At 32.6% G+C, this 140,112-nt stretch overlaps 8 protein-coding genes, 3 long non-coding RNA genes and 1 pseudogene across 22 annotated transcripts; 7 read left to right on the top strand and 5 right to left on the bottom strand.

Annotated features, from left to right (window-relative positions):
* The first annotated feature begins 3,709 nt into the window (after positions 1-3,709).
* LOC107936785 (alpha-xylosidase 1) lies at positions 3,710-8,638 on the top strand. 3 transcript variants are annotated; one of them, XM_041080296.1, is made up of 4 exons: positions 3,711-4,339; positions 4,435-5,117; positions 6,546-8,455; positions 8,519-8,638. In XM_041080296.1, exons 1-3 carry the CDS (start codon positions 4,113-4,115, stop codon positions 8,450-8,452), a joined length of 2,817 nt encoding a protein of 938 aa, XP_040936230.1. In that variant the 5' UTR covers positions 3,711-4,112; the 3' UTR covers positions 8,453-8,455; positions 8,519-8,638. The 3 variants fall into 3 exon arrangements, with proteins under 3 accessions (XP_016725037.1, XP_040936230.1, XP_016725038.1); XM_016869549.2 differs by having other exon boundaries at positions 6,546-8,264; positions 8,295-8,638; XM_016869548.2 differs by having other exon boundaries at positions 3,710-4,339; positions 6,546-8,638.
* Positions 8,639-10,575: 1,937 nt separating this feature from the next.
* On the top strand, positions 10,576-13,457 carry LOC107936756 (uncharacterized). The gene is made up of 2 exons (XR_001694485.2): positions 10,576-10,645; positions 10,840-13,457. It is a non-coding gene; the product is annotated as an uncharacterized lncRNA (long non-coding RNA).
* A 3,530-nt stretch (positions 13,458-16,987) lies between these two features.
* LOC107936753 (uncharacterized) lies at positions 16,988-21,355 on the top strand. Its single transcript, XM_016869515.2, has 6 exons — positions 16,988-17,092; positions 17,308-17,873; positions 18,245-18,481; positions 19,339-19,365; positions 19,853-19,888; positions 20,567-21,355. Exons 2-6 carry the CDS (start codon positions 17,319-17,321, stop codon positions 21,044-21,046), a joined length of 1,335 nt encoding a protein of 444 aa, XP_016725004.1. The 5' UTR covers positions 16,988-17,092; positions 17,308-17,318; the 3' UTR covers positions 21,047-21,355.
* A 2,786-nt stretch (positions 21,356-24,141) lies between these two features.
* Positions 24,142-30,353, top strand: LOC107936793 (uncharacterized). Of its 5 annotated transcripts, none has more exons than XR_001694492.2 (4): positions 24,142-24,410; positions 24,596-26,176; positions 28,219-28,812; positions 29,504-30,353. It is a non-coding gene; the product is annotated as an uncharacterized lncRNA (long non-coding RNA). The 5 variants fall into 5 exon arrangements; XR_001694491.2 differs by having other exon boundaries at positions 24,179-26,176; positions 29,504-29,581; positions 29,693-30,353; XR_001694493.2 differs by having other exon boundaries at positions 24,179-25,006; positions 25,760-26,176.
* A 4,119-nt stretch (positions 30,354-34,472) lies between these two features.
* On the bottom strand, positions 34,473-37,075 carry LOC107936760 (GPI mannosyltransferase 1-like; annotated as a pseudogene).
* A 10,928-nt stretch (positions 37,076-48,003) lies between these two features.
* Positions 48,004-52,126, top strand: LOC107936784 (uncharacterized). Of its 3 annotated transcripts, XM_016869545.2 has the most exons (6): positions 48,004-48,258; positions 48,487-48,797; positions 49,329-49,553; positions 49,638-49,667; positions 50,192-50,227; positions 50,591-52,126. In XM_016869545.2, exons 2-6 carry the CDS (start codon positions 48,498-48,500, stop codon positions 51,149-51,151), a joined length of 1,152 nt encoding a protein of 383 aa, XP_016725034.1. In that variant the 5' UTR covers positions 48,004-48,258; positions 48,487-48,497; the 3' UTR covers positions 51,152-52,126. The 3 variants fall into 3 exon arrangements, with proteins under 3 accessions (XP_016725034.1, XP_016725036.1, XP_016725035.1); XM_016869547.2 differs by lacking the exon at positions 50,192-50,227; XM_016869546.2 differs by lacking the exon at positions 49,638-49,667.
* A 417-nt stretch (positions 52,127-52,543) lies between these two features.
* On the bottom strand, positions 52,544-53,574 carry LOC121209515 (uncharacterized). The gene is made up of 2 exons (XR_005904640.1): positions 53,091-53,574; positions 52,544-52,824 (listed from the first exon to the last, which is right to left on the bottom strand). It is a non-coding gene; the product is annotated as an uncharacterized lncRNA (long non-coding RNA).
* A 1,278-nt stretch (positions 53,575-54,852) lies between these two features.
* Positions 54,853-58,712, top strand: LOC107936783 (uncharacterized). 4 transcript variants are annotated; one of them, XM_041080298.1, is made up of 6 exons: positions 54,867-55,058; positions 55,385-55,656; positions 56,093-56,350; positions 56,435-56,464; positions 56,975-57,010; positions 57,252-58,712. In XM_041080298.1, the coding sequence occupies exons 3-6, from the start codon at positions 56,237-56,239 to the stop codon at positions 58,665-58,667; spliced, it is 1,596 nt and encodes a 531-aa protein (XP_040936232.1). In that variant the 5' UTR covers positions 54,867-55,058; positions 55,385-55,656; positions 56,093-56,236; the 3' UTR covers positions 58,668-58,712. The 4 variants fall into 4 exon arrangements, with proteins under 4 accessions (XP_040936235.1, XP_040936232.1, XP_040936234.1 ...); XM_041080300.1 differs by lacking the exon at positions 56,435-56,464; XM_041080301.1 differs by having other exon boundaries at positions 54,853-55,058; positions 56,093-57,010.
* Positions 58,713-65,290: 6,578 nt separating this feature from the next.
* On the bottom strand, positions 65,291-72,615 carry LOC107936790 (uncharacterized). Its single transcript, XM_016869558.2, has 5 exons — positions 72,251-72,615; positions 72,124-72,171; positions 70,744-71,208; positions 68,698-68,703; positions 65,291-65,736 (listed from the first exon to the last, which is right to left on the bottom strand). The coding sequence occupies exons 3-5, from the start codon at positions 71,185-71,187 to the stop codon at positions 65,611-65,613; spliced, it is 576 nt and encodes a 191-aa protein (XP_016725047.2). The 5' UTR covers positions 71,188-71,208; positions 72,124-72,171; positions 72,251-72,615; the 3' UTR covers positions 65,291-65,610.
* Positions 72,616-91,818: 19,203 nt separating this feature from the next.
* LOC107936754 (uncharacterized) lies at positions 91,819-94,601 on the bottom strand. Its single transcript, XM_041080302.1, has 5 exons — positions 93,997-94,601; positions 93,804-93,816; positions 93,446-93,714; positions 92,848-93,186; positions 91,819-92,492 (listed from the first exon to the last, which is right to left on the bottom strand). The coding sequence occupies exons 1-5, from the start codon at positions 94,465-94,467 to the stop codon at positions 92,010-92,012; spliced, it is 1,575 nt and encodes a 524-aa protein (XP_040936236.1). The 5' UTR covers positions 94,468-94,601; the 3' UTR covers positions 91,819-92,009.
* Positions 94,602-94,896: 295 nt separating this feature from the next.
* On the top strand, positions 94,897-98,769 carry LOC107936761 (uncharacterized). Its single transcript, XM_016869524.2, has 6 exons — positions 94,897-95,129; positions 95,304-95,636; positions 96,355-96,534; positions 96,756-96,791; positions 97,523-97,552; positions 97,984-98,769. Exons 2-6 carry the CDS (start codon positions 95,322-95,324, stop codon positions 98,515-98,517), a joined length of 1,095 nt encoding a protein of 364 aa, XP_016725013.1. The 5' UTR covers positions 94,897-95,129; positions 95,304-95,321; the 3' UTR covers positions 98,518-98,769.
* Positions 98,770-105,086: 6,317 nt separating this feature from the next.
* LOC121209516 (uncharacterized) lies at positions 105,087-107,676 on the bottom strand. The gene is made up of 3 exons (XM_041080303.1): positions 106,705-107,676; positions 106,237-106,431; positions 105,087-105,661 (listed from the first exon to the last, which is right to left on the bottom strand). Exons 1-3 carry the CDS (start codon positions 107,155-107,157, stop codon positions 105,218-105,220), a joined length of 1,092 nt encoding a protein of 363 aa, XP_040936237.1. The 5' UTR covers positions 107,158-107,676; the 3' UTR covers positions 105,087-105,217.
* Positions 107,677-140,112: the final 32,436 nt, after the last annotated feature.

Genomic DNA, 140,112 nt, shown 5'->3' on the forward strand with positions numbered 1-140,112 from the left:
GTCGAGTTATATAAAAAAATTTAAATAAAAGGCAAAACTCTTTTAAAATTTTTTTTAAAATTGATTCAACGTTATATTTCATCCGTAAATAAGATGATAATTATTAGAGTTGTGTAACCTGAATCCCGTCATTTGTTATAGAAATAAAATAAAGAGGCAAAATAGGGGAATCTGTGGAGGCGAAGTATTAAGGGTTGAATTAGTATAGGAATAGGACTATACTTCTTCTATTAAGTATTGATTACAACAGACTTGTTTAGCTCTTAAATAGATGTAGTCGAACTCCTATTGTATTATGTGTTTTTCAACATAGTGAAATTCTCATTCTCTACTCATGATTTTTCCCTATAAAAGTTTTTCACGTAAAATCTATATATTCTTATTTTTTTTTCTTATTACTTTGCGATCATTTCTACTACTATTATTGATGTGGATTATAACTACAACAAAATATAAGTAACGTAATGAACTAACTTTTCTTTTGTGGGACGTAATTGAAAACAGAGAAGGACATATTTTTAAAATTAAAAAGTAAAATAATGGAGTGTGCATAAGCCAAAGAAGATTTTTGTCTCACATCTAATGTCCTAATGCTTGATTCTTGCTGGCAGTAAACATCGAACTTTGCAAAACATCTGGGGGGAGTAACTCTTCAATCTTCATAACCAATCGAGGCACGTAATTGCATTTAAATAATAATGCTTCATATCTCAGATTATTTATTATTAACACCTCTATAAACTATTATTACTGTTATTGTGAATTGAATCTTAGTTCGCTTAGAATATGGGTTTAAGTACGTTAAAGTGTATTATCCTTTTATTTATACGTTGAGAAGATGTTATAAGTAATTCTAAACATTATATCAAAACAAAAAATAAATATGATCAAAACTTACTATTATTATGGATTGAGTCTTAGTTCATTTGGAATGTCGGTTCGAGTACGTTGAAGTGCATTATCCTCTTATTTATGGGTCGAGAAGATGTTATAAGTAGTTCTAAACATTGTTTCAAAACAAAAAATAAATATAATCAAAACTTACTATTATTGTGGATTGAATCTTAGTTCATTTGGAATGTGGGTTTGAGTACGTTAAAGCGCATTATCCTCTTATTTATAGGTTAAGAAGAGATTATAAGTAGTTCTAAACATTGTATCAGAACAAAAAAAAAACAAATATAATCAAAACTTATGACATAATTTCAAAATAGAAGAAGAAAAACAAACTATGTTTGGGATAAATACTTTTTGTAATATGAATTCTAAATTGCTCACAATTGAAATATTTTGTTTTAATCTATAAAAATTAACATATTTATTTATACTAAATTAAGTCACCCTGAGTAAAAAAGAATATTTTATATAAAAATATTTAAAAAAACTTATATATAAATATTTCTTCTTTTAGGAAGTATAGATTATTAATTAGAAAAAGAAAAAGTGACCTTCATAATAATAGAAAACACATGTGGATGCCCTTAAAGGACAAAATAGAATCAGATTACAGGCAAATGTAGACCTACTAGGGCAAGTAATGACACGATTTAAGGGTCACAAGTCCTTATTGGTTACTATAATACCAAATTTTCTTCTTCAAAAACAAAATCAAAATTTCCTTCTTGCATCCTACTCTTTGGTCTTTTCTCATCTCTTTCATCAAAGTAAAACAAATGAAAATAGTAATAGCAAGAAAGGAATGAACTACAAATGAATTTGTTTATTCGTGTGGGGTGTTACTCGTATTTATTGGAAAGTTTGCAAGTACTTAATAACAACGAATAGTCGAAGAAGGGTCAAAACAGGCTCGATATCGTGACAAGTAGGTAAGGCTCGTCAGGACAATGATGTAAACCCTAGGCAAATGTGGCATCGACGTCGTGACGAGGAAAGTCTGCACGTCACGACGTGTTCTCCTATTTGATAGCCACATTTTAAACTTCAAGCAAAACTGTGTTCTCCCAGTTGAACTCTGATTATTATAAGGATATTTTAATATGATTAAAACTCTAATCTAGTCTATTTAAATGGGTCATTGTATCTCTATTTTGATATACCAATCAACAAGGGCTTTTCTTTTGGGGGCGGCAATATATAGTCTCAGATAAGTTTTTTTGTGAGAATTTCATGGTAACTATGAAGATAATTTTGTTCTCGAGTTAAGATTTTATTTTCGGGGTTTTGAGTTTATACGTTTAGTATATTTAGATTTATTTTTTTCATAATGTTATATTGTTTGTTTACTCATTTAATGAAAATTTTATACTTTTTTTGCCTGTGATTTTTTCCTCTTGGAGGGTTTTTTATGAAAAATATTTGTGTCCATTCCTCTCCATTTTTATTATCTCTTTATTTATACGAACCAATCCTCACAATTTAAAAAAGAAAATGAATCAATTAAAACAAGAATTGGGACCAAAGTATATCACCAACCTTGTCCCTTACTAAACCAAAGAAAGAAAGGTATGAAAAAAATATTTTTTTATGTGCATAAATGGCTAACCAAAAGAAAATTATTTTCCTAAAGTTTCAGAAAAATCAACTTATTTAGCCCACCTAATTTTTTTTGCATGTGATCATGTTGGCATCGAAATCTACGGCAGCGAATGCCTACCCACACCCTAATCAATTCATCCCCCAATCATTATAAAATAATGCAAACAGCATACTGTCCATTGCTTGCTAATTGTCATCACAAGTCACGTGACCATGCATGACCATGTTTATTAGGTGGATGATGCTGATTGTCACATGCATCATACGATACATACATATAAAGAAAGGTAAAATAGCAGAAAAATAGGGACATTTTCCCTAAAGAATTAAAAGTGATAAAAAGGGTATTCAGAAAAGGTGAAGGCGAAGGAATCCTAGACCGTAGAAGAAACGAAACCCCGTCACTTCGTCAGTGGTTATATCGTAATTTAGTAGAGCCCTAGACCCAAATGTTAAGGGAATCCTGTTGTAAACGCCAGAAAAAAAAAAAAAAAGGAACCCTTCACCAATACGTTGCCGAATCGCGGCGCTTCGTTCATACTAAAATAGAGAAGCGGACATCAGAAGCTCTACCCTCACTCTCTCACTTAAGGCGTGTGATAACAAGCCATCAACTAGACCAATCCTAAGGTGGCATGCGAGCGTGGATACCCAGTAGCGAGTGAGAAGTGTTAGTTAAACAACCCCGTGCAAATTAAAAAACAATTAGGGCAGCGAAACATGATCCGCATGAGATGGTAATTGATTTGAGAGAGAAGGTAATGCTAACTAATAAATATTAATTTTTTTCCTCAATTTTAGGAAAATAGAATAAGAGTGAGAAAAACTTAAATCGATTCCAAAAATTAGATAAGAAGTTTAAATTTTAAATTAAATAATTTTAATTTTTTGAGGTAACGAGTTATTCGAATTAATTCAAATAAAAAAATTAAAATTTTTAATTTAACTCGAATATAAATTACATATTTAATTTATTTAAAAATCTAAATAGAAATTAATAAAATTATAACATTTTAATAAATATTAATAATCATGTACCTCATCTACTAGTTAAATAATCAATTAATGTAAAACAACATTGAGTGTAATAATAGTATTCATTAAGTTGATCGAATACACACTCTAAAATGAATTTGGTTTTTTAGGTTTTTATTATTTTATTTAATTGAAGATATTTTTTAAATAATTGTTTATGATGTTTTTTCTTCCATTGACATTTGTGCCTCTCTGTTAACCTCGTTGGTCGGTCTTATTTTTTACACTGTTTTTCACTCTGGTGGTGTACTCTTCTATATTACTGTTCGAAACAATGCGATAAGAGGCTATTCTTGCTGGTTTTTTGTTAGGGGTTTAGTGTTCGAGAGAGAAAAATCAGAGCCATAGATTTCTAATCCTTTTTTTCATCTTTTTTTTCTGTTAGATCTAGCAGTATCGAATTCGATTTTCTTTTGTTTTCGTTTTGAGTTCTCTTGAGAAGGCAAAACGGTAGAGAGGAGGCTTTGTTGAGCGTGTCTAAGACCACCCTATTCATGCATCAAATGATTGCCACTTACTTCATTCAGTGAGTCCTATATATAGTCCTTTTAACACTCTTTGCTCTCTGCATTGTTTAAGCAATGTTCTCTCCAGCTTCACTACTTTCTTTGAGCTCCCTCTACGTTCTTCTGGTTTTATTATCATGTTTCTATGGAGGGGTTTCTTCTGTTCCCACTAAGGTTGGAAAAGGGTACCGTTTGATCTCAGCTGAGGAGACCTCTGATGGTGGCTTTTTGGGTCACCTTCAGGTCAAGCAAAAGAACAGCATTTATGGTCCTGATATTCCTCTCTTGCAACTTTATGTCAAGTAAGTCATCAGTCTAGTTTTACTCTTAATCTTTGCCTCTTTTGCATTTACATTCCTCTTAATCAAAATTTCTTCCTTTTTTTTTGTTTCTAAAGGCATGAGACGGGAGATCGTTTGAGGGTACACATAACAGATGCTGAGAAGCAGAGATGGGAAGTTCCGTATAATCTTATACCAAGGGAGCAACCACCCGCATCGACGCAAACGATTGGGAGATCAAGAAAGAACCTTTTAACAGTGTCGGAGCTTGCAGGGTCTGAGCTCATATTCAGCTTCACATCCGACCCTTTTAGCTTTGCGGTGAAAAGGAAATCAAATGGGCAGACCCTTTTCAATTCCAGCTCTGGTGGGTCGGACTCATTCGGAGAAATGGTGTTTAAGGACCAGTACTTGGAGATATCCACACAGTTGCCTAAAGATGCTTCACTGTATGGACTTGGAGAGAACACTCAACCGCATGGCATTAAGCTGTATCCCAATGACCCTTACACGTTGTACACAACCGATGTGTCGGCTATTAACCTCAACACTGATTTGTACGGATCCCACCCTGTTTACATGGACTTGAGGAATGTGGGTGGTGAGCCATTTGCACATGCTGTTCTCTTGTTGAACAGCAATGGCATGGATGTGTTTTACAAAGGGAAATCATTGACGTATAAGATTATTGGTGGTGTTTTTGACTTTTACTTCTTTTCTGGCCCCACTCCCCTTGACGTTGTTGATCAGTACACCTCTTTCATCGGCAGGCCAGCTCCCATGCCTTACTGGTCTCTAGGTATGCGTTTCATTTTCTCACTTGCATTGCATTAGGTTTAATGTTTTCCTATTTTGTTTCAAGTATTTGTTTATGTTCTTCACTGTGGAAATTGCGTTGGGTTTAATAGAAAAAAGGTCTCGAGTTAAATCTAATGAAATTGACTTTAATAGAAAAAAGGTCTCGAGCTAAATCTAACGAAATTGACTCAAATACAATCTTTTATGATACGACTAATATTCCCCTTTTTATATTGAAAGGGTTAGATTTTGATGATAAATGTTGCATTAAATAAACCATGTGCTGCATAATTTTGAATCATAATAGGGCAATATGTCGGTGTAAGACAACACCACAGATTTTAAATGTGATGAGGATGGACGATTAGGAGATGTAGAGCGTGGCAATGTATTAAGATGAAGATATTTTATTCCCATTTTAATATGGTTAGGTGGATTGGTCCCATATCCAATTTTACTTTATTTTCTTTGTTTAAAGTACCCATCAATATGGGTCTAATAATTATGCAGAACCAACTTTCTAGATTTAAGAGATCTTTTTTCATTAATCAATGCTGAAATGACTTTAGGCATTTTAGGTCTTAAGTTGTTAGATAAATAATTTAGTAAAAGCCCCCAGGAGGCAGTGTGTTTTTTTTCACATATTTCACCTTGACTACGTGAGTTAGATAGGCACTATGTCATCTTATCATAATGCTTGGGGCAATTAATTATTAGGCCCTGGCTTGATGCTAACCTTAGGTGCACCCTCAAGTAGTGTGTCTGGTGTCCACACATGGTCAGTTTATGGTCCCTAGCCTATGGGGTATGTAAAGTGAACTTTTGTGTTCTACCTTCATGTTATAGCACCTTTTGTGTCGGTAGATGCATGATCAAAGTTAAAAACTAGTACTTTTCCCTCGACAAAGGTACCCTTTCAACGTATAATAAACAGGTACGCCTCACCTGTGAGGCTTGTGTTTTTTACAATGCTTGGGCAAACAGAGAATACATGTGATATATTATGTATCCCCATGATCTTGACTGATGTGTTTGTATTATGGCAATAGCATGTGACGTTGTCACTGCGTGTCATGGATTATAGTTAGAATAGTAAATATTTACTAGAGTTATAGAGGAATCCTTGCATTTACGTCTCGTCATTTCGATGCTATCATGAAATTTTGCTGCAGTGTTTCATCCCAATACTTGATATGGACTTCTTTTCTCAGTCTTATGATAAATGGAACCAAGTTAAAAGAAGAAGTGAACAACATATATAATATTGGTTATTAGATTTTGTTTTCGTGTAACATTAAGCTTCCTCTGTCTGGTTTAGAGATACTCCTAATAGGAGGATGCTTGAGGATTATTGTAATATCTTACCATGACGTTGAGATGAATAAAATATATTCATTTTTCTCTTTGTTTCTATGAATTTGATTTACAGGGTTTCACCAATGCCGATGGGGTTACCATAACCTCTCTGTAGTTGAAGATGTAGTTGAGAATTACAGGAAGGCCCAGATCCCACTTGATGTGATCTGGAATGATGATGATCATATGGATGGCCATAAGGACTTCACCCTCAACCCCGTAAACTACCCTCGTTCGAAGCTTCTTGCATTCTTGGACAAAATACATAACAGAGGCATGAAATACATTGTCATCATTGATCCTGGAATTGGTGTTAATTCCAGTTATGGTGTATACCAAAGAGGCATTGCCAACGATGTATTTATCAAGTATGACGGTGAGCCTTACTTGGCCCAAGTGTGGCCCGGGGCTGTTAATTTCCCGGACTTCCTCAACCCTAAAACTGTTGCATGGTGGGGTGATGAAATCAAACGTTTCCATGAACTGGTCCCTGTTGATGGGCTTTGGATCGACATGAATGAAGCTTCGAACTTCTGTTCTGGGAAGTGCACGATACCGAAAGGCAAGCAGTGCCCGAGTGGGACTGGCCCTGGTTGGATTTGTTGCTTGGACTGCAAGAACATAACAAAGACGAGGTGGGACGATCCACCATACAAGATCAATGCTTCAGGCTTGCAGGTACCTGTTGGGTTCAAAACTATTGCCACTAGCGCGGTTCACTACAACGGTGTTCTAGAGTACGATGCTCACAGTCTTTACGGCTTTTCACAAGCCATAGCAACTCACAAGGCACTCCAAGGGCTTGAGGGAAAACGGCCATTTATATTATCACGATCTACATATGTTGGTTCAGGAAAATATGCTGCTCATTGGACAGGTGACAATAAGGGCACTTGGGAAGATTTGAAGTATTCTATAACTACAGTGTTGAACTTCGGTATATTTGGGGTTCCAATGGTTGGTGCAGATATATGTGGGTTCTATCCTGCCCCAACTGAAGAGTTGTGTAACCGTTGGATTGAAGTCGGTGCTTTTTACCCTTTCTCTAGGGATCATGCAAATTACTATTCTCCAAGGCAGGAGCTTTATCAATGGAAGACTGTCACCAAATCTGCTCAAAATGCACTAGGTATGAGGTATAAACTTCTTCCTTACCTCTACACACTCAACTATTTGGCTCATACAAGCGGAGCACCAATAGCCAGGCCACTTTTCTTCTCATTTCCTGCTTACATGGAGTGCTATGGGCTGAGCACCCAATTCTTGCTCGGAAGCAGTCTCATGGTGTCTCCGGTGCTTGAGCAGGGGAAAACATCAGTCAAAGCACTCTTCCCGCCCGGTTCTTGGTACAGTCTCTTTGATATGACACAAACCATAGTGTCAAAGGGACAGTACTTCATGCTCAATGCGCCGTTGCATGTGGTCAATGTACATTTGTATCAAAACACCATACTACCAATGCAGCAAGGAGGAATGATTTCCAAGGAAGCTAGAATGACACCATTTACTCTTATAGTAACCTTCCCTGCCGGGGCTAGCGAAGCACAAGCCAAAGGCAACCTCTATCTCGACAATGACGAGCTTCCAGAAATGAAACTCGGAAACGGGTATTCAACATATGTTGACTTATACGCCACATTGAAGCAGGGATCGGTGAAGATCTGGTCAGAAGTTCAGGAGAGTAAGTTTGCTTTAGAAAAAGGTTGGAAAATTGAGAAAATAACAGTGTTGGGATTGAGTGGAAGTGTAGACACGTCTGGACTTGAAATTAATGGAAGTCCAGTAGCCAATGGTGCAATTAATGGAAGTCCAGTAGCCAATGGTGCTTCCAACATAGAATTGAGTTCAATGAAACAGATGCATTTGCAGGATGTTGAAGATGGGGTTGGCAAGAAGTCGTTAATGGTGGAACTTTCAGGCTTGAATTTATATGTTGGAAAGAACTTTGACATGTCCATGAAAATGGGGGTACAAGGTTGATGATTATGGTGTTTATGTACTTTTTTTTTCCATTTTCATTGTTGATGGTTTACTGTTTACTGTTCGTCATGGTGAAGCGATGAACTTTAACTGCAACAGTCATCCTTCTCCATGTCAAAAGAAGAAGGGTTCAAATCTTGATTGGTGCCTTGGTGGCAGTAATGCAAATTTGATGTTATAATTTCAGTTGTTTTTTAATTTTGGAAATTGAAATCCAATTTTTATTTCTTTTAATTCAGGACAGATCTTGGGTTTAGGCTCAAAGTCTATTGGGCTAAATGATCAATCCGATGAACACTAATAAATCCCGTTATCATGCGTAATGATCCAATATCTGTGAATAAGTTGCTTGTTTGCTTTGCTGCTTGAATGGACTTTGAAAGGTACCAAAAAAGAAAAAGATATATTTTTCAAAAGCCCAATCAACCGATGAAGATCGTCAGTTTTCAAACAGGAGGGTAAATTTGCTTTAGACAAAGGTTGGAAAATTGAGAAAATAACAGTGTTGGGATGGAGACATTGAGTGGAAGTGTAGACACGTCTGGACTTGAAATTAATGGAAGTCCAGTAGCCAATGGTGCTTCCAACATAGAATTGAGCTCAATGGAACAGATGCATTTGCAGGATGTTGAAGATGGGGTTGACAAGAAGAAATCGTTAATGGTGGAACTTTCAGGCTTGAACTTCTATGTTGGATGGAACTTTGACATGTCCATGAAAATGGGAGTACAAGGTTGATGATTATGGTGCTATGTACTATTTTTTTTTCCATTTTCATTGTTGAACAGTAACAATGTTGGCATGTCCATTAATGGTTTTTACAAGCTACGCTGCAGGAAAGCTTTGAAATCTATGCCCTCCGAATCACCGAAGACAAAGATCTAAAGCTTGTATATTGTACCTACATTTATGGTTGCTGAAAGGGGAATAGATCATTCCTTCATTTTCTTTTAGGTATTTACAGGGGACGCATTTGATTTGATAGTGATGATTAGCTTGTGTGATCAGGTAGGTGGCAGAGTGGTTGTAGTTGAGCGTAATACTATTAGCTTGTGTGATCAGTTAGGTGGCAGAGTGGTTGTCCTCTCTTGGAGATAAACGAGTTCCCGCTAAAAAGTGGATAGTCCGTTAGAAGATAAAGTGTATTAGTTGATAAAGTGTATTAGTCGGATGATATAAGGTAGAGGGCCATCCACGAGTGCCTCTCAAGTAGTTTCACACCGTGTCATGTGTCCAAGCCAGGTAGGGATATAACAATTATTTATTAATTGTTTATTAAAATTTTAATATATAATTGTTAAAATAATTATAATTACTTTATTGATTATTTTTTAATTAAATCATACGATAAATGATTCTGTCAAATTATGGTTATGATCTTATTTCACATAATTTAGTTTCTTTACTTTTATAATCTTATTAAATAGCCCACAGTTTTAATTACTCTTGTTAAAATACTGATGCAAATTTTATTTTTAAAAATACTCATTTGAACTTATCATGTTGAAATAGAATTTTTTCTTTGTGTATTAAAAAAGTGTTTAAAGAATAATTCACATCAATATTTTAACAAGAATAGTAAAGATACTGCTTGGGGTTAATTAATGTCATTGTAAAAATAAAAGACCATGTTATATAAAATTAAAATATAAGGACTAAATCTCAAATTTGACTTAAAATATGTGTCACAAATTTTATACAAACTCTTTCATATTTATAAATGGCTAATCCGAATTTATTTATCCCTATACATAATTTTTGCTCAAACTCAATAAATTTATACAAAAAGGCTAATAAATTGGATGGACTGTGAAATTGGAAAAAATTTGGGTACTAAAATGAACATTGAAGTCAAACTCTGTAAAGAATTGGAAAAAAAAGAGTGGTTAGATACCAAACTGAATATTTAAATCAAAACATGTACCATATTGTATATTATCCCTTTCTAATTTAACTGGTTACTTAGTTAAATCGGCCCTTTAAGCAGACTTCGAGACCCATGGAAGGACTTAATTGATATGTTCAAAGACTTAATTAAAACATTTTAAATTTTAGGACTATTTAGAATCTGACTAAATAGTTCGGGGACTAACTAATGAAATTAATCATCTTATTAAACCCTAAATCAATAAATTGCTTCATTTTATTAGCTTTACTCTTTGGTAGCTGCCCCTTCTCTCCTCTCCTTTACCAGTGAGTACTACTGAAATTTGCAGAATTTCTTTTAATTGTTTCTATTTCGTAATCGTTGAGTTTCCTTAATTTATAATTTTTTATATCACTTTTTTGAAAAAAAAAACATTTCGGTGTTGTTGATTTGCTTGCTCTATGATTTTCATTTAATTTTTTTTCCCGATTCAACATCTGATCTGAGTTAAATTTCCCAGATCTGTACAAAATGGTAAACTTGGCAGTTTTTTGAATAACACGGATTGGCCTCTTAGCAACAATTGGGGTTTTGATGTGGGAACTACGATTGGGTCTTCAACAGCTTGAGAGGGGCATCTGAAGTATAGAATGACGAATGAACTTCCATTGATACCCGATCAACTTAGTGTTGGAAGGAAGCAAGATCGTTTCCCTGTTTCTTTTTTTGCTTCTGTCGGTCAGATAGTTCGTCTCCTTTGTACTTTAGATGTCTCTTCCATGCTGTTTGAAGTTGTTTGTAGGTCTACTAATCTCCAAGAACAAGTTCAATGACTTCATTTTTTAGCAGAAGCTGAGTCGAAGTGGAGATTGTTCGAAAAACACTAGAAGTTTGAACAATTTGATCTACCGTGGTCAGAGATATTCAATGCTTAAATCTGAATCTTAATTACCTAATTTGATTTCATTATACGTATCTTCATTTAACTTTCTAATTGACTTAATTTTTCAGGAGTTGAAAAAAAAGAAGCAAGAGAGCTATGCTACCTTCACTAATAATATCGTATGCACATTATACTATAATACTATAAACCCATCTTATTTATAAATCACTTTAGTACTTTGATTTGGTTGTGGTGAGTTTCGAAAAAGGATTTATGCCTGACAATGAATGTTCAACTTTTTTAGTTCTTTTAGTTTTCTTGATGTATTTAGAAGAATCTTTGATGGTCATATTCGATACCCATATCACAATATGCGTCACACAGACACTGTTGAAACCGAACAACCTAGAGTTTTAGGGCCTGTATAGTAGTATTTAAAAAATACATTTCTCACTCCAAAAACACTTTTAGAAACACTTTTAGAAAGAAAGCATGAAAAGTTAAAATTTTTAGTTTTTTTCTCTCCTAAAAATATTTTTAGTGCTTAATTACTTATCACCTCTCTAATAATATGGTACTCTTTTTTTATTGGTGCTTAATTACAAATGTATTAAAATAATTAATTAAAAATAAAAAATATTTTTTAAAATACTAATTACAAATATTTAATGATTATATTTAAATATTTAAAATATAGTTTATATATTCTAATTAAATTTTATAAATAATTAATATTTATTTGTTAAAAATATTTAAAATTTATTTCATATATTAAAATATTAACAAGTTATAATAATTTTTTTTATATTTCTACTAAAATATAATAATATTAACTAATTTAAATTGTATTTAAATGCATATTTGTTACTTGATAATAACATATCTAAAATAGATATTTTATTTTTTAAAAATACTTTTTGACAGCAATGTTGAATACTCAAATTTTAAACTAAACTTTTCAAAAGCATTGCTAAACTATCCCTTAATATCAGACCAGATAACCTAATGTTTAGGATTCTCCTTGCTTCTCCAATTCTGCATGGACTTTTGCATTGAAACTGTATATATTGTTAGAATCTTTCTAAGCACTATATATATACACTTTTGCATGTTTATACGTTTGAAGGTACAGACTTGAAAATGCATGTCTTGACCTCTGTTTTTTTGCCGTATATATCCGGCATCAATGCCTCGAGTCGTTCTTAGAGCCCTTAAGAAGAGGGGTATGATATACATTCGTACATAGTTTTATATTTATGCATTGGAAAATCATGATCAAAACCAACTTAATGACAATCAACCTTACTTGATTAATTTGTTGTGCATCTGTATCTCTGTTGCATCTCTATTTTCTGCAATATCAAGGGTTCTTTATTTCTCAAGTGATCAGTCTGGGGTTGCCTTTCTGCACGGTTCTTCATTTCGATCGTTTATTCGTATTCTCTTACATTTCAAGGGTTGGCAACTAGACTCTAAAAATGAGGTATCGGTATAATTTCTCTACTACAATATCTATCACTTCGAACTTACAACACTTGCCTATTTTTTGTTGTTTTAGCTCTCTGTAGCCTTTCCTTGGTTTGTTCAGAAGAATCTGCTACTAATGAGCCTATTACCCCTGATCAAGATCAAGGAGATTTGCCCCTAACAATTGAAGAATGAAAAGGCTAATTTTGATAATTTGCCTAAACAACTTTATGGAAGGGACAACGCCAAAGTGGGTGTTTCAGCTTTCAAATGCATTGAAAAACACTCAACGGGGGGAATCTCCAGAGTACATGGAACTTATTGCTGTCAGAATAAGAAAAGGTTGTGGTAAAGCTATTGATTTTTCACACAACAGTATCCAAGTTCTGGTCCATCCTAGAGATGGAAAGTGTGCCAATCTGGACTGCATTCGACAGGGCTAAAAGGCTTGGCTTTGAAGTTGAATATGCTGATATTCTCTTAGAGAAAAACTATTATGCCCTTTTTGCTTTTGCAGATTATGTCAAATGAGACCAAGAAACAGAGGATTCTGAAACCAGATGTGGCTAAGCTCAAGGTTTTGATCAAAGGTGTAATACGCTCGCAGAGTTGCAGCAAAATCTTCGGTAAATCACCATTAGAGATGGCTTCTCCACTTTCAGAACTTTATTGATTGGTTTTCATTGTTGTCACTTATCTTCTGTTGCCTTTTAGAACACTCAACTTTGAGGATTGTTGATATCTTAATTTTCCTCCATATAACTCTTTTTGGGTTTGGGTTTTGTGAATTTCGTTGTTAATTTTCTTGATAAAAGTAAGAAGTCAAAAGAAGGAAAGGATGAGGAAAGGAAATTAAAACCCAACAAAAAAAGTGGCATCCCCCACCCCCCCCCCAACCCAAAAAAAAAAAAGCATGATTATTAGTAGGGTATAATCTAGGTAGAGATAAAAGGGTTAGAAGTTCAAAGTTTGAGCTTGATTGGAAATTTGAGGCCTTTGACCCCTTTGAAACCGTGTTTAAAGCTACTCCCCTTCCTCAACTCTACCAAAAAAACCCGTACTTAATATAAAATTTAAGCTTCTTTCAACTTTTGTTCTAGAAAATGGACGCCTAGATTTTACCTCCACTCTGCCCTCGAGTTTACTTGCTAGCTTCAACTCGTATATATAGAGGTGAATGTATTTGAGACCTCTCTTTATTATAGGAATTTAGTCGGACAATTAAAAAAATTAAATAATGTCAAATTGAAATAATTTTAACATAAACTGTTATGAACAAATTCAATATTTTTAAAGTTTTTATGATTTTGTAAATAAATTTTTTATTTAAAATTAAACTTAAATTGAAAAAATCAAGATATTTTATATATGATAAATGTTGAGTCCGTTATGATTTAGACTTATTTAGTTCTTTTTAGTGTAGGGGGATTCAACTGATTTATTTAATAACAAAAATACTAATTTAATTTAATCTTTATAATATAGAGACTTTTTAAGTACTCTAACTTATATATATTTGATTCACTCATTTAAAGAAAACTAATTAGAGACACTAAAATATTTTATTTTAAAATCGAAAAAAATTAATAATTAAATGATCAAAATAAAATTAAAAATAAAGATGATTATTTTTATAATGAATTTAGAACCTTTCCTATTATATTCTCTGACTCGATAAAAAAATCTTTGATTTTATCCCGTTCCGAACAATGATTGAGGCTAGGTACAGATTAATCGGAAAAATTCATTAATTTGAGAATGAATAGGTAAAATGCGATAATTGATTGAAATGAAAAGTGTTATCTCAAATTTGATATTTAGTTTATATATATTTTAATTTAACATTAAATTAATTTAGTTTTAATTATATAAGAAACATAAAGTCTACATTAAAAAGTTATACCTTTTTTCTTTAAACCGTTTTTTTTTATATTTTATTTTGTTTAACGGTGGTGTTAGCTTTTAGGCGGATTATCGTCCCTTTTCTTTTTCTTTTTTTTTTTATTCACTCCACATGTTTTTTCTATTTTAGTTTGTAAATCTATTTTGTAGGTATTTTTATTGTCTTCACAATTTGTGATAGACAGACAACGGTGATTGTCATTTGCTAAAACTCCACCGGTCACCGGTAGTTATTTTTTTTATGAAAAGTAGGTAGCTTTTCATCAACTTTTTAATCTATTTCTGTTTTGAGAGTATTTTAGAACAATAAATAATTTCACAAGTCGATTTGGGTCCATGTTGTATTAAATTTTATATATTTATTTGTATACTAAAATTTAATTTTAAAAAATCAAACTTTAATGTCATAATTTAATCATACAAAAGTGATAAATTTACATTTACTTTTAGTGCAACGACAACTACTAATAAAACTAAAGTATAATGAGAAATATTAATTTTTATCTAAAGTAGGGAAATTTGTATATTAACCCTATACTTTTAAGATACGTGGGGTGCGCTTGATGTTTGGTCCTAACATCTTGACAGCTGGTTTTTTATTAGCGGTGACAAAAATCTCAAAATACATATTCTGACTAAAGGTGTTCATGGGCCGGGTTGAGCTCAATTAAAAATTTAGGTCTATTTATTGGGTTCGGGTCAGGCCGGGTCCAAAAAATATGCCTAAAATTTTATCCAATTCTGACCCAAATAAAAATACTAAAACTTTGGGCTCGGCCTAGCCCCCCGTATTTATTTTTATATAATTTTTAAATATATATAATACATCAAAAATACTAAAAAAATTAAAATAAATATTTTCCAACAAATTGAAAATAAATTTTAAAAAATATGTAGACTTAAATAGCACTAAGATAGATGCAACTTAACAAGCAAATAACAAAATTAACAAATGCCTTTAAAATAATAACAAAATTAATAATAAAATAAGTTTTATACACTATCCAAACAATAACAACAAAACAATAGCAACTAATAGTAATATGGTAGCAAAATAGGGAGAAAATAACAAGAAAATAACATTCAAAAACAAAAAAAAAGTAGCAGATTTTTTTGTCATTTAATGAATTCGGGCCTTATTTTTTTTGTTCAAGCCTATTTTTTGAGCCTATATTTTTACCCTAACCCTCCTACATTTCAAGTGGGCCTTTGAGCCGGGCCGGGTAACCCGACTCATGAGCAGGTCTCCTCCTCACTTTATTAGAACTGAATTATTTATTGAAATCGGATTTAAGTTGAGGAAATCTTTTAAAATGTCAGGTTCAAATTAGAATCGAGTTTACGTTAAGTCTTTTCTATTCCACTAATACATGTTAAGTTTTAGCTTTGCTGGAAAAAAATTTTAACTTTTCAAAAAAAGAACGTTAAATTTTAAGTTTTAGTTTCCACATAATAAAAAATTAATTTTTATACATACAACACAGTAACTAATAGCAAGGTTGGTGGAAGGAAAATTTTATTCGGATCTCTTATTAAGCATAAGTTTAAATAGTCGATGCGTTTAGTGTAAAAATAACAGTGATAATAAAATTAAATATTATAACAATACTATAATATAAGATAAAATTAAGCTAAATGTACTACATCATACTTAAGTACCCATCTAAACTCACGTTAAATTTCAAAATCAGGGCAGATTTTTTCTTTTAAACATCTAGTTGAGAGTCAAGGTCGAGGTGCGCAGAAATCTGTTTCTTCCTGATGTCATTCCTAACTTTTATGGGTTGGGGGTGGGGTGATTAGAGAAAGAAATGAAATAGAGAAAGAGAAAAAGGAAAGAAACAGAAAGAAAAATAAAAAGTGGGTTTTTTATTTACATTTTTATATATTAATAAATTATTCTATTTGTTTTTATGATATTCATATTATTTTTATTTCATTTTTATATTGTACCTCAATATATTTATCATGGTGAAAAATGTTTTATTATTTAATTTAATATATTTTTAAACACATATTAATTTAGAATTTACAATAGACTAATTATAAAAAAGATAAAAAAATTATTTTATTTAAAAGATTTGTACTTGATTTACTTGCAATTCCTTTTATCTATTTTCAAATAATATATTTAAAATGATTGCTTTAGGTGTTAATTTATCCTTAATTTAAAATTTGTATCCATTTTAAATAAAAAATAAAATAAAATTTTATGATTAAAAATTTTAAATAATTATGATTTATTATTATTAAGTTTTAATAATTAAATGAATTTATAGTAAAATTTGAAAACCCGGCATAGTTAGCGGGAACTGGGAGACATAATGAAAAAAAAGTCATGAAGGACACGTGTCGAAGAAAGGTCCTTGGACCTACCATATAGGTATATACAAATACAGATGGTCGGTCTCGAGCTACTTCAAATTTCTCGAGTTGTCTTTAATGGCATTTGACATAGTTCCTTTTAATTGATTTGGTTTCATTCATTTCTTTGCGCAGCCGGCTTTTTTCTTCTCTACCTGTGAGTAACTACTGATACTGAATTACTAACTATTTGTCTTGCTTTGGTTTTGCTGCTGAGTTTCCTTTTAATGGTAGATTTTTAGGAAATCTGGTTTCATATCCTTTGGTTTTGTTACTTTCTATCTGTTTCTTTCTATTTTTGTTCTGAATTCAGCAAAATCGTTAGTGTTTTCGGCTCAATGATTTCCGCTGATCTGATTTTAATTTCCCCAGATCTGTGAAAGATGACCGACTATTACAGTTATTTCAACTCCAACAGTTCTTGTGACGAATTCTTTGCTGATTACCCTCTGAGCAACACCGTCCTGGGACCTACGGAAGAAATTCAAATCGAGACATCTAAAGTACAAACTAGCGGGGAAGGACTGCTGTTGTCCAGCCTGGAATCTACAAGAAACCTTCGACAGCCTGGGAGGGCGACGCCTGAAGTTCAAGATGGGACGAACGGACTGCCGTTGTCCAGCCACGAATCTACAGGAAACCTTCGACAGCTTGGGAAGGCGAAACCTCAAGTACAAGATGGCGCCAATGGACTGCTGTTTTCGGTCAATGGTAATCAGGCTAACTTAGGCACGAAAAGAGACCTTGAATTAGTCCCCTGTAACTTGTCCGTAGCTGAAGGACGAATCACAAAGAAGCAGTGCCGGGGAACCTTTTTTACCGATGAATCATCAACTCTCCAACAACCAGAACCGAAAAGGAAAGAGCTTATTTCGGGAAAAACTGTAAAGGAAGGTGCGAAAGTTTTAGTGGATCGGATAGACCGAAGATTAAATAAAGTAAGTCTCTTAATTGAACGTAGTAATTCATATTCAATTCAAATTATTGTTGTACTTTATACATATATGTTGAAGGTAAAAAATCCCACATTGACTGGATTGGACTCTGATTTGTAACGTAAGGGTTATTCTTGCCCACTGGATACAATTGTGAGAAGGTCCTGAAGGTAACAATACCTTAAACGGTGCTATAAGTGGGAAGGAATCCAATGATCGCCCATCAATTAGTAAATGCTTAGGCTATCCTCTTCTTCTTCTTTATTTTTTCAAGGAAAAAAATGTAGATAGTATCTTGAATCGGGTAGTCCAAAAATCCTTGCATTGTCAATGTTTCTAACACTTGTTTTGTGTGTATATTTGGTGACATGAAGACTTATGGGAAGGTATATAAGATGGTGGCGATGAAAGCCTCTCAGCTCTGCCCACAAGTTTTCGGCTCCCTTGAGCAAATCGAAACACGATGGCCAGTGCTGTCTGATCTCCAGAAAGTTAAGCAAAATATCAAGGAAATCCTGGAGAATCACAAGGGACGCCTATTACCAGAAGCTGAGGCGAAGCAGAAACTGCTCCAAGTAGAAAAGGAGCTCGAACAATTAGACCAACTAGAGGTATGCTAATGTTTACAAATATAATTACTAAGCTCGATTTTATGATCCAAATTTGTTTTTCAAGACTTTAACAAAGCAAAGAACCTTGTTGATTGATATTAACTGATATCGTATCATTATTTCTGGCATAAGATGAACATTTCTCATTTACAAATCACATTTTTCTAATTATAATGTCTGTCCTCTTGACATGTTTTTAGGCATAGCAAAAAGCGATATTCAGCTATTAAGCATATTCAGTTAAACACGGGAATTTTAAACTATTACTTTCAAGTTTTCTCATATATTTGGATGAAGTTTGGATAGTCATATGCAAACCTATGTGTAAGTGCATTACTCATTTATAAATCACATCACAATATCACAATATAATGTTTTTTTCACGCACTAGACTTTTTTTTAGACCTAACAGCCCTTTTCAACTATTTAGTTGGTCTCTGTTAAGTGTCGGTTTACGTCTAGCACAAATGTGTTCAACTTTTTAAAAATTTTTCATGTATTTTGAGAAATTTTAGAAAGTCATATTTCAAACTGATGTCCGAACATGAATCGAACATGAATGCTTCAAGCAAAATAAAAAGCTTGAGTGACAAGATTTTCAGTAGGATATCGATAAACCTAAAATTTAGGATTCATTGAAAACAATACATAGTGTTGAAGCTTTCTAACCTTTGAAAATACTATAAATGGTTGAAGCTATAAACTTTAAAGAAAAAAAAAACATATCTTTCTTGATTATTTTCTCTATCCATATATTGTGTTTTTTGTTTCCAAACATGTCTCAATGTCTCAAGTCATTATTAAACTTGCCCTTGTTTACATCTTGATCATTTGTTTATATTTCTCTTTAATTTCAGGAATTCAACGGGGAGACGGTAGAAGAGGTATGTTATATATACACAAATATTTGAAAACTTAAATTTGAAATAATGTAACATAACTTAGGGTAGTGATCGAGTCGAGCTGAATTCGAATGTTGTTTGAGCTCGATTGAACATTTATTTTTAAGCTCGAGCTTGATTTGAGATATAATCGAGTTACTTGAGCTCAAGCTTGATTAAGCTCGTTTATCAATCTTTGTACTCAAGCTCGAACTCGAGCTTGAGCATGGCTCGATAATTAAGCTTAAGATTAATAATATATAAATTAGGGGCAATAATAAAATTTAGAAAAAAATATGAAAAGCTCGATCGATAGTTTGAGCTCGACTTGATAATTTCTATTATAAATTAGGGGCAATAATATATAATTTCTTTTTTTTTTGTAGTATATCATGTCTCAATGTATCAAATTCGTTGTTAGACTTACCCTTGTAAACTTTACGTCTGTCCTTCTCAATCTTTTATTTACATTTCTATTAAATTTCATCAGGACACCAACATGGGGACTGAGACTCTAATAAAAGAGGTATGATATATGCATACATACATATATTGCATTGGGAATCAGCTGTTTTAAGAAGCATTTGGAAACTTGGATTTCAAACGTAGTGCAAGTTAAATGATAGAATGTAAATAAAATGTATTGTTTGTAGTTATTTCTCAGATACATATATTTATTTAATGGGTGTTAGTAATGAATTTGAAATTCATGTTTTTTTAATTAGAAAAATTCAATTACATAATCTCATTAGATCTCAATGTTATGGAAGAAAATGTTGCTGCAAACTCTGATGTTATTCTGTTATTTTCTTATGCCTATTAGCCGTTGTTGATAAGCACCGTTTTGGTTCTATGAACCATTAATGAAACGGAGCTTTCTGCTGAAGCCTTCTCATTAGTGAAACAGTGCGAACTGGAGAGGGATTACAGCTGTCGAGTAACAGCCACAGTAACCACCTCTCCTAACTGTTGTCGAGTTTCCCATTGTTCTCTTCTCTCACTCGATCTTCTTCTTCTTCCCCTCTCTTTCTCTGCTATTCTCTCCGGTTCATGAGTGCATTCTTAACACTCAACTGATTTATATATAATTATATACACATCATTTTCTGTAATTTATATGATAGATGAAATCAAAATCAAAATTTTGAAACTTCAATATGGCTACTACAAAATTATGACTTGTATTCTATGTTTGTTGTTTCAGTTTTGTTCAACATATCCATGGCTTTGTTCTCTTGATCAAGATCCAGATCAAGATCATGGAAGTTTGTCAACTCTTGAAGGAATACAGTCTCTATTGAAGAGTTTGGAAAACCAACTTTATGACGAAAACAACAATAAAGTGTCTGTCAAAGATTTCGAAGGATTAAAAGAGGCATTGAAGAAAACTAATGGCTTGGATCTTCTTCCTGACTACCTCAGACCTATTGCGAACCAAATCGAAGAGGCTCGTGGGGAAGCTACTGGGATTGCCCACAGTTATTTTCAAGTTTTTGTCTGCGCTGCTATCAAGGAGATGCAAGATTTGGCACCCGTGGAGATGGATATGTTGAAAAAATGGGCAGCGGCGCTCAATTGTGCTAGGCAACATGGTTTTCAAGTGACATTTGCTGATCATTTACTGAGGAAGAATTTTGATGCCTACATTCATAATAAATTTGGGTTGGGTTGGTTCGGGTTGTAAAATTTTCCAATTATTTTGGATTGGATCTGTCTCTGGATTTAGTCATTTTATGTTCAGGTTGTTTTAAGTTTAGATGGTCTTGAGTTTGAGTTCAGGTCAGTTTGAGTTTGCTTCAATTTGGTTGTCCAAAACGTAGAAACTTTGTGGTTTTTGGTATGAAATTGTGTAGTTTGTTGTGTAATTTGTATTGTGTACGTGTGTGTATGTTAATGTTATGTAATGGACTTATTTTATGTTGGGGGTATTTTTCATGTCTCATTTTTGTACCGGTATTTGGAATTTGAAATTTGAAATATGTAATTGGGTCCATGTGTTTGTTTTGTTGGATCTAGAGGTGTTTTTGGGTTTGGATTTAAGTTGGGTTTAAGTATAATATCAATATACTTTATTTTTATTCAAATACGGTCTGATTTAAAATTTGAGTTTAAAATTTTACTAAAATCCGTTTATATTTGCAAAAGAATAATTGAAACTTATTTTAAGTCTGCTCATATTATTTTTAAAAAAAATATTAATATTATATTATTTTAATATTTAATACTTCTATACATTTTTTATTTATTAAATTTTTTATATAGTGATCTTAACATTATTTTAATGTTTATATTGGAGTAGTGTTATATATTTAATATGAGATTGTTTTTTTTAATATGTTCTAAATTATATAATACATAAAAATAACATAATATAAAGTATTGTAAACTTAAAATGGGCCGGGCTAGGTTGGGTCGGGCATTAAATGTTCAAACTCGAGCTCAGCCCGTATTTTAAACAGGTTTAATTTTTTTGTTCAAGTCTATTTGTGAGATCTAATATTTTTTTCAAACTCTCCTAAATTTCGGACAGGTCTTCGAACCTATATGAGTAACCCAAACCGTGAACAAGTCTATTTCCACCTATGATGTATATGTGTTCAAAGGCAATTTTCGTTAGTTTGAGCATGCAAATTCAATTCATGATTACGATATTATTACTCAATTGGGCTTAAAGTAAGAGGATTAGTTAGACTTTTTTTTTATGCATGCACGATAGACTCAAAAGAATTAGAATCGCAAGGTCGAATTCGAAGCTAAGTTGAAATTAAACATTTAATTAGGGCTAATTTAATATTACTTTTGAAAAGTGTTCTTAAAAAGTGCCGTGAAAATTTGTTTTTTAAAAGTTTAGTTTAAGATTTAGTGTTTGGCACAACATTTCTCCTAAAAATGTTTAGCACAAATTTTCGGCAAAAAAAAAAGCTTATTTAGCATAACGGTTCTTCTAAAAATGTTTTTTAAGCAATGCTAAACAATGCCTTACAAGATTTTATTTCAAAGAATTTTCAAATAAAAAAATATTATGATTGGAGGACCATCACCCAAGTAGAGAATAGGGGTGTGCAAAATTAAGGTAAAACCGAAAAAATTTGGTTAACCGACCGAATTTGGTTAAACGGTTGGTTAACCGAATTAATTCAGTCGGGGGTCGGTTAATAATTTTTTGAGTTTTCGGTTAACGGTTAATTCGGTTCGAAACCGATCGGTTAACAGGATTTTTTCGGTTTAAGCAAAAGATTAATAAATAAAATTATAATATATAAATAGCCCACTATTCACTCAAACTCAATCCAACATAAACCCAAATACTCAATCTAATATATATTAACTCAAGTACCCAACCTAACTCAACTCAATTACCCAACATCCATCTATAAAATTTGACAATATTATAAAAGTCTATAAAAGTCTAACTTTTATAAAAGTCTATAAAAGTCTATAAAACACCAAGCCCTCACTACTTCTTCTCCCCCAACATCCATCTAACTTTTCTTTTAATTCCCTTTCCTTACCGCATTTTGAATCTTACTGCTTTTTATTCAATCTGCAAATTGAAAATAGGTCATTATTTTCCCTTCAAGGCGTTGGCAGCCGGTGTTCTCCCCTCTTATCTTCACTGTAGACAAATCCAAGGAGTAGGTACTACTTAATTTACCAGCTCATTTTCGTCACAGTCCATTTCATTAATGCGAGTAAAAGAGTAATTAAACTTGGGACTTAAAAAATTAAAATACCAACATTTAACCATCAAACTAAACACTAATTATATTAAAGAAAGTAAAAAAAATACAACTTAAAAAGAAAAGCGTGTCAAACTGGGTGTTTTTCCACATACTCTAAAAAAAGATATATTTCCTTAAATTTTAAAAAAATCAGCCTATTTTGCTAATTAATATTTTTTTTGGCATTTAGGTCTAATTTAGTTACTGAATTATGAAAATTTTCACATACTCTCTCAAAAAATGATATATTTTCTTAAAATTTCAAAATATCATCCTATTTTGTCAATTAATCATTTTTTTTGTTATTTAGGTATAATTTAGTCGCTAAATTATTAAAAGTTGCAAAATAACTATCAACTATTTGATTTTGTCATTTTCAATCATTTATCCTTAAATGGCTAACCAAAAGATACATGACATGACATGACAACTTTTAAAATTAGCATAATAACAAATTTAACTCTCAAAATTTATATATTGTGTCAATTTAGTATTGATTTTAAAGATTTTAACTCTTAACATTTTCACATGGTGTAATTTAATCATTTTTGTTGTTTTACTTTTCTTTGTGATCATTTCACATAAAAAACAGAAAAAAAACATATTTATCACTTAAATTCGATTGAAAATATCTCCAAAATTCTAATATAATAAGTTTCATCTTTTATCAATATTTTAAATTAATCCTCAATGATATAAAAGAAAGCAAATCTGCGAAAAAAATTAAATTATTATCTTGGGTAAATATTAAGGGATTAAAATTATTATTATTATATTAATTTTAAAAATTACCTATATGATGAAAAAAAATAATTAAATTATCATTTTATAATTTTATGGAGTGAATAATTGGGTCACTAATCATCATAAGAAAAAAGGTTGATAAGTTTAATATTTTAACGATCGATGATAAAAAAAAGGTTTTAATTGATAAGTTGAAAATTTCTTGAGTGGAAGGAAGAAGCATGAAAAAAAAGGGGGAAAAGATAAAGACTTCAGAGTGAGAAAGAAAGGATAATGGTGAGGATAAAATTGAAAGCTTCGGCTAATTTCTTAGCCACCCATTTCTTGAATTACCATTACTAATAAACAACATTTTTTCCCTGAATAAGCCCGTATGTATTAGGGCTGCAATGATTTAGTGATGGGCCCACTTAATTGAGCTGTAATGCACTGGTATTACAGCCATCAAACATGCTCCTACAGTTCTCCTATTTATAGTTCACTTCAGCCGGATTATCAAACTTTTAATTAGAACCCTACCGATAAACTCCATCATTTTCAACTTTACTATTCAGCGGTGGCTGCCTCTTTTCTTCTCTACACGTGAGCAGTACTGAAATTTGCAGACTTTCTTTTCTTCATTTCCTAGTCGTTTCGAGTTTCTTTAGTTTATAATTTTCTATCAGTTGTTTGAAGAAAACATTTCGGTGTTGTTGATTTGCTTGCTCTTTATGTTTTTTATTTGATTATTAAACGACTCATCATCTGATCTGAGTTAAAATTTTCAGATCTGTACAGTTTTTTTTGAATAGTCTCCAAGCAACTATGGGCCATCAACAGCTTGCGAGGGAGGCATCTTAAGCACAATATGACTAAACGAACCTCCATTGTTGGCAGGAAGCAAGAAAAGAAGTCGGGAGAGAGTTTTCGATCGGTTCCCTTTAGCTTCTCAAAACTTATCTGAAATTCTTTCCCGGCTTCTTTTCTTGCTTTCGTTTTATTGTTCGTTTGCGTTGTGCTTCAGATGTCGCACATCCAGGCTGTTTGAAGTTGTTTGTAGGCCAACCTAATCTCCATGGAAGAAATCCAGTAGCCGAAGTTGAGGTGAAGTGGAGATTGTTCGAAAAAACACTATAAGTTCGAACAATTCGATCAGCAACGATGAGATCTACGCCAATATTTACAAATCTAATTATCAAGTTTGATTTCATTATCTCAATCTTAATTTAACTTTTTAACTTGTGGACTTTGTTGCATCCTTCACTAATAATATGGTATCCACATTTTTTTATCATTGAAATTAACCAATGCATAGAATATTTCTTATGTATAGATCTCATTATAATTATGTTGTCCTTTTTCATACGCAGATTTGATTTAGACCTAATACAAAGACTTTGATTTGATTTGGTTGTGAGTTTTGAACAATGGTTCACTTTTCAAATTTTGTTAGATGAATCTTCGATCTTATACTTGTATCCGAATGTGTTATGCTAAAATACTCATTTATAAAATATAATGTCTTTCCTCATTCACTAGACTTGCAAAAAAGTCATTTTCAACTTTGATTCGGATGTAAATGTCGAAAACATGTTTGCATCTAACATGGGTATATTTAGCTTCTTGTAAGGTTTTTTCATGTGTTGAAAATGGACACTTCTAGCAAAATGTAGAATCCGAAACAGGCCAGAAATCTAATGTTTAGGACTCTCCCTGCTTCTCCAGGCTTGCATGGATTTTTGCATTGAAAACTATAAATATTGTTGAATCTTTGTAAGAACTATATACTTACTTTTTCATGTTTATACCATTGGAGCTACAAACTTGAAAATGCATATATTGACCTCTGTTTCCTTTTTGCTGTATATATCAGGCTTCAATGTCTCAAGTCATTTTTTAGATCTTCACATTGATCGTTTATTCATATTTCTTTTAAATTTCTTAAATTTCAGGTGGTAGCAACGAGACTCTAGGAAAGAGGTATGGGTATTATTTCTCTGTTACAATATATGACAGTAACTTGGAACATCTGCACTTAAATTTTTTTTTTCTTGTTTTCACTTTCTGCATCATCTCCCTGGTTTGTTTGGGAAGAAGCTGCAACTAATGAGCCTATTACTGTTAAAAGAGTTAAGGCTAAGTTTGATTATACAGCTAGACAATACCGAAGTGGATGTTTCAGATTTCAAGTGCTTAAAAAAGCACTGTAAAACTATCGCTGTAAGATTCGAAGGGGCTGGTCGAAAAGCTACTGAGGTTTCTCATACCGGCATCTGAATTCTGGTCTGTGCAGCAATGCAAGAGATGGAAAACGTGTGAGTCGGAAAATTCGGGCCACGTTGAAGAATTGGGGAGTGGCAATCAACAAGGTAAAGATTGCTGATGATCTCTTTTGGCTTTAGCTTTGTGAATTCTTTTTGTTAGTTTTTTTTTTTGAACTTTTTATAAAACTAAGAACGTAAAAAAAATAAAATGAAATTAAAAACCAACAAAAAAGCGGTATTCCAAAAAAAGAAGACATGAATTTAAGAGTCTCGGTTTATAATCGAGCTAAGCTAAGACTCCTTTTGAATGGACGGTAGTAAAATCTTTTATCACACACCTATAATAATTACACCTACAATAATTAATTTTATTTCTACCGTTGTTTTTAACCTTAGCGAAGCTCGAGTTTGGCTGGAAATTTGAGCCTCAATTTAGTTCAAGCTTAATATCGTGTCATTTTTATGATTTGATATAAAGATCAAATTGTTCAAGTTTCAATTAGACATGTGTATCTAATAAGAAAATGAGCTTGATTTAGTTCGAAAATATATCAGTTCAAAAATTTTAAACGAGTTCAAACATAACAATATTAGATTGTAGGATTAATGATAAATTTGACCATTAACATTTGTATTTTCTGTCAAAATGATATTAATTGTATTTTTAAGTTTTTTTAACCATCAATCTTTTTTTTTCAATTAATGATTTAATGAATAAATTTAAGTTCTCAATCTTTATTTTCTTTCAAAAGGTTTATTTTCTTTAAATTAGGAGTTATTTTTTTAATTTAATGTATTAATTATTTTATTATTTTTCACATGTAATTATATTATTGAGTTATCTAAATAATAAATTATATCTCATTAAAAGTATTCTGTATCATTCTTGTTAAATTTTTTTAACGGTATTTTTATTAAATCTATTAAAAAAAAGTAGATTGAAAAAAAGAACAAAAGTAGATTGGCTGAAAATGGCTTAAAAATACAATCAAGGTTATTTTGATAAAACATGCAAAGTTAGTGGTCAACTTTATCATTAAGCCTAGATTTTAACACAACAAAATATAGAAATACAAGGTAATTATGTTATTCGGATTTATGTATGACATGAATGCGGTTAGTTTTTTTTAGCTTTGCCATGTACTTGAAGGATATTTAGAGGTCTTAATTCATATATACGTGTGTTGAACATGGGTATTTTTTTGAACCACCGTTAATTTTAAGATACATGGTCCTCTCAGATTGTGACATAATAATTATTTATTGTTTTTGTAATTTTTTTTTAAGTTTGGACAAAAAAATCTTGAGTATTAAACAAGAGAAGATGCTAAATTTGGGGCGAAATGCATATTTAAACCTATTTCCTTTAAATTTATTATTTGGGTTAAATATTTTTTGGGCTTGAAGTTGACAACTATTTCCATATTAAGGCTTAGAATTTTTTTTATCTAAGTTAGATCATGAACTAAGTAATTGTTTTTGCTTTAAGGCCTGAACTTTTGTTGTGTTCAGCTTAGACCTCGAATTAGTTGAATTTAGTAATGTCATTATAAAAAATTGTAAAAAGAAACTTGTAAAGAAAACTATTTAAATATTTTAAAATTTATTAAAAATTATGCAAATATAAATAATATTTGTAAATTGCCAAGTTATTATGCTAATATAACCTATAAAATGGATTATGGCACGAGAGATGATTAACAAGAACATTAAAGCAAATCCCATAAACAACTTGATCAACCACAAAATAGAAATCTTGCTTCCACAATGATCATTTTATTTTAAGTGACATGTCAATGATAGATTATATTTGTTTATGAATAAATGATAGATAAATGTCAGCTCAAAAGCAATCATATTTCGATATTGTATTTGTCTAAATTGATTACTGAACGACTAATCAAAGAAAATGGTAGATAATCACATAATTAATTAAAAAATTATTAATAATATGTTTTTTAACCAAGAAATAATTTTTTTTATGAAAATATAAATTATTGATTAATTAATAAAACAATCTCAGTGTGATCCAAGAAAATATTTAAAATCGACAAGAGAAAAGAAAAAAAAATAGATGTGGTGTCGTTGATTTACTTGTCAGTTCGATTGTTTTTAATTCATCATCTGATCTGAGTTAAATTTTCCAGATCTGAACAAGATGATCAACAGCAACAATGGGGATTTGTTACATATGCTATGATGGACCTCTAACAGCTTGAGAGCGTGACAATTTCACGCGAACGAATTTCTATTGTTACTCGATGATAACTGGGTGAACCCTATGTCGGATAAAGGCAAAATAATGTAACCGTGAACATGTTTCAGATAAGTTCCTTTGCTTCTTTTCTGGCTTCGGCTAACATAGAGTTCACCTGGTTATCATCGGGTAACAATGGAGGTTGTTTAACTTTAAACAATAAACAATCTGATGATTCGCGTGGTTCAAATGTTACTCTCTCATGCTGTTTAAGGTACTTTATAGGTTGGTCTAATCTCGAAGACATTAATCAAGAATTTCAAGGGTGAGTTAAAAGGGCACTTCGTTAGCAGAAGCTGAGACAAAGCAGAGATTGCTCGTAACACCTGAAAGTTCAGACAATTCGATCAACAATAATAAAAGATATGTCAATGTTTACAAATCTAATTATTAGATTTGATTTTATGATCTAAATCCCAGTTTAACTTTCTAACCTAGTTTATGCTGGTACTTTATGCAAACCAGGGTTATCATTGTTATGCAGGTATTATGAAATTAGTTGAATTTAGTAATGTCATTATAAAAAATGTAAAAAGAAACTTGTAAAGAAAACTATTTAAATATTTTAAAATTTATTAAAAATTATGCAAATACAAATAATATTTGTAAATTGCCAAGTTTTTATGCTAAGATAACCTATAAAATGGATTATGGCACGAGAGACCTGTTTTTGGACTTAAGAAAGAAGTTGTTAAGCCATTTTCAGCTATGGTACTTTTATTTGGTTGTTAGTTTTGAATACAAGTTCATGCCCTATGCATGTATATTAATTTTTTTTTTTGTAGTTTTCATAACGTATTTAGTTTTGAATACAAAATTTTAGGCTCTTATTTTGGATCGAGCTTAGTCAAGCATAAAGTGTGTTAACCTCTAGATATACCTATATATATTGCATTGAACATCAACTGCCTTAAGTAGCTTTTGGGGACTTGGATTTCAAAACATGGATTTGGGTTGTCAAGCTTTATGACAAAACACGTAAATGTAACATCTATGATTGTTTCACAAATAATAATCAGATTAAATCTCGACTAATTTATATACCTAACCCTACACACATCATTTGCATAGTTTATTATACTAAATGAAATACAAATCCAAATCTTCAAAATTCATGTTTTCATAAGTAACTGTACTTTGAAATCATGACTTGTTGTCTATATTTGTTGTTGTAGGTTTTCTCAGCATGTTCATGGATTGATATGAAAGAAATTACTGCAACTAATGATCTTGTTACTGTTAATCAAGATCATGTAAGTTTGCCAACTCGTGAAACCAACATGATCATGATCTTGTTCCTGCTAATGGCTAATTTTATTAGTTTGAGAAACCAACTTTATGATACAACAAAGTGGATTATACAGATTTCAAAGGCTTAAACCAGGCCTTGAAGAACACTACATGGGAGTGGGGGGGACCAGGTTACTTGAAACAAATATGGTATTAGAATCCAAAAAGCTATCGGTAAAGCTATTGAGGATCCGCAGATTCTGAGTTCTGGTCTGTAATGCAATCAAATAGATGGAAGATTTGTTGATCGGCGTTGAAAAAATGGGAGCGTGGTTTTCAATTAGAATTTGCTGATAAGCTGTTGCTGAAGAATTTGCTTGCCTATTTTGCTTACTCAACAAGGGTTGGAAGATACTTGAAAATGTTCAATTTGGATTACGTTCAATTTGGTACTCCATTAATGGTTTTCACAAGCTACGCTACAAGAAAGCTATGAAATCTATGCCCTTCGAACCACCTAAAAAAAAAATCTAAAGCTCTTATATTGTACCTACATTTATGGTTGCTCAAAGGGTCTTGTTGTATTTATAGGGGAGGTCTTGCGTCAGGTAGCTTCACGCCACCATACTACGCCACCAATAGTATGGGTGGTGGCTTGGTTGTGTGGTCAGTTAGGTGGCAAATTGGTTGTTGTGGATCGCAATTGTGAATGTAGTATGAGATTGCTATGTTTCAATGATTTTGATATATTATATATTTTAAAATTATATAAAAATTAATATAGGCAGGTCAGGACGGGCTTGAATTTTAATATTTTTATTTGAGTCAGGCTTGAGTAAAATTTTAGTTTCATTTTTCAGGTTGGGTCGGGCCCTGGCTTAGCAAGCGTGTTTAATTTTTTAGTTGAGTCTGGTTCGGCCTATGCACACTATTATTTTTATTTCTGATGCACTAAATTTATTTTTAAACTTTAAAAAAGTCAAAATTTTAACTATGTTATATCAAATATAAACATTATGCCTAACATATATGTGTTCAATTTTTCTAAATTTTTTAATGCATTTAGAAGAATTTGGGAGACCACGTTTGATACCTATATTTGAACGTGTATTGCTACATTATTTTTAAGTCACATTATACTCATAATTCCTTTTCACTGCAGTGGTGTTTTTAAACTTAGCAATATGGGTTCATGTATCTTTATCTTTTACAAGTTTTCTTCTTATTTTTTTTTATTTTAATGTCTCATGTCATTCTTGAACTTGCTCTTCATGCATTTTTTCGATTAAATTTTTTCTTGCTACTATTTACTGTTATTATGCTGTGCAAAATTTTTGTCCTTCAATCTAAAAAAAATTGTTGAAGATAGTGCCAAATCAATTGAATTCTCCACTTACAATTGACACCTTGTTACAACATATACTTTTCTTGTATGTCTTCAAACTCACAAGCATGATTTGCAACAACAAATTCTCAGGAAATGACTCATGAATTCACTATGTGGAGTCTTGAACCATAGCTTTTCGTTTCAATGATTTGCTTTAATCTAAATTTCTCATATTTGTGCCAAGATGAGGATGTCATGTCCCGAAAATATTTATAAAGAGATTGGAGACTCATCACATCATGAGAGAGAGATACCAAACCAATCAGAACTTTCAAGATAGAGAGAACGAAGAGCTGCTCAATTATAATCAGATAAACGATTCGATGTCGCATATAAACAAGAGAAGACGCTTTTAAGAGCTTGACAAATTGGAAGCTAAAAAAAAGGGCACAGAGGAGCAGTGCAACTCCCAACAATCAACAATGCGGAAAAATAAAAAATTTGCCAAGGAAGAGCTTACTGAAAAGAAAACTGGGCCGCAAATAAGGTTACTATGCAGACATCGGATTGACAGACAAATAGCACAAGTAAATTCTCCTAATTGAATTCAATAATTATTGTTATTTATTTTATATATATATATTGAAGCTAAAAATGCAACTATCAACGACCAGCACGGATTGCACTTTGCATTATTGGTTGTGAAAAAATATTTGACAAAAGTGTTTTTAAAATTTTTCATAATGTTTATTGTTTCTGTTAAAAATTGTTTTTAGAAAGACATATATAGTAGACCTGTTCATGGGTCGGTCACCTGGCCCAGCCTGAAGGTACGTTCGAAAAGTGGGGAGGACTATTTTGTTGTTATTGTTTAGATATTGTATAAAACTTATTTAAAGTATATAATACTCAGGCGCAAGGCCGACCATATATCATTTAGGCTGCAGAGTTGACTATATATGAAAGCTAACCCAAATGCACTAAGTGATTAGAAACCTAAGGCTTAACTACCCAAATGCACTAAGTGATTAGAAACCTAAGGCTTAACCGCGACTAACAATTACAAGAAAAAAGAACACTTTATTAATGCACAATACAATTACAATATGACACGCACTTCTCTATTACACACACACACCAAAAATGAAAACTCCTACCCTTATTTATAAAGTTTAATGGCCACTGGATTGTTAACACATGTCAACATCCTTACCATATTAATATTACAAATATCTAATAACTAGAATGTTCATATATAATATCTAGCCTTCTAGATAATATCCTATATATATATATATATATTTTTTTAATTTTTAATTTATTATTTGGTTTAAATCATTTTTTGGGCTTGTCTATATTAAGGCTTGAATTTTTTTTTTATCTAAGTTAGATCATGAACTAAGTAATTGTTCTCGCATCAAGACCGGAATTTTTTTTGTGTTCAAGTTAGACCTTGAATTAGTTGAATTTAGTAATGTCATTATAAAAATGTAAAAAGAAACTTGTAAAGAAAACTATTTAAATATTTTAAAATTTATTAAAAATTATGCACATACAAATAATATTTGTAAATTGCCAAGTTATTATGCTAAGATAACCTATAAAATGGATTATGGCACGAGAGATGATTAACAAGAACATTAAAGCAAATCCCATAAACAACTTGATCAACCACAAAATAGAAATCTTGCTTCCAAAATGATCATTTTATTTTAAGTGACATGTCAATGATATATTATATTTGTTTATGAATAAATGATAGATAAATGTCAGCTCAAAAGCAATCATATTTCGATATTGAATTTGTCTAAATTGATTACTGAACGACTAATCAAAGAAAATGGTAGATAATCACATAATTAATTAAAAAAATATTATTAATAATATGTTTTTTAACCAAAAAATAACAATTTTTTTTATAAAAATATAATTTATTGATTAATTAATAAAAAAATCTCAGTGTGATCCAAGAAGATATTTAGAACCGACAAGAGAAAAGAAAAAAAACAGATGTGGTGTTGTTGATTTACTTGTCAGTTCGATTGTTTTTGATTCATCATCTGATCCGAGTTAAAATTTCCAGATCTGTACAAGATGATCAACAGCAACAATGGGGATTTGTTACATATGCTATGATGGACCTCTAACAGCTTGAGAGCATGACAATTTCACGCGAACGAATTTCCCTTGTTACTCGATGATAACTGGGTGAACTCTATGTCGGATAAAGGCAAAATAATGTAACCGTCAAGATGTTTCAGATAAGTTCCTTTGCTTCTTTTCTGGCTTCAGCTAACATAGAGTTCACCTGGTTATCGTCGGGTAACAATGGAGGTTGTTTAACTTTAAACAATAATCGCGTGGTTCAAATGTCACTCTTTCATGCTGTTTAAGGTACTTTATAGGCTGATCTAATCTCAAAGACATTAATCAAGAATTTCAAGGGTGAGTTAAAGGACACTTCTTTAGCGGAAGCTGAGACAAAGCAGAGATTGCTCGAAAACACCCGAAGTTCGAACAATTCGATCAACAATAATAGAAGATATGTCAGTGTGATCTAAATCTCAATTCAACTTTCTAACCTAGCTTATGCAGGTACTTTATGCAAACCAGGGTTATCATTGATATGCAGGTATTATGATTAAACTGTCATTTCTCATGCACAGACCTGTTTTTGGACTTAAGAAAGAAGTTGTTAAGCCATTTTCAGCTATGGTACTTTTATTTGGTTGTTAGTTTTGAATACCTATTCATGTATGTTAAATTTTTTTGTAGTTTTCTTAACGTATTTAGTTTTGAATACAATACTTTGCTTAGTCAAGCATAAAGTGTGTTAACCTCTAGATATACCTATATGTATTGCATTGAACATCAACTGCCTTTAGTAGCTTTTGGGGACTTGGATTTCAAAACATGGATTTGGGTTGTCAAGCTTTATGACAAAACACGTAAATATAGCATTTATGATTATTTCACGAATAATAATCAGATTCTATTGGCACTGTGGCCACTGAAGCATCTCGTGACTTTGTAAGCGAAATCTTTCGGCATTTTGATTGTCACCTATGTAAAAGACACTCCTAGTTTCTTGAATTTATCTTGAATTAAGCAGTTGTGTGGACATTGAATTAGAGGGGTTGAATTGATTTTGAGTCAGATTAACTTGAGTGTTAAAAATTTTGATTTATTTTTATTTGAATTTGAGTTTTCATATCACCTTATTTTTTATATTATAATATTATTATGTACATTTTATTATTGGAAATTAATTTACTGTAGCCAGCAATTGTCGATGATCTTTTTGTATTTGATAGTTATCTTCAGATGTTTTTTCTATCCACAATATTGAAAACTAAAGCTTTAAAACATTAAACTCTTTATCACTCAGTACTATTTCAAATGGCAAGACGAGCCATGTGTGCCAAATCAACAAAGGTGAACCAGTCAAATTACAGGTTCTGGATTTGATCGGCTAATCTTGATCCAATCAGACCTGCAAGTCTTGTACAATTCCAGGTAATTTCAATTTTCAAGTGGCTCAACCAGCATTTCACCATTTTGCATAATTGTGTGTTCACATACAAATATAAAAAAATACTAAATTTAGTATAGAATTAGTAAGCAAATGTACTAGTAATTAAGCAAGAACATGAAAGCCCAAACACAAAAAAATATGCAAAAATGGAATTGGAATATGTTCAAGTTGATACTCCATTAATGGTTTTTACAAGCTACGCTGCAAGAAAGCATTGAAATCTAAGCCCCTGCGAAAAAAATCTAAAGCTCGTATAATGTACCGGTCGTTGATTAGATGAAAATTCTAGATTCCGACATGGTTGCAACTCGAAGGAACTTACTTTGTCTTGTCACTCACGCTTTTTTCGCGTTGTCTTTGAGTCTGTATGCTGTCTGAATACTGGAGTTTAGTTATGATGCCGGATAAGCATGATCAATACGAAAGAACTAGCACAGCCAGAAACAATAAGCTCGCCATCCAGAGCTGTAGAAAGACATTTTTGCCTTTAAACTCGAGCAGGTAAACCCATTACAACCAGTGGGTTTGAGCTCCCATCCACAAAAAAATGCAACATAGACCTTTCCATTTAAGCTTCATATTGCTCCATGGCAAAATAAGAGGCAAGAGACAAAAGAACCATACAAAGTACTGCGCTGTGATTACCTGTTCTTCGAGAAGTAAATTGACAATGAATACACGAATGCAGATTCCAAACAACAAACGAAGCTAGGGAAGCTAAATTCACATGCCTTATTGAATGCTACGAATGCCACTGTCTGTACAAAGAAGCAGAACACCGGATCCTTTGCTAAGTAAAAAATGAGTACTAGCTGCAGTATAAACTGAGACAAAAAGGAAATGAACTTTTCCAGAATCGAAAGATGGCGTTCTTAGTTGAGATAGATATGGTAGAAATAGATGGAAAAATTATGTCTTGGATCCATGAAAGTAAGATGATAGAGCAATACCTCGAGGAAAAATTCCCATCTGTATACCCTGAAGAAAGAACCGGTGCAAAAGAGGATAACAGTCCCGGAAACAAGACCAAACAAAATCCTTGACCTCGTGAATACGCTTTTCAATACATTAAGCACAACACTTTTATCAGTCACTTCTGAATTAATTTGACGAGGCTTCCCTTGATCAGAAATCCAATCACTAAGCAACGGTTTCACTCCGGATTGAAAAAAGCGTGGATTGAGAAAAAGGGTAATGGGAAGCACATAGATTATAGGATAAATTCTGAAGTGAAGAATAAGACCGTACCAAAGCGCAGCTTGTACTACATTACCCACCAAGAAAAAAGAAGGAAATCAATAAAGCAGACCAATATACAGCCAACTCGTCTTAACGTAGTGCTCAATCATCAACAATCAAACATAAAACTCACATCAGATATAGAGAACCAACATGTAAAAGAACTATCGAAATAAAAGCTTTCCTATTGAATACCCCAACTCGTAACTTTCTCAATCGAAATCAAGCAGGCAGTCCAATATAATTGTTATCTCAGTATATTCTTCCCACAAGTGAAATTACAGAGCAGGTTACCTTAGAGTCGGTAAAATGAGCAAATTAGCCCATCATAATGCAATCCAGGGTATAGTACAGAGGGGTTTTGTAGTACTTTTACCCATTAGAGACACATAATTCAAATAAAGATATATCTTTTTGAAACACCAAACTTCTCAAAAGTGCAGCTTATGCAATTAAGACTCTCCCTTAGAAGGCCAATGCTCTAATTACATCCAAATTTTATAACATTCTTCGAACAACTAAGGGGCTGCTAAGCTTTTTAAGTCGGTTTATTTGGCATGATAAAATGGTTCGAAGCTTGAAGCTCCACAAGTCCCGAATATAGCTATCCCAACATACTAACAAGCTAATCGAGAAGAACCAAGAAAGGTAAAGTCTTTTACCAAAAGCAAAATATACCATTAGTAAGACAAATAATAGTCCACAAAATCATGGCACAAACAATAGGTTCACAGTTTCCTCGAGTTCCAATTGTGAAGGTAAATGGGTTGAAAAGCCATATCAACATGGAATAAGTGCATAGATTATCAGGCACCTTACGTTGCTTCAATATGATAAGAATAGACAACCCAACAAACTAATCTGCAAATTAAGAATAAAAAATGAACAAAAAAACATGGGTTTTAGCTGAAACTTAAATCTAAAAAAGGGAAAAAATCAAAAGTGAAAATTAATCAAAATACCTGACGCTGAGAAGAGAAATTTGCCACAAGAATGAGAAAGAAAAGAATTGGGGGTTAATAATAATAAAAAAAAAAGCAAGTAAAGGTGAATAACGGTAAGTGGTTCTTTTATAAGGAGAATGACCGGAAGCCATTAAAGAAGCAGCACCGGAGAAAACAAGGTAATCTACATCCGTATATCGAACTTCCATATGGGTGTCTTGCCATTCACCGAACAAAATTAAACCCACGCGGAAAATGGCTGATATTAGGAGAACCAAACGGGGTTTAAGTGAAATCATGGCTGAAAATGGGAAATTTGAGGGAAACAAAATTAGACCCAAATCAAAGTGAAAAAAGGAAAAGAATAAAAAAAAGGTTAATTGGGGAGAAAACTAGTTATGAATTATGGAGATGTAAGAAAAAAAAAGTTTTAATAATCTAATAAATTTAGAAAACCTTGAATCTCATATAATATTCATCTTTCTCAGCATTAATATTATCTAATATAGTGTTTATTAAGTTTTTAATAATGTACTAGTTCTGTTCTTAGAACTAAGACAAACTGAAATTTGATTAAGATGATGAAAAAGGTTTTAAGTTGTAAATAAACCCTAGAAATGCAATTACATGGATCAAAGATTGTATAAGCTGAATAGGAACACCTATATCAAATTGGATTTCGTTAAGCTTTGATGATATAATCAATGCTCTTAATATAAAAATGAATTGACTGATCGACGGTAGTGAATTGGTCCACTCTTAAAATGTAAAATTATTATTTAGTTTTTTAAGATTTTTAAAACAATTTAAAATTATAAAATTTTAATTTATTCCTTTAAAAAAATTATAAAAAATTAAAATTTTATTCGATATTTCTTAAAAATTATTTTGATTGTACCATTGTTGATCCAATTGATTGAACCAAGATCAAATAAAAGGATTGAAGTGATTGAATAAAAAATTATTCACAGTAAAATTCAAAATTTGAAATAGGAGTTAATTGTTGAACAAATTGAATCAGTTTAGTAAAAAAATTATTTTATAAATTTTTAATTAATTATTCAATATCTTTGATTATTGCAAGAGGAAGAAAGTGAAATAGTGATTGGAAGGAGATGAAAATTCAGATATGTAGACCACCAAACAGTATAATATAATATGATAAAAATAATGTTGATTGGGAGAAATCGTCCTACCATGGACTTCTATATTTTCGCGTCCGAATGTTGTTCTTGATTCAACTTTAGCAATGTTTTCTCGCGATGGGCGCATGCATATTCAACTTAAACCATATTAATTTTCTCTATCCAATACGGTTGATATGAACTAAAATACTCGTCCTAAAAAATTTGTAATGACTTAGGGTGCATTTATTTCGCAATAAAATAATTTTTAGAAAATATTTTTACAAGAAAATATTCTTTAAAACACCGATAAATCTCTTCTTTCATTTTGAAAAACATTTTACCGATTTTATTTTTGTAAGATATTTTTCTTTCTCATAAGTCTCATAGAGTGACTAAACAATCTTTCTCCCTTCTTCTCTGTCTGTTAGCCTCCGACTCTCCTCCTCATGAGGTTGTTTTTTTATTTATTTATTTTGGCAACATGGGGAACTTCTTCTCTAATTGGGATATTAAAGAACTTCAACAAATTGCATTATTAGAGAGAAACAAAGGAAGGTATATCACATTCTTTAAACCATGCTTGTATGTCAGTCATGGATGATTGAATTGAGTGTTTTACTTCTATTATTGAATTATTATCGTTTCCTGATTCTCTTGCTATAATCAAATAAATAGTTGCTATTTTAGTTTATACAATAAGTTGCCTGCTCACTCATTGTCATGGTGTCTTTAAAAATTATTTATTTCATTCTTCTGAATATTCAATGATTTAATTATCTCTCTTCTTCACAAAGTTTACAATTTAAATGTTTAACAAGTAAAAGTTCCCATTTGAAACTATTAACCATCCTTGGTAGGGGAAATGTTTTTGAAAGACTGTAACAGAGCTCCAAATTACAGGACTTCTTCAAATGCCCGTGAAAATATGGTTGGATTGTGCCTAAAGGGTATGTTGGAAAAAATATAATTTTTGAAAACTTTGGGGCATATTCTCGATTGGTAAAGGTGGAGGGTTGAATCATAAAATTATGGTTTTATATTCTACTCCATGAGACCTTTAGAACGATATACCATATGCTCGAAACGAATGAGTGATAAATGAGAAATTGATACTCAAATTAAGCCATTTGTGAATATTTGTTGAGGAAAAGAAAAGTTTAGATCCCACATTGGTTAAATACCAAGTGTGAGATATGTATATATATGAGAATCCACTTGATGATTATTAAAAGACTAAGCTTAAAACCTTATCCTACACAGACAAGGTTTAAGAGGAGGAGTCAATCCTAGAGTCAAAAGTTTTAGAATTTTAAATTGGAGGTCCTTATATGACAAATAAACCATTTAGAGTAGTTAGTATATAAAAATGATTATTCATCATTGGAAATTTAATAAATTCATTAAGGTTAATTTTGGATATAAAAATGATTATTCATCATTGGAAATTTAATAAATCCATTAAGGTTAATTTTGGAAAGTTAATAAAATAAAGATGATAAATAAATTAAATAATCTATTTTCATCATCTTTTCATCAAAAACACGTGGAAACCCTAGCCATGGAAATTGAGTTCAAGCAAGCTTATTTTGCTTAATTAGATAAGTATTTTAGTTCTGTTTTTAATGATTTTTATGTTTTTGAGATCGTAATAGCTTAATCTAACTATCTTGGGGATTAATTTGCAAAACCGTTAAAGTACCCGTATCCGTTGCCAGAATAGAGTACGAGGCATTATCGAGAAGCACGAAACACTTACAGATAATTTAAATACATTTTCATAACAATTTGTTTCGATTTCATACTATTTCATATTTAAGCTTTATTCACTAAAGCAAATAGCACACATGAGGTACATAATTCCATAATTATGAATGAACACATTTATCAAACATATTCCATGTTTTTATATATATCATAGTTTCATATGTCCATGTATCAATTACCATCACCTCCTCGTATTTCAGACAAATACGTGTAACAATTCATAAATATGCAATTCATTAACTCTTCCTACCAATCACGATTTAAATTGCCAAATCACTTATTGAGCCCAACTTCAATGTTCACTAAAATCTATCATATAAATTTTGATGTACGTATTCATCAATAAATTCCATGTACAGATATCATCATCTCATATTTCCACATACATTTGCTTTCCACATTTATGAATTCAAATAGCATATACAAGACATACCAATGTATTTCAAGTACGTTTTCATGATATTTCATTTCGAACTCAGATTATTTCATACTAGAAGTTTTCTCATTAACTCATTTGGAATACCAATTCATACGGATAATACACTCAAGGCGTAGAAATATATATCACAAATGAATTCATCCATCAACCAAGTTTTATGCTCATGTCTCATCAACTTGTATTTCCTTATGTCACATAATTTCATGTAATACTTACCAAACTTCTACAAATTAGTGAACATCTTACAGAATTGAGTACTTCGTTTTCTCGATACCATAGTTCAACTATGGTCTTACACATCTTCACATAATGATGCCATAGCCTAGCTATGGTCTTACACATATTCATATATCGATACCATAGCCCAGTTATGGTCTTACACGTAATCACATATCACATATCGATGCCATAGCCCAGCTATGGTCTTACACGAATCACATATCTCACTAATGCCATATCCCAGATATGGTCTTATACAGTAGCATATATCACACCGATGCCATATCCCAGATATGGTCTTATACGGAAATCACTTGTCACTTGTCACTTGTAGCCAAAGCTACCACTATTCACTGATCAGGTAGCCGGTGCTACCATTTTTCACTGATCAGGTAGCTGGAGCTACCACTTTTCACTGATTAGGTAGTTGGAGTTACCACTTTTCACTGATCAGGTAGCAGAAGCTACCACTTTTCACTGATCAGGTAACTAAAGCTACCACTTTTCACTGATCAGGTAGCTGAAGCTACCACTTTTCACTTGTCATTTGTCATTGATCAGATAAGTGTAGCCGAAGCTATCACTTATCACTTTCATTTGTCCTTGATCAGATAAGTGTAGCTGAAGCTGTCACTTATCACTTGTTGCCATGGTCCAACCATGGTCTTTTCCTTCAATTCATCTTGTCACTGAACTGAAATGCTCAATTTGATCATTTATTCAATTTTCATGCTTTTACATTATTCACGATTTTATCATCAATACATATGAAATAACTCATCATGAAATTCATAAAATTAACGAATAATCACTAAAATTTAGCCATATAAACTCACAAGTTCAATTTTTGTATTATAACGATAATCATAATTTCATAATAAATATTCCAAATAAAACATTATATCATTTCTAATCCAACACTCATTGATTATAATCGGGCATGTGATCAATTTATACACGAGTCATTCATATATATGTATATTTTTCCTCCTCCTCCTCTCCATCCACATCCTTAGTATAAACAACATACTTGTAGGTAACATTATCCATAATTTTCACTATCTACTTATGTGAATATTCAAGTTGTCCATCAGTGTCATAGTCACTAAATTATTTTTATATAAAGCTACGAAACTCCAAATTAAGATCCGCTAATTTTCTCTGAAACTATATTCACATATCTTATTACCATAAAATTTTTATAATTTTTGGTTGGGCCAATTAATACAGTCTATTCATTGAAGTCTCCCCTATTTTGCTGTCTGACAGTTCCAACCCTTCTTCACTAAAAATTAATTATCTCCTCGTACAGAATTCGAATGATGTTCCTGTTTATTTCTCTTGAAAATAGACTCATTCAGGATTCTAAACATATAAATTTAAGCCCCTAATTATTTTTTTTCCAATTTTTGATGATTTTACAAATTCAGAACAGGGGAACCCGAAATCATTCTGACCTTGTCTCACAAAATTTATCATATCTCATGATTTACAATTCCATTGCTTAAATTATTTCTTCTATAAGAAACTAGACTTAATAAGATTTAATTTTATATTTTATTCATCTTCTAATTCTATTTCTACAATTTTTGGTGATTTTTCAAAGTTAGACTACTGCTGCTATCCAAAACAATTTTAGTGCAAAATGTTGATTTCCATTTTGCCCCAAATTTCACAATGCATACAATTCAGTCCTTACTCAATTAACCCCTCCATTAAGATAATTTTCTCAATTAATACTTTTCCTAGACATTATAAGTTATTTCATAACTATTTAAATTCATAATTTTCATATAAAACTCTAACTTCACACTCTTTTACAATTAGGTCCCAAACATTCACTTTCTATTCAATTCTTTCAATAAAATCAGCATATAAATAATTTAAGGCTCTAATTCCATGCCAAATCATCATATACTTCCAGCACATATTCATAGAAACTTTCAATTTCTTTCATAGAATCAAAAACTAATGAATTCAACAAGTGGACCTAGTTGTAAAAGCCACAAAAACATAAAAATTTCAAGGAGAAAGCAAGAATTAAACTTACATGAAGCTAGAGTATGAAAACCAGCTTGAACCTTCCTCAATGGTTGTTTTTCAGCTGATGAATATGAAGAGAAAATGAAGAGAATTCTAGATATTCCAATTTGGTCCCATTTTTATTTAGTTAATTTTGGCAATTTTCCAATTTTCCAATTTTGCCCTTAATTCACCAATTTCCTGATTTTTCTCAGCTATTGCCGTCCAAAATATCTCCTATGGGCTTATTTTTAGTTTAGGTCATTCCTCATTTGAAAATTGAGCTATTTAATCCTTTTAGCAACTTTTACACCTTTTTCAATTTAGTCCTTTTTATTTAATTAACCACCAAAATGTTAAAATTTTCTGACAAAATCTTAATACTACTTCACTAACACTCTATAAATATTTCTAAAAATATTTATGGCTTAGTTTATGAAGTCGAGGTCTCGATACCTCATTCTCGACCCAATTTACATAATTAATTCTTTTAAATCACCAAATTCACTAATTCAAAAATACTTCTATATTCACATTTGACTTATAGGTATTAATTTATTAAATTTTCAACTCAATCGTCGGATTTAGTGATCTCAAATCAATAATCCCGACACCATTGAAAATTAGGCTGTTACAGTATTAGGGTTTTTCCATAGATAAGTATAATTGAATTTATTCCCTCCACGTCAATATGAGACTTCGAAAAACTTTTTAGAGAAATAGACAATCCCTCCCTCCACCCTAATGACAAACCCCTTATTGTCTCTTCTGCGTCCACATCAATCCCATAATCAAAACCACACTACTGTCTAATTTGTTCCATACGTTTCCCACTAACCTTTGTTTCCATAAGAAACAATATTTGAGGTCAAATGTGTCTCAACTTATTTTTTAGACGTCTGGTAGTCCGTGGCTACCCTAAACCACGAACATTCCAATTGAAGATTTTCATTGCGCTTGGTCGGCCTGCTTAGAAGCGGCTGTCGATATTTCATTCCCTATTCTCAACTCCAATAACCCCTTATTTTTAGCAAAACCACCCAGTTCTATTTAGAACTATTGCCTCTTCTTCCCGTCAATAACTTCCACAAACATATCTTCCAACTCAGATCCCTCTCCCCTTTCCTCAAATTGCCCCACCCCATATTCAATCTTTTTATCCATGAATTTCTTTATATGTCGAACAAAGCCCCCTCTTTAACCATAATACCCTCCAAACCCTTTCCTTCTTTATGATTAATTCGATTGGTTCTGTCATCACCAAAACTCCTCTCCCTTCTATCCCCATCGACTTCTATTCTTGCCCACCTATCAGCCTCAAACTCCTCCTACAACAATTTACTTATCAACGGCCCTCCCCTCCTTGGCGCAGCTCGCAAAGATAGATCCCAGCCAAGCGACACCTCCTAATTCCCCAATGTTAATCGAACCAGACAAAAGCTCTCCCCATTACCCAGATGGCCACATAAAAATAGAACAACGACAATTTTTCATATTGAAACAATGTATATGTGAATTTATCTTGCTCAACTATGATTTATTTTTTTCCTCCTTATCAAGAGAAGAATATCAAGCACAACCCTAACCTGCATAAATTTGCTTAACCCCTTCGTTACCAACGACAAATCATACTCCAAAAATCTCCCAACAAAATCCCCGAATTGTCGTGCCATCCCCTCCATCAGAAATCCAATCGGTAAATTGTGAGTCTATACCCAGAAAATAGTAGACCTATGGAACTTGAATTGGATCCTCACCCCTTGTCAACCTATGGAACACAAAGAGATGTCTGTTAATGAACCATGACATACCATCCATAACCTGCTTCAAATCGATCTCACTATAAAATCGAAATAAAATATACTTTTCTTCAATCTCCACGATGGACACCCCAATCAGTGGATGCCACAAATTAGCCAGAATATTCCTTAAAGATAGAAAATTAACAATATTGTCCGTAAGAACTCGTCCTACCAGGCACAATCCATACTTTTCATCAACAACAATATCATCCCCTACCACCATCATAGGATCTTCCTCCTCATCCATAATATTAAGATTAGCAAAACCCTCATCAACCATATTGAGATTAGCCATTACGTACCCACAAACTAAATATCAAATCTCCACAAATGACAAAATGCTAACCAACAAAGAAACCCTAATCAAAACTCGTGTAACAAGACAAACAGAGAAAACAAAAACCGTGCTACTAGGCAGACTTGATTAGTTTCTTTACTTTTTAAAATGTGTAGTTTGAACATTGAGACTAACCTTCTTTTTTTTTCTTTTTTAATTCTATCAAATAGTTTGAGATAACATATTTTTTAAACATATGATAAGATGGTATACAATTTAATATTTTTTTACATATAGAAAATAAAAGGAAAATGTATAATATTTGTCCAATTGTACAAAAAGAAATATTGAAATGCATATGTAATACCACCACATGTTAAAAAAATCATATAGAATGCACAAAAAAAAATAGCTTTAGGACTGAAAATACATGTTTCAAAAAGTAGTGGAACTAGAAATTAATAAATCATGTAGAGCGATTAAACCCATAAAAAAAATAATAATAAAGGGAGTTTTCATACAGTTTTACCATTGACAATTTGTGTTCCATCTTCTCGGATTTTAAAACAAAAGCAAATCCATTTATAATTTATTTACGGAGGAAAAAAAAATTTCATAATTTCACTTAATATAGATTCCATGTAAAAGTTCTGCAATTAATTCACTTTAATCAAATTTAGTTTTTATATTTTTCAAATTGGTCAAATTCGGTCTTTATACTTTTTTAATTTTGATCCAAACAATAGAAGTTATGTACTATGCGTATAGTTGTAAATTTAGTACATAATCTCCAATTGAATCATTTTAAGTCTCTATACTTATTTTCAATTTTCAATTTTAGTTTTAATGCTAATGGCAGTCGTTAATTCATTAGCTGGATTTTAAAATTACTCATCAAATTTTGGAAGTAACATAATTTAATGAATTTTGCAATTATCATTGGTGAGTATTAAGATTTTAAAATTTGAAAATACAAATAAATTTGGTTTGATTTGTAATTTAATTGTAAGTGTAGATTAACTTTGATTGATTTTACATCATACAATATTTAACAAGCAAATTTCAAGTTCCAAACTACTTTAATGTACTTAAAAAAATTGATGACAAAAATTTTAAAATTTAAAATGAAACCTTATCAATAAAAAGGAGAGATTGTATGGTTATCATATTATTTGTGAAATATCGATAACATTTTATTCAACATAAAAATGAACTTAACAATCCCAACGTTTAGTGTGATATCATGTCTTCGATATAATTTTAAGGGTTTAAATTATTTTTTAATAATTTTTAATTTTTATAATTTATTAGAATTTTATATTTTTTATAAGTTTTCATAAATTTTAAATAATTTTATAATTTATTATATTTATTATTGTTTTATAATATTTATAAGTTTTTATTATTTTTAAATTTTTACAATTTTTATAAGTTTATATCAATTTTAATTTTTTAATATTTATTATTTTTATAAGTTTTTATAAAATTTTAAATTTTATTATATTTATTAATTTTATTAAAAAATTATAAATTTTTTATATTTTTATTATGTTCATAAGTTTTATTATTTTATTATAATTTTTGTAAGTCTATATCAATTTTAATATTTTTTTAAATATTTTTTATTTTTGATATTCTTTTATAATTTTCCCTTTCTTATAAATTTTAATTGTTTTATGATAAAATATTATATTAAACAAGAAGTTGTTAGGTGTTATTATCTGATTGATTCGTCAATTTATTTTAACAGATTATATGGTTAATCACAGGATTCTATTAATAAATAGGCTTAATTGATTATTTTAAATAATAATAAAAGTTAAATTGAATGCAATTTTAATATAAAAATTTATTTTTATTTTTGCGCAAACTTTTAAGATTTTTTTTTGGCATATAACGTCATCATTATTACAAAAGCAACAGCAAACGAAACAAAAAAACAATCTCACCTGTTTTCTGTCTTCTGAATTTATAAGGTTAAATTTTGATATCAGTTCCTGTACTTTATAAAAGTTGAGGATTTAGTCACTATATTTTAATTTGATTAAATTTAGTCTGTGTATTTTTTGAATTGGTAAATTTTAGTCTCTTTACTTTTTTAATTTTAAAATTTTAGTCCTGATTTTAACAATAGTAATTAAATTCATTCAGTTAAATTTAATTATTAATCCCTTACTATGCATTCAATTGTAGATTTAGTAGATATTCTACAATTAGATTATTTTAAGTGTCTATTCTTTTTTTCCAGATTTTGATATTGACACAAATCACAACGGTTAATCCATTGACTAAAACCCTAGTGAGTAAAATATGAAAATAACAATTTAATATGACATTAAACATATGATAATATGTTTACCTAGGGGTGATCATGGGTCGGGCGGGCCGGGCCCGAGCTAAAAAACTCTTACCTCGGGCCTCGTTTTTTTGCCCAAGCCCATTTTTCGAGCCTATATTTTTATCCAAACCCTCCAATTTTTCGGGCTGGCCTTCGAGCCAGGCCGGGCCACCCAGCCCATAATCAGCTCTATGTTTACCCTATCGAATTTGGAAATAACTTAACCTAATAAATTTGATAGTTAGTATTTAATGAGATTAAAATTTTAAAATTTTAAAAAATAAATAGACTAAAAATAATCCAATCAAAATAAATGAACTAAATACACAATTTTTTTAATGTACTCCGTCATAAAAAAATTTAAAATAAATCATAATCCAAATTGTTAGAATCTAAACATAAAAGAATATATATATCCAAAACAATCCGAACCCCCCATATCAAACTCCTAAGACTTTAAAAGATGGATGGGATCATGGGGGATTAGTCGCTCATTTTTGTCCAAATTAATCATCCTCTTTGAATATAAAGGAGTTTCGTCTCGCTTCCAAATTACAAGCAGAAATATGAGTCTCGAGTTTGTTTGACCCCAATCCTTTTTATTTAATCCCTCAGAGCTACTCTTACTTAGAATTATTTATAGGTTGAGTTCGACTTTAAGGTTAGTCTAAAAATTAAGAGAGCTTAGATAAAAATATAAATTAAAAAAAAATTAGAACAAAAAAATAATATCTGTTTAGAAAATAGGTCCGGTATCAGGTAACTCGAATATACAAAAAAAAGTTATTTTTTAACTTTTTGGCTACCATTTAACTGTTATATTGTTATTATATAATTTTTATTTTATTGTTAATTTTGTTACTATTTTAGAGGTATTTATTTGTTAAGTTATACCTATCTTATTGTTATTTAAGTATATATTAATTTATTTTAATATTTTTAGTATTTTTGTTGTATTATATTTTAAAAAATTTTATATAAAAAAGTAATATAAAAAAGAATAATACGGTCGACCCGAACTCGAGTTTTAACATTTTTATATTTTTCAGGTTAAGTTGAGTTCGGGCCTAAAATTTTGATTGGGCTTTTTTCGAATTTAGTTCGACTTGACCCATGAGCATCTTTAATCTGTCATTGACCCTTGTCATTCATTTTATTTAATCCCAAAATAAAATGAATTTATACAGTCTTTAGTTTTTTAATTTTTATATTTTTTTAAAAATATAGAATTTAGAATTTTTTATAAATATTTTAAAATTTAAAAGTTATTTAAAATTTTTTTATTATTTATTTAGAGGGGTCAATTTTCTTCATTACAAAAATAAAAAAAGTACTTACACTCGATTTCTAAATTCAATTTACTTGTTTGGGTTCCACTACAAAAATTGAAATAACTCAATTTTAATTATTATTATTATTTATTTACTGCTGACGCCTAATTATCGCCACGGGGAGTATCGCTCTTTTTGTCAAACTATTCATCCTCTTTGAAGAAAAAGGGATATCTCCTCTCGCTCCAAATTAGAAGCAGAAAGTGAATCTCGAGCTTGTCTGACCCTAGTCCTTCTTTCTATTTAATCCCCAAATTGAAATGAGTTCATTTTTTTCCCAACGCTTTGGCAGCCGGCCTTCTCCCCTCTTCTCTTCACTGTAGACAAATCTAAGAAGTAAGTGCTATTTAATTTACCATCTCATTTTCGTCGCAGTCCATACATTTCCTGCTTTGATCTTGCAGAATTTCTTCTTCAATTACGTGGAAATTTCGTTTCATAGGGTCTGGTTTTGATAGTTCATATATTCTTTGATAGAACATTTTGGTATCGTTTGTTCCGAATTGGAAAAAAAATCGATTTTTTTTTCAATGATCTAATCTGATCTGAGTTAAATTTTCCCAGATCCGTGCTAAATGAGTGAAAACCAGGACGGCCCTAGCTCAATTAGGGTTGTTTCGGAAGCTGAGAGTGATGGACCTGGAAATGAATCCGAACCCGATGATACCCAGGTGAATGAGTCGATGTCGACTGGATCCAAGAAAAGAAGTCGGGAAGCCGATTATTCAGTGGAACAAAAAGGAAAAGCCCCCAAGAAACAGACATCGGGAAATGAAGCTTCAACTTCCCGACAACAACCAAAACAGAAAGAGACGAAAGATGACGGAAACAAAGTGAAAAATATCAACTGTAAAATAGATAGACGGAAAAAGACGGTAAAGTGTCCTAATTGAACTAAGAATTTCATATTAGATTGACATTATTGTTATTTATTATGCATACATTTTGAAGATAAAAAAGATCTTTTGATTTTTAATGATTTCTTAAGATTGGCCCTCGAACTACTGTGAGATTGCTGGATCTATTGTACCGAGTTATTTGATCTATCGGGTTATTTGAAGATGCTAGGTAGATTCAAAAAGATTAGTTTATTTGTGTTATTTATAATATTAATGATATTATTAGTATTTTCGTAATATTATTATTAATGATATTCTTTACTTTTATTTTTTTATTAGAATTGAAAATGTTTAATTAGAATAGAAAAGTATAATTAAAGTTTATAAAGATAAAAAAATGTTACATTCTGACAATCATATAATATGGTCACGTCATCTGGCAAGGATTTGACTGTTTTCTAAACAGACAATACCCCTCCAAAGAGAACAATACATCATATTTGTGCAGTTTGAAAATCTGACACTTTTTCTAACACGTGTTTTGTGCATATATTTGGTGTAATGAAGGACAAAATGACAGATATGGAAGTTCTGTTATGGAAGAAGCTGGTACCCTTTCCAGACTCGTTACAAATTCCTGCCTCCTTCAATCAAATCAGAAACGAGTGGCCATTGCGTCCTGATCTTCAAAAAATTTCCCAAAAGATGCAGGACATCAAGACCAAATCCAATAATGATGTGACACTGGATGGACTAAATCAGGAGTTAGATGCATTAGGGAAAAAACGAAAGGTACACTAATGATTACAAATCTAATTACTAAGTTTGCTTTCATGATCTAAATCTCCAATTTAACTTTCTAAATTGATTTTCTAGGAACAAGAAAGGGCTCTTGGTGCAGTCTTGGTATGCACATTTCTTATCATTGATCTTAACCAACATAGAGTTATTATTTCTTAGATAAGATAAACATTTCTTGTTTATAAATCGCTCATGCACAGACATGTTATTTCAAAGGTTTTTTAATGTATTTAGAGGAATCTTGGATGGTCATATTCAATATCCGTATCCGAATGTGTCGGTACATGGACACTTCGAGCAAAAATGAAGAGTTCGAACAACCTAGATTTTAAGTATCAGGCTGGAAACCTAATGTTTAGGACTCTCCCTGCTTCTCTTGTCCTGCATGGACTTTTGCATTGAGAATTATACATATTGTTGAATCCTTCTAAGTATTACAGACATACTTTTGTATGTATATATATGTTTGAAGCTACAAACTTAAATATGCATACCTTGACCTCTATATATTTTTTTTCTTTTTTGTAGTATACCATGTCTCAATGTATCAAAGTCGTTCTTAGACTTGCCCTCATAAAGTTAACATCTCTCCTTCTCGATCATTTTTTTATATTTCTCTTAAATTTCAGGACATCGACATGGCGACTGAGATTCAAATAGAAAGGGTATGATATATGCATACATACATATATTGCATTGAGAATCAGCTGACCTAAGAAGCATTTGGGAACTTGGATTTCAAAAGTAGTGCAAGTTAAATGATAGAATGTACATAAAATTTATTGTTTATAGTTATTTCTCAAATACATATATTTGTTGAATGCGTGTTAGTAATTAATTTGGAATTCATTTTTTTAATTAAAAAAAATTCAAATACATAATCGCATTCAATCTCAACTAATTTATTTATAATTATATACACATCATTTTTCGTAATTTATATTATAAATGAAATCAAAATCAAAATCTTCAAACTTCAATATGGCTACTACAAAATTATGACTTGTTTTCTATGTTTGTTGTTTTAGTGTTCTGAATACATGTCATGGCTTCTTCCTCAAGTTCAAGTTCAAGATCAAGTTGAAGATCAAGATCAAGTTCAAGTTGAAGATCAAGTTGAAGATCAAGATCAAGATCAAGTTGAAGATCAAGTTCAAGTTCAAGATCAAGTTGAATATCAAGTTCAAGATCAAGATCAAGTTCAAGTTCAAGTTCAAGATCAAGATCAAGTTCAAGATCAAGTTCAAGAAAATTTGTTCACCCCTGAAGGAATGCAATTGTGGAGTTCGGAAAACCAACTTTATGACGAAGACAATATTAGTTTGTCAGCTAATGAAGGAATACAGTTTTTAGTGATGAGGTTGGAAAACGAACTTTATGACAATAATAATAATGAAGTGTCCTTCGAAGATTTCGAAGGGCTAGCAGGGGATTTGGAGAAAACTACCGGCTTGGCTCCTCTTCCAGACAAACTCAAACCTTTTGCAGCCCAAATCAAAGAGGCTCGTGGGGAAACTGGGATTAACCATATGTTAATTGAAGTTATCGTCTGCGCTGCAATCAAGGAGATGAAATGTTTACCATCCTAGTCTGTGAACTGGAATATGTTGAAAAAATGGGGAGCGACACTGAGTTATGCTAAGCACAATGGTTTTCAAGTTAGCTTTGCTGATTTGTTACTCAAGAAGAATTGGAAATCATACGTTCTTGAAAGTTTGTTAACTAATGAAGAATTTCCGTCTAATTTGCGGAGTGTGGGTAGGTTGTTAACTAATGAAGAAATACAGTCTTTAGGGACTTGGTTGACGAGTTTGGAAGACCAAATTTATGACGGAAACAACAATGAAGTGTCCTTCAAAGATTTCGAATGGTTAGAAGAGGAATTGGCGAAAACTAAGGGCTCGGCTCCTCTTCCAGACAAGCTCAAATCTATTGCAGCCCAAATCAAAGGGGCTCATGGGAAAGATACTGGGATTAACCATCTGTCAATTGAAGTTATCGTCTGTGCTGCAATCAATGACATGGAATTTTTGCCATCCGAGTCTGTGAACTGGGATATGTTGAAAAAATGGGGAGCGACACTCAATTATGCCAAGCAAAATGGTTTTCAGGTGAGCTTTGCTGATCTGTCCCTGAAGAGGAATTTGAAATCCTACGTTCTTGATAATTACTCTTGGTCGAGGAATTTAACATTTTGAATTATTTTGGATTGGATCAATCTCTGGATCTAGTTATTTCATATTCGGGATGTTTTAAGTTTAGATCATCTTAGAGTTAAGGTCAATTTGAGTTCAGCCAGTTTAGGTTTAATTATAGATGAGGTTCAGACTTCAGGATTTCTATATTTACTCTCTCTACTAGAAACTGTGGTTTTTGGTATGGAATTGTGGTGTAGTTTGTTGTGTAACTTGTATTGTGTACGTGTGTATTTGTTAGTGTTATATAATCGTCTTGGTTGTATTTTTCATGTCTCATTTTTCTAACAGTACTCGAAATTTGAGATTTGTATTTGTAAATGTGCTCCATGGCAAATTTCGTTAATTTGAACATGCAAATTTAATTCACGATTATGATATTACTACTTAATTGGGCTTAAAGTAGGTCAAAACCAAAGCAATTCAAGTTGAAAAACTTTTTCACGTTAAAGTTTTCATGCTTGGGTAACTAAACAGGGAATGTCTTGAGTGAAAAATGTACAGTTAACTGTCATTATAAATTTCATATTTGGATGACTAAAATAAAAGTGGATTAAATGACAAAATTGTAACTATATTTAAAATAAAAAGTACCTAAAATTTGGGTCACTAACTAGACAGTTTACCCTACTTTTGTTTGGACTTTTTAGCGGTTGGGAAGATTTGTTGAAGCAGATGGGAAGTTTATTCTGAACGCGTTTATTTAGAACTGATTAAATTCTAAGTTTAGTGTTTGTATTTGCTTAAAATTACGTTTTGGTGATCAAGATTTAAAAAATTATTATATGATCACAAACATAAAGAATTTATTATGTTATTGTACAAGCCCAATTCTGCCCGGGCCCATTACAACCCAAACCTAACCACTAACCCATTACAACCCTATCCTAAGTCCAACAAAACAAAGCTTAAAAATTTAAAAAACCGTAGCCCGCAAATTTTTTTAGCAAAGAGGGAAACCCTAGATCTGCTGTCTCCTTTCAGCCGCCGCTACCCATGTTTGCCTCCACTACTCACGTTCTCCACCACCATGCGCCCACACATCACACCACCCACGTTCATCATACCTGCAAGGAATAGAAGCAATAAATAGTTGTAAATATGGCTATAAAAAGTCACAAATATTTATTGTAATTTTTTTTACAAACTCAATACAAAAAACACATAATCAATATTAAAAATACTCGGATCTTTGAATTCAAATACACATGCTACCAATACAAAAGAAAAATTCGAAGCAAAGAGGTGATTTTATTTTTTTTTATTTTCTCTCATTTTTTGAATTTTTTTTCTCTTATATAGATATATAATAAAAGAAGTAGAAGAGGCTTACTCTTGTTAATCGCAAAAAAAAATTAGCAACTTTTGGAGTTCTGACCGCCGTGCACGGCAACCAACGGTGGCAGAGCTCGCGGCGGTGCTCGGCTGGAGTTAGGCCGGACTTGGAGAGGGGAGGAGAGAGTTCAGAGATTTTTTTTTTAAGTTTAAAAAAAAAAAACAAAGATAGAATGATTTTTTTTTTAAAAAAAATGTGACTTAAATAGTAAATTAAAACGACGTCGTTTTGACCTAAGCTCATAAGCCTTAAAGTGACGTCGTTTTGCCCTTGTCCGACCCGACCCGCCTCAGGATCCTCGTGTTTTTAAGTAGAAGGGCTAATTGCACTTTTAGCCATTGTGATTTTTTATGGTTTTGCAATTAAGTTTCTTTTATTTCTAATTTTTTCCTGGAATTTTGCTTTGATTTTATTTTAGCTTCGTGTAAAGTGCTGCATTTTGGAGGGTGGGAATATTTTCTCCTTTAGTCCCTCCTTGTTATTCGCGCACTCGATTAGATCCTTTTCTTTTTTATTTATTTCCAGATTTGTCCCAAACTTTTGTTTTAAGTTCAATTAAGTTTTTTTTGTTATTTCGGCTTTTTTATTAAATTAATTAATTTTATTATTATTATTTTTACTATTATTATTTATTATCATTATTATTATTTATTATCATTATTATTACTACCATTATTATTATTATTATTATTTTACTATATTCATTATTATTATTACTATTATTATTATTTTTATTACTATTACCATTATTATTACTATTTCTATTATTATTATTGTTATTATTATCATTATAGTATTATTATTATTTTTATTACTATTATTTTATTATCATTATTATTTTTAAAATCATTTCATTCAATGTTTGTTTATTCATATGTTTATTTGCTTATTCTCAATTTAAATTAAATTTTTAGAATTTTCTTTATTATTTTATTTATTTATTTCATTTTTTTTGTTCTCATTATTATTATCTTATTATATATTTATTTATTCATTTATGTCTTTATACACCTGCAAGTTTATGTTATTCGTTATTATTATTGTATTTATATTATCATTTTCGTTATTATTATTTTATTACGCTTATTGCACCGCAATTTATCTTCATATTTTACTGACAAAATCGTAGTACATTTTACTCGATACTTTGACTTTTTTTTAAATAAGTAATTTTTCGTATTTCGAGATTCGAAAAGTCGTTCCCTAATTTATGGGGTTTTGATTTTCTAGATAAATTCGAACCAAATGAAGGTTTTAAAATTTTTTAATATTCTCGGGAATTAGGAAAAGATCGTGTTCTAACTTACGAAATATGATTTCTTTCTAAAACTGAGATAGTCAAATTTCTTTCAAAATAAATAAAATTTTCGGGGTTTATTCTCATTTTGAGGATTTAAGACATTGTGATTTACGAGACGTAATTTGTTTTCTCGATTAATGTGAAATATGTCATTTTATTAAAAAAATTTCAATTAAATTATATTTTAACAAAGGATTGTATTTTTTTAAAAAAATCTTTTTAAATTCTCAATTCTCGATACTAAGGCATTAATTAATCAACTAGTTATTAATTTTGGGCGTATCGAGGGTGCTAATCTCTTCTCGTGCGTAACCGACCCTCGAATCCGTTTTCTGGACTTTGTAGATCAAAAATTATCGTTTTAATAAACTTAATTTTTTATTTAAAATGATTAAATTACGAAGTAATCTGATCACACTAAAATAAAAATAAAAAGATTGGTGGCAACTCCTATTTTTTATTTTTATATTACGACTTTGCAATCTCGATCTTCTCTGTCGCTCCAAATTACGTAGAATAACTTGGAATCGTGAGCTTTCTTTAATGGCACTTGTCCATTCCCCTTTTTAATTAAGTTCTTACTGGCGACTTTCTTGGTTTCATCTGCTTTACTCTTTGGTAGTTGCCCCTTCTCCTCTCTTCCCCGCTGTACACACATCAAACCGGTAAGCACCGCTGAATTTTTTTTCAACTGTTATTTGGACTCTGGGTTCACGACTGAATTTATCAATTCATTACCATGTCTTGCTTTGATTTTGCTTTGATTTGCTAAATTTACTTTCCTGTCTATAAAACTTCAAACAGTAAAACCTTAGAAAATAAACACCAAAATCTCAAAATTAAGTGGCTCCAGATTTGGCCGAGGAATCTATGAGCATACGTGAAAGAGAGATCCCCCAATCTATGAACATTTGGGTGCCTTGTTCGGAATTGGGAAAAATATGATGTATTTTGTTCAATTATTTTATCTGATTTTATTTAAAATTCTCAGATCTGTGCAAGATGTTTGGCAGAGGCAACAGTACGGATGTTACTGACATGGACCTTCAACAGCTACAAAGTGATACGTCATTAGAGAGAGACAACGTTGAAAAGAACTGGTACCAGGAAAACTTTTATATTAGTGAATCATCAACTTCCCAGCAACAACCAGAATCAGAAATGAAAGTAGAGCATCAGTTTCCGGAAGTGTGTAGTGATTCCAGATCTGTGAGGAAACGGATGAAAATTCTCATGGACAGAATTCACAGACAGAAAATGGCCGTAAGTCTCTTAATTGAATTTAGTAATTCATATTCAATTTGCATTATTGCTATTTATTATACATATATGTTTAAAGTAAAAAGATCCCTCATCAACTGACTTGCTATGATTGGATCTTGCTTTATAAAGCACGGTTTATCCTTACTCTATAAGATACCTTTTCTCTATGGACAATACTGAGGACAGTCTTCACCTACAAAAGAGAAAAAAATGAAAATAAAAAGCCTACAAATGACAGAAAAATGAAAAAACCGTGAGAACCTATGTCTCCAATGTAACACAGAATATTTTGTTTCTTAATACTTGTTTTGTGTATATTTGGTAAAATGAAGGACAAGGTGTGATAACTGTACAGTTTGAAAATCTGACACTAGTTTCTTTAATACTTGTTGTTTCTTTAACACTTTTTTGTGTGTATATATTTGGTGTAATGAAGGACAAAAGGACAGATTTGGAATTACTGTAATGGGTGAAACTGAAACTGAAAGCCTTTCCTGTCTCGTTACAAATTCCTGCCTCCTTCAATCAAATCAGAAATGAGTGGCCAATCCGTCCTGATCTTCAAATAATTCTCCAAAAGATGCAGGACATCAAGGCCAAATCCAAGGATCGTGTTTTAACAGAAAATGATATGAATGGGGAATTGGGTATAGTAATTCAGGAGTTAGATACTTTAAGGGCTCGACGATTAAAGGTACACTAATGATTACAAATCTAATTACTAAGTTTGCTTTCATGATCTAAATCTCCAATTTAACTTTCTAAATTGATTTTCCAGGAACAAGAAAGGGACCTTGATGCAGTCTTGGTATACACATTTCTTATCATTGATCTTAACCAACATAGAGTTATTGTTTCTTAGATAAGATAAGCATTTCTTGTTTATAAACCACTCATGCACAGACATGTTTTTCAAAGGTTTTTTAATGTGTTTAGAGGAATCTTGGATGGTCATATTCAAAATTCGTATCTGAATGTGTCGGTACATAGACACTTCGAGCAATAATGAAGAGTTCAAACAACCTAGATTTTAAGTATCAGACCAGGAAACCTAATGTTTAGGACTCTCCCTGGTTCTCTGTCCTGCTTGCATTGAGAATTATACATATTGTTGAATCCTTCTAAGTATTACAGACATACTTTTGCATGTATATATATGTTTGAAGCTACAAACTTGAATATGCATATCTTGACCTCTATTTTTTATATTTGTAGTATATCATGTGTCAATGTATCAAAGTCGTTCTTAGAGACATGCCTTTGTAAAGTTTACGTCTCTCCTTCTCAATCATTTATTTATATTTCTCTTAAATTTCAGGGCACCGACATGGGGACTAAGAATCTAATAGAAAAGGTATGATATATGCATGCATACATATATTGCATTGAGAATCAGCTGACCTAAGAAGCATTTGGGAGCTTGGATTTCAAAAGTAGTTCAAGTTAAATGATAGAATGTACATAAAATTTATCGTTTATAGTTATTTCTCAAATACATATATTTGTTGAATGCGTGTTATTAATTTGGAATTCATGGTTTTTTTTATTAAAAAAAATTCAAATACATGACTTGTTTTCTATGTTTGTTGTTTTAGTTTTCTTCAGAATTTCCATGGCTTTTTTCTCAAGATCAAGTTCAAGAAAGTTTGTCAACTCTTGGAGCTCAATTCAAGAGTTTGGAAAACCAACTTTATGACGAAAACAATAATAAAGTGTCCTTCAAAGATTTCGAAGGATTAGAAGAGGCATTGAAGAAAACTAATGGCTTGGATCTTCTTCCAGGCTACCTCAAACCTATTGCAAACCAAATCGAAAAGGCTCATGGGGAAGCTACTGGGATTGCTCATGAATATATTCAACTTTTAGTCTGCGCTGCTATCAATGAGATGCAAGAATCGGCAGTGAAGTCTTTGAACTGGGATACGCTGAAAAAATGGGGAGCGACTCTCAATTATGCTAGGCAACTTGGTTTTCAAGTGAGCTTAGCTGATGAGTTACTGAGGAAAACTTTTGTTGCCTACATGTGTTTCAAATTTTTGATAAACCAACCTAATGACAAAAAGAACAATCAAGTGTCCGACGAAGATTTGGAAAGCCAAGTTTATGGAAGTTGGTCAACTTTTGGAGCTGAATTCAAGAGTTTGGAAAACCAACATTATGAAGAAAACAATAATAAAGTGTCCTTCAAAGATTTCGAAGGATTAGAAGAGGCATTGAAGAAAACTAATGCTTTTGGTCTTCCAGACTACCTTAAGCCTATTGCGAACCAAATCGAAGAGGCTCGTGGGAAAGCTGCTGGGCTTGTTCATGGATGTATTCAAATTTTAGTCTGCGCTGCTATCAAGGAGATGCAAGATTCGGCATTGGAGTCTTTGAACTGGGATACGTTGGAAAAATGGGGAGCGACGCTCAATTATGCTAGGCAACTTGGTTTTCAAGTAAGCTTTGCTGATGAGTTACTGAGGAAAACTTTTGTTGCCTACATGTGTTTCAAATTTTTGATAAACCAACCTGATGACAAAAAGAACAATCAAGTGTCCGACGAAGATTTGGAAAGCCAAGTTTGTGGAAGTTGGTCAACTTTTGGAGCTGAATTCAAGAGTTTGGAAAACCAACTTTATGAAGAAAACAACACTAAAGTGTCCTTCACAGATTTCGAAGGATTAGAAGAGGCATTGAAGAAAACTAATGCTTTTGGTCTTCCAGACTACCTTAAGCCTATTGCGAACCAAATCGAAGAGGCTCGTGGGAAAGCTGCTGGGCTTGTTCATGGATGTATTCAAATTTTAGTCTGCGCTGCTATCAAGGAGATGCAAGATTCGGCATTGGAGTCTTTGAACTGGGATACGTTGAAAAAATGGGGAGTAACGCTCAATTGTGCTAGGCAACTTGGTTTTCAAGTGAGCTTTGCTGATGAGTTACTGAGGAAAACTCTTGTTGCCTACATGTGTTTCAAATTTTTGATAAACCAACCTGATGACAAAAACAACAATCAAGGCAAATTTCGTTAGTTTGAACATGCAAATTCAATTCATGATTATGATATTACTACTCAATTGGGTTTAATGTAGGAGTAGGAGGATTAATTTTGCTCCTTTTTTATGCATGCACGATACACTCAAAGAATTAGTATCAATCACAAGGTCAAAGTCAGAAGCAATTTAAGTTCAAAATAATCATCTATGTACAATACTTTGTTGCAAAGACTTTTCAAGACATTCAATTAAAAGAATCTTGTGATTGGAGGACCATCACCCAAAGAATGTTGATATTTTTCAAGTCTTAAAAGATTAGTTGACTTGCTTTTTAGAGGTGATACATTCCTGATTTGAGAAGACCCTGTGAAAGAGCTATATCTTAGTTTTAAAACACATTTTATATCACCTTATTTCAATTTGGGAGCCCAAAATATTAACTATTTTAGTAAAACTGCGTGAGCTGAAAATTGTCTCCAATCTAACCCAGGATATTTTTTTGTTAATGCTTCTTTTGTGTGTATATTTGGTGAAATGAAGGACCAGAAGGCAGATCTGGTTAGATCATAGGGTGAAGACTTTACCCCAAGTCAACCAAATCAAAACACCATTGCAAGCTGATCTCCAAGTCAATACGCAAAATATCAAGAATATCGACGGCGAGCTCAAGGATGACCATTTGGCAGGATCTGAGGTAATGCAAAAATTGCTCGAAAAATTAGATCTACAATCATATGAGTCAACGCAAAATTTTCTTTACAGAAAACTAGGCCTACTATTATACGAGGTAATCTAATGCTTACAAATCTAATTACTAAGTTTGATTTCATGATCTAAATCTCCAATTTAATTTTCTAACTTGGTTTTTCAAGAGTTCGAGAATGAATTGGAGCTGGTATGCATATTTCTTATCATCGATATAATTTCTTGTTTTTAGACCTAGCAAAAGCCATTTTCAGCCATCTTACTTGGATTCGAGTGTTGCTATCAAATGTGAATTCATATACATATATTCTCTATATGTCTATGTTCAACTTTTTCCAAGTTCTTTCATGTATTCCAAGGAATCTTGGATGATCATATCCGAACATGTATCAGTACATTAGTCATTTATAAATCATATTATAATTATAATGACATTTTATACTAGAGTAGTTTTTTAGACCTAGCAAGAAGCCGGATACGGATTCATGTCTAACGCGAGTGTGTTTAACATTTTGTAAGTTTTTTAAATGATTTTGATGAATCTTGGATAGCCATATTCTATACTTGTACCCGAATATGTGTCGAACACATATACTTCAAACAAAATGAATTGTCCAAACAATATGTACAGTCGGCGCGATTAGACCTATTGAACCTATCGCGTAAGACTCCGAATTTTGCATTAAAAAAATGTACTTATTCTTGAACCCTTCTGTGCTAATATTTACAAATCTAATTACTAAGTTTGATTTCATGATCCAAATCTCAAATTTTAACTTTCAAACTTAGTTTTCCAGGACTCGGAAAAAAGCGAGTTTACCAACTGGGCTTTCTTACAGTATGTCTCAATGTCTCAAGTAATTCTTAAACTTGCCCTTGTTTTCCATCTTTCCTTCTCAATCATTTATTTTTATCTCTCTTAAATTTCAGGATTATAATGTGAAGACACTGAGAAAAGAGGTATAATATATATATACATACTGCATTGAACATCAGCTGGCTTAACTAGCATTCGAGAACATGGATGGTGTAAGGTATCTGAGAGAACACACACATACACTACATTGAACATCACTCGGTCTAACTAGCATTTGAGAGCATGGATGGTATAGGCTATATGATAGAACACATAAATGTATCAAACCATGAATTTGTTCAGTGCATATTAGTAAATTCATATCTTTTATGTTTTTCAAATACATCACATTAAATCTCAATCCTATACAATCGGATCCAAATCCAGAATTTGAAAAATTCATGTTTCTAATATGGATCTTTTTTGTGTGTTTATTGTCTTAGCTGGTTTTCTTTGGCGTATGCTCTTCCTGAAGATCATAAAAGTGGTATGTCTCTTAGGTCTACAGTTACTAATTTGATGAAACAACTTCATACAAAGACAACAACAAAGTGGAGTACGAAGACTTTCCAGGCTTAAAGGATACATTACAAAAGACTGCCAGGGGGAAATTCCAGACTAACTCAAACCTATTGGGATCCGAATAGAAAATGCTCATAGAAAAGCTACTGAATTTTCCCATACTAGAATACAAATTCTGGTCTCCGCGATAGAAGATATGTTACTTGAGGATTTGGACTAGGGTACATTGAAAAAGTGGGTAGCAGCGCTCAATTACGCTAATGAACATGGTTTTCAAGTAGAAATTGTTGATAATCTGTTGCGGAAGAAGATGGTTGACTACTTTCTGAGCTGCCATGGTTGTAAATCAAAGGATTATAGTTAATCCGGTATCTAATATTCTGCTATGTTTTAATGTCTCATTCTATATCAAGTACTTGTTATGTTATGTTTGAACTTTACGGTGAATTGTTGTATTGAGTATGTTTTTGGGTCATAATCGTGTTTAATTTGTTTAATCAATTTAATCATATGTGTCTCATATATCATGCTTACATGGAAAATCTAATCCATATAATATCTAAATAAATCTTTGGGTAAATTACAAAACTAGTCACTTTTGTTTGTCTCAGATTACATTTTAGTCACTTATGTTTGAAATGTTACGTTTTAGTCACTTACATTATCGTTTTGTTACGAAGTGGTCACTCTACTGTTAAACTCCGTTACCTCCCTAACGGTAGTCCTGCGTAGCAATCCAAATGGGTTTTAAATGCCAACTTTGATGTCCAGTTGCTGGGATGAAAATATGTTTTTAATTAAATAAATATAATTTGGACTACCGCGTATGACATCTAAGTTGATATTTAAAACTTATTTGGACTGCCATGTAGGATTGTCATTAGGGGTAAATGAGTTTAACGGTAGTGTGACCACTTCGTAACAAAACGATAACTTAAGTGATTAAAATGTAATCTAAAGTAAACAAAAGTGATTTTTATAGTTTACCCTAAGTCTTTGGAATGTAAAAGGGTAGTTTTAAAATTTTGGAGTATTAATAAGAATCGCATTTTCAATTAAACAAAATTTGATAATAATTTATTTTAATTTGATTAAATTCTCATTAATACTCTACTTCAATTTCTCAAAATTTTAAACTTTCATAGTAAATTTTACTTAAATTATTTATTTTTCATTTAACTTTCATAATAAATAATTATTAATTCTATATTTTTTCATAAAACTTTTAAAATTTCATAATAAATATTAAGAATGGATGCAAAGTAGAACTGATAATAGGCCGGCCCGAGTTTGGGTCAGGCTTGAACAAATTAAATTTTAGACATATTTTTTAGGCCCTAACTCGGCCCAAAAAGTGTGTCTAAAATTTTGCTCAAGCCTGACCTAAATAAAAATGTTAAAACCTTAGCCTGATCCGTATTGAAATTTTTTATATAAAAATAAGTTAAAAAATATAATACATCAAATTCACTTAAAAATATTAAAATAAATATTTTTCAACAAATTAAAAATAAATTTAAAAATATAATACATCATATACACTAAAAATATTAAAATAAATGTTTCCCAACGGATTAAAAATAAATTTTAAAAATTTTTTATAATTAAATAACACTAAGATAAGTGTTATACAATATCTAAATAACAATAATAAAATAGTAGTAATATAATAGTGAAATAACATCAAAACAATGACAAAATAGTAAAAAAATAGTAATAATTTTTTTTTTTTGCAAATTTGGGTTTGGCTAGGCCAAAACGAAAAAAAAAAGTTTATCCGAGACTTGACCAGTTTAGAAAATGAGCTTTATTTTTTTGTCCAAATCCATTTTTTGAATGGACCTTCAAATCGAGCCGGATGACCCAGTCCATGATCAAGTCTAATACAAAATAAAATTATCTTCAATTTTATTATTTTTATTTCCAGCTATTATTCTTCTAGGTTCATGTTTTTATTTTGTTCATTTCTAGTTTTTGGTTGTTTTTAAATTCTCAAATTCATCATAATCTTATATTATAATGACTAAAAAATATTAGATCTCAAATGTGAGAATAGTAGAGGGACCTAAATTGAAAAATTACCATTATTTTATCATGATTAAATCCAAACTGTGAGCATAGTAGAGAGATCAAAATTACAATTTGATCATTATCTTATAATGATTAAAAAATTTAATCCCAAATGTAAGCATAGTGGGGGACCAAACTTGAAATTTTACCATATCTTATCATGCGATTAAAAAAAAGAACATGTGTCATGCAAAGGCTCCCTTTTTTATATACTAGTATGGTTCTCATCCTCTGCTTTGAGTTGATTTATTTATTTAGTGAAATTTGTATATATTAGTATGATTATTTATTTGTATCAAATTGTAAAAATTATAAAAATATTGGAAAATTTAAAAGTTATAATAATCTCTACAATTTTATTAAAAACATAAATTAGAAGATGCCAAAATAGAAATAACTTGGGAAATTATTATGCCAAGATAACTTATAAAATGGATTATGACAGGAGAGATGATTTTTTTGAAGATATAACAGAGGGAGATGGTTAATAACAACATTAAAACAAAACCCATAAATAACCTAATCAACCACAAACTAAAATTTTTGCTTCCAAAATGGATTACCGGGGTACGTTGTATGCTAGGCAAAGTCGTTTTCAAGTGACACTTGCTGATGAATTACTGAGGAAGATTTTTAAAGCCTACATTTATGATAATTTTACATTTTGGTGGTGATTTTGGCGAGTTCAAAGATGGTCATTTGGCAGAATCTGAGGTAAATTTTTTTATTATTTTCTTAAAGTACTTAATTTTGAATACAATATTTTAGGTTGATTTTTAAATTAGGATTAGTCGAGTGAGTTAACCTCTAGATATACCTATATATATTGCATTGAGCATCAACTTGCTTAAGTAGCATTTGGGAACTTGGATTTCAAAACATGGATTTGGGTTTGCAAGCTAACATTTATGACTATTTCACAAACAATAATCAGATCCTATTGGCACTGTTGCTAATGATTCTATTGGCATCGAAGCATCTAAAAATTAGGGCTAAAAAATAAGTGCTGAACAAAGGGCAAATCTAAATTCTTTTTAGGAGGGTTGAAAATTAATTATAATTTTTTGAAAAATTAAAATATAAGTATCTTTGAAGGGATTGATTTTTTGTTTATTTTTGGGAGTCAAATGTAATTTCACCATTTATTATTTTATCATTTCATTATTTATGATGGGATTGAAATAGAAAGTTTTCATTTTTTGAGCCTGCCTGCTCATTAAATACGCCCCTGGCTTCGGCAGTTACCACCATGCTACAGCTCCTTGACCTTTTCCTTAAAACTGGTTATGGCATGATGAAGGAGGCAGCGGAAGCGGCAATAGTGATTTGACGCAATTGACGGTTGGAGACTGTGGAGATGATGTTGACTCTGATCCTGGCCTTGAGCCAAAACTCCATTTTATGCTATGAGCCTAGGTGCTTCCTTGTATTGAGCTTGAAAATCCACCACTGCCACGAAACCCAATGCTTGGCCCTTATCATCAAGGAGTCCCAATGAGCCCTTGGTGGCGCCGACAAAATCACTGCCCGTTGAAGTTACGAAGGCTAAATCGCCACCGATAGAAGATAGGTTGAGGTTACTGATAGAGAATGAGAAGAAAGTGGAGAAACTACAAGGTTTGCGAGTTCCGAGTTGTTGGAATCTCACCGGTTTTGAATATAAAGCTCTGCCGGCATTAAAATCCAGTACTTAAAGGTCGCGAGTGAGCCTGATTCTCCTGTGGCTTAAGTGAGCATCGCCGAGCTGTTTCAAACCGCCACAAGATGCGTCGATGCCTATAGAATCATGGGCCACGGTGCATTTGAGACTACTACGTTAGAAACTGACACCGGAGGCTTACAAATGCTAATGTCTCAAATTTTTTAGGGCCTCATTTAAATTAAATTAAATTAAATTAAATTAATTAAAAGTTTTGGTTTAAATTGTTTCATTAAAATAAGTACATTAAAAATGTGGTTGATGTCTTGATGAGTAAACTATTTGTTTACAAATGAATGTTAGCTTTCAATATGGAAATTTAAACTAATTAAAATTTGGTTTTAGAAATTGAAGAAAAAAAAATACATTTAGGGTTGCTTAAAAGTGAATTTTATAAATCACATTATTTTTATTTATCACATTATTTTTTCTATTATAATTTTAATATTACTCTTTATATTGAAGATTAATTTTTTGAGATTCATAATTTTTTTTTTTGATAATGTTTGAATTCTAAGAGTGCAATATATCTTATAATTGTAGCCGATATTTGTTGGTGATCTTTCTGTATGCCATAATTATCTTTCGATTTTTTTTCTATACACAATACTAAAAACTTAAAACTTTAAATATTGAACTTTCTATCACTCGATACCATTTCAAATGGTAATGACAAGCAATGTTGAGAGCTAAAAGAGTTATTTTATCTTTGATATTGTTAACATTGGAAAAATCAAATTTTTTAAATAAAAAAATACAAAAAGAACTTGATGTCTCAAAATTAAAATATAAGGATTAAATTTTAACTTTAGAAAGAGTATAAAAACTTTTGCATATTTAAACCGAAAAATAACATCAACATGAAACATATCAATGTCTCCAAATCCATGTAATAGAAATTATTAACCCATCAAAGTTTCATGCAAATACACAACCTCTCAAAATATGGTTATAACACAACAAAATATCCAAACGCAATACAATTATATTACTTGAATTTAGGTGCGAGTTTTGGATATAGATATTTATCTGTCATGGGTGTGATTAGCTTTTCTAAGTTCTTCTATATACTTAAAAGAATATTCAGAGAGTCGTATCCACATATCTGTGTGTTGAACATGGGTACTTCATGAAAAATGAAGACTGCAAGCAGCAAAGCAACACAGACACATGAATTCAAATATCATAAAATTTTGACTTAAGTCGCAATTTAACCCTTTAACCCTTAAATTATACTTCTTTTTCAGTCGCATCTAATTGTTGGAACAATGGCAGCAGCAAAGAAAGCAAAAACGAATGAAAGAAAAAACAAAAGAAAAGAACTCAGCAAGAAAATTTGTAACTGAGAAGTCATTATAATTTCATTCAAATTTTGAATATATGATGGTTACAAAAGTATTTGACAGTTACCTACTAATTTAACTGCTCTTACTTAATACTTACTAAAAATATAGCAACTTGTATACAAAAGAAAGCTGGCATACCAGCTATTACATCAGTCAATCTTTCCTACTAACTTAGCTAACTCATTACAAAGATTTAGGCTAAGTTCCATAGGAAAAAATATTCAAAAAATAATTTTATAACTGAACCAACTCCATTTCTTTGCTACAAAACAGTATAGCAGCTAAAATTGTACAATTTGCTGCTGTTGGTCTTTTGACCAATTTGTTGCTGTTGGTTCTTTGACCAATTTGTTGCTGTTGGTTCTTTGTTGCAATGCAGGCCACGGCTTCAACACTCCTCCTTGGTCTGTATGCAACAAACACCAATCCTTTCCTTCAAAGCATTAAATCGGTTGGCTCCCAATGGTTTAGTTAAAATGTCAGCTAGCTGAATTTCTGAGCTGCAATGAACTAAGCTAACCTCCCTAGATTGCTCAGCTTCTCTAACAAAATAGAATTTGATTTTGAAGTGTTTAGTCTTACCATGGAAGACTGGATTCTTGGCTATGGCCACAGCTGATTGATTATCCACTCTAATCTCAATAGGCTGAACTTGACTTTCATTCAAATCATCCAAAATCTTCCTAAGCCAAATGGCTTGGTTCACAGCTGCTGCAGCTGAGATATACTCAGCCTCTGCTGTAGATTGTGCAACAGTTTGTTGCTTCTTCGAACTCCAGCTGAAAACACTCGAGCCTAAGGTGAAAAAATAAGCTGAAGTGCTCCTCATGTCATCAACTGACCCTGCCCAATCGCTATCAGAATAGCCTACGAGTTTCAGCTCCTTTGCCCTCCAAAACTTCACACCAGTATCGATAGTTCCTTTGACATACCTTAACACTATTTTTGCTGCCTTCAGATGTGCCACATTACTGCAGTGCATAAACTTTGAAAGTAGACTAACAGCATAGACAATGTCTGGTCTAGTTGCTGTTAAATAAAGCAAACAACCAATTAAGCTTCTATATGCCTTCTCATCTACTCGATCATGTTCACTGGCACTTGACAATTTTTCTCCCAATGCAACTGGTGTAGTGACTGATTTGCATTTCAACATGCAAAATTTTTCAAGCACCTTGGAAGCAAATGTTTGCTGACTTATGAAAATGCCATCACTTCCTTGTTTTATCTCCATGCCAAGAAAGTAGGTCATCAGCCCAAGGTCAGTCATCTCAAAGACATGTTGCATCTGTTTCTTGAAGTCTTCAATAAGTTCATCTTTGCAGCCAATAACCAACAGATCATCAACATACAAGGAAACAATTAACAAGGTTTCCTCCTGATCCTTCTTAACATAGAGTGTAGGCTCACTAATACTCTTTGTGAACCCGAGCCTTGCTAAGTAGCCATCAATCCTCTCATACCAGGCCCTTGGAGCCTGTTTTAGACCATACAAAGCCTTTTTCAGCTTGTAGACCTTCTGTTCTTCACCAGTGACCTTAAAACCCTCATGTTGCTCAATGAATATTTCTTCATTAAGAAAGCCATTTAGAAAGGCTGACTTAACATCCAGATGATGCACTTTCAAATGCTTTTGAGCTGCCAAAGCTAGCAGCAATCTGATAGTATCCAACCTTGCAACAGGTGCAAAGGTTTCAGAAAAATCAACCCCTTGCTGCTGACTATAACCTTTAACAACCAGTCTGGCCTTATGTCTATTAAGAGAGCCATCTGCATTGTTCTTAATTCTATAGACCCACTTTACACCTATAATTTTTCTGTTTTCAGGTCTGTTTACAAGCTCCCATGTATCATTTTTCTGAATCATTTTAAATTCAGCTTCCATAGCATCCTGCCAGCATTTTTCTTTTGCAGCTTCTTCAAAACATGAAGGCTCTACTATAGTTACTGCACATCTCTCATAGATGTCAGTTAATGTCCTGGTGCCTCGAACAGGTTGATCATCATAGCCATTTTCAGTTACTTCTTCATTTTCAGCTTGCTGCAGATCAACATCAATCTCTTCTCCATCAGGCAAATTTGCTTCAATTCCATCCCATTTCTAGCTACTTGCTTCACTGAATTTCACATCTCTGCTCACTACAACCTTCTTGGTCAGTGGATCAAAGACTCTGTATCCTTTCTTCACATTGCTGTAGCTAACAAACACCCCAGGCATGGACCTCCTGTCCAACTTGGTTCTTCTCTCCTCAGGTACCAACACATAACATAGACAGCCAAATACCTTCAAATGAGAGACAGATGGTTTCTGTGCAAACCAGGCTTCAAAGGGAGTTTTTCTTTGACTGCATTAGTTGGAAACCTATTCAACAGGTAAATAGCTGTATTCACAGCTTCAGCCCAAAAAACATTAGGCATTTTAGCCTCAAATAACAAACACCTAGCCATATCAAGGACTGTTCTGTTTTTCCTTTCACAAACACCATTTTGCTGTGGTGTGTACACAGTAGTCAATTGGTGTTGAATTCCGGCATCATCACACAATTTTTGAAACTTCTGAGATACATACTCAGAACCATTGTCAGACCTCAAACATTTTAGTTTGCAATTTCCTTGGTTTTCAACCAAGGCTTTAAATTTGCAGAAGGAGTCATAAACATCTGACTTATGCTTCAAAAAATTTACCCAACAGAACCTTGAATAATCATCAATGAAGAGTACAAAGTACCTGCTGCCATTTAAGGAGGTAGTCTTCATTGGTCCACAGATGTCTGTATGAATAAGCTGAAGCTTCCCTTGTGCTCTCCATGCCTTGTTGACTGGAAAGGGTAATCTGGTCTGTTTGCCTAGCTGATAGACCTCACATACAGCATCCTTTGGCTCAATTTTGGACATATCACTGACCAAATCCATTTTGTGCAGCATGTTCAGTGAATTGTAGTTCACATGCCCCATCCTCCTGTGCCACAAGTCTGTCTCATCAGACTGAGATGCATATGCCTTGGCTTGCAGTTGATTCACATCCACAATGAAGGTTCTGTCTTGCATAGCCACTGTAGTCAACACTTCACCAGCAGCATTTTTGATCAAACAGTTTTTGCCTTCAAAAATCAGAGAGTAACCCTTCTCCAATAGCTGGCCAACACTTAGCAAATTTTGGTCAATGTCAGGTACGTAGAGAACCTCTGAAATGGTTTTAATACCTGACTTGGTGTTTATCAAGGCCTTGCCTTTCCCTTTTGCCTCCAACAGCTCACCATTGCCAATTTTAACTTTGGACTTGAAGGTGGTGTCAAGCTCCTTAAATATACTCTTCTCAGAAGCCATATGGTGGGTACATCCACTGTCAATCAACCATATTTTACTAACTTTGCTCGAGCTTGCAAAGCATGATGCTGAAAAGACATGCTCTTCTGGTGATTCAACCTCTTCTGCAGCTTGAGCTTGGCTTTGAAATTGTGGTTGTGGTTTTGGCTTGCTCTTACAGACCTTTTCAATGTGGCCAAATTACTTGCAGGCTCTACATTGAATGTCTGGTCTGTACCAGCAGTATTTCTCAAGATGAGTAGTCTTTTTGCAATGGACACAAGGTGGGAACTTCCTTTTGACAGGTTCTTTCTTCTTCTTCTCAGTCCAGGGCTTCTTGCCTTTGGCATTTAAGTTTGCACTTGAGCTTTCTTTGCTTCTAGCCTGAAAAGCTCCTTCATAGTGGTCCTCCTGCCTATTTGCCCTTCTCTGCTCTTGAGCATAAAGAGCATTTATAAGCTCTGTCAAAGGGATTGTTGACAAGTCCCTTGAATCTTCCAGAGAAGAAATTTTTGCTTCATACTTCTCTGGCAAGGTTGTTATGACCTTCTCAACCACTCTTTGGTCACTGAATTCCTCCCCAAGCAGCCTTATATTGTTGACAGTAGTCATGATTCTGTCAGCATACTGCTTGATGGTTTCTGAGTCCTTCATTTTGAGATTTTCAAAATCTCTTCTCATGTTGATCAGTTGCTGTTGCCTGGTCTTGTCAGACCCCTGAAACTCCTCCTTGAGTTTGTCCCAGGCCTGCTTTGGAGTGTCACAAGCCATTATTCTTGTGAAAATAACATCAGAAACTCCACTTTGAAGGCACGACATAGCCTTATACTTCTTGGCACAATCTTCATTGTGCTGCCTAATCTGGGCTATGGTCGGGTTGGCTCTTAGTGGTGGTGGCTCAGTGTCATTGAGAACAACATTCCACAGGTCGTGTGCCAGCAGGTATGTTCTCATTTTCACTGTCTAGATGTTGTAATTTTCTCCAGCAAAGACAGGTGGAGGAGGTGGTGTAAAACTCATTTTTCAGCAAACAAAACAACCTCTTCTTCTTTTGTTTCAAACACAATTTGCTTAGTGACGGTGTACAACCAAGGCCCTCAAAGACTGAAAGCTCTTGCTACCATTTGTTGGAACAATGGCAGCAGCAAAGAAAGCAAAAACGAATGAAAGAAAAAACAAAAGAAAAGAACTCAGCAAGAAAATTTGTAACTGAGAAGTCATCATAATTTCATTCAAATTTTGAATATATGATGGTTACAAAAGTATTTGACAGTTACCTACTAATTTAACTGCTCTTACTTAATACTTACTAAAAATATAGCAACTTGTATACAAAAGAAAGCTGGCATAACAGCTATTACATCAGTCAATCTTTCCTACTAACTTAGCTAACTCATTACAAAGATTTAGGCTAAGTTCCATAAGAACAAATATTCAAAAAATAATTTTATAACTGAACCAACTCCATTTCTTTGCTACAAAACAGTATAGCAGCTAAAATTGTACAATTTGCTGCTGTTGGTCTTTTGACCAATTTGTTGCTGTTGGTTCTTTGACCAATTTGTTGCTATTGGTTCTTTGTTGCAATGCAGGCCACGGCTTCAACACTAATAGTTTTTGAGTAGCAAAGTAGGCAAGCAACTTGGTCTTCAACAGATTATCAGCAAATACCACTTGAAAACCAAGTTGCTTAGCCATATTGAGAGTTGCCCCCCACTTTTTCAATGTATCCCACTCTAAATCTTCAATCCGAAAATCTTCCATCTCTTTGATTGCAGCGCAAACCAGAACTTGAATACCGATATGAGAAACTTTGGCAGCTTTTCCACGAGCTTTTTCGATTCGGATTGCAATAAGTTCGAGGTAGTCCGGAGGTTTTCCCCAGGCAATAGTGTTATCCAATGCTTGTTGTAAGCCATGGAAGTCTTTAACAGAAACTTTGTTGTTGTCTTTTCCGTAAAGTTGGTTTTTCAAATCATTAAATGAAGAACGTAATTCTTCACGAGTCGGCAAACTTCCCCCATCATGGTCAGTAGCAGCAACTTCTTTCATCAATGGATATGTAGAATAATGCTAAAATAACATGGAAATACATTAGTGCTACCTTTTCAAAATAAGAATTTCGAAGTTTCGGATTTTATTTACTGCATAAATTGCTATTATATGATTATGTAAAAGTTTCAGAATAGATCAATTCGTGTTCGACATGAGTTTGGACATCGGTTTGGAATATGACCCTCCAAGTTTCTTAAAATACATGAAAAATATAAAAAAAAATATTGAACATATTCATGCTAGACATGAACCCACACCCGAAGCTCATACCTAGATCCAACTAATATAGTTGAAAACGGCGTTTTGCTAGGTCTATAAAAAAGTCTAGTGCATGAGGAAGAAAACTTTTAAAAGAATGTTTAATATATTCGCTTGTAGACTTATTTATCGGTTAAACTATTTACCCCAATTTAAAAATTTGAAATTTAAAAAGGTTTAGACAAAAATATTATGTCACAAAATAAATTTGAACAAAAGAATTAAACCCATTTAAAATATGGGATGGACTTGGACTCGAATATTAAGGCTCAAGTCTAGTCTCGTCCAACCCAACTCCACCTATTTTTCATGTTTATAATATAATATACTATATAATTTATAACACATAAAACTAAATTTATAGTAACATATAATACTATAATCTAAATATTAACAAACAATATAAAAATATTTTTAAATTTTAATAAATAAAAAAGTTATATAAAAATAATATAAATATATATTTTTAAAAAATTAAAAAATAATATTTCTTAAGTCGAAAGAAAGTGTTTATATCATATTTAAACCCAAATCTAGTTCTAAAAACAAGTCTAGGGGATATAGAGTCAAAGATTATAATTATAATGATATGATTTGTTAAAAGAAAATGTTCTATCTTTTGCAAGAAATAATAATGCTATAACAGTCAATATTGATGTCAAGAGTGCTGTGTACCTTATATCAAGGACAAATGCCACAAACATCTTTGACTTGTTCAAAGTCCTGTAAAACCAAGTCAAATTAGAAATTGAGATCATGAAATTGCGAACTTTGTAATTACATCTGTAAATTATTAGTGTACCTCAAGGTGTTGATCTAATTGCTCGATTTCCTTTCCTACTTCGAGCAATTTCTGCTTAGCCTCGGCTTCTGTTAATCGGTCTCCTTTGTAATCTTTCTGTATTTTCGTGATATTTTCCTTAAATTTTTTGAGATTAGAACGGAATGATTGCGCTTCGAATCGGTCGAAGGAGACGAAAACTTGCGGTAAGAGATGAGAGGCTCTCATGGCCATCATCTTGTATACCAACTCCGCATCTGCTATCTTAACCTTTTATGTCACCAAATAAACACAAAAAACAAGTGTTAAAACAAACATATATGTATAAGAAACAACAATAAGCTCTTTCGGTCGATTTGATCGATTCGATCAATTAAAGTTTACTTTGTTTATGTTGGAAACGTGATGGGCCGAAAATTTACTTTTTATTACACACTCAATATATTACAATACGAAGATTACAAATATTTTCTCAATGACTAGATAGTCTAGCTGCTGCTAGATTTTAACTCACTCAAGGTTTGCTAACCTTCTCACTCTCACTCACGTTGCTTCTCTTATTTCTTTTTTCTTCTCATTTTTCTTCATTACAACACAAGTTCAAGCCTCTATTTATAGGCTGATAAAGTGACAACAAATGTGGCTATTAATCCACTTAATTTCCAGCCACAAAACATCTCAATAATGGAGCACTTTGTATGGCTAAAATTTCAGCACTTTGCATGGCACAAAATTGCTCCACGTCTCATGCTTCTAGATTATGCTTGGAGTGGGTTTGATTTCTAACACTCCCCCTCAAACCCAACTTTCATACCGAGCTTCTCTTTGAATTTGTTGAATGTTTCCACTTTCAACGGCTTTGTGAAAATATCTGCCAGTTGATCTTCTGTCCTGCAATGGACCAACTCCACGTTTTTGTTTTTCACTTGCTCTCGGATAAAATGATACTTCGTATCGATGTGCTTGCTTCGGCTGTGCGACACCGGATTCTTGGCAAGTGATATAGCGGATTTGTTGTCAACGTAGATGGTAATTGGACCTTCATTTGAAACACCTATTTCTCCCAAAATATTCTTCAACCACATTGCTTGGCATGTACAAGTTGCTGCGGCCATATACTCTGCTTCACATGTTGAGAGAGCAATTGTTTGTTGCTTCTTTGACGACCATGAAAAAACTGCGGAACTGATGTGGAATGCATATCCGGAAGTGCTTTTCCGATCATCCAAGTCTCCCCCATAATCGCTATCTGAGTAGCCAACTAATTTTGAATCTTGTGAGTGGGTATAGAATAAACCATGGTTCATCGTACCTTTGATATATCTCAAAATTCTTTTTGCGGCAATTAAGTGGTCTTGCTTCGGCTTCTCCATGAATCTGCTCACCAATCCTACTGCATATGTAATATCTGGTCGTGTGATTGTCAAATACCTTAAACTTCCAACGAGACTTTTAAACAACGTCGGATTTATCGACTCCCTTGTCGAATCAACACTTAGCTTCATCCCTGGATCAGCTGGCGTGACTACTGGCTTGCAATCCTTCATTTTGAACTTGTTCAAAATCTGCTCCGCATACTTCTTTTGAGAGACAAAAATTCCATCTTGCATTTGTTTCACCTCGACTCCAAGAAAGTATGACATCTCACCGATATCTGTCATTTCAAATTCTTTAGTCATAGCTTTCTTGAAATCATCAGACATACCTGGATTGTTTCCGGTGAAGATCATGTCATCCACATATAGGCATACGATCATGATATCTCCATATCCATTCTTCTTTGTGTACAGGGTGTGCTCGTGCGGGCTTTTGATGAATCCATTTCTTCGGAAGTACTCGTCGATCCTTGTGTTCCATGCTCTTGGGGCTTGCTTCAATCCATACAAAGCTTTCTTCAATCGGTAGACTTTGTCCTCCTTTCCTTGTATGCTATATCCAGGTGGTTGTTCTATGTAGACTTCCTCCTCCAAGTAGCCATTCAGGAATGCAGACTTGACGTCCATCTGATAGATTTTCCATTTGTATTGTGCTGCGACCGCTATGAGAAGCCTAATTGTGTCTATTCTTGCGACTGGAGCAAATATTTCATCATAGTCCACTCCTTGTCTTTGCTTGTAGCCTTTGGCGACTAGTCTTGCCTTGTATTTCTCTACTTTTCCTTCTTTGTTGGTCTTCGTCTTGTACACCCACTTGACACCAATCGGGCTATGTCCTTCTGGCAGACTTGTTAGCTCCCACGTGTCATTCCTTCTTATTGCAGCAATCTCCTCGTCCATGGCCTTCTTCCATTTATTGTTTTCAATTGCTTCTTCGTATGTCACTGGATCACATTCTGTCATTAGACAGAATAGTGAATAATCGAACTGCGTCTCTACAGGTTCCGTAGAATTGTAGATGTCGTTGAGACTCCGTGTTCTTGTGGGTGCTTCATCTGAGCTGCTGCTTCCGCTGCTGCTGGTTGGTGACGAAGGGGCTGTTGTACCAGGACTTTGATCATCGCCTTGTTCTTCTTGGTTGATGACATCATTGTCGTCTTCGTTGAAAAATAATCCTTCCACTTTCTTTTCTTCTTCACTCCATCTCCAGTAATCCGCTTCATCGAACTCGACATCTCTTGAGATAATCAATTTCTTAGTAAGAGGATTATAAAGTCTGTAGGCCTTACTTCTTTTGTCATAGCCTATAAAGATACACTTCTCTCCTCTATCGTCAAGCTTTTTCCTCTGTTGCTCAGGAACGTGTGCATATGCAATGCATCCAAAAATTTTGAGGTGTCCAACTCTTGGCTTGTGACCGCTCCATGCTTCTTCTGGTGTCTTGTGTCTTACACTTTTTGTTGGACATTGATTCAACAGATAAACTGCGCATTCAACGGCTTCAGCCCAGAAAGTTCTCGGAAGGTGTTTACCTTTTATCATGCTTCTTGCCATATCCAGAATTGTCCGATTCTTCCTTTCTGCAACTCCGTTTTGTTGTGGAGTGCGTCTGGCTGTTAACTGATGAATGATTCCATGATCCTTGCAGAAACTTTCATAAAGCTTTGTAGTATACTCGCCTCCTCTATCGGATCTGAGTATCTTCAAATATCGACCACTCTGTTTTTCCACCATTGCTTTGAACTCCTTGAATTTTTCTAGGGCTTCCGATTTTGCTTTGAGAAAATAAACCCAACATTTTCTACTATAATCATCAATAAAAGTTAGGTAGTACCTGTTTCCACCGAGTGATTCAATGTCGTACGGACCAGATATGTCGGTGTGTACAATTTCCAATGGTCTTCTAGCTCTTCGAGATTTTCCTACTTCAAATTTCTGCCTATGCTGCTTTCCTTTGACACAGGCTTCACACAGTTGATCTGGATGATTAATACTTGGTAATCCATTCACCATATTTGTCTTCGACAACAGCTTCAAGCCAGAAAATCCGAGATGTCCGTACCTTAAGTGCCACAACCATGATTCATTCTTCAGATCCGTCTTCATGCATTTTACTTCTCCAGACTCGATGTCGAGGGTGAAAAGACGATTTCGCGTCATATCAACTCGAACAACTAATTATCCACTTTTGTTCCTGATGGCGAGTGAGCGGTCTTTCATATGAACTTCATATCCTTTTTCTAGGAGTTGACCAAGACTGATCAGGTTGCTCTTCAAAGCTGGTACGTAGTAAACGTCTGAGATGTACTTCTTCTCTCCATTCCTTTGTGTTATAACAACCTTGCCCTTTCCTTTGATTTCTGCATGTGAGTTGTCTCCAAAAGTTATTTGTCCATGAACTGTTTCATCTAATTCTGTGAACAGCTCCTTTCTTCCACACATGTGGTTGCTTGCACCGTTGTCGAGATACCACACACTTCTCTTGCGATCTTCATTTTCTCCGTAAGTGAGAAAGACACTTGATTCCACTTTTTCGTTGCCTTCTGCTGCGACTGCTACATGGTTTCTTTCATCCACTTTGTGTGTTGATCTGCACTCGTAACTGAAATGTCCATACTTGTTACAGTTGTAGCATTGTACCTGAGATTTATTTTCTTGAAATCTGCCTCGGCCACGACCTCTAGATCCACGTCCACGGTTGGATGTTTGATAATCTTTATTTTCTTGATATCTCCCATATGATTGATTTCCACGTCCTCGTGATCCTTTTCCTCCTCTGTTTCCACCACGGTAGCCTCCACGGTATCCTCTGCGGTTTCCTCTTCCTTGGTTAAAGTTATTACTTGTTTCTCCGTCGTCGACGGACAACTTGCTATGCAAGGCTTGATCAAGATTTTCACTATCTTCATTTAGCTTCATCTTTTGCTCATGGGCTTGCAGAGAACCCACAAGTTCTTCGAGCGACATCTTTGACAAATATTTTGATTCTTCGATGGCAACGACTACGTACTCGAATTTGCGTGTGAGTGACCGTAGAATTTTCTCCATCACTCTTACCTCGTCAAGAGTTTCTCCATTTCGTTTCATTTCATTTACCACCGATTTTACACGATTGGCATAGTCATCGATATTCTCGGAGCTCTTCATTTTTAACATTTCAAATTCAGCTCTAAGTGACTGAAGGCGTACCTTTTTAGCTTTTTCTACACCTTGAAATGATTTTTGCAAAATCTCCCATGCATTCTTCGCGTTCTTCACATCTGATATTTTCTCGAAGGTTGATTCATCCATACCTTGAAAGATACTATTCAAGGCCTTTTGATCCTTCTTTCGTGCTTCTCGTAACGCCTTCTTAGCGCCATTTGATAAAGCTGCTTCTGTAGCGGCATCTCCGGGCTCGATGTATCCTTTTTCAACGATCTCCCAACAATCTTGCGAACCGAGCAAAGCCTTCATTCGAATGCTCCAATTTCCATAATTTGTCTTCGTCAATTGTGGAACTTGTAGCTGAATTACGTCGCCCATATCGACTTGTTAGATGAACACCAAAGGTACTCCGAACTGGACACGAACCGGACACGAACCGAACTCCGAACCAAGCTCCGAACCGTAGCTCTGATGCCACTTGTTGGAAACGTGATGGGCCGAAAATTTACTTTTTATTACACACTCAATATATTACAATACGAAGATTACAAATATTTTCTCAATGACTAGATAGTCTAGCTGCTGCTAGATTTTAACTCACTCAAGGTTTGCTAACCTTCTCACTCTCACTCACGTTGCTTCTCTTATTTCTTTTTTCTTCTCATTTTTCTTCATTACAACACAAGTTCAAGCCTCTATTTATAGGCTGATAAAGTGACAACAAATGTGGCTATTAATCCACTTAATTTCCAGCCACAAAACATCTCAATAATGGAGCACTTTGTATGGCTAAAATTTCAGCACTTTGCATGGCACAAAATTGCTCCACGTCTCATGCTTCTAGATTATGCTTGGAGTGGGTTTGATTTCTAACAGTTTACTCTTCGGTCGATTCGATCCATTAAAATTTTAGCGGCTTTCCTTACAGTTTTCACCACAATAAGCTCTTTCAAATTATCTTCTCTCGTTTTCGGTTGTTGCCGGGAAGCTGATGATTCGCCGGTTCTCCGGTGCCGGGTGCCTTTTCTTTCAGCTTCCAATAAGTCGTCGGAAACTAATTCTCGGTTTCGCTTCTTGCTTCTGCTCGACATTGAGCTCGTCGAGTTCACGTGATTATCATCGGACGGCGATGGTGGTCCGATCGGACAATATTGTGTTATAGGTTCGACATCAGAATCGCAATTTTCGCCGGGAAACCAATCTAGAAAAATGTCGGTGAAAAAACTGTCCTCGTAGCTCATGTTGAACGGATCTGTGAAATTTAAATCAGATCAGATCAAAATCATTCCCAAATTAGAACAAAAAATAGAAAGAAACAAAGAAACCTCCAAAATCAGCAAAATAAAGAAAAAAAAAGTATAGAAATTAAGTAAAAATAAATTTAACTCAGATCAGATCAAATAATTGAAATACTAACTGTTTTTTCTCCCAATTTAGAACAAAAATAGAAAGAAATAAGCAAGTCAACCAGCAATGAAATGTTCTTTGAAACTACGAAAATTTCCTCAATCAATTAAAGAAATCGCCATTAAAAAGAGGAAATTCAGCAAAATCAAAGAAAAAAAGTATAGAAATTAAGTAAAATGAATTAGAAATTTCGGTAACACTTACTATTTCGATGCAGTGAAGAGAAGAGAGGAGAAAAATGGCTACCGAAGTGTTAAAAAAGACAAGAAAGGGAAGAATGTCATTGGTGGAAAATTTAATTAAAAAAGAAAATAAGGTTAAGCGCCATTAGAGAAAGCGCCCAATTTGTCGTTCGTGTATGTAGATGAAGTTTTCAGAATTCATCCAACCATTAAATTATTTATTTTTTATTCTATCGATTTTTTTCATTTTGATTGAACAAAATAAAAATAAATTAAGAATAAAAAAATTTGCTTGAACTGATTGCAGTCAATCGATTCAATTGCCTGATTCAATTAATTCGATAAATTTATTGGTCAATCATTTGACCTCTTTTTCTAAATTAATATATTGATCTCATCTTGACCAAATTGATCCGATTGATTAATCTAATCCAATTCTGAAAACAATAATATACATTTTAAGTGTAAAAATCAAGGGGACTTTGCGAATATAGATGTAACAATGGTGAAGTAGGTCTGTATTTGCCCTTTCTGATCCCAACTTGATTATATATCTAACATTGTCCAATTTTGATTTGATTTGAAATTAAATATTAATTTAATTATTTCAATTTTGATAAAAAAGTCAAAGATATATTCAAATTTGACTTTAACTTAATTTGATATGACATTTTTTTATACTTTTAATTATATAAATAATAATTTTTAACTTTAATTATTTTTAACGATACTATAAATTGATTTTTAGGTAAAATTATATTAGAGCAAACATTAATATAAATTTTATTATTGAATTTCTATCATAATTGTACACAAGAAAACTACATATTTAAAATACAGGTATACGTTTAAAAATTACTTATGATAAATAAAAATGTATGGTTTAAAATTAATAATAACAATATATGCAATATATATGAAATTAAAATTAAAAAATAGTTTAATTTGTGAGTAAAAGAAAATTTAAATAGATAAATATATTATATTAAAAATATTAAATGCACTCAAATTATTTATCATGATATTGTCATTTTTCTATACACTTTAAAATGTTATAATGTTGATGAAAAATATTCAATACAAAAAATATAATTATAAAAATTAAATATTGAATTAATTTGGGACACAAATTCAATCCATGGGACTATTAATATAATAAAAATGTGGGTCAAAATTTTTGGTGGTAAAATTGAGGTTTTATGTTTGTTAATTGCATACATTCCAATAAAAGTAACCATTGTAAGAAATATAACTTATTTGAAATATAAGGGTAAAATCCGTGTAGTAGGCTGTGTGGTGGGCCGTGTAGTGGCTCGAGTGTGGCCGTGTGGGCCATACGAGCATATGGGCCCTATACTAGCATATGGGCCCCACACGAGCATATAGGCCCCACATGATCATATGGGCTCCACACGAGCATATGGGCCCCACACGAGCATATGGCCTCTACGCGGGCACGTAGACCCTACAAGGGCACTTAAGCCCCACACGAGCACGTGGGCCCCACATAGGCAAGTGGGCCCTACATGGGCATGTGAGCCCAATTATCTGAATTTTTTCCTAGGGTTGCACGGGCCGTCCTAAACGATTGTAGGCCTGCAGTAAGATTCTGTTTATTGATTAATGCATGTCTGCTACTGAAATAGGCTAAGGCCCAAACTGTTACTGATACTGAAATGGGCTTAGGCCCAGACTGCATTTGACTGATTGTTGTGATTGACTGAGCAGGTCTGATTACTGATCCGTATGACTATCTGTTATCTGTTTATAAAATCATGTTAAGCATGATTATCTGTATCAGCATGTTATGTTGCATTGCATGGGTTGAGATTGTTATTTTTGAGGAAGTGTAATGTACTGATATGGTCCACAGGTCGCACAAGACGACTGTGGACCTACTGATGGCTTTAAGCCATTCATATTACTGGTAGCTTTGCTGCAATACTATTTAGTGCCACAACCGGTGCTAATTTTGGTGTGTACGGATGGATGGGTCGATTTTATCCCCACATGGTGTGTAAGGTTGGTACGGAGATTGTGTGTAGAGGTTGGATTGGTAGGACCTGCATACTGTTTACTGTTGCTGCACTGTTTACTGTTACTGTAATGGGCCAAAACCCGAGTATATGACTGCTTCTGTATTAAGATGGGCTAAAGCCCAAACTGATTTTGCCACTGTACTGAAATGTACTGTTCTAAGGTTGCATGGGTCGCCCAAGATGACTGTGAACCTACTGTAGGGTCGGTAAACACTACTTAGACCCTTAAATGCGTGAACTGTATGTATGACGTATGTACTGAACATGATGACTATATGAACTGCTACTGAAACTGAAATGGGCTAAGGCCTGAATTGCTACTGAAACTGAAATGGGCTTAGGCCCATACTGCTTTTGACTGTTTGTTGTGATTGACTGAATGCTTGTTTTCTGTAGGGATTACACACTGAGTTTATGTAAACTCACCCCTTTTTGTTTTATCTGTAGAAGAAATCCCCAGACTTAGACGGATCGGTGTGGCGGAGCCTCTTGGTGACCACATGTTCAAACTGATTGTGATTTTGCACTTAATAATTAAATGCTGATTATTTTGGGTTTTATATTATGTAATGCGGTCTTTACGGACTGTTTTGTTTTGATTCAGTTGTTTAGACTGCGACTTTATGATTACATAATTGAAAAAAAAACTCAGATTTTATCGAAAGCAAGGATTTTCTAAAAACTTGCATGATTTTCTAAACATGAACGATTTTACTTATAATAAGCTTCCGCTAAAATGATTTGTTTTGAGGCAAGTTGATTAATTGAATATATGTTTTGAATTAAATGAAAGCAACTAAGGAATTATGAGTGTAAGGTTTTATTGAGCTTCGTTTTCAAAATTCCTTCTTTGTGACACCGCCAGATTAGGCCATAACTGCTAGGCAGGGTTTGGGGTGCTACAATGAGAGATCCCACAAGTTATCATTTTATTTGTGGAATATCGAGAACATTTTATTCAATATAAAAATAACCTTAACAATCTAATGGCTATTTTCATTATACAATGGTTGGTGTGATGTCATATGTTTGTTATAATTTAAGGGTTTAAATGATTTTTTAATAATTTTTAAGTTTTATAATTTATTAGAATTTTTGTAAGTTTTTTACAAAATTTAAATAATTTTATTAGTTTTATTAGATTGTTTATAATTTTTATAATATTTATAAGTTTTTAAGATTTTATACATTTTTCCAATTTTTATAAGTTTATATTAGTTTTATTTTTTTAATATTTAATATTTTTATGATTTTTTAATAATATCTATATGTTTTTTATAAAATTTTATAAAAATATATTTTTATAATTTATTAGATTTATTATGTTTTGATAATATTTATAAGTTTTATTATTTTTTAAAAAATTATACGTTTATATAAATTTTAATATTTTTAAATATTTAATATTTTTGCTATTTTTCCTATTTTTAAAAATAAATTTTAATGATTTTTTTATAATTTATTATGATTTTTTAATGTTTTATGATAAAATATTATATTAAATTAGAAGTTGTCATGTGTCATCATCTGATTGGCCTGTCAGTTTATTTTAATGATAATATGGTCAACCACATATTCTATTGATAAAAGGACTTAATTGATTATTTTAGATAATGGCAAGAATTCAATTGAATGTAATTTTAATATATAGAGACTTGATTGTTTTTTTTTCATATTTTCTTAAATGCATTTTTCACACATAAATTCTTTTTTTTTTTTTTGGTGAAAGAAAAGAAATACAAAGTAAAAAACTTAGACCCTCAAAGGAGGATATTCAAACAATCTTAAACCAAGACTTTTAGTATGAACTGACTTAGCCAGACTATCAGTAATTAAGTTTTCCTCTCGGGGAATATACTGAATTTTTCACTGCTCTATTTTCCTCAAGATAAGATGAATTTTTCGGACCAAGGAAGAGCTAGAGTTTTCCGAAGAATCCTCCAAGATGACATTAATGGCTTCAATATTGTCAGTTTGGATTAGGATTTTCCCAAGCGCCTATACAGGATAAGGTTCAGCCCATCCAGTATACCCTAAAGCTATGCTTCCAAAACGGTGCAATTGCCCAAATATTTGGCGAACCCAATGATCCATTCACCATTATGATCTCTCACACAACCGCCATCCACAGCGAAGCCTTCATCAAACTTCACCGAACCATCTGTGTTCAAACACACCCAGCTATTAGGTAAAGGCCAATTATGAAGATGACTTCGTGCTTTATGAGATGAAGTCACTAAAATAGAGGAATATTGTCTCGCCCAGCTATAAGAGATTTTAATATTTTCACCAGCACTTCACGTAAGACATTAGAAAATGAGCAGGTTTCAATTTTTCCAAATACGCTACACGATAATCCCAAAGAGACATGGCCAATCAATTCCACCCCAAGAAGAAGAATGGCTCTGGAGATTGTTCTTCATCCAGTTGAGAAGAGATTCAGAATAGAAACTAGAAAGATCCTGCTGTGGAATGAGCATGTCCCAAATGCCTCTGGCAACATTGCAATATCTAAGTATATGCAAAACATCTTCATGATCATGCCCACAAGGGCCACATGCACTGTTACTCCCAAGACCTCGTCTTACCCTCTTAGCATTTGTTAAGAGACATTGTTTTAGAGCCAACCAGATGAAAAACTGAATCCGATGAGGGCCTTGAAATATCCATGGTATTTCCTAGAGCCGATCTTTCAAGTTGAAAATGCCTTCACGAACCTTCTCATAAGAGCTTTTGAGAGAGAAAGAACCAGTTGAGGTTGCTCCACAAATAATCTGATCAGGACTTGACGAAGGATGCGGCAGTGGGACGCTTATTATTTTGTTGATAATTTCTTCAGGAACCCAATGTCTGAAAAGATCTAACTACCATGAGCCATCACCTTAGAAATGGATCTCCACAAAAGCAGTAGCAAAAGAAAGAAAAAGAAAAACAATCCATCTCACCTATTTTTTGTCTTATGAATTTATTAAGGTTAAAATCTGGTATCATCCCCTGTATTTTATGAAAGTTATGGATTCAATCACTGTATTTTAATTTGACCAAATTTAGTTCTTATACTTTTCAAATTAATAAATTTTAGTCTCTATACTTTTTTTAATTTTGAAACTTTAATCCTGACTCAAACAATAGTAATTAAATTCATTTGGTTAAATTCAATTATTAATCATGTATTATGCATGCAATTATAGATTTAGTATATATTTTGTAATTGGATCATTTTAAATCTCACCATTTTTTTTGGATTTTTTTTTGTTTTTGAAATCTCAATATTGACGCAAATGACAACGATAATCCATTAACTGAATTCTTAATGAGTAAAATGTGAAAATAACAATCTAACATGATATTAAACATATGATAATATGTTTACCCCATCAGATTTTGAAAGTGACAAAACCTAATAAATTTAACGGTTAATATTTGATGGGATTGAAATTTTAAAATTTTAAAAATATATGAAGTAAAAATGATTAAATCGAACTAAATCCATTTTTATAATGTGTAGACTAATAGCAAAATTTAACTATTTTTGCTTGCGAGCCAGGAGTTTGATTGCCCCCGTCATAGCAAATTTTAAAATAATTCAGAATCCAATGTTAGAATCTAAACATGAAAAGTATCCTAAACAATCCGAACCCTTCATTTAAACCCTCGTTCGTCTATATAAGCAATCCTAAACAATCCGAAGCCTTCATGTCAATAATGAAGCAACAATTAGTTGGCTCCATATCAAGCTACTCTTGAAAGTCTCCATGTCAAGAGCATACTCTTGAAAGGCTCCATATCAAGCTACTCTTGAAAGTCTCCATATCAAAAGCCTGCTCTTAAAAGGCTCCATATCAAGCTACTCTTGAAAGTCTAGCCTGCTCTTAAAAGGCTTCATATCAAGCTACTCTTAAAAGGAGCTCGGGGGATTAATCGCTAATCTTCCCTTTTCAACGCATCGGCAGCCGGTCTTCTCACTTCGTCTCTTCACTTCTGTAGACAAATCTAAGGAGTAAGTACTGCTTAATTTACCAGCTCATTTTTATCGCAGTCTATACATTTCCTGCTTTGATCTTGCAGAATTTCTTCTTTAATTACATGAGTAAATTTCGTTTCATAAGGTTTCCTTTTGATATTTTATATATTCGTTGTTTGATAGAACATTTCGGCGTGGTTGACTTTTGTTCTGAATTGGAAAAAAATGGAGTTTTTGTTTTGTTCAATGATCTAAACTGATCTGAGTTAAAAGTTTCCCAGGTCTGTTCTAAATGAGTGAAAACCAGGACATCCCTCGCTCAATTGGGATTGTTTGGGACGCTGAAAGCGTGTATGTAGATGAAGCTTTCCGAATTCATCCAACCCATTAAATTATCTAATTTTTTATTCAATCCATCTTTTCTATTCGATCCAATAAAATAAAAATATATTAAGAATAAAAAAATTTGCTTGAACCAGTTTGATTATAGTTCAACCGATTCAGTTAATTCGATCAAGCTGTACATTTGAAGTGTAAAAATCGAGGCAACCTTACGAATATAGATGTAATAATGGTGAAGCGGGTGTGTATTTACCCCTTCTGACCCCAACTTGATTATATATCCAACATAATTCGATTTTAATTTGATTTGAAATTAAATATTAATTTAATTGTTTAAATTTCGATAAAAAATCAAAGTTACATTCAAATTTGACTTTAACTTAAATTGATATGACATTTTTTTATATTTTTATTATATAAATAATAATTTTTAACTTGAATTATTTTTAATAATACTATAAATTGATTTTTAGGTAAAGTTATACTAGAGCAAACATTAATAAAAATTTTATTATTGAATTTCTATTATAATTGTATACACATGGAAACTACATATTTAAAATATTGGTATGTGTTTAAAAATTACCTACGATAAATAAAAATGTATGGTTTAAAACTAATAATAACAACATATATGCAATATATATGAAATTAAAATTAAAAAATAGTTTAATTTGTGAGTAAAATAAAATTTAAATAGGTAAATACTTTATATTAAGAATATTAAATGCACTCAGATTATTTATCATGATATTATCATTATTCTGTACATGTCAAAATGTTATAATGTTGATGAAAAAAATTCAATCTAAAAAATATAATTATAAAAAATTCAATATTGAATTAACTTGGGATACAAATTCAATCCATGGCACTATTAATATGATAAAAATACGAGTCAAAACTTTTGTATAGTAATATTAAAATGTATAAAAAATAAATAAAGCATTGGTTGGAGTGGTAAAATTGAGGTTTTATGTTCGTTAATGGCATAATTCAAACCATTTCATTTGTAAGTTTTTATTGATTTTGTTTAAAAAGTAAAAAGATAAAAGTACCATTATAAGAAATATAACTTATTTGAAATATATAATGGTAAATTAAAAAATTCCTCAACCGAGTTGGTGTTGAATTGATTTGTAACATTAACTCAGTCTAAAAAGAAATATCATTGTCGACTAAGTTTTAACTTGATTGGTATGGGTATTATCATTAATATAAGAGGACGTGGGTTTGAATGTACTGAAACACATCCTCCTCCTATTTATAGGTTGGAGAGAGATAAACCTATAATAAGATTGTTAAAAAAACTTAATTTTACCATTTTTATTAAAAATAGAAATTAAAAAAATCTCAAAATAGCAAGAAATTATTATGTCACGAAGAAATCAAATTCAAACCAACTAATATTTAACACGGATAACTCATCAAGTTAACTTTTATTTTAATCTTAGGCTCTGTTTATTTTTACTGAAAATAGTTTTCAAAAAATAATTTATAATATTTTTTGGTGTTTGGATGAATCTATGTAAAATATTTCCTGTTGTTTGACAGATTTCTTAAAAATATTTCATAAAACCTTTTATGAGAATAAGAGAATAATTTTATGTTGACTAGAAAACCTTTTATGTTGACCATTCTATTTTATATGAAACAAACATTGAAAAAAAGCTGGAACGAAAAATTTTTAGTTGAAATAAACAGAGTCTTAATATTAAAATATTTTAATTCAAACTCAAATTCAAGCTTAGACCTCATAATCAAACATAAATTTAATTTAATTTCTTACGAAATCGACCAATTCAATTTAAGGCCTTATTTTTTAGGGTGTTGAAAAGAAATTCAATGAACTGAAAATTAATATTTTTAGCAAATTAATTTTTTAAACACATCTGATAACCCACAATGAAAACTGTTAAAATGTTTTTTTTACCAAAAAATGTATGAACCAATCTAATTATATTTAATATTTAATTTTAGTTAATATACCAAACAAAATTTATTACTTAAATCCAACCCTTAGTTTTTCTTACTTATTTTTTCAATACTTAATTTCTCAATTTATTGAACATAGCATTAGTTTCAAATACCATAAACATCACACATGAAGAAAAGTAAATATACAAAAGTCAAAGGACAAACACATTGAAGGCAATCTTATGGTAGACTGAGCAGCAAGCTAGAACAGCAACACAAACATTTGTTTTTGGGAAACTAATTTTTTGCGGTCGAATTGGGCAGATTTGGAATAACCAAATAGGCAAGCAAATTCTTCTTCAACAGTTTATCAGCAAATCCCACTTGAAAACCGTATTTCTTAGCGTAATTAAGCGTAGCACCCCACTTTTTCAACGTATCCCAGTCCAAATCCTCAACCGGAAACTCTTCCATCTCTTTGATCGCAGCGCAGACCGGAACTTGAGCGGGGATATGAAAAACATCAGTAGCTTTTCCTCGAGCTTTTTCGATTCGGATCGCAATAGGTTGGAGGTAGTCTGGAGTTTTCCCCCAAGCAGTTTTCTTTAAGGCCTGCTCCAAGCCTAGGCAATCTTTGTATTCCACTTTGTTGTTGTCCTTGTCGTAAAGTTGATTTTCCAAATCACGGAGTTTAGATAGTACTTCTTTTTCACGAGTTAGCATACTTACACGATCATCGGTTGAAGTAACTTTTTCCGACCATCGATGTGCAAAATAAAACTAAAACAGACAAATATGGAAAAAAAGTCATAAATTCAGAGCAATGAAATAAATGCTGTGCTAACTCTGGAAACAAAGATTTTGAATACAACATGAATTGTGAGAATGTTGTCTACATCATTAGAGTGTAAATGAAATACTATTGCTCACAAATTGTTCGAGTTTGACTAAAAATAATTTGAATTTGATTTGGTAATTTTCGAGCCAGTTTAAACTTGAGCAGCTTGAGCTATTAATATCGAGCTGAATTTGTTCAGAGTTGGTTTGATTAAATTATTTTATCTAATGATTTAAATAAAAAATTTTAAATAATTTAACGATTATTTTATACCTTTTTAAAATAAAGTTACCAAAATATAAATTTACTAAAAGATAAGCACCGATACTGAGTTTGTTGAGATGGAAAGTATCTAGGCAGCCTAAAATGGAAAATTTAACTTTTAGTCCCTTTATAATTTATAAAATTTTAGATTAATATATGATAAAATTATATTTTAACCCTTTAAAAATGATAAAAATTTGATTTAATCATTTAAAAATTATAAAAATATAAACTATTTGATTTAAAAGCCTTAAAAACTAATATGCAATTTTTTTTAATTTTTTACAAAAAATCCCATAATTTAAAAGAAAATTGAGGCGGGGTTGGGTCTGTCTCCCCCAACTATTCTCTTAATTGATGTCAAGGTGGACTTTTAGATAAGGAATAAAATTCTGCTAACACTAATTTACATAATCACAATATTTAAATTTAAGATTTTAGACAAGGAAGATTCAAGGATTACTGTTCTCAGAAGGATTCAACGCATCATGAGGGTGGAAGGAGTGTGGAAGATTAAACATATTTCAAGAAATCGGAATTATTGGTGGCGGATCGTCTTGCCAAACTTAGTCTGAATTGGAAATCGAGCCTTCAAGTTTTGAATGAGGCTCTTAAGAAAATAATTGATTTGTTACAAGAAGATAAAGACAATGGTTGTCTTACGTAGTTGATTTTATTCAGTTTCTTTTCATCAAAAAAAATTTCAAAATCTTACTTAAAAAGTAATGAACTGGATTGATAAGTTGCTAGATTCATCAAATAGAATAATGGGATATTAGCAATCTATCAATTTAAGGTAACAATTGAAGCAAGAAAAGTAAGAATGGGTAGCTATGAACTATGATATGCATTCCCATATCTTACGGCCTACTTATGATGGAAGTTACTATGCCATTCAATGCAACTACTTTACGAATTTAGAAATGAAGTGAAATAAAGAAGAAAAATTTCAAGTACACCTTTCTCCTTCATAATTTCTCTCAATAAATAACTAAAACTATAAACAGGTACATCATTTATGGCTCAAACTCTAGCATATAGTAATGAAATTAGCCTTAACTTCTCCCTTTTACGTAGAAACTAACAAGTTCTAACTGCTCAACCAAAATTCCCTGACATTACTTTTAAGGTGCATTTTTAATGTTTGTATTGATATCTGAGCTTTTAAGGAAAATTTCTGCTCATAAAAAGAAAGTTTTATGGACATATTTATGTGGACTTCCAATAAACAATGGCAGTCGTTGAAATAAATGCATTGGTTGGCAGATAAATTGCCCCCATCAGATTTTAAAAATAACAAAAAATTAATAAATTTAACAATTAATATTTGATGGGATTGAAATTTTAAAATTTTTAAAAATATATAAATTAAAAATGATTAAATCAAAATATAAATCCATAATTTTTATAATGTATAGACTAATGGCAAAATTTAACCCTTTTTCCTTTGCCAGCTGCCAGGAGTTTGATTGCCCACGTCATTGCAAATTTGAAAATGATTCAGAGTCCAAAATGTTAGAATCTAAACATGAAAAGCTGAACCTTCCGAACCCTATATAAGCAATCCTAAACAATCCGAAACCTTCATATCAAACTACTCTTATAGGGCTCACGGGGGATTAGTCAGTCACTAATTTTCCCTTTTCAACGCATCTGCAGCCGGTCTTCTCACTTCTTCTCTTCACTACCGTAGACAAATCTAAGGACTAAGGAGTAAGTACTGCTTAATTTACCAGCTCATTTTTGTCGCAGTCTATACATTTCCTGCTTTGATCTTGCAGAATTTCTTCTTTAATTACATGAGTAAATTTCGTTTCATAAGGTTTCCTTTTGATATTTTATATATTCGTTGTTTGATAGAACATTCCGATGTGGTTGACTTTTGTTCTGAATTGGAAAAAAAATGGAGTTTTTGTTTTGTTCAATGATCTAAATCTGATCTGAGTTAAAAGTTTCCCAGGTCTGTTCTAAATGAGTGAAAACCAGGACATCCCTAGCTCAATTGGGATTGTTTGGGACGCTGAGAGCGTGTATGTAGATGAAGTTTTCCGAATTCATCCAACCCATTAAATTATCTAATTTTTTATTCAATCCATCTTTTCTATTCGATCCAATAAAATGAAAATATATTAAGAATAAAAAATTTGCTTGAACCGATTATATTTCAACCGATCAATTCATGGGTCAATCATTTGACCCCTTTTTCTAAATCAATATCTCCATCTGCTGTTGACTTAATTGATCCGATTGATGAGTCTAGTCTGGTTCTGCAAACAATGCTGTACATTTGAAGTGTAAAAATCGAGGCAACCTTGCGAATATAGATGTAATAATGGTGAAGCGGGTGTGTATTTACCCCTTCTGACCCCGACTTGATTATATATCCAACATAATCCGATTTTGATTTGATTTGAAATTAAATATTAATTTAATTTTTTAAATTTCGATAAAAATCAAAGTTGACTTTAGCTTAAATTGATATGACATATTTTTTATATTTTTTATTAAATAAATAATAATTTTTAAATTTAATTATTTTTAATAATACTATAAATTGATTTTTAGGTAAAGTTATACTAGACCAAACATTAATATAAATTTTATTATTGATTTTCTATTATAATTGTATAAACATGGAAACTACATATTTAAAATATTGGTATGCGTTTAAAAATTACCTACGATAAATAAAAATGTATGGTTTAAAACTAATAATAACAACATATATGCAATATATATGAAATTAAAATTAAAAATAGTTTAATTTGTGAGTAAAAGAAAATTTAAATAGGTAAATACATTATATTAAGAATATTAAATGCACTCAAATTATTTATCATGATATTGTCATTATTCTGTACACGTCAAAATGTTATAATGTTGATGAAAAAAATTCAATCTAAAAATATAATTATAAAAAATTCAATATTGAATTAACTTGGGATACAAATTCAATCCATGGCACTATTAATATGATAAAAATGCGGGTCAAAACTTTTGTATAGTAATATTAAAATGTATAAAAAATAAATAAAGCATTGGTTGGAGTGGTAAAATTGAGGTTTTATGTTCGTTAATGGCATAATTCAAACCATTTCATTTGTAAGTTTTTATTGATTTTGTTTAAAAAGTAAAAAGATAAAAGTACCATTATAAGAAATATAACTTATTTGAAATATATAATGGTAAATTAAAAAATTCCTCAACCGAGTTGGTGTTGAATTGATTTGTAACATTAACTCAGTCTAAAAAGAAATATCATTGTCGACTAAGTTTTAACTTGATTGGTATGGGTATTATCATTAATATAAGAGGACGTGGGTTTGAATGTACTGAAACACATCCTCCTCCTATTTATAAGTTGGAGAGAGATAAACCTATAATAAGATTGTTAAAAAAACTTAATTTTACCATTTTTATTAAAAATAGAAATTAAAAAAATCTCAAAATAGCAAGAAATTATTATGTCACGAAGAAATCAAATTCAAACCAACTAATATTTAACACGGATAACTCATCAAGTTAACTTTTATTTTAATCTTAGGCTCTGTTTATTTTTACTGAAAATAGTTTTCAAAAAATAATTTATAACATTTTTGGTGTTTGGATGAATCTATGTAAAATATTTCCTGTTGTTTGACAGATTTCTTAAAAATATTTCATAAAACCTTTTATGAGAATAAGAGAATAATTTTATGTTGACTAGAAAACCTTTTATGTTGACCATTCTATTTTATATGAAACAAACATTGAAAAAAAGCTGGAACGAAAAATTTTTAGTTGAAATAAACAGTCTTAATATTGAAATATTTTAATTCAAACTCAAATTCGAGCTTAGACTTCATAATCAAACATTAATTTAATTTAATTTCTTACGAAATCGACCAATTCAATTTAAGGCCTTATTTTTTAGGGTGTTGAAAAGAAATTCAATGAACTGAAAATTAATATTTTTAGTAAATTAATTTTTTAAACACATCTAATGACCCACAATGGAAACTGTTAGAATGTTATCTACCAAAAAAAAAAGTATGAACCAATCTAATTATATTTAATATTTAATTCTAATTAATACATACCAAACAAAATTTATTATTTAAATTCAACCCTTAATTTTTCTTACTTATTTTTTCAATACTTAATTTCCCAATTTTTTAAACATAGCATTAGTTTCAAATACCATAAACATCACACGTATAGAAAAGTAAACATAGAAAAGTCAAAGGTCAAACACATTAAAGGCAATCTTATGGTAGACTTAGCAGCAAGCTCGAACGACAACACAAACCTTTGCTTTTGGAAAGCTAATTTATTGCGGTCAAATTGGGCAGATTTTGAATAACCAAATAGGCGAGCAAATTCTTCTTCAACAGATTATCTGCAAATCCCACTTGAAAATTATATTTCTTAGCGTAATTAAGCGTAGCGCCCCACTTTTTTAACGTATCCCAGTCCAAATCCTCAACCGGAAAATCTTCCATCTCTTTGATCGCAGCACAGACCGGAACTTGAGCGGGGATATGAAAAACATCAGTAGCTTTTCCTCGAGCTTTTTCGATTCGGATCGCAATAGGTTGGAGGTAGTTTGGAGTTTTCCCCCAAGCAGTTTTCTTTAAGGACTGCTCCAAGCCTAGGAAATCTTTGTATTCCACTTTGTTGTTGTCCTTGTCGTAAAGTTGATTTTCCAAATCACGGAGTTTAGATAGTACTTCTTTTTCACGAGTTAGCATACTTACACGATCATCGGTTGAAGTAACTTTTTCCGACCATCGATGTGCAAAATAAAACTAAAACAGACAAATATGGAAAAAAAGTCATAAATTCAGAGCAATGAAATAAATGCTGTGCTAACTCTGGAAACAAAGATTTTGAATACAACATGAATTGTGAGAATGTTGTCTACATCATTAGAGTGTAAATGAAATACTATTGCTCACAAATTGTTCGAGTTTGACTAAAAATAATTTGAATTTGATTTGGTAATTTTCGAGCCAGTTTAAACTTGAGCAGCTTGAGCTATTAATATCGAGCTGAATTCGAGATTAATAATACTTAAATTGAACAACTCGTGAGTCATATCGAGCTTTTTCATATTTTTATATTATAAAATACTTAGTAAATAGATTCTAATCATTGATGTACCTCTGATAGTTGTCGATCAAGTTCTTCAATCTTCTTTCCAACTAGAAGCAGTCGCCACTTCGCCTCGTCTTCTGCTAATACAGCATCCTTGTACTTGCGGTCAATTTCTTGGATCTCTTGCTTAATCACTAGGAGATCAGATTGCATTGGCCATTGCATTTTGATTTGGTCGATATAGCAGAGAATTTGTTGAGAAGCTTTCATTCCCGTGAACTTAGTGCCTATCGGCACATCGTCGAGATATTGAGAAGCTTTCGTCACCATCGTCACCATTTTCTTCATGCCTTCCAACTTTCTTTCCCAATTCAACTTCCTTTCCCAATCTGTTATCTTGCCATTCTTTTCACACAAAACCGGTATTAAGAGACAATCTAGACAGGGACCATTTTGGAAATAAAAACCAGATTTTGAGGCTAAGACACAAACAAATTTTAAAACTAAAGAACCCAACATGAATAAAAATCCACTCGTTCAAGTTCGATGCATTTACCGTCCTACTTGCATCCTAATCTTTTTACTGGGATTATTTTAGGTTTATAATAATTAAAAAAACAAAACAAATTGAAAATGAATTAGTAAGTTCGATTAAGAGACTTACGTTATTTATCCCTCTTTGGGTTCGATCATCGTAAAATTTCGCTATTTTTTGCGCATATCCCCACTTGATCAACTTTTTCAAAAGGCTTTCTTTCCTTTTTGATTTTCGCTGTAGCTGGGAAGTTAATGCTTCTCTCTGGTGCTGGAGTTGCCTCTGTTTCCTTATTCTTTTTCTTTCTTGTCTCAATAATACATCAGAAACAAGTTTCCGATTTCTTTTCTTGCTTCCAGTCAATAAAAACTGAAGCTCGAATTCTCCCATGCCATAATCTGAGAAATTTAAAGATTTCCCAATTCAGAACAACAGAAGAATTATAAAGAAGGATATGATAGCGAATTAGTGATTTAGGAGTACTTACAGGTTTCATGTATCTATATCGGTGAAGAGAAGAGAGAGAAAAGGCCGCCGCCGCCGAAGAGTAAAGCAGGAGAAACAGAGGAATTCGTTGGTTAGAGAAAGTATATCTTTATTTCGAGATTTTGAATAGAATTTAATGATCTTAATTTTACAACCCATTTTTGAGATTGAAAGTAAACTGATTTGAGACGTACCTTTTCCGTCGTCTTCATCCTACTAGAACAACCTGCTACAAAAGTTGTGCTCATTGCAGCCATGAAAGGGGTATTAACAAGCAGTTGCTTGGCAAAGTTAAACCAGTCGAGCGCCCTTTTAAGGGAAGTTAACCTGTTCTTAATGGCCTGAATTTCAGCGCTCATTGTGGGACAGTAAACACAATCGTTTGCCCTTAACCAGCAAAAGTCACGGCTACTCAAAACATCTAAAGATAACACATCGAGCAAGTCTTCGGCATCATAAAGTGCATCTTTCGCCTTTTTAAGCCAAACTGTGAAATTGCCGGTCGAAGATCGCTCTTCGGCGTCAGGAAGCATATTCATGATTGTAGCGACGGTGATTCCTAGGTCGCTGAGGTCAGAGTGGACGTACCGCGACATTTCAGAGAGAATAAGGGAGGTCAATTTGCCTATGACAATATCGGCCAAGGTGAACACAGCTTCCCCCATTGATGGTTCAATCAGAAATCAATGCAAAAATTGCTTGACTATTGCAAGAGGAAGAAAGTGAAATAGTGAATCGAAGGAGATGAAACTTCAGGGTTGTAGAGACCACCAAACAATACAATATAATAAAAGTAATGTCGGTAGATGAGAAACGGTCCCACCATGGACTTTTATATTATCGCGCGCGCATATTACAGTGGCTTCTCGCGATGGGCGCTAACTTTCTCGCGATGAGCGCGAGCATATTCAACTTTAACAATATTAATTGTTTTTATCCATTACTGTCAAAATGAACTAAAATAGTCGTCCTAGAAAAATTGTAATGACTTTACCAAAAAAAAAATCATTTAAAAATAATAATGTGGTAAAAAAAACTTATTTTCTAATTCAAATCGCTAAATACCGACCATTTTAAAAATACAGTCAAACCTTATTACCTAACCACACTACGCACGCGTTTTCGTTGAAGCATATGGCGCCATGGTTGCCTGCTAACTTTCCAATAGTATTCTCGCTTCAAATTTACATACAGGAAGTTATCTCGAGCTTTCTGTGATGGAAGTTGACCTTATTTTTAATTCCATCTCATTGAAGAACGGTTTCGTTTCTTCAATTTTACTCTCACACATCACACCCTGCTCTCTCTTTCCTTCACTGCAGCAGAAGTAAGTACAGATCACATCTTGATTTGATTTTGCATAATTTCTTTACTTTGATTCATCATCGTCCCATATGGTTTTGTTTTGCTGATTTAAAAGAAGTTTTTGATGCTGTTGACCTGCAACTTGTTTGTGTTTTCTCTGTTCTTTTCATTTCAATGATTTGATTAAATTTCTCAGATCTGTGTCAAGTTGTACATGGCTAACATATCATTCCCAGAAGATAAGTATGGAGAGATTTCAGACTTGTCACAGCATGAGAGGGTGCCACCGGCAACCAATCCGGACTTTGAAGAGAGAGATATCTCAGGTGAAAACCCCTTGATGCTGAGGGCAGGCATGAAAAGAGGCTTACCAGGAGCTGAAGAACCAGTCAGAAAGAAGCAGAACCTGTCCCAACATCAACCAAAGTCCAATAGTAAAAAATTAAGCTTGGAAGAGCTTATAGAAAAAAAATCTGTGTCGGAAATAAGGAAAATATTCGAAGATCGGATTAACAGGTTGATTAAGAATGTAAGGTGTCCTAATTGAATTTAATAATTCATATTAAATTCATATTATTGTTATTTATTTTTTTATATATATTGAAGGTAAAAAAAAAATTGTCACTAGCAATGACTACAACCAAGTGGATTTTGCATTTTAGGTAGAATTGATTATGGATTAGGTAAAAATATAGGCTCGAAAATAGATTTAGACAAAAAATAATGTCCATGTTCTAAACAGGTCGAGCCTCGAGCAAAATTTTTTGGCCCGGGTTTAGTCTAGCTTGAATTTGACTTGAATTTTTTTCTCTATTGCTATTTTGCTGTGATTTTGCTATTATATTACTACTATTTTATTGTTATTGTTGGGATATTATATAACTCTTGTTTTATTGTTAATTTTGCTATTATTTTAGAGGCATTTACTTGTTAAATTGCAATTATATATCTAGTGCTATTTAAGTATAAAAACTTTTTTTTACTATGTATTTTCAATTTGTTAGAAAATATTATTGTTTGAAAAGCTGGTTGTTTATCCAATTTTTTTGTTTGAAATTATTGTTTGGATTGAAAATTACTTTTCAAGTTCAGTAGTAAACAAAATCTAATTAAGATTTGTGAGCTGTTTTTACTTTTAAAGTTGACAATATATTGTAGGAGATGATCCAAAAAATCCTTGTGATGACAATGTAAATATTTTTGTTTCTTTTAACACCTATTTTGTGTGTATATTTTGGGGAAGGAAGGACATGAAGATAGACATGGTATCAGTGCTTGGCGAGCAATGGCCAGTGCGACCGGATCTCCAGGGCATTAAGGAAAAGTTTCGAGCAATAGCTAAGGCTAATTTAGCTATAAAAGAGGCAAAGAAAAGATTGCTTGCAGCAGGACGTGAGTTTGAAACGCTAGAAAATCAACGTAAAACGGTATGTTTAATTTTTACAAATTTAATTACTCAATTTAAGAGTAGATTTGGTTGGGCGGTGCGTTTACCCGTAATTAATGTAAAAATAACGGTGAAAATGATATTAGATATTGTAGCAAAACTGTAGCGTGAGACAAAAAATAAACTAAATGCACCGTACCGTCCATCCAAATTTAACTTTAGTCTCCAATCTAACTTTAACTTTTTAATTTGGTTTTTCAGCCCTCAACAACAGCTGGGAACTCTGATCTTCATATGGTATGCGTAATCTTTTGTTTAATTTAATGACGATGTGTAATGTTATGATTTATTGGTGATATATGAAATTTACATATCGGCGGTATATTAAGTATTATTCTTTATAATAATTCTCTTTTCTTATACACTAGAATTATTTTTAGACGTTGCAAAAGTCAAATTTTTAACTATGTTACTTGAATACGAATATAGATATCAAATATAAAAATTTATGTCTAGCATATACTTGTTCATTTTTTCTAATTTTTTAATGCATTTAGAAGAATTTGGAAGGCCATATTTGATACCTATATTTGCATATGTATTGCTACTTTAATATAATCATAATTTCTTTTTCACTATAGTTGTTTTCTCAGACTTAGAAATAAGACATTAGATATGGGTTCATGTACGTTTATCTTTTTTAAGTTTTCTTTTCTTTTGTCGATTGAATTTTAATTCGATTAGTATGGATATAGTTGTCAATGTAAGACAATATTGGTTTGAGTGTGTTGAAGTACATTATCTCCCTATTTATGGGTTACGAGTGGCTATGAATAGTTCTAGATATTATTCAAAAAAAACAGATATGATTAGAACTTATAACGAGATTGTTAAAAAAAAAAATCTTTTGTTTTTGTTTTTATCTTAATGCCTCATGTCATTCTTGAACTTGCCTTCTTGCTTCTTTCCAGTTAAATTTCAGAATAACATCATGAATACTTTGAATTTATATTTCTTTTAAATTTCAGGATAACATCAAGGAGACATTAAAGAAACAGGTATGATTTATGTGTATATATATATGTAATGCATTAGACATCAGCTGACCCAAGTAGTATTTGAGAACCACCAACCAAAACTATTTGGTAACATTATTTAGGTTTCAAAAAACTTTATTGTTGTTAATTGAGCTTTAACTCGGTTGGTATCGATGTTGAAAATTAAAAAATTATAAGTATGTAAACATTTTGAAATTTAAACCCCAAAAGTTACCTTATGAAAAAAAATCTTTTTACCCCTAAAAAAATCAGATTTAATCTTTTTATCCCTGTATCATACAATCAGATTTTCCTTTTTGTTTCAGCTTTTTACCCCTAAAAAAAATAAAATCTAATTGAAAATGCCAAAAATCAGGAAAAAAAATCTGATTCATAATCTTCTTATACATACCATTCTCATACTTTATGGTTTTCTATGTATATTGTTTCAGCTTTCTTCAGGGCCTATTACTGTTGATGAAGATTTTGATCAAGATTTTGATCTTGAAAATTGTTTTGATTTTCAAAGCCTCCCAGATTTTGATTTTGACAAAAGTTTCCGACCTCCTGATAATATCCGGTCTGCTTTTACTGATTTGGAAAAGCAACTTTATGAAAAAGGCAACAACCAAGTGGGGGTAGAACATTTCCCAGGCTTAGCAGAAGAGTTGCAAAATACTGGTTGGGGAAAAACTCCGAGCTCCTTTGAATCTATTGCGGCTCGAATTGAAAAGGATCGTGGAAAAGTTACTGAAGTTGGCCATATCCCTGCTCAAGTTTTGGTTTGTGCTGCAGTAAAAGAGATGGAAGAGTTTTCAGTTGAGAAATTGGACATAGAGATGTTGAAAAAGTGGGGGGCGACACTTAACAAGGCTAAGGAACTTGGTTTTCAGGTGGGATTTGCTGATAATTTCTTAAGGAAGAATTTGTATGCCTACTTTGGTTACAAAACAACCTTGGACGAGGCTAAAGAAAAGGAGGTTTGAGAAATCAAAGGTGGCTTAGCTCGCATGGTTGAGAATCAAAGGGTGTTTTCCATTTGCAGCAAAATTCACTGAATTTATTTGGTTTGATGGACTTTGCGTTTCTATATTTACTTTCCTCTATTTGAACTTAATGGTTTTGGGTGTCTTGCATGAACTTGGTGTTTTGCAATATAACTTATACTATATGGTTTTTGAGACATTGATATATTTCATCACCATGTGCTAATCTATGAAATTGTGTTAGTTATTTTACCTAGTTTATTAGATTAAATAGGCAGGTTTTGAAGAGGGATGATTTTTTTACTGACATGTCAAGAAAAACACGTCCAACTTTGAAAATTCTAAAAAGAACACTTCCAACTAGATACACTTTCCTTGACATGTCAGCAAAAAGCGCATCCAACCCTCTCAAAAATCAATCTATTTCCTTAAATTTTGACAAAAAAGACCTATTTGACTAATTAATAAAATTGACATATATTGCCCATTTAGCCTGTTTATTATGTTAAAATGGTATTTAAAATGTTTTATGTTTGAGCACATTTTCATAGGTTAATTCGATTCAAAATCGTAAAATTAACCGAATTAACTGAACTTAATAAATAATATTTTATATTATATGTATTAGGCCATTCGGTTAATTGGATTAATTTGGTTAATTCGGCCAAATGAACATTATTGATTTATTTTTTTGATATGTTTTATACTTGTTTTAAAAAACAAAAACATATAAATTTCGGTTAACCGACCGAATAAACCTAAATATTTCGGTTCGATTAATTTTTTTTCAAATTTAATTCGATTAATGGTTAAAGGATTAAAAAGTTCAATTAATTTGGTTAATCCTAGTTCGGTTCGGTTAACGGTTTGAACACCTCTAGGTGTCAGACTTGAGTGTGAGTGTCAAAATATGGGTATGTATCCGACATGGTATACTTAGTTCTTATTAAAAAAATTCATATATTTAAACCATCCTTGAATGTCATATCCCCTTATATGTGTGTCATATTCGTGTACTTCATGAAAAACAAAAAAATCTGAGCAACCTTGTAACACAACAAATGAATTCAAATACCATAAAATTTTGACTTAATTCACGATTTAACCCTTAAATTATACTCATTTTTTAATCACGTCCATCAATTGTTTAGTAGCAAAGTAGGCAAGCAACTTGGTCTTCAACATATTATCAACAAATCCCACTTGAAAACTAATTTCTTTGGCCATATCAAGAGTTGCCACACACTTTTTCAATGTATACCACTCTAGATCCTCACCCAGAAAATCTTCCATTTCTTAGATATTGTAGTGCAAACCAGAGCTTGAATACCTATATGAGAAACCTCAGTAGCTTTTCCATGAGTTTTTTCGATTCGGATCGCAATAGGTTTGAGGTAGTTCAAAATCCGGAAAAGTTCGAAATTTCAGTTAGTATTTGAGTTTTCCGATCGCCTGAATTGAAACATAAAAGACAAAGAGGAAAAAAAAAGGTTTTGGAAATTGTTTTAAGAAAAATGACAAAAAAAAAGGTGGCTTTTATGTTACTTAAAAGAGGGGATCCGTCCGTTGACCTGTTTGTGTCCGCCTGGATCTGCATGTTTTTGTTGGAAGGCTTAATATCTATTTTGGTCCTCCATTGTTTGTCAGCCGTGTGATTTGGTCCTTAATTCAGTTTTAATTAATATAATTTGATTCTGATTTAATTTTAATTTAGTCTGTTTTACTGATTCGAATATTTTGTGTGCATATTTGGTGAAAAGAGGAAAGCCTTTGATTTTGTTCTCAACTGTCACGACCAAATCGAATCACATGAATGGCCCATGCGATCTGATGTCCGAGACATTATGAAAAAGTACTAAGAAATCAAGAGTGAGCACGAGGATGAAAAATTAACAGAAGATAAGGCGAAGTGGATATTGCTCGAATTAGTAGAGAAGCTTAAGAAACTAGAACAACGATCAAAGAGGTACATCAATGTTTGAAACTCAAAGACAATGCTAAGTTTGATTTTGAAGTCTTAAATTTTTTGGTTTTTTCAGGACTTGGATTAAGTAAGGGAACTTGATCCTACCTTTGTTAAAAATATGGTACATGCACACTTCTTATTCATATTAACCGATATATATAATCCCCTTGGCTAGATGGGTAAATTTTCTTTTATGCCCTCTCATAAATTAAAACATTAAATTTAAGTCTTTAGCCTTTTAATTAAATGGAAAAATTACCTTTTTAGCCCTATGAAAAGTTAATAAGTTAATCTAAGCTTTTTTTAACACAATTTTTTAGCATTGGCCCTTCCAAAATTTTATAAGGAGTTAAGAAAAAAAAGATTCAAATCTCACGTCCTAAATAAAATGAATGGATTAGAATCAACAGTATCCTACAAAACTCGATAGTATGGGCTTAAAATTTGCCCAAACCTGTCAATATTTTAAACAGACTTAATTCTTTTATCCAAATCCACCTAAATTCTAAGTAGGTACCCTAATCCATGAAGTTAACGAACGGTAACGGTTTCTCCAAATAGCAATTGATAAATTGAATTCCGAAAATAGTACAACTTATAAATGTAATTATTTTCCAAATCTAAGAAATTATTGGATTGTTGTTTAGTAATGGATTTGAGATTTCATGTTTTTTTTTTTAGGATGAAGAATTAGTATTACAACTAAACTTATTGATTTGAAAAATCAAGTTTATGACAAAAACAACAACAACAAAGTGGAGTTCAAAGATTTCCAAGGCTTAGAACAAGCATTAAACAACACTGCTCGGGGGGAAATTCCAGGCTACCTCGAACCTATTGCAATATGTATCGAAAATGTTCGAAGAAAAAAAAGCTACTGAGATTCGAAATCGAAACATGAATTCTGGTTTGCACTGCAACAGAAGAGATCCTTAATCAAAGGTTGTTTTGCAGTTGCAGACTTGCTGTAAAATCTTCAGTAAAATCACCATTAGAGAATGGTTTTTAATTCGTTTTGTCATTCACTTTGGGGGTTTTCTATACGAAGTTTATGGTTTTCAATATAATTGTATTCGAGATTAAGATCAAATTGCTAAGAGTTGGTTTGATTAGATTATTTTATCCAATGATTTAAATAAAAAATTTCGAATAATTTAACGATTATTTTATAACTTTTTAAAATTAAGTTACCAAAATATAAATTTACTAATACACTTAAAAAGATAAGCACCTATAACAGTTGTTTGATACTGAGTTTGTTGAGATGGAAAGTATCTAGGCAGGCTAAAATGAAAAAATTTAACTTTTAGTCCCTTTATAATTTATAAAATTTTAGATTAATATATGATAAAATTATATTTTAACCCTTTAAAAATGATAAAAATTTAAATTAATCATTTAAAAATTATAAAGATATAAACTATTAAAATGATAAAATTGTATTTTTTCTCTCGTAAAATTATATAATTTAATTATGGTTCTTAAATTTTTTTTTTTTTGGTAAACACTGGATCGTATAGGCGCCATCTTTCCATCGTAATCTCTAAGCAGGTAAATTTCTCTCTATATCATCAATTTCCTTGAGGTATTCTCTTAGGAAAACAACTGATGCATGTGAAGATTTTTTAATCCCTTCATGCATCTCTTTATTCCTTGTTGCCCAAATGACCTAAGGAGCACAGAACACTGTTCTACATTTGCGTGCTGAAATGGTAGACACAATATCCATTAACCAGTCTCTAAATCCACTCTGTAATACATCCTGATTCCATGTTTTTTTCTAACTGCTGCCATATTTCTTTTACAGTGATAAAGTCTTGGAAATCATGCTCTGTCGTTTCAGTTCCATCTGAGCATCAAGGACAGACTGTTGAACTTCGAAGCCTTCTGTAATGGAGATTACAATACGTTGGAATGTAGTTATTAAATAGCCTCCATATTGTAATCTTAATTTTTTATGGCAAATCTGTCTGCCACAACTTCTTGTAGAAAATGGTGTGATCATTATTGTACTGTCTAGGCTCAGATGTATCCTCTCCCTTTAATAATCTTTTGTAACCACTCCTAACGAGGTACTCACCAGTTGCCTCACGCCACCAGACCAACCTGTCTTCCTGAGTGTGTTGGATAGTGGAATACAAAGGATGCGCTCAGCTTCTTTCGAGGAAAAATGATTGGTAATAAGATCTCTCTTCCAGCATCTTTGTTCTTGATCGATTAATTCCGAGACAACATTCAAATCACTAATCCTAACACTATTGTGAACTGTAAAGTCCACAGATCTCGGCAGTCACACATCCTCCCAACTTGAGATATTAGTCCCTGCCCTCACTTGCCAGCAAATCCCCTCCTGCATCACTCTCTTGATGGCCCATATACTCTCCTAGGTATATGATGGATTACTCCCTGAATTCGACCTCATAAAGATAGTCTCTAGGTAATATTTTTCCTTTAGCATTCACGATAGTAGAGAATTTGGGTATTTTGCCAAATGCCACCCTTAACATTAAACTTAAGTTCTGCATCCCAGGCCCCCATCCTAAATTTAACTCAGATCAGATCAAATTATTGAAATACTAACTGTTTTTTTTTTCCAATTTAGAACAAAAATAGAAAGAAATAAGCAAGTCAACCAGCATTGAAATGTTCTTTGAAACAACAAAAATTCCCTCAATTAATTAAAGAAATTGCCATTAAAAAGAGGAAATTCAGCAAAATCAAAGAAAAAAAAGAAGAATAGAGATTAAGTAAAATGAATTAGAGAATTGGGTAACACTTGCTACTTCGATGGAGTGAAGAGAAGATAGGAGAAAAAGAGCAAGCAAGGGGATAAATCTCAAAATTATATACGAATTTTGATTTAATGTGTAATTATATACATGAATTTTAATGTGGTGTAATTATACACGTAAAACTCTAATTGTAGTTCTCATGTTTTAATTTTGATTTAATCATGCATATTTAAAATAATAAATAAATAATTTTTTTATATTGGATAAATATAATTTTTTATGTATATGCATTCTGTAAACATAAAATGATGTTATATCAATAAGAATTTGATCAAATTAAAATTTCATATATAAAATTGCTCGTTAAATCTTAGAGAAAAAAAGGGGAAGAATGTAGATTAAGTTTTCATAATTGATCCAACTGATAATTTATCTATTTTAAATTCAATCGTTTTTTCGATTCGATTGAATAAAATAAAATTATATTAAGAATAAAAAAAATAGTTTAATTAATTTGATTACAATTCAACTGATTCAATCGTCCGGTTCAACTAATCTGATCAATTTACGGGTCAATCGTCTAACTCCTTATTTTGAATCAATATCTTGATTGATTCTCGATTCAATTGATTCCACTGACGAGTTTAGTTCAGTTCTGAAAACAATAATGTACATTTGACGTGCAAAGATCAAGGTAGCTTTGCGAATATTAATATTAATTTAATTTATTCTAATTCCGATAAAAAAAATCAAAGTTATATTCAATTTTCACTTCAACTTGAATTGATATGACATTTTTTTATGTATTTTTATTAAAATAAAAAAATAATTTTTAACTTTAATTATATTTAATGATGCTATGAATTGTTTGTTAGGTAAAATTATATTAGAGCAAATATTAAAATAAATTTTATTTTCATATATTTTAAGTTAATATTATATACTAGAAATTTTATCACGAATAAATGTGTTTAAAAATAACCTACGATAAATAAAATTGTATGGTTTGAAATTAATAATAATATATATAATGTATATGGAATTAAAATAAAAATGTGGGTCAAAACTTTTGTGTAACAATATTAAAATATAAAAAAATAAAACATTGATTGGAGTGATAAAGTTGAGTTTTCGTGTTTGATAATAGTATAGGTTTAAAGCTTCTAATTTGTAATTTTTTATTGATTTTATTTAAAATGTAAAGGGACAAAATTACAATTATAAGAATATAACTTATTTAAAATATATAAAGGTAATTCAGTAATTTCTCAAACTGAATTGGTATGAATGTGACATCAATTCTATTAAGAATTTAAATAATAATATAGAAGTAAAAAGAAGCATCATTGTAAAAATGTAAAAAAAAAAACTTGTAAAAACTATTATTTTTTTCAAATTTATTAAAATATAAATAATATTTAAAATTAGTAAAAATTATTAAAAATTGTGAATATCATTAAAATTGTTAAATAATGATTAGAAATTGTAATAATTATTGAAAAATTTATAAGAATTTTGAAAATTTTAAAAATTATAATAATTTTTACAATTTTTATTAAAATACAAAATTTAAAAAATCTGAAAATATAGCAAATCAAATTCAAATATACTAATATTTGATATCGATAACTCGTGACTTTAATTTTAATATTGAATATTTTAATTCAATCTCAAAATTTAGCTTAAACCTCATAATCAAACATAAATTAAATTAATTTATTACGAAATTGATGAATTTAATCTTATCCCAAATTTAATATTTAATTTTAATTAATATACCAAACAAAATTTATAACTTAAATTTAATCTTAAATTCAATCCTTAATTTGTTAGGCGCTTCACTTTTTTATTTAACAAACATAAAATTAATCTCAAAATAAACTTCATATAGAAATCCAAAGTCTAAGGACAAATACATCAAAGCCAAAACTACTGTAGACATTGCAGCTAGCCGCCGCCGCCGCCGCCGACGCCAACAACGCAACCATTTGATTCTGCGAAGCTATTTTTTTGCAGTAGATGTGGGAAGATTTTGAACAGCAAAATAGGCTAGCAAATTCTTCTTCAACAGGTTATCAGCAAATCTCACTTGAAAACCAAATTTCTCAGCGTAATTAAGTGTGGCGCCCCACTTTTTCAAGGTATCCCAATCCAAATCCCCAACCGAGAAATCTTTCATCTCTTTGATCGCAGCGCAGACCAAAATTTGAATGGCGATATGAAAAACATCAGTAGTTTTTCCACAATCTTTTTCGATTTGGATTGCAATAGATTCGAGGTACTCTGGAATTTCCCCCCAAGCAGTGTTCTTCAATGCCTGTTCCAAGCCTGGGAAATCTTTGCATTCCACTTTGTCGTTGCTTTTGTCATAAAGTTGGTTTTCCAAATCACGGAATTTAGATTGTACTCCTTCACGAGTTAGATCATTGGTTGCAGTAACCTTTACCTTCCATTGGAGGTGGAAAAAAAAATACTTATTAGGTTAGTAATTCTTAACTCCAACAGCTCATGAGCCGTATTGAGTTTTTTTATATTTTCATATAATTAAATTACATTATTTTCTTTAATATATTATTAACTTTAAGCTTAATTATTAAATCGATCTCGGACTCGAGTATCAAATTCCAAATTTAGAAATCGAGCTTGAACATGATAGTATTTGAATTCAGCTTGGCCTGATTACACTACATAAAACTCAATTGAGATTTGATGTGTGTTTTATATCTGAAAGACATAAAAGAAGCATGAAATCTCAAATTCATTACTCAACAAAGAGAAGGGGAGACTATTAGTGATGATAGTGGTGTGTTTCATTTAAGTCTTATCACCTTTGCATAACTAAGATGCCTTGCTTTTTCTAAGAGATACTACCACTAGACAGGGACCATTTTGGAAATAAAAACCAGATTTTGAGGCTCAGAGAAACAAATTTTCCAAATAAACAAATGAATATTAAAAGAAGTCGGTTCCTTCATTAAAATAAACTGAATATGAATTAGCAAGTTCGATTAAGAGACTTACATTATTTATCCCACTTTTGGTTAGATCATCGTAAATTTCCACTATTTCTGGCACGGATGACTTGATAAACTCTTCTTCATTTTTTGTTAATGATTCTAGTCGGTGTCGGAGCTCCCTCGGTTTCCTTATTCCTTTTCTTTCTTGTCTCAATAAGTCATCGGAAACAGAGCTCAGATTTCTTTTCTTGCTTCCGTTCTATATCGGTGAAGAGAAGACAGAGAAAAGGCCGCCGCCGCCGAAGAGTAAAGCAGGAAAAACAAAGGAGTTCGTTGGTTAGAGAAAGCTTGCAAGTTGGGTCTATGTGATTAACAAAAAGAAGAAAAAAAAAAGTTCATCTACGTGATTCTTAACTTCCACCTTCATTTCATGTATGGTTTAAAACAAATCAATATTTTTTTTCATGTCAACTTTATCTTTATTTCGAGATTTTGAATAGAATTTAATGATCTTAATTTGCCAAAGACTTACCTTTTCCGTCGTCTTCATCCTAGTCGGACAACCTGCTACCAAAGTTGTGCTCTTTGCAGCCATTAAAGGGATTTTAACGAGGAGGTGATCGAAAAAGTTTAACATGTCGAACACCCTTTCAGGGGAAGTTAACCTGTTCTTAATGACCTGAATTTGAGAGCTCATTTTGGAAAGGTAACCATAATTGTTTGCCCTTGACCAGGGAAAGAGAAGCCTTCTCAAAACATCGAAAGATAACTCATCGAGAAAGTCATCGGCATCGTGAAGTGCATCGTTCAGCTTTTCAAGCCAAGCTGTCAAATTGCTGATCGCAGATCGCTCTTCGGCGTCAGGAAGCATAACTATGGTTGCAGAGACGGTGACGTCGAAGTCATCTTGGACAAGCAGCCACATTTCAGAGAGAATAAGGGATTTCAATTTGTCGCCCGAGGTGAACCCAGTTTCTTCCGCCATTGATGGTTCAAACCGAAATCAAGGCAAAAATTGCTTGATTATTGCAAGAGGAAGAAAGTGCAAAGTGAATCCAAGGAGATGAAAATTCAGGTTTGTAGAGACCACCAAACAATACTGTATGAGCCCATTTTGCCCGGGCCCAGTGCAAAACAAAAACAAAATAAAAATAAAACATAAACCAAATACATTGCAGCCCAAATTTCATATGGCCCAAACTACCCAAAATTAACCCTAAACCCAAACCAATACCAAAACCCTAGCCCAACTATTCCAAATTTTTTTCAGCCGTCAACCCTCAGCCGCAACTCAGCCCCCCAGTGTGCTACCGAACCTCTAGGCCAACCATTGGCCACCTTGCGCACTACCACCGTCGCACGCCCCACGCATGCCCCTCTCCTCCATGCGTCTGACACCCCCACCACCAACACCGGCCATACCCTGCAAACACAAACAACAAAAAGGCAGCCACAACAGAGGAATAGGGCATTTTTTTATTTGTTATTGTAATCGATTATAAAACGGGGGGAGAATCGAATGTAATGGGGAAGAAAACCTTTGAATATACAAAAAATGGTATCAAACGAACATTGGAAATAAAAGAAAAAACACAAAAGGTTGATCTCTTATTCTACTTTCTTTATTTCCATTTCGTTTTTCATCTCTCTAATATTTCCTTTTTATTTTAACACGAATCTATTAAATAAGAGTAGCCATAAAATAAAAAGAAAAGGAAGAGAAGAACCTTACCGGAACCGCCTGTGGTTGCTTCGCGGGAGGTCTCTCCTCCATCGTCGGGGCTAAAAGAGGGGTGAGGGCCCTTTCTTTCGGTTCTTTTCGACTCAAGAAGGCTAGGCCTTCAAACTCTTTTGGAACAAGGCCGAATGGCCTATTCTTGTGCATTGCCGGCCACCGAGTATAGTGGTAGTGCGGCGGTCAGACGATGGCAGCGAGGATGGGTCTCGAAACCCTATCTGCAACGGAGAAAAAATAGAGAAGGGAGAGAGAGAGTAGGAAGACTCTCTGTCTTTTTTTTTGAAAGAAAATGAAGTTAAAAATGAAAAAATTTGGGGCTTTAATGGCCATGCAAAACACTGCCGTTTTGCACCCTCACACACACACCCCCACGCCCCAAAACGGCGCAGTCTAGGGGGAACCTGTGTGTTTTGAACCTATGGGCTATTCGCTCCCATGGTCCCTTCAATTTTGGACTTGTTTACCTCGGGCCCCTTCTATTATTTTATCTTTTCATAGATTTAACTGTTTAATTTTCTTTTGTTTTTTGATTAAGCCCTCGTTCTCTGGTGCTTCGAAATTCGACATACATCTTCAGAGTTGGGGAATAATTGCATGTTTAACCCCTGTTCTTTCACGTGTGCCTTATTTTAGGCCCTGCGTCCCTTTTTATTTTTTTTAGATAGGACCCTTGATTTTAATCTTTTCTAATTCGATACTTAATCTTATAACATTAATCTTTTTATATTTTATTGATTTTTCATATACATATACTTTTATTTATTCATTTTATCTTAAACAGTTTCACATGTTATTTATTTTAGATTTTTATTAATTCTTTAAGCTGACTTATGTATTATGCATTTAAGATTGCTTTACAAATTCGTTTTACCTTAAACTTAGCCCTTTTTTAAGGAACTTGTCTCATTTCTATTTTAATGCTTTCATGTGTTGTTTGTTAACTTTCTACACGTTGTTTACTTTATATGTTTTTATATAAATTATTTATATTAAACTATTACATATTTTATATTCATATATAACTTTTAATTCAAGCTATTCTGTAGGTTATTCATTTTAAATTTTCTTTTATTTTTTTTGTAATACTTATTTTAAGCCATTTATTTATATATATAAATATGTATATATGTATATATATATATTCTTTTTCTTTTATACATCATTCATTTGAAATTATTTTTACCGTAACTACCTTAAGTCGTGTTATTTATCATCCATTTTAAATCCTTTTTATTTATTTAAATGATTCTATTATTATTTATTTTAGGTTTGTTTGCATATGTTTTTTTTACACTTTTGCATGTATATATGTATATATATATATTTTTTTGAAGGACATAAATTATTCATATATATCATCTTTTTAATTTGTCTCGTGTATTACGGATTTTAAAATTCTTTTCCACATTATTTATTTTAAATTCATTTATTATCATTCTAAAGTTTGTTTACATTTTTATTTGTTTTAATTTACTTTATATCTTCCTTATTTTTAAAGATTGTTATATATGATTAAATTCATTGGTTATTTGTCGATGTTATTATTTAAATGATGTATTGTCGTGATGTTTATTTTAATTTGTTTACTTGATAAATCCATGTATATTTGTTTCATGCTCATTGTTATCTTTTTTCATATCATCGCCTCACGAATCAAGCCTCGGTGCATTTATCCAATAAATCGTTTTTTTAAATCCACACAAATAATCAACGTTGTTTAAATATCAGATTCGTTATTATTCCAAAGCAAAAGTTTCTAAATAAGGCAATATTTCGCGTTTGGAAACTCGAGAAAACGTGCCCTAACGTGCTGGGTTTCGATTTCTCGTTCGACTAAATAGCCAAATATCCTCTTAAAGCTTCAAAGTATGGTTTCATTAAACTATAAGGTGACCTTGGTTTCGATGGTTTAGAGTATCGTGTCCTAACGTGCTGGATGTGATACTCCTTCGGAACAAGAGAATCTTATATTTCAATTCACGTTATCAGAGTTTCTTTTAAGGATCGTACTTTTAAAAACTCTTCAAATTTTCAATTTTCGACACTAAGACACTAATTAATCAACTAGGTACCAATTTTGGGCGTATCGAGGGTGCTAATCCTTCCTCGTGCGTAACCGACTCCCGAACTTATTTTTCTGAATTTCGTAGACCAAAATCGTTGTTTTAATAAAATTAAATCATTTATTAAAAACAACCACTTTTTGAGGTGACCCGATCACACCTCATCAAAAAAGGATTGGTGGCGACTCCCGTTTTCATTCTTTTTTTCAAAATCCAAGTCGACCCCGTTTTCATTCAAAAAATGGTGTCAACAGCTTGGCGACTCCACTGGGGATGAATAAGAGAGTCAAGCCACGTGTTGATTATTTCTTGTCTTTTTGTTGAAAGTGGAAAATTCGATTTAAATTTACGATCCTCTCATTGCATCTCTTTTGTTTTGAGTTATATTTTTTTATCGTGTTCTGTATTTTATTTTATACCTCTGCACATTGCATTGCATGACCGCTGGTCATACCCTTTTAAGTGGGAGTGAGAAACTACGCCTTCGTGAGGTTTTCACCTCCGCATGGGATAGTGAATCGCTTCCGGGATACATCCGTACCTATGTCTTCGTGAGATTTTCATCTCCGCATGGCCATAGGGAAATGTATTCCCCTGAACTGAACTCGGTCCATATGAGCCTATAATGGGTGAGGATCGAGGAATCTGCTGGTTCAGGTACCCTTACTTTAGAACCAAACCTCATGTAGTGAACCTTAGGAGCCCACCCTAGGTAGAACCACTTCGAACCCCTAGTATCCACCCAAATAGGTGTTCTATTTATTCTTGCTTGCTTTTGCTTTGTACTAACATGTTTTCTTTTTGTTATGATTGCATTGCATTTTCATCATAAAAAGAGGTGTTGATTCACGTTCAATTGCTAAATAGAGAGCTTGTCATAAGAAAATGGGTTTCTTGATAAAGTGGATGACGATACGGTTGTCCTAATACGGTCCGAGAAGATATAACCAAAGAAGGATGATAGTTCAGTAGAGGACTATACGACTTTGCCTCGTTGCCTGAAGACTCAAGATGACAAAGATTATTCGAGAACCGCTAAACTTTTTAAAGAGAAGCCAACGAGCATCACAAGGATGAGTGAGTAACGAGTCGCGGCCCAGATGAAGAAAAAAGAGATAGAAGGGATGTCCCTTTTGAAGAGTTCGGGAGATTTATCTTAACACTCGAATGAAGAAGAGGATCGAATGTCCCCGCCTATGACGGCAAAGCCGTATATATATCTGCTTTATGTAAATGGATTTGTTTTCTATTCCAGTTGTTCTAATAGAATTGAACCAAGAATCAACGTTTCTTTTGGCATTCATTTCATGCATTTGCATTACATTGCATCATATGCATTAGACTTTCACGAAGTGACCCTAACTAGGTAAAATTATTTCAGTTACCCTGGAAACCACCAAAAATCTAATCAAATATCAATACGGTACTCGTCGCCAAACGAAAGCAATGGATCAAAGGTTGGAAAGATTGGAACAGTTGCAACGAGAGATGCAAGATCAGATGCACGAACGACTGGAAAAAATCCAGCAAGACATGTTAGAATCCCAGAACACTGTGATGAACCAATTAAAGCAGTTATTGACTGTAAGGAATGACAAAGGAAAAGGCCCTTTAGTTGATACTGGGGATGATCACGATGACCCTGCCTATCCTCCAGGTTTCACCCCAACTAACATCCAAGTGCAACCAGAGGTGTACCCGCAGAGGGCACCTGTTACCATTAGATCCCAATACCAGGTCGGTGCCCCGGCATCGATGAACTTTCCAATAGGCTCGGGTTCTAATCCCGGTGATAATCCTACCAACCCCGTATTTCCTGATCTCGATAACATGGCAGAGATGGAGAAAGCGAAAACGGACTTGTCAAAACAACTTGAGGACCGATGTAGATGGCTAGAGGAGAAATTTAGAGCCATGGAGAACACCGACTACCATTGTGGAGTCGACGCCAAGGACTTGAGTTTGGTACCTGATCTAGTACTCCCTCCCAAATTCAAAATGCCGGAGTTTGAAAAGTACAACGGGACTAGTTGTCCTGAAGCTCATGTAACTATGTTCTGTCGAAGAATGACAGGATACATCAACAATGATCAACTGTTGATCCACTGCTTCCAGGACAGTCTGATCGGGTCTGCAGCTAAGTGGTACAACCAGTTAAGTCGCGTCAACATCCATTCATGGAAGGACTTAGCACAGGCTTTCATAAAGCAGTACAACCATGTGACAGATATGACACCCGATAGAATCACACTGCAGAACATGGAAAAGAAGCAAAGTGAGAGCTTTAGGCAATATGCCCAAAGATGGAGAGAGGTCGCGACACAGGTCCAGCCACCTCTTTTAGAGAAAGAAACCACGATGCTTTTCATCAACACTCTGAAAGCACCGTTCATTAACCACATGTTAGGAAGTGCTACCATGAGCTTCTCAGATGTAGTGATGTCTGGTGAAATGATTGAAAATGTAATAAGAAGTGGGAAGATAGGTGCGGAAGAAGGCATCAAGAGATCAACCCCAAAGCACAAAGACAATGAGGTGAACAACACGAGTACATATAGCAAGGGTTATTCAAAACCAATTACGGTGAATCAGCCAAGAAAAATGGTCGCTAACCAACAAGGCTCATTGAGACAAGAACCTGGAGTGAAACCAGGTACTGAGAACCTTCAGTTCACACCAATTCCAATGTCATATGAAGAGTTGTATCAAAATTTATTCGATGCGCATGTTGTTTCCCCTTCCTACTCAAAACCCCCACAACCTCCATATCCAAAGTGGTATAATGCGAACACACACTGTGACTACCACGCAGGAATTACGGGGCACTCAATAGAGAATTGCATCACTTTCAAGAAACTAGTTGAAAAACTCATCAACATGGGTATTGTCAAGTTGGGTGACTCATCTACTGCAGAAAATCTGCTACCCAATCATGATTGACAATAAGGTGAATACGATGTATGAAGAGATATTGGGAAGTGTTCACATCAATGACATGCATGAAGACACAACTGAAGAGGGAACTTTGTTAGATGTCTGCCCTCATAAACTTGGAAGTGTTCTAAATAAATCAGACTGTAAAAGAAGTCTCTGTAGTATTTAGAGCCTATTTAGAGTAATATTCAGAACAAACTTGTTGCTTTTAGCCTGAAGCAATATGAATTTTTTGTGAAATAGGCTCATGTCTGAACGTCGTTATTTTAATGAAATGCATCTTTGCGATCATTTTTGAGCTAATATTCTTTCATTCTTTATGAATAATTATTTTTAATCTTTCATTCTTTCTCCAAAATCATTCATTTATTCATAATTATACTGTACAGATAATTATTCTTAAATTCATACATTCTTTGTATATTCTTTTACACCAACAACAGGTCCCTGAATATCAACGACATGAATGACACTGCTACAGACTCGGAATCTCCTTTTGAGCGAGACATGTGTTTAGAGAAATCTCATGACTTCGAAGATGACATAGATTGTGGCCTATCTCCGTACTTATTGAGGAGGGTAGAACAAGGTGAAAACAGATTCCACCTTACGAAAAATCAATGGAGTCCATGTGAGGCATGAAGGTTACTAGGTCGATCTCGCAAAAAAAAAAGGTCTGGTGGTCATCAGTTTATCTTCACGGGAAGAAGCTGCTTCATATGCCAATGTCACGAAGTCGACAGCAAATTTTTTGAAAAATCACGAAAAGTCGAAAAGAATCATATTTGACAATGCACTAAATTTGAACAAGAGCAAAATATAAGAAGTTTGCAGTCTGTTCAAGATTAACACCTTATCGCCAAAAAAACTCTCTCAGGGCAACGCCCTCTTTTTGGGCTTATCGCGGTTTTACCTATTGAGGTCGAGATTTCCTTCTCTTTGAGTTTTTGGATCCAATCCTGGTTGGAGAGGAATGTTCAAAATATCTATCATGGTCAAATGTACCAAAAACAAATGGTATGAGTTCACCAAAACAAGGTTTGCTCCAGAGAATTCCACAAGGGGGACCCGATATCAAAGAAGATCCTTCCCATACAAAAGGGACTTCAGAAGAAAGTGGATGTCAAGCCAGAAGGACCTTATGTGGAAGGCTTTATCTGGGAGAGTGTAGGTATTGACCAAGATAGATGGCGAGAACTTGCCTAATCTTGAGAATTTTGATTCAAGGAACAAATACTTCACTTTTAAAAAAAAAGAGAATTAATGAAAAAGAAGAAAAGAAAAATGAGTGAAAAAAAAGGAGAGGCCAAGGTGAAAACCCGCAAAGGGCGCCTTGAGACCAAAGGGGCTTGAGTTGAAAACCCTAAAAAAGAGCGACTCAAATTTTGGATCAAATTGGGGCATGAGGCGATCAGAGCATCTCAAATTTTGATCAAATCGGGGCATGTAATGATCTTGCTATACCTGATTCAACAGGAAAGGGTAGGTAGCATCTTGGGGCATCGACAAAGTCTTGTAGATCTCCTAAACACATGTCAAACACAGAATGGTCTTTCAAAGAGTTGGTACAGAGAAGTTCAAGCTACGATATCTGGGGCATCTTGTCCTCATACTTTTTTTCTCTTGGAATACTTCATTCTTTTTCAAGATACGTGTTCCCAATTAATTCCCCTTTTATTCTTGCTATCCTTGATAGTTTATCCATTTTGAGCTATGCTCTCAAATCAATTCTATTTTATCTATCGTTATGATCTTTTGCAAGCATGTTGCATTGGAATAATGATTAATGGACTAATAAAACTTTCACGAAGGAAGTTTTGCATATTACTCTGAAAAGTTTCTAAATAATATAGGAGTCTGAAGCAGGACAATTGTTTAGAACACTCCAAATTTAAAGGTTGGAAATTTGGGAAGGAATAGTCTAAGTTTAGACTTTCTCTTTGGATTTTTGTTGTCAAACGCGTTGATTGACAAGACGCCATGTTGGTGACAAAGCTTGAATAAACAAGAAAGTGATGGTCTTCAGGCAATAGGAAGAGGTTACCTCGGGAAGGAGAGCCCTCGTTTGCGCATGAGTCGTTGGTACGACACATTGGGAATGATGTAAGGGACCAGAAGGATTTAAATCTTATACCCTTGAATTGCGATAGGAGAAGATTGACAAAAGCCATGTCTTTCTACCCTGGGGTTACAGTGGGAGATTGATGGTACAAATTTTATGTCCTAGTGGGTTGAACTTCGATGTTCACAGTGGGGGCAATCAGATTACGTGTTTCTTTGGAAATGCCGGCTGGTCAAGAAGGCGTTGCGACACGTTAGTGATAAAGCCTTAATAAGCTTTTGAGCGATGATAACCTAAGCATTAAGGAATTATTTTCATGACATTCTACATTCATTCAAATACCATTCACGCATGTCTAGTTAGGAGCATTTGATTCATTTTGATCATGCCATCCTAATCATTAGGCATAATTAGGTTCATTATACAGGTCATGTTCCCTAGAGGACAAATCAGTAAAAATTGAAGATAAACCTTGCCTCTCTCGGTCGTAGCAGAGCTGGTTGAAGTTACCAGATCTTGCCTTCCTGCATTGACAGCGAAGCAGATCGAAGACAAACCTTGCCACTCTCGTTTGTAGTAGAGCTGGTTGAAGATAGCAGATCTTGCCTTCCTGCACTGACAGCGAAGTAGATCGAAGACAAACCTTGCCTCTCTCGTTTGTAGCAGAGCTGGTTGAAGATATCAGATCTTGCTTTTCTGTATTTGGCAGCAAAGCAGATCGAAGATGGCAGATTTTACCTCCCTGACCACAGTGGAGTACATTGAAGCCGATAACTCTATCTCCCTGTATTTGGCAGTGGAATAGATTAAAGATTATCAGATCTTACTTTTCTGTATTTGGCAGCGAAGCAGATCGAAGATGGCAGATTTTACCTCCCTGACCACAGTGGAGTACGTTGAAGCCGATAACTCTATCTCCCTGTATTTGGCAGTGGAATAGATTGAAGATTGCAGATCTTGCCTTCCTGTATTTGGCAGCGAAGCAGATCAAAGATGGCAGATTTTACCTCCCTGACCATAGTGGAGTACATTGAAGCTGATAACTCTATCTCCTTGTATTTGGCAGTGGAATAGATTGAAGATCAAAGAGGGCAGATTTTACCTCCCTGACCACAGTGGAGTACATTGAAGCCGATAACTCTATCTCCCTGTATTTGGCAGTGGAATAGATTAAAGATTGTAGATCTTGCCTTCCTGTATTTGGCAGCAAAGCAGATCGAAGATAACAGATCTTATCTTCCTATATTGGTAGGAAGTGGATCGAAGATGCAGATCTTGTCTTCCCATATTGGTGGCGAAGTAGATCGCAGAAAGCAGATCTTGTCTTCATGTATTGGCGTGAAGTAGATCGAAGATAACAGGTCCTATCTTCCTATATTGATAGGAAGTGGATCGAAGATGCAGATCTTGTCTTCCCATATTGGTGGCGAAGTGGATCGCAGAAAGCAGATCTTGTCTTCATGTATTGGCGTGAAGTAGATCGAAGAAAGTAGATCTTGTCTCATGTATTGGCATGAAGTAGATTGAAGATTACAGATCTTATCTCCCTAAGCAGTAGTGGAGCAGATCACATTCAGTCTTATCTCCCCAAGCAGTAGTGGAGCAGACGAAGAAAACAACAAATCTCATCCCCATGGAGTTGCAGCAAAATAGATTTAAGTCGTTGTTTCTCTGGAGCGCAGTAAAGTGGATTGAAGCAACGAGACACAGCAGAACAGAACGAGGCTACTTGAAGAAGAAAAGCACCAAAAGAAGCCAAGGCTCGGCAAACCCGGGCAAAATTGGCCCTTTTGATGTCTTTGCTCTATTCTCGTTACACGAAAATGAGCAAAGAGGGGCAGCTGTATGAGCCCATTTTGCCCGGGCCCAGTGCAAAACAAAAACAAAATAAAAATAAAACATAAACCAAATACATTGCAGCCCAAATTTCATATGGCCCAAACTACCCAAAATTAACCCTAAACCCAAACCAATACCAAAACCCTAGCCCAACTATTCCAAATTTTTTTCAGCCGTCAACCCTCAGCCGCAACTCAGCCCCCTAGTGTGCTACCGAACCTCTAGGCCAACCATTGGCCACCTTGCGCACTACCACCGTCGCACGCCCCACGCATGCCCCTCTCCTCCATGCGTCTGACACCCCCACCACCAACACCGGCCATACCCTGCAAACACAAACAACAAAAAGGCAGCCACAACAGAGGAATAGGGCATTTTTTTATTTGTTATTGTAATCGATTATAAAACGGGGGGAGAATCAAATGTAATGGGGAAGAAAACCTTTGAATATACAAAAAATGGTATCAAACGAACATTGGAAATAAAAGAAAAAAACACAAAAGGTTGATCTCTTATTCTACTTTCTTTATTTCCATTTCGTTTTTCATCTCTCTAATATTTCCTTTTTATTTTAACACGAATCTATTAAATAAGAGTAGCCATAAAATAAAAAGAAAAGGAAGAGAAGAACCTTACCGGAACCGCCTGTGGTTGCTTCGCGGGAGGTCTCTCCTCCATCGTCGGGGCTAAAAGAGGGGTGAGGGCCCTTTCTTTCGGTTCTTTTCGACTCAAGAAGGCTAGGCCTTCAAACTCTTTTGGAACAAGGCCGAATAGCCTATTCTTGTGCATTGCCGGCCACCGAGTATAGTGGTAGTGCGGCGGTCAGACGATGGCAGCGAGGATGGGTCTCGAAACCCTATCTGCAACGGAGAAAAAATAGAGAAGGGAGAGAGAGAGAGTAGGAAGACTCTCTGTCTTTTTTTTGAAAGAAAATGAAGTTAAAAATGAAAAAATTTGGGGCTTTAATGGCCATGCAAAACACTGCCGTTTTGCACCCTCACACACACACCCCCACGCCCCAAAACGGCGCAGTCTAGGGGGAACCTGTGTGTTTTGAACCTATGGGCTATTCGCTCCCATGGTCCCTTCAATTTTGGACTTGTTTACCTCGGGCCCCTTCTATTATTTTATCTTTTCATAGATTTAACTGTTTAATTTTCTTTTGTTTTTTGATTAAGCCCTCGGTTCTCTGGTGCTTCGAAATTCGACATACATCTTCAGAGTTGGGGAATAATTGCATGTTTAACCCCTGTTCTTTCACGTGTGCCTTATTTTAGGCCCTGCGTCCCTTTTTATTTTTTTTAGATAGGACCCTTGATTTTAATCTTTTCTAATTCGATACTTAATCTTATAACATTAATCTTTTTATATTTTATTGATTTTTCATATACATATACTTTTATTTATTCATTTTATCTTAAACAGTTTCACATGTTATTTATTTTAGATTTTTATTAATTCTTTAAGCTGACTTATGTATTATGCATTTAAGATTGCTTTACAAATTCGTTTTACCTTAAACTTAGCCCTTTTTTAAGGAACTTGTCTCATTTCTATTTTAATGCTTTCATGTGTTGTTTGTTAACTTTCTACACGTTGTTTACTTTATATGTTTTTATATAAATTATTTATATTAAACTATTACATATTTTATATTCATATATAACTTTTAATTCAAGCTATTCTGTAGGTTATTCATTTTAAATTTTCTTTTATTTTTTTTGTAATACTTATTTTAAGCCATTTATTTATATATATAAATATGTATATATGTATATATATATTCTTTTTTCTTTTATACATCATTCATTTGAAATTATTTTTACCGTAACTACCTTAAGTCGTGTTATTTATCATCCATTTTAAATCCTTTTTATTTATTTAAATGATTCTATTATTATTTATTTTAGGTTTGTTTGCATATGTTTTTTTTACACTTTTGCATGTATATATGTATATATATATATTTTTTTGAAGGACAGAAATTATTCATATATATCATCTTTTTAATTTGTCTCGTGTATTACGGATTTTAAAATTCTTTTCCACATTATTTATTTTAAATTCATTTATTATCATTCTAAAGTTTGTTTACATTTTTATTTGTTTTAATTTACTTTATATCTTCCTTATTTTTAAAGATTGTTATATATGATTAAATTCATTGGTTATTTGTCGATGTTATTATTTAAATGATGTATTGTCGTGATGTTTATTTTAATTTGTTTACTTGATAAATCCATGTATATTTGTTTCATGCTCATTGTTATCTTTTTTTATATCATCGCCTCACGAATCAAGCCTCGGTGCATTTATCCAATAAATCGTTTTTTTAAATCCACACAAATAATCAACGTTGTTTAAATATCAGATTCGTTATTATTCCAAAGCAAAAGTTTCTAAATAAGGCAATATTTCGCGTTTGGAAACTCGAGAAAACGTGCCCTAACGTGCTGGGTTTCGATTTCTCGTTCGACTAAATAGCCAAATATCCTCTTAAAGCTTCAAAGTATGGTTTCATTAAACTATAAGGTGACCTTGGTTTCGATGGTTTAGAGTATCGTGTCCTAACGTGCTGGATGTGATACTCCTTCGGAACAAGAGAATCTTATATTTCAATTCACGTTATCAGAGTTTCTTTTAAGGATCGTACTTTTAAAAACTCTTCAAATTTTCAATTTTCGACACTAAGACACTAATTAATCAACTAGGTACCAATTTTGGGCGTATCGAGGGTGCTAATCCTTCCTCGTGCGTAACCGACTCCCGAACTTATTTTTCTGAATTTCGTAGACCAAAATCGTTGTTTTAATAAAATTAAATCATTTATTAAAAACAACCACTTTTTGAGGTGACCCGATCACACCTCATCAAAAAAGGATTGGTGGCGACTCCCGTTTTCATTCTTTTTTTCAAAATCCAAGTCGACCCCGTTTTCATTCAAAAAATGGTGTCAACAAATACAATCTGATAAAAAGAATGTTGATGGATGAGATAAATTTCCCCTCTTATATTTTCACTCGCAAGCATTCAACATAACTTTCTCGCAATGTGCGCGAGCATATTCAACTTCAACATCACTTTCTCGCGATGGGGGCGAGCAAGCAGATTCTAACAATATTACACCATGTTTGGTTGGGTGTATTGGCATAGCCAATACACCCCTAATCGGTGGGTCCCGCTTAATCCCTCCCTAATACTTTGTTTGGTTCAGTGTATTGCTATTACAGGTCTAATACACTACTGATCTAATCCCCAAAATCTACCGTTTTCTAACCCCTTCCTTGAGCTCAGATTAGGTGCTGCTTCAATTTTGATTCCCTGTTTAACCCTCCCGATTCATGCTTCTGTTTTACCCAAAATCCACGTTCTGTTTTCCTTCTACCTTTGGGCGATAGAAATCAGAGACAGAACAGGGTGAAAAAAGGGCTCATGTTATTGCCCTAATCTCAACCCCCGAAAAAACCAAATAAAAAACCAAACCAAAACTGAGAAACAAAAGACTTTGTCAAATGATGACGTGACCATCATCCATTCATCCCCCATTCCAGATCCCCACTACTTCATCACCCCTCCTAACTCATCGCTCAATTTCTTCTTCTTCTTCTTTTCAAATTTTTTACAAAATTCTCCCAATTCTACATCTGGGTTTTTGTTTTTGAAAGATGGGTATGGGTATCTATTATAATGGGGGAATCATGAATCAATTTTGAGATTCCGTGAGTGGTGGGAATTTGGGTTTTTTTTTCTCTGCTTAGTTTATATAAATTTTTTTAGAAGTGATAAATTGATCATCAATAAAGAAACAATAATTAATAGTTTAATACTAATAATTAAAAAAAAATGGGGAATGTGAATGGAAGAGAAGATGGGAATAATAGCCCATCAGGGATTGAAGAAGAAGAAACAAGGGCTAACAGTGCTCTTGAAGCTATGGCGGCACCTATGGGTCACTCACCTCCACACAGTCCGACATCAACACATTCTCCTCTCATGTTTACTCCTCAGGTACTCAATTACTTTTATTTTCTTACATTTTTCTGCTTGGGATTTTGATTTCGTGGAATATGATTTGATTTTCTTGCATGGGAATCTGGTTTCGAACGCATAATATCAAGATAAAAGAATGATTATGAAAGTGAATTTTTAATTAGTAGTTCATTTGTTTATTGGTTCATAGCTACTAGCAAAACTGTTTTTCCCAATTAATGCGAAGTATCTGTAAATTTTCAATAAATATTGTGAGTTTCTATTTAAAACAATGTAAAGAAAAAAGAAAACTTATAAATGGATCAATGTGTTGTAAATTTAGAGGCTTCAAGATTTTCTTATAAGTAATGAATCAAAGCTCTTACATTGTAGAATGAGTTTGATTTTGATTCATCATTTTCGCTTAAACTTGAGTATTAAACTTAGAGGTTTAAAAATTTTCATGTAAATAATGAATCAAAACTCTTACATTGTAGAATGAGTTTGATTTTGATTCATCATTTTCGCTTAAACTTGAATATTTAACTTAGAGGTTTCAAGATTTTCATGTAAACAAGGAATCAAAGCTCTTACATTGTAGAATGAGTTTGATTTTGATTCATCATTTTCGCTTAAACTTGAGTATTTAACTTAGAGGTTTCAAGATTTTTATGTAAACAATTAATCAAAGCTCTTACATTGTAGCAGGAGTTTGTTTTTGATCTGTAATTTTCGCATAAACTCGAGTATTTAACTTAGTGGTTGGTGCCTGATTCAATGAAATTAAAGTTCGCACAATTTGCAAAAAATTATAGTTTAGAAACTATTTTGTATATAGAGTTTTCATTTTTAAGAATACATAGTTTAAATCTTGAGTTTTGGCTTTTTATGTTTCTTCAAGATTCAATGAAATTGGAAAGTCACAAATGAAAATTGGAGACTATTATGTATTAGGGATTCAAGCCTAGTTTGTATTTAATTCCTTTGATAAATTCATGTTTTTTTTTTCGTGTTGCAATTTTGGTGGAAAGTCTTAGTGTGATCCCTTTGTTTATTGGTTAGTTATAATGCTTGTTTCATTTAACTTTTGCAAGAATTTATGTGTATACAAAGGGCCTCGGGTAGAGAGGAAACTTATTATGTGGAAATTGTATGGGTTTAATGTAAATGGCCGTAAAATTTGGTCACCTGATCGAGAATGCTACTGTCTATGCTATCTATGGCAGAAAATGGTATTCATTGATGCATGACGTGTTAATTTTCCTGCTATAGCTTTAAAACTTGTGGTGCATTATGGATAAAATTAACCTAATCTATAGGTTGTCTTCAATGCAGCCTTTATGGGCAGTTTAGGCAGTTCTTAATTTTTTTTTTATGTCTTCCATGTCTGTGTTAAATTTAAGCCTAACCCCATACACGTTGCATGGGATAATTGGAAGACAAGGTTCTCGATATAAGAATACTTCCCTATGTTTTTTTTATATCGAAAGAAAAATAGTTAGCTCTTTATGAACTGCGACATTTAACACGTGTTTGCTATCTTAATCAGAATCCCTTTGCAGAGATGTGGAAAAGACTTCACTATTATGAAAGTGTTACCATCAGGTGTTTACCAGTATAGGTTCATTGTCGATGGACAATGGAGGTATGCCCCTGACTTGCCATGGGCTCAAGACGGCACAGGCAATGCTAACAACATTTTGGACTTGCAGGTAAATTTATTGTCTTTATCTTGGTATGGTATACGTAGTTTTAGGATTTCCAACTATTTGTTTTCATTGAATACGAGAGATTTCGCTAAAGAGCCACCACTCGTCCCTCCTCACGTACAACTTCCACTCCTTAATCTACCTGCATCATATGTTTCATGTATGTTGAGTGCATTCGTTCAGTCCCTATATTGTGAGCCAAAAATTGGAGGTTATGCTATTTCACTGCTGCTGCTGTTGGCGCTGCTAACTATGAATTCTATTTTTATCTTGAAAACAGGTTGTGGTGGTTGATCCAGAGGCGTATACCTGTGACGATGAGGTGCTAAAGAAAGCTGAAGCTATGGGCAAGCCAGGTCTTGTGGAGATATATGCCAAAGAAGACAGTTTCATCTTTACAGTTGAATCCACTGGTGCGATCAAAGCTTCTCAGTTGGTTCTTAATGCTATAGAAATCTTGAAACAGAAGCTGGATGCAGTTCGCCTGTCTGAGGATACTGTGGAAGCTGATGATCAGTTTGGTGAACTAGGTGCCCATATGCAAGGAGGATGATCTGTTTGTAATTAAGAACTAGCCATTGACATTTGTAGGTTTCAGAAAAGGCGTGTTTACATCTAACTAACTACCTTTTGTTTAAAACTCTTGAGATATTTTGGGTAGAACAGACTACTTGTTTTCCTCGATGAAAATTGTCAGCTATATGCCATCTGTTTTAAACTTAAAAGCCAGCAAAGCATGGACTGGCAAATCTTACTTGTTTTGAACCGATACAGTTGAAACTAAATTTTACTTAATTTATGTAAATCTTGGCGGTCCAAGAATTCTCTTATCAACTTAAACATGAAACAAGCCAAAATAATACAATGACACGTTTAATAATCGTCTTCCTTGGCACGTATGTTTGGAACTCGGATTGAGTGTTTATGCAGATTATAATTCTCAAGTTATATTTTGATTTTAGTAAATTCATATAAGAACATTTTATTATTAAGAATTTTATGAAATTATATATCATTATTAAATTATATTTAATATTAATTATTTTAAATTGTATAAATTCATATAAGAAAATTTATTATCAAGAATTTTATGAAATTATATATTATTATTAAATTATATGTAATAATAATTATTTTAAATTATACAAATTCATATAAGATAATTTATTAGTTATAATTATTTTAAATTTTATTAAATCATATATTTTAATTAAAATATATTTAATATTAATTATTTCAAATTATCTTTTATAGTATCATATATTATGATTTGAGTAAATTCATATAAGAATATTAATTATTAAGAATTTTATTAAATTATATATTTTAATTATAATATATTTAATAATAATTATGTTAATTTATATTTTATAGTATCATATATTATGATTTGAGTAAATTCATATAAGAATATTGATTATTAAGAATTTTATTAAATTATATATTTTAATTAAAATATATTTAATAATAATTATGTTTAAATATGATTAAATTATTTATTATTAATAATAATAATATTATTAAAATTTAAATAACAATAACAATAATCATTTACCAAAACAAATTTATGCTAAGGGTATTCTAGTCATTTTAGTTTTTTCCATTATGCTATTACACCTCTATTCCATTCAACCAAACACAAGATTACTATTACGCCTCTATTCCATTACATTCAACCAAACAGTGGATTAGCTATTACACCTCTAATCCAATACACCTCTAATCCCAATACACCTCTAATCCAATACACCTCTAATCCAATACAGCGAACCAAACGCACCCTTAATTTTTTTATCCACTACTGTCCAAATGAACTAAAATACTCGTCCTAAAAGAATTGTAGTTTTTGGCTTTACCAAAAAAAAAATCATTTTAAAAAATAGAGTGGTCCAACAACTTGACCTTTTTGTCTACTTCAAAAGCTAAATAAGCTATTATCTCCACTAAATGCCGATATTGAGATTTTTTTAAAATACAGTCAAAGACTATTACCTAAACAGACTTGCTCGCGAGCATTGGTTGAAGCATATTGTCGAAACCATCTTTTTAGAAAAACGGGGTCGACTTGGTTTTGAAAATGAAAATAAAAATGGGAGTCGTCACCAATCTTTTTTGCTGATGTGTGATCGGATCACCTCAAATTAATCATTCTAATAAAAGTTAAAATTTACTAAAACGATAATTTTTGGTCTACGAAAATCAGAAAATGAGTTTGGGAGTTGGTTACTCACGAGAAAGGATTAGCACCCTCGGTACGCCCAAAAATTGGTACCTAGTTGATTAATTAGTGTCTTTAGTGTTGGAAATTGAAAACTTAAAAGATTTTGAAATGCAATCCCTCTCTTTGTAAAAAACTCGAATGTTAAAGACATTCTCGTCTCGAAGTGATAAAATGTCACATCCAGTAAGTTAGGACACGACATCTCGAGCTTTTGAGAGTAAGCTTGCCTTTTATGTAAAATTCGCGTATTTTAACTCCTTTTAAAAGGATATTCGATTATTTAGGGTAAACGAGGAAAATCAAAACCCAGTAAATTAGGACACGATCTCTCGAACTTCTAAATACCGAATATTGCCTTTATTTACAAAAATCTTATCTCGAGGTAACGAGACGTCATATCCAGTAAGTTAGGACATAACACCTCGTATCTTCGAGAGTAAGCGTTTTTTTCAAAACTCGTGTTACGATTTTAAAAGAATATGCCGTTATTTAGGTTGAACGAGAAAAATCGAAACCCAGTAAGTTAGGGTACGACTTCTCGAACCTTCAAATACGGAATATTGCTTTTATTTAAAAAAAATTCCTTTTTGTACGAATTTAGGTAAAAGAAAAAAAAATAAATTTAATCGATTATATTTAAAAGGAGATAGTTCAAAATTTAAAAAGTCATGCGTGACTAATAATGATAGTGCAACATTTATTCGAAGTAACAAGGGCAATATATTGTATGCTAAAAAATAACACATGTATATATATAGAGATAATAACAAAGATAAAGACAGAAATAGCATCAAAGTAATACTAATATTGATGATAACAATGATATTAATAAAACCTAAATTTTGAAATATATTGAAAGTAATATTAAAAAAACATAATAATAATAAAATAAATAAATAAATAGATAAATAGAAGGGCACAACAAGAGAGAGTAATAGATAAGAATAAAAAAATGAAGCAAAAGAAATATTAAGTAAAGAAAATAAATAGATCAGTTAGAATAAAAATGAAGTTATGTATGCGATTTGAAACTAAATATAATAATAATAATAATAATAATAATAATTAAGTAGGAAATAATAATACATTAACAAGACAAATAATCTAATAACAGTGATAGTACTAAAGAAAATAATAATATTAGTAATAGTAATAAATATAATGGTAATAATAATAATAATAATAATAATAATAATAATAATAATAATAATAATAATAATCTAAACTTTGAAACATATGAAATGTATATATAAAGAAATAAATAAATAATCCTTAAGATAAACAATAATGAGAGTAATAATAATAATAAGATAAATAAATAAAAGGGACTAATTATAAATGAGAAATAAGTAAATAAATGAAATAAGAATGAAAAATAAAAGGTTCAAGTAAAAACTTGAAAATGAGCAAACAAAAAATAATAAATAAAAAAGGAATCAAATGAAACGAATACAATGATAATGACAGTAATAGTAATAATAATAAATAATAAATAATACTAGTAAAATAATAATAATAGTAATAAAAATAAAAATAGCAATGATAATAATAATACTGATAACAAAAGAAAAAGGTAGCTAAATGAGTAAATAAATAAAAAAAGGGGAAAATAAAATCTGAAAGATTGAAAGCAAGGGACTAAATTGTGATCTAAACAGAATTTAAAGTACAAATCATGAGATAAAAATAAAGTAAAATGGATTAAGGGATTAAAATGAGATAAAATTAAAATTATAGGGCGAAATTTAAAGAACAAAATGAAAGAGGACTAAATTGAATTTAAAATAAACGTTTGGGGCAAATCAAAAAATAAATGAAAGAGGAGAGGACTAATTTAAACATGCGAACAACGTGAAGGGACGAAAAAAGAAAATATCCCCGTCCCTCTAAATGTTGCGTCTTGCGTAGGACTAAAATGAAACAAAAAATGAATTATTAGGAGAAATTAAAAATAACGAAAAATTTAATTACAAAATTGTAAAAAACGGAAGGGCTAAAAGTGCAATTAGCCATTTCATTAGAAAACACACGGATCTTCAACTCGAGCAGGTCGGATCAGGTCGGAGGGGGCAAAACGACGTCGTTTTGGGCGTTTAAGGCCAGTCCCAAAACGACGTCGTTTTGGTAGCCTATATAAATCAGATTTTTTTTAAACTTCATTTTTTCTTTGTTTTTTTAAAAAAACTTTTTCTTTTTCCCTTTTTTTTCTCTGCAGAGGCCTCTACTCCGGCGAGGGTTCCGACCATTCGCCGTCGCACCGGCCGCCATCGCCAGCCACAGTACACGGTGGCCAGAAAATAAAAAAATGTACGTTTTTTTTATTTTTTTCTTATTTTATGTATATATATATCTATATATATGCTGTTTTTCTTCAAAAATAAAGAAAATATGTACTTATGTATATTCGAAGGAGGAAAATAAAAAGAAATAAACTAAAAAAAGAAAATAAAGACCTTAACGCGTTTTTCCTTCCACTGCTTGCTGTTTTTTTGTTATTCGATGTATTTGAATATGTTTTTTGTATTCAAAAGTGTCCAAACCATAAATTTGATTCATAATGGCTTTTATAGCCATTTACAATACTTTTTTTATCTATTTTTATGCTTGCTGTCACTGTTGCTTGTGTGCAGGTGCAACTTGAGGGCGGTGGATGTGACAAGGCGGTGTTGCAGGCCGTTAGAAGGCAGTTGGCCAAAAGTCAGGCATAGGGGCGACGGCTAGGGTTTCTTGGAGGAGTTTAGGATAATGGGCTAGGGTTAGGTTAGGTTTGGGCTTAGTTTGGGCTTGTTTTGGGATTTGGGTTTTATTAGTTTTATTTAGTGGATAGGTGGGTTTGTGTTTTGGATTGGTTTGGTTTAGCCCGGGCCGAAATGGGCTTGTACACATATAGTACCAAGTTTGCTAGCTAACTTTCCAGTAAAGTTTTCCAGCTAACTTTCTAGTAGTCTTATCGCGTCAAATTTACATAAAGTTAAAATCTCGAGCTTTTGGTGATATAAACTGTCAAATTAACGAATTACTTTGTTTCTTCAGTTTTACGCTTGCACACCCGACTCTACTCTCTCTTTTTTTCATTGTGGTAGAAGTATGATGGTTTAATTTACCAATTTTTTATGGTTTTGTTTTGCTGATTTGAAAGAAGATTTTGATGTCCTTTACCTGCAAATAGTTTGTGTTTTTCTGTTCTTTTTGTTTTAATGATTTGATCTAATCTAAATTTCTTAGATCCGTGCCAAGATGAGCATTGCTAACATTTTATCCCCGAAGATAGCTATGGAAGACTTGGAAACTTGTCGCAACCTGAGAGACTGACACCAGCAATCAATCAAAACTTTCAAGAGAGATATTTCATTATAGAAATACTTCAACCCGAATGGAGACATGAACTATCAACCGAAACAGATCAAGAGCTAGTTGATGTCAAATGCAAGCATAGATGAGAACTACTTGTTACCAAGTGGAGGTATGAACTCTCAAGAGAAAGAGTTCTCAAGTGATAACCCCTTGATCTTAAATGCAGACATAGATGAGAACTACTTGTTCCCGAGTGGAGACATGAACTTTCAAGGGGGAGAGTTCTCAAGTGAGAACCTCTTGATGTCAAATGCAAGCATAAATGAGAACTACTTGTTCCCTAGTGGAGACATGAACTTTCAAGGGGGAGAGTTCTCAAGTGAGAACCCCTTGATGTCAAATGCAAGCATAGATGAGAACTACTTGTTCCTAAGTGGAGACATGAACTTTCAAGGGGGAGAGTGGTCAAGCAAGTTTGAGACATTAGAAAATAACCGTAAAAAGGTATGTTAAATTTTTACAAATCTAACTTTAACTTTTTAATTTGGTTTTTCAGCCCTCAACAAGTGTTGGGAACCTATCCTCGAATGGTATGTTATGCATAATTTTTTATTTAATTTAATGATAATGCATCATGTTATTATTTATTGATGATGTATAAAATTTATATATCAACGGTACGTAAAAAATTACTGCTTCTAATAATTCTCTTTTTTGATGCACTAGATTTATTTTTAGATGTTAAAAAAGTCAAAATTTTAACTATGTTACTTGAATATAAAAGTAAATATCAAATATAAAAATTTATGCGTAATATATATGTGTTCAATTTTTCTAAAATTTTTAATGCATTTAGAAGAATTTTGGAACACCATATTTGATACCTATATTTGAACATGTATTGCTACATTATTTTTATGTCACATTATAATCATAATTCCTTTTCCACTAAGCAATATGGGTTCATTTATCTTTATCTTTTATAAGTTTTCTTTTCTTTTTCTTTATCCTAATGTCTCATGTCATTCTTGAGCTTGCTCTTCGTGCATCTTTCCAGTTAAATTTTTTGTTATACAAAATTTTTTGTCATTCAATAAAAAAAATTGTTGAAGAAGTGCCAAATCAATTGAATTCTCCACCTACAATTGACACCTTGTTTCAACATATATATTTTTCTTGTATGTCTTCAAACTCACAAGCAACATTTGCAACAACAAATTCTAAAGAAATGACTCACGATTTCACTATGTTGAGTCTTGAACCACAACTTTTCGTTTTAATGATTTGCTTTAATCTAAATTTCTTATATCTGTGTTAAGATGAGGATGTCATATCTCGAAAACACTTATAAAGAGAATAGAGACTTGTCACAGCATGAGAGAGTGACATTAGCAACCAATCAGAACTTTCAAGATGGAGAGAACGAAGAGTTGCTCAATCATAATCAGATAAACAATTCGATGCCGCCTAATGAAAAGACCCATTGAAGAGCTTGACAAATTGGAAGCTAAAAAAAAAAGGCACAAAGAAACAGTGCAACTCCCAACAATTACCAATGCTGAAAAATAAAAAATTTACCAAGGAAAAGCTTGTCGAAGGGAAAACTGGGAAGGAAATAAGGGTAATATACAGGCATCGGATTGACAGACAAATATTACAAGTAAATTCTCCTAACCAAATTTAATAATTATTGTTATTTATTATATATATATGTATTGAAGGTAAAAATGCCACTACACGGATTGGACTCTGCATTATTGGTTATGCTTACTTTAAGTTAGTTTATTATTGAAAAGTGTTATTAAAAATTTTGATAGTGTTTACCATTTCTGTTAAAAATTACTTTTAGAAAGATAAAATATTTATTTTAGACATGATGTTGTAAAGTAAAAGATTTAATGAGAGGATAAAAAAATAATTTCATTTAAAAGAACCTTTTTAAAGGTTAAAAGCTAAAAATTTTGACTTGGGTTAAAATTCAGCTTTAAAATTAAAGTTTAATTTGAAAAACTGCATATTTACCCAATTTTTTTTTAGTTTGAAATCATGATTTGGGTTGAGAAGTGTTTTTCAACTTCAATGATAAATAAAGTAACTAAAATTTGAGAATGGTTTTTACTTTCAGAGTCGAAAATATATTGTAATAGATGATCCAAAAAATCCTTGTATCGACAATGTAAATATGTTTGTTTCTTTTAATGCCTATTTTGTGTGTATATTTTGGGAAATGAAGGACAAGAAGATAGATATGAAATCAATGCTCATCAAGCCATGGCCAGTGCAACTGGATGTCCAAGGCATTCAGCAAGAGTTCGAAGAAATAGCTAATGCTAATTTAGAACCAAAAGAGGATAAGGAAAGATTGCTCAAAGTAGCATCCAAGTTTGATATATTACATCAACAACATAAAGAGGTATGTTAAATTTTTACATTTTTAATTACTTAATCTAAGTATCCCATCTAACTTTTTAATTTGGTTTTTCAGCCTTCAAGAACAGTTGGGAACGATGATAGATTGGTATGCATAAATTTTTTTTTTAATTTAATGATGAAGTTTCATGTTATTATTTATCGATGATGCATGAAATTTATGTATCAAAGGCAGAAATTATTTTATGGATCCTTCTCATCACATCAACCATGATCCATTTTTTAATTATTTAATGATATTTCAGTAATTTTTTCATATCACTGACACATAATTTTGGTAATTTTTAACCTTGAATCTAAAACCTAGTGTCACAGGGCTAGATCTTTCGTCTCGCGATCCGTACGGTCTTAGGTGATTCGTTTTTCAAAACTAGCCTAAGTCAGCCTTTACTCAAGTGAGGATTCCTTTAGAAGTCCTCCAAGGCACCAATTTGTATAGCAGAAGCGATTTATGCAAAAAGAGGCAACAAAAGAACAACAGAAAGAGTACACACAAGGTGTTTGAGTAAATGAGTAAATGCTCTCAATATTCTCTTATTTAAAAAGAGTAATGAAACAATGAATGGATTGATTTCAAATAAGGGGGAGGCTCTCTATTTATAGTTGAGCTCCCCCAAAACCAACGGTCGAGATACATTTATATCGACAGACGGGATTAACTATATCCCTTGATTTTAAGGATTTACAAGATATGTCTTATCAAATCTAATCTAATCTTTACAAGATATGACTATATCAATCTTTTAAGATTAGTTACCAAAATAGCCTAAGTTGTCATATCTTCATTATCCGGCCAATCGGGCTTCAATCTGACAGGCTTCTCCAAAGGGTTATCGAATCGGGCCAGTTCTTGTGGACCAAATGATCCCCATCTACACAATAGACCTCCACCGGATGCATTTGGTGCAATGGTCACGGGTTTTAAACTGTAGCCCGTGACATTCTCCCCTACCTATTCTCATGACGCCCTCATTGCTACTTCCGAGTGGCACTGACTTGATTCGCCTTGGTTTCATTTTGACGCCTTAGCTTTTCCCTTCCTTCAAGACTTTTGCCTCGGCTTATGTCACTTCTTAACTCGAACCATCCTACTCGTTGCATTTACTCTGGTCAACTGTCCAACTTGCATAACTTTTTTTTCCTCGAAGTCTGATGCACTACCCTCCTCTCCCATATGTGGAAGCCTTGTCGGTGACTTGGCCAACTCTGACGCTTTACTCGAATTGAGCCTCATTAGTCCCAACTTCACTGTTTTCATCATAACTTTTCCCCTAAGTTCGATGAAAAACTCACCTCTTCCTTAGGTGGAAGCCTCTCTCTGACTCACCAAGCTCAGACGTTGCCTTTCCTTTGACTACTGCTTGCTCTGGACAGCTTCACAACTCATGGAGACCATGGCACAAGAAGCACTTTTCTCGCTTCTTTTTGCTTCTCTTTGCCCTCTTGGCTTCGACTTTTCCCTAGCTTGAACCAAGCTTCTTGGGCTCCTTGTATGCTCCATCGTCCCTTTCGGTGACAGACTTCTTCGGACACTTCCGCAACCTATGCGAACCATGACATAAGAAGCACTTCACTGGTTTCTTCTCACTTTCAGCTTCCTTGGCTTTGACACCCCTTGCGCTCGAACCAAGTACCAGGGCCTTACCTACTGGCATCTCCTTAAGCTCAAATTTATTAGGACATTTCTTCAATATATGTGGACTGTCACAGGGAAAACATTTCAACTTGTCCTTTTTTCTATCAGGTTTCTTCTTCCCAACTCGTGGTTTCCCATTACCACCATTGTTGTCGTTGCTATTGCCATCAACAGTATCTTCCTTGTGACCATTTTCACATACGCCCTTTTTCTCAGACTTGGAAGACCCAAGCTTGCCTTTTCCTAGACCAAGCTTGACCACAGACTCTACTATCGTCATGGCTTCCGACAACTTTTGAACACCTCTTTGTTCCACCTCCTGTCTGACACACGACTTCAATCCATTCTGAAAAACAAGCAATGATTCTTTCTTGGTCACATCTGAAACTTGGAGCATGAGTTCTTTGAACTCTTGAACATACTCTCCCACTGTGCCCCGTTGCTTTAACCTTTGCAAATTTTCCCGAGCTTTTTCCTCGATAAATTCTAGGTAAAACTATCCCTTTAACTCACATTAAAACTTGTGCCACGTTTCAATCTCACATTGCCTTTTATCTGTGGTCCTGCCTCACCACCATAAAAACGCAATATCAGTAAGAAACATTGAAACGGTGTTTACCTTAACCGCATCATCCACGATACATTTGGCATGGAAGTAGTTTTCTATCCTTCACAAGAAGTTTTCCACATCGTATGTAGACCTTGTCCCCACAAACTCTTTCGGCTTCGGGACATCCTCGTAATTGGGTGCTACACTTGATACTCTTTTCCCTACGGCTGCTCGGCACAATGCCAGCTCTCTCTCGAGCTCCTCTCTGCCAGCTTCTTCCTTTGGGAATCTAGCAACTCTTGCACGCTCTCCTTATTAGAAGTGAGACACATGGTCACAAAGTCTCTGGACTGCTCCCTCAAGTTATCTATGCTTTCCTCAAGTGCATTTTCTAACTATTTTGCGTCCTCTATAGACTCCTCAAGTTTACCCACGCGTTCCTCAACTGTTGACAGCATCTCCTTCAAAGAGTTTTTAGCTTACCTTTGTTTGAACTCTTCTTTCGACATCCTAACAGTGCCTTCGAACCAATAGCTCTAATACCACTTGTCACGGGGCTAGATCTTTCGTCTTATGATCTATGCGACCTTAGGCGACCTGTTCGTCCAATCTCACCTAAGTCAGCCTTTACTTAAGTGAGGATTCCTTTAGAAGTTCTCCAAGGCACCAATTTGTATAGCGGAAGTGATTTATGCCAAAAGAAGTAATAAAAGAACAATAGAAAGAGCGCACACAAGGTGTTTGAGTAAATGCTCTCAATATTCTCTTATTCACAAAGAATAATGAAACAATGAATGGAGTGAGTACAAATGATAGAGAGGCTCTCTATTTATAGTTGAGCTCCTCCACAACCGATGGTCAAGATACATTTACATTGACGGAAGAGATTAACTATATCCATTGATTTTAGGGATTTACGAGATATTTCTTATCAAATCTAACCTAATCTTTACAAGATATGATTCTATCAATCTTCTGCTAGGATTAGTTACCAAAATAGCCTAAGTTGTCATATCTTTATTATCGGGCCAACCTGGCTTCAATCTGATAGGTTTCTCCCATAGGTTATTGAATCAGGTCAGTTCTTGTGAGCCAAATGATATCCATTTACACAATAGACCACCACTGGATGCATTTGGTGCGATGGCCACAGGCTTTGAATTGTGGCCCGTGACACTAGAACCCTGAACCTTGAACTCAGGGTTTGGAGTTCAGGTTCAAGGTTCATGTTTGAGATTTGAGGTTTAAGATTTAGGGCTCATGACTCGGGGTTCAGAGTAAAAAAAATTATCAAAATTATGTGTCAATGACATAAAAAAGATTGCTGAAATATAATTAAATAATTGGAAAGGGAGCATGGATGATGTGGTGGGAAGAAGAAAATATTTTATGGATCATTCCCACCACAACATCTATGGTCCCTTTCCAATTATTTAATGACATTTTAGCAATTTTTTTATGTCATTAACACATAATTTTGGTATTTTTTTAATTTCAAACCTCAAATCCCAAACTCAAACCCAAACCTCAAACTTGAACCCCAAGCCCTAAACTCAAAGATTGGGTTCATGTTTAGGATTTGAGATTTAGTGTTCGGGGTTCAAGATTCGGGTTTGATATTTAAGGTTCAGGATTTGAAGTTTAGGTTTTATGTTCACGGGTTAGGTTCAAGTTTGGGGTTTATGATTTAGGATTCAAAGTTTAAGGTTTGGGGATCGGGGTTTTTAGGGTTAAAAAATTATTAAAATCATGTTTCAATGATATAAAAAAATTATTGAGATGTCATTCAATAATTAGAAATGAACCTTGAATGATGTGGTGAGAAGGTTCAATAAAATAATTTCTCCTATGAAAGTTCAATCAAATATTGGTTTTTTTTATAGTAAATCTCTGTTCCTTGCACTAGATTTATTTTTAGACTTAGCGATAAGACATTCCTTTCTTACATATTTCTAATTAAATTTCAGGATTGCATCGTGAAGCATTGGACATTAGCTGATCCAAGTAGCATTTGAGAACAACCAACCAAAATAATTTGGGAACATTATTTAGGTTTTAGAAAACTTTATTCTATTTTTAAGGCTATTACTTCATCATCAACAAACCTTTTTCATTAAGATTTTTACTTATTAATAATACCTATTTCATTAATGAACATAAGCATCTTGCAATATCCATCATCTATGATTATTTATTAGACCCATGAATTTGTTGAATACGTGTTTGTAATGACATCACATTAAATCTCAACTAATGCATATGTATACCATCCTCATAATTTATGGTTTTCTCTGTTTATTGTTTCAGTTTCCTGCAAGGACCCCATATTTACTCTCTGCTTTTAGGGATTTTGAACACCTAGTTTATGACAAAGGCAACAACAAACTGGGAAAAGAAAGTTTCCCAGGCTTACGAGAAGAGTTGTAAAAAATTGGTTGGGAGGAAATTCCAAGCTTCCTTCAATCTATTGCGAGCTGAATCGAAAAGGATCGTGGAATAGTTACTAACTTTACCTATAAACCTACTCAAATTCTGGTTTGTGCTACAATAAAAGAGATGGAAGATTTTCTAGTTGAGAAATTGGACTTTGATACGTTGAAAAAGTGGGGGGCTACACTTAATAAGGCCAAGGAACTTAGTTTTCAGGTGGGATTTGCTGATGATTTGTTAAGGAAAAATTTGCTTGCCTACGTTGGTCACACACAAATTCTTGGACGAGACTTAAAAAAAGAGGTCGAAGAACAAGGGAGAAACTAGGATAAATTTTTAGGGGGCCGGATGAAATTTTAATTTTTTATAGTCTATATCTTTATAATTTTTATATGATTGATGTAACAGCTTGATTTAGACCCTAGTCAGAACAGTGGTTTTGGGACCACAAATTTGAGTCAGAAAAATATTTTAATATTATATTCTATGCTTAAAGTATGTGAATTGATATATGTGAAATTTTCGTAAGAAAATTTTATCATTTGTGTGCTCAATTTGCAAAAAGGACTTAATTGCGTTCAATGAAAAAGTGGCAATCCAATTGTTAAAGCACTAAATTACTATGGTTTATTAATTGCTAAGTCCTTAAAATGGAAATATGCCACTATTATGGTTGATGGACGGTAATGGCTATTAAATGGATGATTTTGGTGTTGTTTTATTAAGGTTATTTTAGTAATTATTTAATTAATGCTTAATAAATAAAACCAAAATCAATTTTTGGTTCATCTTCTTCATTAAATGACCGAATATCACAATGAAAAATAGGGTTTGAATGCTCAAAATAGTTCGGCACTTTGGGGGAGCAATTGTAAGTCCATTTTGACCTGATTTTTAATAATTTTTACGTTTTTGAGATCGTTGCTTCGTAAATTAGTTAGCCCATACTTTAATTTTCAAAATTGATGAAGAATTTGTGATTTTCCATTGTTGATAGTTTGAGATTTTTGTGTTTAAAGATGAAAAATAAATATGTGTTAATAGATTTTCATATTTAATTAAGTGATTTTTAGTAAAAATGCCTATTAAGGATTAAATTGAGAAATTTGTAAATTTTAGGGACAAAATGTAAAATAAATGAAAGAAATGGGCTGCTAGGGACCTTAGTGAAATTGAGCCAAGCATGGGTGTGGTCAAATTTTGAATATTTTGTGTTTTGTGAAATAGGGACTAAATTGCGAAAAATGTGAAATGTCAGGGGCAAAAGTGTAATTAGCCCATTTATGTGTTTTTAGATGAATTTGATTGAATATATGATTAAATAAGTTGAGTTTGTATTGAATTAGATCAAGAAATGAGAAAATTGAATTTGGATCGAGGAAGTCGAAAATTATCAAATAATCGTTCCGGTCTGTTCGTGTTAGTACAAGGTAAGTTCATAAGTAAATAAATGTTGTTAAATTGAAATGTATGTGCATTATATATACTTAATTGAGTTGTAAAGAAATATATATCTGACTATGGTTTAAGTACGATGATAAATCGACTATGTTTGGCACTAAGTGTGCGTTTCAAAATAGCTTCGACTATAGATAGCATTAAGTGTGCAAATTGAGAAAGCTTCGACTATATGAGGCACTGAGTGTGCGATACCGAGATAGCTTCGGCTATAGATAGCATTAAGTGTGCAAATTGAGAAAGCTTCGGCTATATGAGGCACTGAGTGTGCGATACCGAGATAGCTTCAGTTTATTGAGATGACACTAAATGTGCGAAATCAATTTGGCTTTGACAAATCAGTGATGTACTAAGTGTACGAATTCTTAAAGAATAGAAAGGCTCCTGAACGAATTAATGTATTGAACAAAAAGTAAGGAAATAAATGAATAAATATAGGAAAGTTGAGGTATGTACGATACCTATGTGGTCGTTGATACTATGTGTATGAAGTTTTGTGAATTTGTATATACATGATAAATGGTCAAGGATTAGAATTGAATGATGTTTTATATACGCTCGTTATATGAAACTATGGTCCTATGTTTCGGACATGAGATTTATGAAACATGAAACATGGCTTTGATCTATGATTGCTTGGTTCGAAAACTTAAGCAGATAATGAAATTAAAATGGTGGAGTTGGTGTACACTTTGTATGTAATATATAACTAGTAAAATAAAGTTGATCTTGGTTGGCTATATGATCCAAGTATGCAAATTTGGTTTATGTGAATAAAGAAATTATGAATGTGTGAGTTTGATTAATATGATTGAGATAATGGTTGTTATTCAAATTTGAAAGCATGGTTATACGTTCATTGATAAATAAGATAAGTGGGATCATTTAATGTGATTATATGAAATTATGAGTAAAATGAAAGTATATGTGATTGAGATTTGTTAAATTCAGTTTTGTGATATTGGTTTATAAATATCTTTGAAATGATTTATTTGCTTATGGCTTACTAAGCTTTCAAAGCTTACTCTGTGTTTTTTTCCTATGTCTATAGAGTTTCAGAGACTTGCTCGGGTTGGAAGTTGTTGGAGACGTCATCACACTATTCAATTATCGCTTCGGTAAATAAAAGCTATTAGTTTTGGTAATGTGGCATGTATAGGCTAGTTTTGATATGGTTCATTTTGATTTGTATATATATGTAGCCGTGCGAAAATGGCTTGTTAATGAGGTTAATGTTTGTGTATATTCAGGCATGGTATAAGCTTATTTTGGGAAGTATGTTTTATGGTATGTGTGTATGGTGTCTTGGTTACATGTATTGGTTGAGTAATGATTTGGCTTGTACTTTGAGTTAAATAATGTGATATGTTTTGAGATATGTATATGGCCAAGTGAAATGGTCATTTTGGTATGTTCATAATTGAGAATTTGGTAACGTTTGACATATAAATTTGGTTTAATTTGGTATAGAGAATAAACATGAAATTGGTTGATGATATTTTAGATTAATTGATACATGTTTGGAGTTGGATTTGGCTGAATTTGTTGTATTTATGGTGCTTGACTTTGGACTTGTAGGGAAGACCCAAATAGGTGGCATATTGGCCTAGTAAATGGCCTATTTTTGCCCACACGGGCAGGGACACGGGCGTGTGTCTTTGCCATGTTACTTGAGGGCCATTTCAAAATGAGCCTGCGCAGACCACCCGATCGTACACACACGGGCATGTGCTAGGCCGTGTGGCCAAGTCAGTTTCGACCACAGGTTAGACACACAGGCATGTTTGTGGCTGTGTAGATAAGTCAATATGTATGCCCTGTTTTGCCACGGTTTAAATACATGGGCGTGTCTAAGACCATGTGAGGTACACGGCCTGTTCACACGGGAATCTGACCTTTGTGACTTAGGAAAAGTGTTGAATTTTGGAAAAATTTTATATGTGCTCGGTTTAGTCCCAAACCTCTTTTAAGCATGTTTAAAGGTCTCATAAACCTATATAAAAGACAATTATGAATGACTTTTATATATTTTGATCATGTTTTGCCTAAGTATATGTGAATGTTTCGATACGTCTGGTAATGCCTCGTAGCCCTATTCCAGTGACGGATACGGGTTAGGGGTGTTACAATTAAATCAAATTTTTATAATTTTAGGGGGTCAAAGCACAATTTTACCTTTATTAATTTAAATTTTTAAAAAAAATTTAAGGGCATAAATAAAAATTTTAAATTTTAGGGGGCTAGCCCTCTAAGTTCGCCCCTATTGGAGAAATCAGAGGGTGTTTTGCATTTACAACACAATACACAACTTATTTGGTTTGATGGACTTTGGGTTTCTACATTTACTTTTCTCTATTTGAACTATATGGTTTTGGGTGTCTTGCATGGACTTGGTGTTTTGCAATAATTTATACTATATGATTTTTGAGACATTGATATATTTCATCACCATGTGCTAATCTATGTATGAAATTGTGTTGATTATTTTACCTAGTTTGTTATGTTAAAATAGTATGTTTATACACATTTTCATAGGTTAATGATTTATCTTATGGATTCCAAGACTAGGCCCAGCCTTAGAGGTCGTCTGGAGGTGTAGCCGTCCAAGACCCAAAGCTGAAAGAGGTCCAAAATATTATTTTCTAGTTATTAAGGTGCCCAAGGCTGAAAGAGGTTCAAAATAGTGTTATCAATTTAGATGTATTAAGGCAATCTATGCATAGGCTGTGAGATTGGATTCAAACGAGGATCTACCAATGAGGTAAGAATTAAAAAAGACTATTAAAGGCATTAAATTAAAAATTATATAAAATAAAAGTTTTAAATTATTTCATATTAATGAAGTTATTAAAAGTAAAGGTAAATTTCACTAATACTCACCCAACTATTAATAAATTTATTTTTGGTCACTCAACTATGAAAAGTTACAAAATGGTCTCTCAACTATTAGTAAATTAATCATTGTACGTTAGATGAAAGAGTAAATTGGTTCTTCTATTAAAAGTTTTATTCATTTCTACTATTAAAAATTAGTTCATGTACGTCCATAGGAGGTACGCGTGGGACGTCACGTGTCACTGTTTGGTTATTCTGTCAGTCATGCCAGCTTTAACAATAGAAATGGATGAATTTTTTAATATAAAAGACTAGATTACTCTTTAATCTAATGTACATGAACTAATTTACCTATTTTTGAGTAGGGGCGAAATACAATCTAACAAATTTTGGACAAGCTATCAATCCCCACACACGAGCAAGAAAAGGAAAATTTTGGTATACCAAAATAGTCTATGATTTCCGCTAGCAATATTGGTACCGCATTAGAAATTTTGGTGTTAGACTAAAAATTTTGGATATTTGTCAAAAAAAAATTTGATAGACCAAAATATTTAACTATATCCTTTGATGTAGACCTAAAATTATCTTTTTAGAAGAGTTCTTAAAATATCTCTTTTAAAAAGATAGATTATTTAGCTGTCCGATCTAATCTAGAAAAAGAAATCGGTAACGATTTTTTTTAATTTAAATCCCCACTTCCCATGATTTTGCAAAGATCAAAATTTCTATATCATCGGATTTCATCAAACTATTTTTTTAATAATTTCAT

Source organism: Gossypium hirsutum, chromosome A11 (genome assembly GCF_007990345.1).
Source record: "Gossypium hirsutum isolate 1008001.06 chromosome A11, Gossypium_hirsutum_v2.1, whole genome shotgun sequence".
In the NCBI taxonomy this organism is placed as follows: domain Eukaryota; kingdom Viridiplantae; phylum Streptophyta; class Magnoliopsida; order Malvales; family Malvaceae; genus Gossypium; species Gossypium hirsutum.

Bases quoted from the DNA above. Each gene is read 5' to 3' on its own strand.
- LOC107936753 (XM_016869515.2), top strand. From the start codon at position 17,319: ATGACCGACTATTACAGTTATTTCAACTCCAACAGTTCTTGTGACGAA. The intron at 17,874-18,244 runs GTAAGTCTCTTA...GGTGACATGAAG, and splicing joins TAGACCGAAGATTAAATAAA to ACTTATGGGAAGGTATATAA. The intron at 19,889-20,566 runs GTATGATATATG...TTGTTGTTTCAG, and splicing joins CTGAGACTCTAATAAAAGAG to TTTTGTTCAACATATCCATG.
- LOC107936754 (XM_041080302.1), bottom strand. From the start codon at position 94,467: ATGGGGGAAGCTGTGTTCACCTTGGCCGATATTGTCATAGGCAAATTG. The intron at 93,187-93,445 runs GTAAGTCTCTTA...TTGTGTGAAAAG, and splicing joins CCCAAAGAGGGATAAATAAC to AATGGCAAGATAACAGATTG. The intron at 92,493-92,847 runs GTACATCAATGA...TGTCTGTTTTAG, and splicing joins TTGATCGACAACTATCAGAG to TTTTATTTTGCACATCGATG.
- LOC107936784 (XM_016869545.2), top strand. From the start codon at position 48,498: ATGAGTGAAAACCAGGACGGCCCTAGCTCAATTAGGGTTGTTTCGGAA. The intron at 48,798-49,328 runs GTAAAGTGTCCT...GGTGTAATGAAG, and splicing joins TAGATAGACGGAAAAAGACG to GACAAAATGACAGATATGGA. The intron at 49,668-50,191 runs GTATGCACATTT...CTTAAATTTCAG, and splicing joins GGGCTCTTGGTGCAGTCTTG to GACATCGACATGGCGACTGA.
- LOC107936785 (XM_016869548.2), top strand. From the start codon at position 4,113: ATGTTCTCTCCAGCTTCACTACTTTCTTTGAGCTCCCTCTACGTTCTT. The intron at 4,340-4,434 runs GTAAGTCATCAG...TTGTTTCTAAAG, and splicing joins CTCTTGCAACTTTATGTCAA to GCATGAGACGGGAGATCGTT. The intron at 5,118-6,545 runs GTATGCGTTTCA...TTTGATTTACAG, and splicing joins CATGCCTTACTGGTCTCTAG to GGTTTCACCAATGCCGATGG.
- LOC107936783 (XM_041080301.1), top strand. From the start codon at position 56,813: ATGTTTGAAGCTACAAACTTGAATATGCATATCTTGACCTCTATTTTT. The intron at 57,011-57,251 runs GTATGATATATG...TTGTTGTTTTAG, and splicing joins CTAAGAATCTAATAGAAAAG to TTTTCTTCAGAATTTCCATG.
- LOC107936790 (XM_016869558.2), bottom strand. From the start codon at position 71,187: ATGAAAGAAGTTGCTGCTACTGACCATGATGGGGGAAGTTTGCCGACT.
- LOC107936761 (XM_016869524.2), top strand. From the start codon at position 95,322: ATGGCTAACATATCATTCCCAGAAGATAAGTATGGAGAGATTTCAGAC. The intron at 95,637-96,354 runs GTAAGGTGTCCT...TGGGGAAGGAAG, and splicing joins TTAACAGGTTGATTAAGAAT to GACATGAAGATAGACATGGT. The intron at 96,535-96,755 runs GTATGTTTAATT...TTGGTTTTTCAG, and splicing joins TAGAAAATCAACGTAAAACG to CCCTCAACAACAGCTGGGAA.
- LOC121209516 (XM_041080303.1), bottom strand. From the start codon at position 107,157: ATGGCGGAAGAAACTGGGTTCACCTCGGGCGACAAATTGAAATCCCTT. The intron at 106,432-106,704 runs GTAAGTCTTTGG...TCACCGATATAG, and splicing joins GGATGAAGACGACGGAAAAG to AACGGAAGCAAGAAAAGAAA. The intron at 105,662-106,236 runs GTAAGTCTCTTA...CTCCAATGGAAG, and splicing joins CCAAAAGTGGGATAAATAAT to GTAAAGGTTACTGCAACCAA.